The 118,691-nt window shown below is 47.4% G+C and overlaps 10 protein-coding genes and 3 long non-coding RNA genes across 18 annotated transcripts; 5 read left to right on the plus strand and 8 right to left on the minus strand.

Annotated features, from left to right (window-relative positions):
• Positions 1-10,760: 10,760 nt before the first annotated feature.
• On the plus strand, positions 10,761-16,724 carry LOC120698624 (UDP-glucuronate:xylan alpha-glucuronosyltransferase 1-like). Of its 3 annotated transcripts, XM_039982317.1 has the most exons (5): positions 10,823-10,980; positions 11,624-11,765; positions 13,510-13,707; positions 14,598-15,235; positions 15,379-16,724. In XM_039982317.1, the coding sequence occupies exons 2-5, from the start codon at positions 11,722-11,724 to the stop codon at positions 16,398-16,400; spliced, it is 1,902 nt and encodes a 633-aa protein (XP_039838251.1). In that variant the 5' UTR covers positions 10,823-10,980; positions 11,624-11,721; the 3' UTR covers positions 16,401-16,724. The 3 variants fall into 3 exon arrangements, with proteins under 3 accessions (XP_039838253.1, XP_039838251.1, XP_039838250.1); XM_039982319.1 differs by lacking the exon at positions 11,624-11,765 and having other exon boundaries at positions 10,761-10,980; XM_039982316.1 differs by lacking the exons at positions 10,823-10,980; positions 11,624-11,765 and adding an exon at positions 12,013-12,654.
• Positions 16,725-17,576: 852 nt separating this feature from the next.
• Positions 17,577-21,577, minus strand: LOC120698625 (protein trichome berefringence-like 7). The gene is made up of 4 exons (XM_039982320.1): positions 20,438-21,577; positions 19,616-19,774; positions 18,559-18,836; positions 17,577-17,938 (listed from the first exon to the last, which is right to left on the minus strand). Exons 1-4 carry the CDS (start codon positions 21,313-21,315, stop codon positions 17,916-17,918), a joined length of 1,338 nt encoding a protein of 445 aa, XP_039838254.1. The 5' UTR covers positions 21,316-21,577; the 3' UTR covers positions 17,577-17,915.
• Positions 21,578-22,592: 1,015 nt separating this feature from the next.
• Positions 22,593-26,930, minus strand: LOC120698626 (DEAD-box ATP-dependent RNA helicase 17). Its single transcript, XM_039982321.1, has 10 exons — positions 26,617-26,930; positions 26,100-26,172; positions 25,905-26,014; positions 25,172-25,315; positions 24,978-25,086; positions 24,519-24,883; positions 24,356-24,429; positions 23,917-24,221; positions 23,329-23,575; positions 22,593-23,131 (listed from the first exon to the last, which is right to left on the minus strand). Exons 1-10 carry the CDS (start codon positions 26,744-26,746, stop codon positions 22,883-22,885), a joined length of 1,806 nt encoding a protein of 601 aa, XP_039838255.1. The 5' UTR covers positions 26,747-26,930; the 3' UTR covers positions 22,593-22,882.
• A 7,733-nt stretch (positions 26,931-34,663) lies between these two features.
• Positions 34,664-38,874, plus strand: LOC120698627 (NAC domain-containing protein 96-like). Of its 2 annotated transcripts, XR_005684963.1 has the most exons (7): positions 34,664-34,790; positions 35,547-36,349; positions 36,472-36,749; positions 37,160-37,651; positions 37,789-38,248; positions 38,332-38,489; positions 38,659-38,874. XR_005684963.1 is itself a non-coding variant. In XM_039982322.1 (6 exons), the coding sequence occupies exons 2-5, from the start codon at positions 36,193-36,195 to the stop codon at positions 38,227-38,229; spliced, it is 1,368 nt and encodes a 455-aa protein (XP_039838256.1). In that variant the 5' UTR covers positions 34,664-34,790; positions 35,547-36,192; the 3' UTR covers positions 38,230-38,248; positions 38,332-38,874. The 2 variants fall into 2 exon arrangements, 1 of the variants encoding a protein (XP_039838256.1); XM_039982322.1 differs by having other exon boundaries at positions 38,332-38,874.
• Positions 38,875-39,359: 485 nt separating this feature from the next.
• LOC120698628 (putative clathrin assembly protein At1g03050) lies at positions 39,360-41,606 on the minus strand. The gene is made up of 2 exons (XM_039982323.1): positions 40,676-41,606; positions 39,360-40,591 (listed from the first exon to the last, which is right to left on the minus strand). Exons 1-2 carry the CDS (start codon positions 41,418-41,420, stop codon positions 39,486-39,488), a joined length of 1,851 nt encoding a protein of 616 aa, XP_039838257.1. The 5' UTR covers positions 41,421-41,606; the 3' UTR covers positions 39,360-39,485.
• Positions 41,607-43,939: 2,333 nt separating this feature from the next.
• Positions 43,940-46,418, minus strand: LOC120698629. Of its 3 annotated transcripts, XR_005684966.1 has the most exons (5): positions 45,525-46,418; positions 45,318-45,368; positions 44,633-44,783; positions 44,465-44,531; positions 43,940-44,370 (listed from the first exon to the last, which is right to left on the minus strand). It is a non-coding gene; the product is annotated as an uncharacterized LOC120698629 (long non-coding RNA). The 3 variants fall into 3 exon arrangements; XR_005684965.1 differs by having other exon boundaries at positions 45,318-46,411; XR_005684964.1 differs by having other exon boundaries at positions 44,633-46,411.
• A 106-nt stretch (positions 46,419-46,524) lies between these two features.
• On the minus strand, positions 46,525-49,711 carry LOC120698630. The gene is made up of 5 exons (XR_005684968.1): positions 48,064-49,711; positions 47,820-47,990; positions 47,642-47,723; positions 47,516-47,563; positions 46,525-47,412 (listed from the first exon to the last, which is right to left on the minus strand). It is a non-coding gene; the product is annotated as an uncharacterized LOC120698630 (long non-coding RNA).
• Positions 49,712-57,915: 8,204 nt separating this feature from the next.
• Positions 57,916-60,364, plus strand: LOC120698631 (bidirectional sugar transporter SWEET1b-like). Its single transcript, XM_039982324.1, has 6 exons — positions 57,916-58,168; positions 58,272-58,308; positions 58,810-58,905; positions 59,012-59,294; positions 59,410-59,529; positions 59,828-60,364. The coding sequence occupies exons 1-6, from the start codon at positions 58,132-58,134 to the stop codon at positions 60,056-60,058; spliced, it is 804 nt and encodes a 267-aa protein (XP_039838258.1). The 5' UTR covers positions 57,916-58,131; the 3' UTR covers positions 60,059-60,364.
• An 802-nt stretch (positions 60,365-61,166) lies between these two features.
• Positions 61,167-64,889, minus strand: LOC120698632 (scarecrow-like protein 1). The gene is made up of 4 exons (XM_039982325.1): positions 64,678-64,889; positions 62,122-63,571; positions 61,793-61,948; positions 61,167-61,693 (listed from the first exon to the last, which is right to left on the minus strand). Exons 2-4 carry the CDS (start codon positions 63,453-63,455, stop codon positions 61,495-61,497), a joined length of 1,689 nt encoding a protein of 562 aa, XP_039838259.1. The 5' UTR covers positions 63,456-63,571; positions 64,678-64,889; the 3' UTR covers positions 61,167-61,494.
• Positions 64,890-68,310: 3,421 nt separating this feature from the next.
• Positions 68,311-73,077, minus strand: LOC120698633 (F-box protein SKP2A-like). Its single transcript, XM_039982326.1, has 5 exons — positions 72,726-73,077; positions 71,498-71,792; positions 70,072-70,420; positions 69,851-69,992; positions 68,311-68,941 (listed from the first exon to the last, which is right to left on the minus strand). Exons 2-5 carry the CDS (start codon positions 71,755-71,757, stop codon positions 68,583-68,585), a joined length of 1,110 nt encoding a protein of 369 aa, XP_039838260.1. The 5' UTR covers positions 71,758-71,792; positions 72,726-73,077; the 3' UTR covers positions 68,311-68,582.
• A 3,491-nt stretch (positions 73,078-76,568) lies between these two features.
• On the plus strand, positions 76,569-77,094 carry LOC120701352. Its single transcript, XR_005686056.1, has 2 exons — positions 76,569-76,704; positions 76,811-77,094. It is a non-coding gene; the product is annotated as an uncharacterized LOC120701352 (long non-coding RNA).
• A 1,302-nt stretch (positions 77,095-78,396) lies between these two features.
• On the minus strand, positions 78,397-79,535 carry LOC120698634 (protein FON2 SPARE1-like). Its single transcript, XM_039982327.1, has one exon. The coding sequence runs from the start codon at positions 79,249-79,251 to the stop codon at positions 78,868-78,870; it is 384 nt and encodes a 127-aa protein (XP_039838261.1). The 5' UTR covers positions 79,252-79,535; the 3' UTR covers positions 78,397-78,867.
• A 16,890-nt stretch (positions 79,536-96,425) lies between these two features.
• LOC120698635 (nitrate regulatory gene2 protein-like) lies at positions 96,426-101,312 on the plus strand. The gene is made up of 4 exons (XM_039982328.1): positions 96,426-98,433; positions 98,710-98,927; positions 99,230-99,453; positions 99,918-101,312. Exons 1-4 carry the CDS (start codon positions 96,975-96,977, stop codon positions 100,687-100,689), a joined length of 2,673 nt encoding a protein of 890 aa, XP_039838262.1. The 5' UTR covers positions 96,426-96,974; the 3' UTR covers positions 100,690-101,312.
• Positions 101,313-118,691: the final 17,379 nt, after the last annotated feature.

Genomic DNA, 118,691 nt, shown 5'->3' on the forward strand with positions numbered 1-118,691 from the left:
CTGTACTCGTGTGTGTTTTATCTCAACTTGGTCCGGCCGTCATGGAGAGGACGGTCGCCAAAAATAGGTATGGAATTTTGTATGTGGCTTTCTCAAGAAGAGGCAAATAAATCATAGGATGGCTCATGTCATTGGGTTAAAATAAGAGATAACATCGGAATGACTAAGCGAATAGAATCCAAATCAAATTGTTTGACCGAACTACCAATTGTTCAAAAGTATATCATGTTCTTGCGTAGCAAAATTCTCGACTCACTTACCTAAACCTTTCGCGGGTTGTCCTCCCGGCAGCTTATTCTTGACTCGACGAACGGGTTGAACTCCCGGCAGCTTTATTCTTGACTCGACGAACGGGTTGCCTCCCGCAAAGCGCTTAGTTTATAGTCTATAGCTAGACTTTCTTCTTCTTCACTTTGGACCAACGCTCGGTGATGGCGCTGCAGTCTTGGGTACCCTCTTCCGCACAATCCTTGGTGCGGGTTTGTCTTCTACGTTAGTCTTCTTTTTGGTCTTCACAGGCGGGCTTTTACCTTTCTTCTTAACGGGTGCAACGATCTTCTTTGTCGCGATGGACGCGACAACTTCTATCTCCTTCTTCGCTTCCTTCTTGTTCGGCTCCTCTTCTTTCTTTGGCTTCTCCTCTGTGACACGGCGGTGAGGCGGAACATATTTGACATTGATCATGTTGCATACCTCGAGGCGTGGACGAAACTTGAATTCGCTTGTGGTGCCATTGATGTCGAACTTTATCTCCCCCTTGCCAACGTCGATGTTTGCCCTTGCGGTCTTGAGGAAAGGCCTCCCAAGTATGAGAGGCGCCTTGCTCCCTTCTCCCATATTGAGATTCACAAAGTCAACGGGGACTAAGTGTTCTACAATCTTCACGGGCACGTCTTCGGCGATTCCCAAAGGATAGCGAACGGAATTGTCCGCTAACTCTAGGCACATGGCGGTGGGCTCCGGCTCCGGTAAGTGTAGCTTCTCGAACACATTCTTGGGCATGACGCTCACACTTGCACCGAGATCACAAAGTGCTCTTTCAAACATAAGAGACCCAATGGAACACGGGATGGTAGGACATCCGGGGTCCCTCTTCTTTTCAGGAGCTTAATTAGCGATTGTCGCGCTACATTCCTCGGTTAGCTTGACAGTGCTTGGCGGTATCTCGCGCTTGTTTCCCATGATGTCTTTGAAGTAGCGAGAATACGTCGAAACTTGTAGAGCGTCCAAGAGCGGCATATTGATGCTCAACCTGCGTACCATGTCAACAAATTTGTTGAATTGCTCATCTTCATATTTACCTTTGCGGTATTGTGGCCTTGGCGGTAGAATCTTGGTGTCTATATCATCTAGCTCAAACTCCGGCTCTTCGGTGACTATCTCTGGCATAGGAGTAGGTGCCTTCTCCTTGATGATGGTCTCCACTTCAACTCTTGGCTTAGGCTTCCTTGCTCCCGCTGCATGTTCGGGTTCTTCGGTCTCCTTTCCCGAGCGAGTTTGAATTGCCTTAGCCGTCTCCGGACTTTGAGGTTGTCCGGGAAATTTTCCTTCGTTGCTAGATAGGCGTCCGGCGAGCTGGGCTACTTGTGTTTCTAGCATCTTCATCATGTTGAGTACTTAAAGGTTAGAGATCCCGACTTCCGTCACCTTGCCATCAATGTTCTCCAAGATCTTGTCCATAGCCTTGAACTTGGTGACGGTGTCCTTGTTGATCTTGCCTTGCTCCTCCATGAACTACTTCAATTGTATATGAAGAGGCACCGAGTTTTGAATGGAATAGCTTGCATTAAATTGGGGTCTACCTTGCCCATAGCGGAAGTTGGTCGGCGGAATCCATTCTCCCTTCTTCATGTAGTCGAGCATCTTGGCTTCCTCCGGGCAATTCTTTTGGACATGGCCGTACTCTCCATATTCTTCACATGTAGACCTTGCTTCGGCCGCCTTCAAATCAATAGCTTGGGCTTCTCTCTTTTCCACTTCCATCTTCTCCAACCTTCTCATGAGCGAGTCGATCTTCCCTTCTAGCACTTCTTCGCGTTCCACTTGTAATACACTCTTCGCGGCACCCACGGCTTGGAGTGGTTGTAGGTGCCCCAATGATGCCCATGTGTCATTGTCCGCCACCTTCTTGAATAGCTTGAAAACTTGAGTAGGTGTGAGCTCAATGATAGAACCTCCGGCCGATGCGTCAATGATCCCCCTTGATGCAGTAGTGAGGCCTTGATAGAACTTCTGGACTACATCCTCCCTTGAGAACTTGTGATGAGGTACGGTGCGGATGTAGTCGTTGAAGCGCTCATAGGCTTCCGCAATAGTCTCCGTCGGGGCTTGCGCGAATGTTGCAATCTTGTTGCGCAGAATCTGGGTCTTGCCCGGCGAGTAGAACTCCGTCATGAATTCTTTCATCAAGGACTCCCAATTTTGCACCGTGCGTGGTGGTAGAGAATGAAACCATTGCAGCGCTCTCCCAAGTAGAGAGAATGGAAAGAGCCTCGCTCTTATTTGATCTTGAGTCATCCCTTGCATGTCGAAGGTGCGGCATAGTTGGAGGAACGCTTGAAGATGTAGATTAGCGTCTTCTTTTCCAGTGAAGGGTGAGCTTTGCACCATCCTTATGATTGAAGTCTTGATTTCGAACGGAACTCTGATGTTGTCGAGATTTTGGATCGGCAAGTCCCGAACGTCCGGAGTGCATAGCTCTCCGATCGTACGCTCCGGCTCCGGTAGCGCCATCCCTTGGTGAAGTGGCGCATCCTTTGGACTTGTTGGTGGAGTTGCTTGAGGTGAAGACGATGAATCGTCGGCTTCAACTTTTGGATCTACTAGTTCCGGCTTCCTTGATCGTGCTTCTCGTCTCCTTTGCCTGTAAATTTTTTCTGGACCATCCACAAAATTTTCGGGTTTGTTGGAGAGGCTCCCGTCCATCTCCTATTAGGGGTTAGTGAAAAAAAAGAAAAATATATACGAGATCTAAAAGATGAATATACAAGATCTAAAACATAAAAGAAAAACCAAGCAAAATAAAGAAAACTCTAGATTAGATTGATTTTCGTGGAATAGATCCATTTTTTTAGTTAGCTCAGAAAAATAAGAGATCTAAAAAGGTCAAAAAGAAAAATCAAGAAATATTTACGAATGCAAGTAAGATTGGATCTTAAATCGATGGTTCCCTGGCAACGGCGCCAGAAAAGCTTGTTGACGCTCCTTAGCGCCCCCGATTTATATACCGCAAGCGCACGGTTTCGTGTAGCTTTTCCCTTAGAGTATTCCCCCACGGTTTATCAATCCACGGAACCAAAGAAACAAGAAACAATCTACTAGCATAGAGATTCCTTTGTATTGATGTGGTGTAAAACGAATCTAATCTACTAAAAACACGACAAACACCGAAGGTAGCAAGAGAAAGTTAGAGATAACCAATCTAGATCACCTAGATCATGCATATGTTGTAGTTCCAGCTAGATGAAGTGAAGTAAGATAGATGTGAATCTCAATGAAAAGCATCTTTAAACTCAAAATCTCCAATCCGATCCCTCGATACCCCACCTACTTAGTGGCAACGGCCTGTCACGACGCCACCCCTTTCAACAAAGATACCCTGAAGCAAGTCGAACCCCCTTTGGTAGTTCCGCCATGAACCTCTAGCCACCATGACTACAAGATCATGCTAAGTGATCTATCTCGATAATAGATCTAGGATGAAGCGAACCCAAAGAAAAGAACGAAATCGAAAGAGAGAACATGGTCGCTAAACATTCGGAATCACAAATAACTTCACCATGAATGATAGTACATCACAAGATCACAACCGGGGCCCTACCTTGATCTTGATGATCCTAGCTCCAGAACTCCGACGTGGTCTTCCTTGCAAGGTTCCCACGTCGGCTAGGGCGAACCCTAGACAACTAGCACGACTCTCGGCTCTCCGAGAGGTGTCCCTCTATCTTCTCTGCTCCTTGGCGTCGTCTCCCGAATTGATCTCTGCGTGAACCTTGGGGAGGGGTCTTTAAATAGCCTCAGGGAACCCTTGGTCAAAGGGGAGGTCGAACCGACCTAAAAAAAGGCTGGGCCGGCCGGCCCAATGAGCCTAGGCCGGCCGGCCCAATGAGCCTAGGCCGGCCGGCCTGGCACTTTCCTTCGCCGGCTCGTGTTCATCTTTCTCCCCAAGTCTCCTGGAATCTTCTAGAGTTTATGTCTTTCACGATTGCACCCCTTTAGACGTCGTTATCTTCGAGATTTCTTCGTGGAGAAGGATAGGATGGAAAATCCTTCCTTAAATATCTCTTTGCTTTGCTTAACCCCGAAGTATCTTGATCTTATCTTGTGGGCTTTGTCTTTTGGGCTTCATTGGAGGGTGGATGTGCATGAACGGGCCTCTAATCATCATGGCCTTCGATCCTTTGCTCGGGCTTTGGCCTTCGTCTTTCTTCGTGTCATCGCGTGATCGTGGGCCTCGCCATTTCATGCTCCAAAATTGGTCAAAAACCTGCAAAAACGAAGTACCTCCAAAATATATTTGCAAACATGAAAACGACCAATAATTGGGCCGAGGTTAGGATGGTTAGTGATTTTGATATTAAATTCATGCCATTATCAAAGTTAAACAAGGGATAAAATGGATACTTAAGGAGCGCCAACAGCGGCAACGGCGGCCGGCACCAGCAGGGGCAGCGCCACAGCGGCTGCAGCCTAGCGCGCCACGCGTGTGCGGGCAAGCGGCATGGCCAGGGGCGCAGGGCAGGGGGGCAGGGGTGGCCAGCGCCGACGGCCGGGCACGGCGGTCAGACCACAGGGTCCAGCACTGGCGGCAGCGCCCTGCGCCCAGCAGCAGCAGGCTGCAGGCAACAGCGGGCCGGCGGTGCTTGCCTAGACAGGCAGAGGCAGGAGCAGCACTGTAGCACTAGCACATGTTCTGATTTGTGAGTGATGATTACCATTTACTTGTTAATTTGTGACAATTGTAGAGCAATGTAGACATGTAGTGATATGATTGACTGCAATTTTTAGGTTCAAATATGAAGAGGAAGAAGGGTAGTAGTGCTGTTACTGATCTGCGTTCTTTCTTGCAAAAGAGTGCCGCCAAGAAAAAACAAATCGAGCCAGATATTGTTACTCCATCTACTAATGAAAGTCAAATGCAGTTGGTGGTATTTCAAGGACAGAGTGGCACGGGAACAAGCACCGGTCAACCTCAATCAATGAGAGATGAGTGTTTTGCAATTCTTGTAGATGAGTCAAGTGATGCATACCAACAAGAACAATTGGCTCTTTGTTTGTGTTATGTCAATAAAAAAGGAGAGCCAGTTGAGCGGTTTCTTGGTCTTGTTCAAGTTGAAGATACTACAACACTGACGCTTAAAGAGCAATTCAGTCCTTGCTTATGAAATATCAATTGCCCTTATCCAAGTTACGTGGTCAAGGATATGATGGAGCTAGTAATATGAAGGGTAATGCTAATGGGTTGAAGAAATTAACTATGGATGAGTCCCCTTCTGCTTATTATGTTCACTGTTTTGCCTATCAACTTCAACTAACCCTCGTAGCAGTTGCTAAGGAGAATACAGATTGTGATTGGTTCTTTGGGCAACTTTCATATTTGCTGAATGTTCTAGGGATGTCTTGTAAAAAGATTCAGATGCTTCGTGTGGCTCAAGCTGAATACATGATTGAAGCATTGAAATTGGGTGAGATTGAAACTGGGCAAGGTTAGAATCAAGAGATGGGTTTAGCAAGGCCTAAATCAAGAGATGGGTTTAGCAAGGCTAGGTGATACACGCTGGGGATCTCACTATAGAACGGTAATGCATGTTCTGTTTTTGTATAGTTCAATAAAAAAGTTCTCTTCAGGATTGGGAAAGAAAGTAAAGGGGCTGAGGCTAATGGAGCTCAAACTATGCTCACAATATTTAAGTCATTTGAGTTTGTTTTCCTCCTACACGTGATGAATGAAATATTTGGCTACACAAATGACTTATGTGTTGCTTTGCAAAAGAGGGAGCAAGATATTGTAAATGCAATGGATCTTCTTGAGTTCACAAAGATAGAACTAGATGTGCTGAGACAAGATTCCGGATGGAAAGAATTCCTTAATAAGGTCATTTCTTTTTGTGAGAAGCACAAAGTTAAAGTTGTTGACATGAATGGGAAGTATATTACCCAGCAAAGATCAAGGCAATTCTATAGAGGTGCCATAAATTACCATCGGTTTCATGCTGATATGTTCTTGGGTATCATTGATAGACAAGTTCAAGAGCTTAATAATAGATTTGATGAGGTAAACACAGAGCTACTTAGATGCATGGCATCATTCAGTCCAGCCAATTCATTTGTTGCTTTTAATGCTGAGAACTTGATTAAGCTTGCTAAGTTCTATCCTCATGACTTTACATTTGAAGAAATGAATCAACTTCCTTTTCAATTGAACCGATATATCAATGAAATGAGGAATGATGACAACTTCAAAAATTTGAGAAGTCTAGCAGAGTTATCTATGATGCTAGTTAAAGAAGAAAAGGTTTCTCGATATGATATTGTTTACAAACTTCTCAAATTGGTGCTACTTCTCCCTATTGCAACTGCTGGTGTTGAGAGGATCTTTTCTATAATGAACTTTGTCAAAAACAAGCTACGAAGCAAGATGGGGCAAAAATTTTTGAATGGTTGCTTGGTCACATTCATTGAAAGGGAATTCTTCTTCCAAGCTAAGGATCAGGACATCATCTCTTATTTTTTAGGCCATTAAGGATCGAAAAGTTAAACTGTAGGCTGAAATTTGTAAGCTTTCTTATCATTTGTTGTTTTATCCTTTATTTATTTTACATGTTTGTCGAACAATTTCAAGTTATGCTATGATTTTGGTACTTAATTATGTGATATGTATATATACTTTAGACTGCCAAAAAAAAATTCGCCCTTCGAAAATTTTGAATACCCAAATCTCAAATCCTAGGCCCGCCCCTGCAGGGGTTAGGAACAAGGTATTATGCTTAGTTCGACTAAGTACTAATATCTATTATGGGTTATATATTGTGACATCCCGAAAAATTTACCAAGATAAATCACGCGCTAAAAATAATTTTCAAAATCTCTTTTCATCGTTGAGCTCAAAACTTTCCTAAATCCCTTTCGTCCGAGATCCTGATTCCTCGAAATTATTCCCGGCAGCCCACCATCCCGACACCGGTACAAATTCCCATCCCTTTCTTTCCCTCGTTTCGTGCAACGCGCTACGCGTCGCCGACTGGCGCACGTGCTCGCCTGGCTCGCGACCGACGCCGCGAATCCCGCCAGCGCCTCCTTTTCCTTTTTCCCTTTTCTCCTTTTTTTCCCTTCTCCTTTCTTCCTTCTTTTCTTTCTTTCCCTGCCCACGCACGTCCCTGCTCCCTGCCCACGCGCGCACGCGTGCCCCTGCTGCCCAAGCGCTTCACGAGCCCGGATGCTCGCCGCACCGCCCGTCGTTCAGTACAGCGCCGCCCGCTCCTGCCCGACATGTCCCGTCGCCGCGCCGCCCGTCGTCCGGCACAGCACCCCCTGCAGCCGTACCACCTCGACGCTTGCGCTCGCCGTGAACCGAGCTCGCACAGCACGCGCCACAGCAGCAGTGGAGCCGAGCAGCACAGCGCCGAGGCCGCCCCTTTCCCTGCGGCACAACTCCCCTGGACGAGCCTCCCCCGCTACGCGCCACTGCCTCTGCACGGCTGTCACCTTGCCCTCGACGCTCACGCTGCTCAGCGACGACCGCAAGTGGCCGCACGGCCACAGCATCGCCATTGATAGCGAGCGGAGGAGCGTTGGCACAGCACGCCCCCTCCGGCCTATAAATTTGAAATCAGATAGCTTATAATGTTTTTAGAAGTAATAAAAATCTCTAATAAAAAATTTCAAATACAAAGTTTTATATTTTGTCGAGTTGCACAACTTTAGCACATAACTTATTTATATCCGAGGTCATTTGAAGGTTTTAAAATTTATGATTTCAAATTAGATAACTTATAATGAAATTTTAAAATATTAAATAATCTCAAATACAAAAGTTCTAAACTGCAAAGTTTAAGATTACATCAAGTTGTACGACATTTGTATAAAACATTTTTTATATGAGATTGTATAAAAAAGTTTGTATTCAAAAAATATATTCACTTTCTCTCTCACATACAATCACACATATACTAACTGCATCCTTCTAAACTGTATGATTCTTCTTCGGAGATATTTCCGTTTGTAAGCATCGTATGTGATAAAATTCCAAAACTCACTCATTTTTTTACCATAGCCTCCACATATGATATCATCAGTTGTTGACAAATCTCACAATTTTTAGACTTCACTTGCATTTTTTAGAATTTTAAAATCATTCAGACACACGGTCGTGGTCGTGTTTCCTGGTCAAGTTGTTCGAAATTTCTTTGAATTTCATGGGTATGGCCTTAAATTGGGATAAATAACATGAATATCATTTTTTCACTCATTTTGATCTACTATTTGAACCACTTGCGGTTCACATTTGATCTGATTCAAAAAATTGTTTGAAATGTAATTAATTAGTTAAATATAGCAAACAAATACAAACATGTTCCAAATTTTAACACGGACTACAACATGTTGCTTGTGGATTGAGAAAAAAAATTGAAGGGCTGGGGATAATTTTTTGTTGTCCACTTTGCCGTGTGCCTTCAAAAAGCACACGGTGAAGCTAAAAGTCACACGGCGAAGGTCTAACTTTGACGTGTGACTTTTCATGGCACACGGCAAAGCCTAACGCCGTTGCCCCCTCCTAACGGCCGTCATACACGGAGAAAAAAATTATTGCATTGTCGTGTGCCTCAAAAAAACACACGGCGAACTATTACTTCGCTGTGTGTCAAAAAAAAAAGCTCCCGGCGAAGTTAGACTTCGTCGTGTGCCACTAAAAAGCACACGGCGAACCATTACTTCGCCGTGTGCCCGAAAGAAAACACACGGCGACTTTCAATTTTCCGCTAGTGCCTGTTAGAGCTCTACCCTTCTTATCTCCACATAGTCGCTATAGGATGCTCCTTTAAACTCTTAGTAAGCATTGTGCATACACTGCCACAACGGGCCTCTCCATACCTTAGGGCACCTAGGAACCTACTCATACTTCATTGTTCGTATTAAAAGGTGGTAGCCAACCCTTTAACTACAATAATCGCTTGTAGTGAAGCATTTTTTTTCAAAGTTATGCTAAAAGAGTAGGAGTAACCCTCTATCGCACTTTTTCTCACATTTTTAGGCATATATTTTTGCATATAAAAAGCCCATTTTTCTTACTACATCGTGAATTGTATCCTCCGTGAGGGATAATGTAGTACCATGTCTTTCAAACACAAATTTAAGTTCATATAAAGAGTCGAGCAATAAATTCGGTCATTTTGCATAACTTTATCCATAGGGGTTCTAACCAAGTTCTAATGTCTTATGTGCTTTAATTATTACCCGGTGCAACTAGTTGTAGCTGATGTGTCTGTCAATAATGAGGTTCTCATGGTAGCGTCACTAACACCAAGATATACCAGTCCAGTCTCTCACTCTCGCGTAGAAGTTCATAAGGGTAGTGTGTGCCCACGTTAAGAAAGGTGAGTGCGTGTATGTGAGTGTTTGTATTTGTGCTTTGAAACAAAAAGAAATCCATTAGATCTCTCCCAATTGTTTTTTTTTCTAATTTTGATTATCTAATGAAGATTGGTACTACTAGAATCACCATGAAAAATACCCCCACACCATATAAATCTTTCCATTTAAAATAACATATTTGCTTAAGAGTAGGTTGTTGATATTATTGCATATCCATTAGTTGAATTTGCTTGCTTTAACTAAAAAGGTTCTGCTTAGAAAAAGAAATGTTTCGCTTAAGAAAAGAAATGTTCCAGTTTAAAAGAGAATGCTATAGAAGAATATCTTGATAGTTCAATGTAGATCCGGTGGAACAAAAAAAAAGTGACTTATAGATAAGTAATATCTAAATAACTTTTCCAAGGAGATACTCTATCCGTCCAAAAAAACAAGTCACTCTAGAATTCAAAATTTATTCTAAATAAATAAGTCACTTTATCCTGTTTAGAAAGTGTATGTGCATGTAACAATTAATTGCTGCTAAATATGGACAAACATGCTCATTTTACCATCTTGTTAATCTGCTCTAAAATTTGTAGAATGACTTGTATTTTGGGATAGAGGGATAATCTGTTCTAAAATTTTTAGAATGACTTGTATTTTGGAATAGAGGGAGTAGACTCTTAAGATAATACAATTTTTATAGATATTATTACTAGATAAAGTGTTATATTGAAATTTGTATTGATGTCATAGTAGACATATTTCCAACTGAGCGAACTATCTAGCACTATATATAGTTACTTCAAAATTCCATTAAATTTACTGAACGAAAATAGAAATATGCACTTATTAGCTTGCAGATTGTTTGCCCTCCAATTTCTCGAGGCACCTCGGCGTGCCTGCATGGTGCATCACTCAATCTACAACCATTACGCATTTCTCATCCCCACTCTATCCTACAAGTGCCGAGTTACTCAATCCGAATAAATTCTCCCGCATATCTCCCTTCCAAAAAAAACAAAGTTCTCTCGAGATTTTGGATGCTTTTCCCTGGAAGACATTTATTCTTCCAAGGCAAAATTTCCCACCAAAAGCTAATCGCGTCTCCCAGGTAGAGGTAGCGCATGGCCACCCGTAAAGATTAGGCGTCCTAATAATTGGCAGCGGACCGGGCAATCCATCGCCATTGCCGCCCCTCGCGCAGTCGCATCCTCCGTCTCGCCGCCTGGGGGCTGCACAATTCGTCTTCCCGCACATATATAAAGCTTCTCGCCCTCCTGAGCTCCCACGCCGAGTTCTCTCTTCCAGAAAGAGAGAGAAAGTGAGAGTTCCAGGGAAGCAGCCAGCCAGCCAGCCACGCCTTCCTTCTTCCTCTCGCGGATTCCGAGCTCCAGACCCTCCTTCGTGGTAACACAACCGGCTCTTCCCTGCCCCGCCGATCTCTGTGCTTGTCTCTTGCCCTCGCGGTTTCGATTCGGGGTTCGAGGTGTAAGGTGTTCTTGCGAATCCGGAGCCTTCTGCTCCTGCCCGATGAGCAAGTGTTCTTGGTTCCGGAATGGCGCCGGCATTCGCCTGCTCCTCGATCGTTTCCCGCTCTCTCCTCTTCCGATTCTTTTTTGTTCGCCTTGCGGGTTCGCAGCAGAGCAGCTGGTTTTTATTGTTTCCTCGGGGTTTTCGACGCCGGGCAGGCCCGTGCCAGAGCCATGTCTGCGTTGGGTTGTGTACGGTCTCCCAACTCGCGGTTCCCTTGGCCTTTTTCTTTTCTTCTTCCTCTGCTATCTCCACGGCCGCGCAGCTCGGGTTCGTCTCCCTCCCTCCCCTGTTCCGCGTTCGCGCCGCGACGCGTTAACGCCCTCGCTTCAGGTTTCTTTCCTGTTCTTTTTTTTTTAGTATCAAGGGAGGGATTAATGCTCGCATCGATTCTCTACCTTTTTTTCTCTCTTTACATGTTAATTTCTATTATTGTCGCTACTGGGGACGTTGTCCTGGTTCCGGTGGCCTGCATGTTTTACATGACATTGTCCCCCTGGGCCTCGTGTCGCGATTTCAGGGTGGCGAAGCGGCGCAACGGCGGCGGCGGCGACAGCGTGATCGCCTTCCCGGAAGCGGGAAGCTTGAGTTGAGCGGCGGCGCGACGTACGGCCGCCGATGGGGCCAATGGAGCCGCGCTACCGTTCCCCCGCCGGCGCCCCGTAAGATCTCTCCCCCCTCCTCCCTCGACCCCAATCAAAGCTGCTTCCTTTTTTTTCCCTTTCGTTCTTCCTCCTCCCGCGCCGCCGCGGCGCGGTGTGCATGCCGCCGCATTAGATAGGTGCGTCCGACCGACCGGAGCCGACCCGACCAGCCGGAGGAAGACGACGACGACGACAGCGGTGACGCGTCGCCCCGCCTCCCCATCCTCTTTAATTGCTGGCGCCGTAGTGGTTGGTGGTTACGCCTCCTCGCCTGCGGCCGCCTCGCATTAACGGCGAGAAATCTCCCCTGTGCTCTGCTCCCCATCAATCCAGTCCTCCGGCGCTCGCCGAGCAGCACCCCAATACCGCATCTTTAGCATGCCAATTATAGACTAATGCCATTCCGTGGAGATCATTAACACCCTGCTTTCCTCCTCCAGTCCTCCACGCACTACTGCTCACTGTCCCAATCGTCGCCGATCCATCGGATTGCCGGGCGCGTCCGTCTCCACTGGATCCTGGTCTCGCTTTCGCCGCTCGCTTTTTACCTGGTTGGCCGCCCGCGACGGATGAGTCTCCTCTGCTGCGTGCGACGGCGAGGCTTTGACTTGTGCCACTGGACTTTCGATTTCGGCGGACGCGTGACGTGTACAAGACGTGGCCTTGGCGTGTGCTGCCGACGGATGAGTTCAGCACGCTCGGATCATCCCTGTTACCTGCACGCCAGTGTGCTAGCAGTTAGTCTGAAAGTTTTTGGCGACTGTTCAGTGGATGCCTGATCCTAACGTCCCTCCCGCGATCTCTATCAAACAGCTAAATCGTGGTTCGGATTTGGAGGATCGGTCCGGGGCATGGGATGGGTTAGGCAAAAAGCCGCCTTTGCGATTTACTCTAGTATAAGAAAGAGGTGATGATGCTTGCTGTTCCTTAAAATTAAGGCTGTGACAAGTCCACGCGATTTTCTTCTCTGAATTTTTGGCCTTTCTTTCAAAAAAAAAATGGCCGTGCTCAGCGGTTCTTTTAGTTCCTTCACACTTCCTATTTTGATTGGCAAACATCTTTTGGTGTGGCTCACTCACATCCGACTACCGGATATACTGGCATACTGCATCTTTGGGTGCTTCTTTCATCTGTCATTATTCTGCATTTTCTGCCCATAAAGTGGTTGTGCCTATCAGCATTCCACTTATTTGGACTCATGGCAAACCTAAAGGACGATATCATAGCATCGCCTGTACATGAAAACGTTATCTACTCTATCGCCTAATCTATCATGAGGGAAAAGTAGGATTTGAATGTGTTGCGCTTTTACTAGTTTTAGCTGATGTATTCAGTATTCTCGCAGTTGTTTGTAGTAAGTACTACATGAAACATTTTGGCTACTACAATTTCAACTTGTGCTGATGACCTTTTTAGTAAAAGCATAAGTGCTTCCCTAAAAGAGGTCTCTCCAATTTACTGTGCCTGTACAAATTGGTTTTCTCTTTCAAGTGATCATGCTGTTATCTCTCCGTGATTATAACGCGAATCAAAGTAAAAGGGAAGAAAATGACGTATACCTTTGTGTTCAAGAAGGAACTTCAGAATCTGTCTTCTTGTAGAAGCAGCACCTAGTAATTATTATATTCGTTGGCAAAGCAAGCTAAGAAAGATGTCTCCTTTGAATTCCACGTGTGAAGCATACTTACATTGATGGCTGATCTTGTCTGATAAAGGAGCTATTGTTTTGCACGACTAATAAGTTTGCTTCTACCTTCTGCAGTGAGGATACAACTAAGCGAAGGACCTCTAAAAGCAAAAGCTTCAGAGATGTTGAAAATTTTGAAGTTCTTGTCCTTGAAAAGAACTGTGGTTGCAAGTTCAAATCTTTGAAGATCATGATCATAGCTATCATTTCTGCAACAGTTCTTACCCTTATAACCCCAACCTTGTATGAGCACCAATTGCAGTCAGCCTCTCGGTTAGTACAATACAACCTGTGTTGTTAAAAATATGGACATAGCTAACTTATGGCCGGCCGTAAATTAAACCACTCGTACGGCTGACATCTCAGTGGATTGTGCATGCACGTGGGGTACAAGGAGAGTAGGATCAAACAGATGCATGCACATATTTTCAAAATAAAAAAGATTATAGTTTCAAGACCGAGCATCGAAATAAAAAACCGATCGCACAGTTGTATTTATTTCAATTAATGCTTCAAAATAAGATCTCACACCACTATATTTTAATGATATATTTTTCTGAGAGAAAATACTTTTTTCATGCATTCTAATTTGCTTATGATGTTTGCAAAAATTACCTATAGATTTATATAATGTTGTTTCGTATGCCTAAGTTCACTTAAGTGGATATTGGAGTTCATATTGTGAAGATAGATTCTTTAGTATCATTAGTGGATAAAGGGTAAACAACTTTGTTAGGTTGGTGAATGTTGCTTGCCTGATCAATAATAGGCAACTTTAGCATATTGGTTGAGCATTTTAACTAATTTATTTTGGCATTTTTCCATTGTACATAAAGCAATTTATGTGTTTTAAAAAATATTGTTGAAATATATACAAGTGGGATCTTGTTTTGAAGGTCTCTTCAAACGAGATACAGTTGTGCAATTGGAATTTGATTTTGATTGATGGTTTAAAAACTACAAATTTTTTAAATTTTGAAATTACTTGCATGTGCTAATGTACTCTGCGGGGTGGAAGGTCAATTTAGGTTGCCGTACAATAGCGCAACCATACGGCAGGCCACAATAGAGTCATTACCTAAAAATATTTATGTTGCAGCAAAAATATGACAATGCCTTTACAAGTATAACTATAGTCTCATTCTAGTTTATACGCTTTGCAGGTATGTGGATGTCGGTTGGATGTGGGACAAAACAAGTTCTGACCCGCGATATGCATCCTCTGTTGATGTTCAGTGGGATGATGTATATAGAGCATTGAGAAATCTAAAAAGTGGTAATCCAGATCTCAAAGTTGGACTCTTGAATTTTAATAGCACTGAGTATGGCTCTTGGACACAGTTGTTGCCGGACAGCCATGTTTCCATTATAATACTTGAGAATGCCCAGGACAGCATTACTTGGCAGACACTGTATCCTGAATGGATCGATGAGGAGGAAGAAACGGAGATACCCTCCTGTCCATCTCTCCCAGAGCCCAATGTTCGAAAAGGTGTACGCTTTGATGTCATTGCCGTGAAGCTTCCTTGTACCCGTGTTGCGGGTTGGTCAAGAGACGTTGCACGGCTCCATTTGCAGCTCTCAGCAGCAAAATTGGCTGTGGCCTCTTCGAAGCGCAATCACAAGGTCCATGTGCTTTTTGTAAGTGACTGCTTCCCAATTCCGAATCTCTTCCCGTGCAAGAACCTTGTGAGACATGAAGGCAATGCTTGGTTATATAGTCCTGACTCGAAAGCATTAAGGGAAAAGCTCCGGCTTCCAGTCGGATCTTGTGAGCTTGCTGTTCCTCTCAAAGCAAAATGTAAGTTGCTTATTTGCTAAGCGTCAGCACAATGAGTACAGCCTTTTTTCAACAGAAATATACTTGTGTTCTGATTTTACTTATTTTTCTGATCATCATAAGTATAAACTTCCAGTAGATAACATCTGTTCTTATTGCTGCAGCGAGACTTTTCTCAGTAGATCGACGAAGAGAAGCATATGCAACAATACTGCATTCAGCAAGTGAGTATGTCTGCGGTGCTATCTCAGCAGCTCAAAGCATTCGCCAAGCAGGATCGACTAGGGATCTGGTCATCCTTGTTGACGAGACCATAAGTGATCACCACCGGAGAGGATTGGAATCTGCAGGGTGGAAGGTCAGAATAATCCAAAGAATCAGGAACCCGAAAGCTGCGCGTGATGCTTACAACGAGTGGAACTACAGCAAGTTCAGGTTGTGGCAGCTGACCGACTACGACAAGATCATCTTCATCGACGCTGACCTCCTCATCCTAAGGAATGTTGACTTCCTGTTCGCCATGCCAGAGATCACTGCGACTAGCAACAACGCAACGCTCTTCAACTCCGGCGTCATGATCATAGAGCCTTCCAACTGCACGTTCCAGCTGCTGATGGACCACATCAACGAGATCACGTCGTACAACGGCGGGGACCAAGGTTACCTGAACGAGATTTTCACATGGTGGCACCGCATCCCCAAGCACATGAACTTCCTGAAGCACTTCTGGGAGGGCGACAGCGAGGAGATGAAGGCGAAGAAGACTCAGCTGTTCGGCGCCGATCCCCCGGTCCTCTACGTTCTCCACTACCTCGGCCTGAAGCCATGGCTGTGCTTCAGGGACTATGACTGCAACTGGAACAACCCCTCGATGCGCGAATTCGCTAGTGATGTCGCGCACGCCCGGTGGTGGAAGGTGCACGACAAGATGCCCCGGGAGCTCCAGTCCCACTGCCTCCTGAGGTCACGGCAGAAGGCCGGGCTGGAGTGGGACCGGAGGCAGGCTGAGAAGGCCAACTCTGAAGACGGCCATTGGCGCCGCAACATCACCGACTCCAGGCTGAAGACCTGCTTTGAGAAGTTCTGCTTCTGGGAGAGCATGCTGTGGCACTGGGGCGAGAACAGTAACAGGACGAAGAGCAGCCCCGCGACGGTGACGACGACGGCGAGCTTGGCGAGCTCATGATCTGTAGATATACAAACAACTTCCCATATGGCAACCATATATACCTGCATAGCTTTAGTTTGTATAGTACCAATGCTTCTTAGGTCTCTGCTATACAAAACATACCCCTCCCTGTTGCTGTCATGGCTGCAGCTCGATGTCAGCTGCCGGCCTGCCTCGATGGCTAACGATTCTTTTGGGTTGGCTGAGATAATAAGTTACTTTTACATGTAAATTTCCCTGCTGAAATTCTGTGAGCGTGAGCGAGAAGTGCATTTGTACAGGGCGCCAGTTAATAAGCGGTTACCGCATGGAAAATATGGCTAGTTGTACAGTGTACAGCGACAGACTTGTGTAGTGCATCACCTTACCGACAGTACAGAAACAGAGCAATGCAAGGTAATACTAGACATGCAAATTTTGCCAATTCAATCGAAAGGGAGAGCGTTTGGACATGGTGTCATGTGAATGTTTGCGCATACAATTTGAAACACAAAGCTGATTTTTTTTTTTGCGCTTCCATAAATTTTATTTTTGACAACATATAAACAGCCAATTTAGTATTAGTTCATAGAATGATTGCCAATGTTTTCTAATCCTTAGCTACCAAAAGAAGTGATACAAAATCTACACCTCTGGATGCATGCTTAACCTTGTAGACAAGTTGAGGAAATAATGTTGAAGCCCATACACAAGGGTAGATTGCTGCAATATTCACCCCGCCATGTTTCTCCAACCTTTGCAATTCGGACGTTTAAGAAAATCATTTCAGCCATGCATCCAACTACAATAAGAACAGTTTTAAGCAAGTATTAAGGTTTTGAATTTTTAGAGCGTCAGTAGAATAAACAAGTCAAAGCCGTAGCAAAACCATTTCTATATTTGCTTCCCTCCAATCAAAGGCGATGCCGTTGTAGGTGCAATCTCTAGCACTGCCACTCTTTTGATACCATAAATTTAGGGAACATATTCGAACAAGCATGTACAAACAGTAGATAAATTGCTCCAAGCTACGGATCAAAATGTCAGTTTTTCAGTCCATCTTGAAAGCGCCCGCTCAGTGGTTATTCATATGAACTTCTCTGGTGTTACAAGGAACATTGCATTGGTTGCTATTAAACTAGGCATGCAAACTTTCGCAACTCAAATTGAACTGGGTACTTTTTTTTTTTGGAACGTATCAAGTGAATGTTTGTATATTCTGAACGAAACACAAATTTGATATTTGACAATAGAAAATGAACTGTTAGTACATACAGGTGACAGAATGAATGTCAATGCTTTCTAATCCTCAGCAGCAAAAAGAAATGATACAAAATGTACATCTCTCCAAGAATGCTTCACTGTGTATACAAGTTAAAGAAGGAAAGAATGTAGAAGTCCAGTGACCACCTGGCAGATGCAGCTGCATCGTCCAGGACGTATGCTAATCCTCTACTATACGTGACAATGTCAAATGTCACAATACACAAGTGGGAGAAATGTCAAATGTCACAATACACAGGTGGGAGAAGATTGAGTATGCTGCCACAACATTTACCCTGCCACGTTTCGCCAACCTGTGCAATTTGGACGTGAAAAACCCCAGGTCAACTCAAATCCAACTACAACGAAAACAAGCTCAAGTTGAGGAACGAAAAAACATTTTGCAACACTTGAAGCAACTCAAGTCGCATCACATACTAACAGAGGTAAAAGAAAATATACTAGCACACTCACGTATGGACAATTACTGATAAATGTATATGCAATGGAACATTTGGAAAATAGTGACTCAAGACTTTCCAAAGTAGTATCGGCAAAGAGCTCTGGATCATTCCAGATGGATTGCTTGACTGCAGGTTACCAAGGGTCACTATCATAGTTTAAGCCATCTTCTCTCGGAGCAACCTCCTATTCCCCTTCAAGTAACTGTGAATCTCACTATTTTTTATTGGGAAATCTCATGTAATAATGTATGTCATTCCATGGGTATTATGGTTCAGTAGAGATAGCAAGTGTTTATGCATTGTGTCTGCAAGACTTCAAAACTTCATCACAGTAGATGCAGCGGAATAACTATATTTCACAACCGAAAGCAACTTAATATGATGAAACTGTCTGGTTGGAAAACATCATTTTTTAACTCAAAGTACTCATAGAAAAGAAGAAACATCTTAGCATAGATAAGAAAACTCACCATTTGTCAAAAGGTAAGAAAATACAAGTTCATTCCAAGCATCAGGGACTCCCGGCAGACACCAGTGGCTGCAATCAAGTACAGTGGGAGGATAACTCCAAGTGCCAACATGAGCATCACTTCTGAATGCTCCCATTAAAGTTACATTTAGAACTGTTATGGGAACTTTCATGTTGGCCACAACATCAGCAAGTGTAGCCCCAAATTCACTCTTATCATTTCCTTTGGCCTCTGATGAAGGCTGTTCTGTTACCTCACATACCTTTTGGCTCATGTCCCTGTCAATGGGAAGAGCACTCTTGTCAGTTCATATAGGATAGCTGCAGCACAGCAAATGATGAAAAGAACTGATAGTGCATAGTTTCTTGCAATAATACTACCTTTTGTGCTAACCATGCTCGTGCTAGACCATATCATAATTTTAGGAACGGAGAAAATGAAGTGTTTCTAGATGAAGTATAAGTTCCGGCCTCATGCACAAACTAGAGATGCATACTGCCATTCAGAAAAATGAAGTACAATTGTGTAGAAAAACAGTGAAAAACATCAAATGAAGAGGTGTGGTCAGATATCTGTATTAACTAAATGCAGTGCAATCACAAATCGACCCTGGAAAGCATAAGATGTTATAAGTTTATTGACTTGAAGCATTTTACAACTCATGAATCATAATGTAGATAAAATCAAGCATAAACATCACTACATATGTCTTGGTGCGGCTATAAGACACATTGCACAGTAAAGTGGACTGATTACAGATTACATGTAGTCAAAATGGATTGTGATCTCAAATAAATTTTGAAAAAAAAAAGATTCACTATAATTAAATCGGTGCAATTATCTATGTTGCCACTATCAATTTACATAAATAAATAAATAAAGGCATAGAAGAGTATAATTTAATAGGACTGAAAATTACATGACTATCTAGGTTATCAAGGTACATGGGTGAAGTTAGTTTTTTAGGATCGAAGATTAATATCTTTTTTTTTCATGAGACTCAAATGCCTAACAACCATAATACTCTTTCAGAGTCTGAGTTTGTTATATAACATACCCCCAATGGGATGGCTCATATGTGCGAAAGAAGACATGTGTTCGGTTTAGATCAACTCTTTTTTCTACCCATGAGGCCCAGGTCTCCAATGCCATCCTGAAGCCAGCATCAATGGATGTACCTAGTTTAAGTGAACGTCCAGCCTGAAAATAGCAACCCCTGTTGGGAAGACAAAGTCAGGAACCGAAAAACTGCTTAATTGTTTACCTTGTGTTTCAGTTACCATCAGTGAACCAATTACGGATACATAAAAAATTGAAGATGAAGAAGACTGTCAAATGCCAATTGGCGAGCTAGAAACAAGCAAAAGTAATTTGACTATGATGTGAACACAGTGTTCTGTGGAAACAAATGGAAAAAAGTGTTCTGTGGAAACAAATGCAAAATATATTAAATCGAAGGCACATAAAATCAATAAGCTGGCAATTTTAACACTGTCATTTCAACATCATGTAAGACTGATTATTCAGTAGGTCAGATGAAGGTAAGATCCTATGAAAAAGGTTGGTATTGCACAGGATGTGCAAGGCACTCACATTCATTTTGTAGCCCCCCACCCTGACACCTAAGTGTCTGCTGTATTATTGGTATCCATGTTAAGTAGACACATACATCACTCCACAAAATTCAAAATGGTACCAGTGTATCAAAGTGAACAGAGCTACTTGACTTTTCTGAAATAAAAAGGTACCCGCAATTACCTATTCAAGCATGGAAATGTGAGTGGCAAAGCAGACAGACTGACAAACAGTACTGAAGCAACTACACCTTTTTCAAGTTTAGAACTAAAAGGCAGAGTTAAATCAATGCAAGGGACCTTACGTATCAAACAATTTGGTCGGTGTCCACCAATGCCCGGTGTTGAAAATCAGAACGTCCGAATTCAGCCACTTCCGGCTGAGATTATCCATCCTGTCCAGCCTCAATGTGGATTTGACCCTCTTGGGGGCATGCCGCGGGGCAGGGTGCTGCTGCACGAGGAACACTGAACGGAAGAACTCCACGGTGAGGCCGTGCGACGCGAACCTGATCGCCAGGTGCCGTATTACCTTGGTGATCTCGTTCCCGTTCACCTCGAAGACGGTCCTGGGGTCGTCCACCGCGGTCATGAGCATGCAGATGAAGGACTCCCACTGCGTGCGGCTCATGGAGTCCCCCACGAACACCACCCGCTTCCCGCGCAGCCGCTCCAGCGCGGCGCGGGCCGCGAACCGCGGCACCTCGCACCGGCGGGGCTTCCACCGCCACCTCAGGTAGCCCGTGTCGTTCCGGCCGTTGGCGAGGCAGTCGAACCCGCGCTCCGCGAACGGGCACTCGGAGCTGTTGTAGAGCGGGTGGCGCCCGGTGCTGTCGGGCACCCAGGCTCCGTCGAACACGTCGCACCGCTCGCCGCTGGGGCCGAGGCCGAGGCCGAGGCCCAGGCCGGCGTCCCCGACGAAGCCCTCGGCGTCGACCGCGCGCCCTCCCCGGCCGACGTAGCGGAAGACGTAGAGGTAGAGCGCGCAGGAGAGCACCAGCGCCGCGGAGGCCAGGAGGAACGCGTGGGCCGCGCGCCCCAGCGACGCGCCCGAGGGCGCCCACCGCCACCTGCGCCGCAGCGCCGCGAAGGCAGAGGCGCGCGGGCTCCCGGGCCCGGCGCCGCCCCGCGACGCGACGCGCGCCGGGACGCCACGGCTCGAGCCCGCGCTCGCGGTCACCATCTCACTCCCGCTGCCGCCGCCGCTGGGGCCAGATCTCTCATCCCTCGACTCCCCGCCCACCAAATCAGCAGTACGCGGCGGTCGCCGCCCGCCCCGGGTGGCGCCGCCGAGACCGCCCCGCGTGTGGAATCCCTGGAGGGGCTCCAAGCTCGCCGCGTGGCGTGGGTGCGGTGCCTGTGCCTGCGCCTCCGAGCCCGCCCGTGAGCTCGCCTCTGGCGTGACGGCGGGAGCTGGTGGAGGCGGTTGAGGCAGGAGCTGGATCGTCTGGCTCCAGCGAGGCGCGCCGCGGTCACTGCAATGCGGGGTCTGAAGCCTGTGGGGGCCCACATGTCTGGTGGGTTCGTGGTGGGGAACACGTTGGAGCAGGCAAAACCAAGCAAAAACCAACAAAAGGCTTCTGGAATTTGTTTGATTGGTGATTGGCTGTGTTTAGATGCGAAAAGTTTGTGAAAAGTGAAGTTGAAAAGCATTGTAGCATTTTTTATTTATATGTAGTAAATATTGTCTTACCATAGACTAACTAGGCTCAAAAGATTCATCTCGCAACGTACATCCAAACTGCGCAATAAGTTATTTTGTTTACCCACATTTAGTGTTCTATGCATACATCATTTGCTATATTTAATGTTTCAATGTGATTTCGATGTGACGGAAAGTTTGGAAACTTTCACTCTGTTCGCTGTGCTGGTGCTGGTGGCTGGTACTGGAGTAGTATGAGAGAAAAATACTGTTGGCTGGCTGGTGGCTGGAGCTGTATAAAAAGAAAATAATGTTGGCTAGCTGGAGAAACCAAACAGCGAACAGAGTGTTTGGAGGAACTAAACACAGCCCTTGCAGCCCGCCCGATCGGTGCAGACTTTGGGCTAGGGGAAGAATAGCCAGGTTACCTACCTGATCAGCATTGCAGCAAAAAAACTTTCCCCTTTGCTTTCGGGCTGTTTCCTGGAGATTTTGCTGGTGATCAAGTAGCAGTACGGTCAACCACCTAGAGATGAAAGGTATAGAATACCGTGAATAGTAGAGTATTATTGATGGAATTGAAAGTCAGAGATCGGCCGTGATGGGGGTCTACTAGTTTACTCTGACAGTGACACTGCAGGATTTATCTATGGGGACCGGGTTGCGTCATCGATGACCTAATTGCAGAGCAAACCGCACAGCTGGCTACCTGATTAGTTTGCCAACAATCCATTGGGCGCACACAACAACAATCAGGCTAATGGTTCTGATGGTTTCTGAACAAACCGTTTGTCAGCTGGTGAAAGTCAGGCGTGAGATTCTGCTAAGAAAACCTATGTGGGCACCAAAATAATACATAGTCTCATCTCAACAAACCTTGAGCATTTCTTGCTACTTGCCGCTTCCAAACCATATTCGCCAAAATGAAAATGCTACATTCAAACCATTATCCAAACATGGAATCTCACGATCAAAAAACAGCCCATGACAAGGCCCTACAGCCCTAGCCATGGTGTGCAAGTACCATCCGCGGCTGTTAGTTCCAAAACTGGTGCGGATCACATCATCCATGATCCAAGTCAAGCGACGCCATTTCAGATATGCAGGTTCACTTCTTGGAGGGGAGCTTTCTCCTCTTGGCAGGCTGTTCACGCTTCTGCTCCTTCTTCCTCTTCTTGAGCTGCACCTGGTGTGACCTTCCCACCAACGACGGCTGCTCCTTGAGCCCGAAGCTCCTCGCTACGTGCCCCAGGTGGAGCTTCTTCACCATGAAAATCTTCTTCAGTTCACCTCGGTGGGCAGTGTAGGCACGAACCCATGAACAGAAAGCGTCCCTGGCAAGCTTCTTTGTTGCATCCTGGAAAAGAATAAAGAATATCACAATGTTATTCACTGATATGTGATATCCATTGCTTAAAGCTTAGTTTACAGCATTCATAACAAGTAATCAGCAAAAGCTTTTCACATGTACACGTCTGCTCATCATTGAAGGGCGAAATATAATATTAGCCAAACAGTAACTTGAGGTAGAAGGAAAAAGAAAATATGCATTACCTCAGCGGCAACAAAACCCTCCAGCGATCTCTGCAGAGACATTATCCAAGGGTGCATGTCTAAAGATATCATCTTCCTTTTGTGAGGTTTCTGTCCATTTACAGGAAAACTATCCAAAACCTTTTGAAAGGGGTATTCTGTCAGTGATACACCATGTGACTCCAGATCTTTCAAGTAGTCAAGTTCAATAGATTGCAGAAACAGGAGAGCCTCCCCCTTTTCACCAATCCTTGCAGTTCTTCCAACCCTGTAATGAAGTGGATAGTGTTATTAAAACATAACTAGTAATGGCAAAGTAGAATGCTAACTATCTTTGTTGCTTATCAATTGGGTGTCTAGCATCTTCATAGGAAACTACAAAACAGAACAGCAAGTAACAATACACTGCACAACTGCATTAGTACAAGCAACCTGCTAGATAAAAGATACACTATGACAGCAGTGCAGTGAACACCAACAACATAATACAGATATGCAATAAGCAAGCAAAATGCAAGCACAAATTTTGTTCAGATTTAATACACAAAATTACAGAGATAATATATGAAAAACCTACAAGTGCATCAGACAAGGAGATGCTTCAGTTACCTGTGAACGTATTCAGAAGCCTCCCCTGGAGAATCATATTGTATGATGTACTTGACTTTTGGAAAGTCCAAGCCTCTAGCAGCAACATCGGTTGATACAAGAATTGCAGATTTCTCGGAACCAAAACCCAAAAATGACTTTTTGCGATCATCCTGCTCCATATTACCATGCAAACGGAACACTTTACAACTAAGAAACTTTTGCTTCTTATCCATATCAAGTTGTGGGCTAGAGCTCCATTCAAGCTGGCTGAGTACTGTGTGGTGGAAATCAACAGAGTCACAGGTTGACAAGAAAATAACAACCTGTAAAGAAAAACGTCAGCTAACTCATAATAGTTAGGAGTCTCGTGCTTCCAGGACCTGTCTGGCAAGTGAAACTTTAAGTCAAAAAATACAGTTCAGTGAAATTTAAACGCATGGCATAATATGCAACTCACCTTCTGAGAGATTTGTCTTTCAAATAGAGATTTGAGAATGGTAAGAAGAACTGCAAGCCTCGAGCCACATGAAACTAAATAAAGGCAAAGCTTTGTTAACCCACCTAAGTAACAAATGACAAGCATGAACTTTAATAGTTTAAAGCAAGAAATTTGTTGCCACCTTTAACGTATCTTTGGACCAATTGTGCAGGAAGCTTGAAATCATCAACTGCATTTTCCGATATATAATTTTTCTTTTCCAGTATCCCATCCTCCTCATCGTCAGATAATAGAGAAGTATGACTGTTCCCCAGCATGTTGGATTTCCCTGAGGGCTTCTTTTGATCATCAAGGCCAATCATCACTGGGTTCTTCAAACTAATTTTAGCCAGACGATTCACCTTCTCATTAAGAGTTGCAGATAAGAGAAGGTTTTGCCTTCGGATATGCTCCCCTTTATTTCTATTTTGATCGGGAGCACCATTCCTTGAACCCAAGTGCTCTAAAATATCCTCAACTGCTTTCCCAAAACCAAGTTCAAGAATGCTGCATCAATACAAACACAAGTTTGGTAAAAAATTGTGCTCACTGAACAAAAATCTTCTTCAGAAACCAAATGACAAGACTGATGCTATCAGACCTGTCAGCTTCATCAAAAACAATCCAGCGCAAATTTGAATAAACAAATGATGCAGTGTGCTGCAAATGGTCAAGAAGGCGCCCAGGGGTGGCAATGAGAATTGATATTCCTAGAAACGAATGTCCAGGGTCAACGCATGACATCACATAGAGGTACATTTGATTCAATAGAAAACTTTATCGAACAAGAGATACCTTTCCGCAGTCTTGCTTTCTCTTTTGCTCTATTCTCACCACCCATGACATACCCAGGGACAATCCAGTGAAAACGATGAACCAGCTGCTGAGCAATCCCATAAACCTGTAAGCATAACTCCCGCGTTGGCACGAGTACCAACGCTACCATCAAACAATTAATAATTAGTAATGTCAATCAGTAATAGGGGGCGTTGAGGGAAGAATTGGTCGGTACAATGTTTTATTCTTCATTCTACAGCACGAAGCAGATTTACTAGATAGGTCATAATTAGTAATGATCATGTGTCAGATGATTTCATCTGGTTATGTTTTAACATATTTTCTACTTGTCAACCTCATTAGAATAGCTGATACAGCTGAAATTGCATTGGAAATAACCATACACTTGAATCACATGAAGACAAGATTACCACTTCAATCAAAATAAAATCCACGATACATTAACAATTTAGTCTGCCAGACTTTTCACCAAGGTAACAACAAATGTAGCAGTGGCTTCGTTTTCTTCTCCAAACAAAGATGTAGAATACATGAACAATTTCTGCAGAAGATCATATAATAATAGAAAAACAGCACTTGGTGTAAGGTTATACAGAGAGGAAACAATGAGACCGGCTTTAATTGATAGACATTGAGATAAAGGGAGCGGACATATTCTGGGAAACTGGATTTATGCATAAAATGCAACACATGAACATAAAAAAGGTCCAAGTGCCCAACAAGCAATTACCAAAAGTTCCATGAGTTCTATCGACACGAGGCTCCCTCATCTGGAGAAGGTGAACAATGGGTGCAAGGTACGCAAGAGTTTTCCCAGTGCCAGTTGCAGCCTTCACTAGCCTGAAATTAGTAATGCAAACATTATTCCTTAATCTTTAAGAAAAAAAGGTGTTCGATCAATGACTTGTGATAAATTAGAGCATACATGTGCTGTCCAGACATGGCGACAGGAATTGCCTGAGCTTGAATTCGCGTCGGTGCTTGGAAACCCATCTTATCTAGATTAAAGAAATGAAACTAAATATTCATTCAGCAAACAGGAAAACGCACATCCTTTTTGCAGACTTTTGTTCATTTTGCTGGTCGTTATAGAACAGATAACCAGGGAGCAGCCATGTTTTATGCAGAATGCACTCGATAACATATAGAAACACTCTATTAGGGAACCAATTTCATCGAGCATGACTTCTGCGCTAATTCGATTAACATCCACAAAGGTAACTTGTTACTCCAATTTGTGCATAAAACTAGGAAAACGGGATTGTACCAAACTCGATTTGGCATTCAACAAATAAGAAATCGTAACGAAACTAATAACCAGAAACAGAAGTTGATGGTGCTAGGAGCAAGATTCACAACAGAACTCCCAAATCACAATTGAAACCAAGACAGGCGAGAGAGAGAGAAAAAAAAAGGAGAGTGAAGAAAAGATAGAGCGCGACCTTGAAGGTGGGCGCAGAGGGTAGGGTGGAGTCCGAGGTCGGCGAAGGAGCATGAAGCAAACAGCTCCTCTCTCCCCTCCTCCTGTGCCGCCGCCGGCGGCGGCGTCGGCTTGCCGAGCTTCTTGGGCATAACGGGGAGGAGCAGCGATGGAGAGGAGAGGATAGCGGCGACCGGGGAAGAGCTCGTCTAGACCTCGGGGGTGTGGTAGGGAGAGCGGCGGCGCAGATGGAGAGGGGAGCGAGCTCCCGCGGCAAGCCGGCTAGGTTTGCAGTGGCGCAGCCGCGGAGGTAGCAGACTGTGAATCTGAGAGTTTGAAGAAAATTTATTATTTGATACTGATAAAGTTGATATTTCCTTATTTAATATTAAAAAATTTCAATTTGACATTAGTTGAACTTTTATTCTCTATATATAATTGATACGTTCGTCAATTCCATCAGTTATCTCACTGAGCAGTAATTTGTGAACGTTCTCCTCTCTTTTCTTAGCTAAACAACTTTCAAATTATCTCCAAAATTTATGAAACTATTTCTAGGGATGTAACAAATGAAGATGCCCATTTGCAAAAAAAACACATATACAAAATTTAAAATATTATAATTAAGATTCACCAAAGTAGACTGTTCCAAAAATTATAAAAATACACATAATAATCCTATCATGGCATGAAATTCATCCATAAGTTACTTAGAGAACTTTGAAGGTATTTCAAAATTTTATTTTTTTCAGAAACTTTAAATGTGTTTTTATTAAATAAGTTCAAATTTTCTTTATAACTTATGATATAAATTATTTTATCCCACTAGGTATTTTTGCATAATTGTTGGTTGGTATATTTTTTGTATTTAGTGAATTTTAGTTTAAGACCTTAAATCATATACATTTATTTTTATACAACATGGGTTCATCTACTTCCATTGTATCCTTACAAAAAGTTTCATAAGTTTTGGAGGTTATTTGATAGTTGTTTTAGTCTAGAAAAAAGAGGAGAACACACACATGACTGTTCGTCTAAGTTAACTGACGGAGTGGATGGAAGTATCGAATGAGGAATGAAAGTTTAATTCAGTGTCAAATAGGTAGTTAAAAAATTTCAGTGTTAAATAAGAAAATATTAACTTTACTAGTGTCAAAGTTAAAATTTTCTCAAGTTTGAATGTGGTTCAATTTTTTTCAATTTTGTCTAAAGTTCTAGGTGAAGATATGTCGTAGTTGAGTAGTCGGTGGAATCCACATGAATTTCTCGAAAGTTGAAAAAATCGACTTTGTTGATAGTGTATTTGTTAGCTTCTCCTTTGCGTTTGGAGTAGATGGATTCAACATTTTGCTGTAGATCTTGTCTTTGCTTTTGTTGAAGGAGTATGATGCCCAGTCCACGAGTTGTACCAGGAATCGCCGCTGGCCGGTAGTGTCACGACCCCAAATGTAAAAACATGCTTAACATTTAAATAACATCATCAATACATAATGGAGCATCATGTGCATGTGAGTATTTGTTTGAAATTTAAATTGATGCTTGTTTGAATGAATGCTTGTGAAGAAAGTTTAAATTTTTCTGCACAACTTGGCCCCAAAAATTTTATTCAAATACTAGATTTCAAATGTGGATTTAAAAATATTTTTGCAGAATTTTGTGACCTTTCAACAGAGACACAAAATTCTAGGAAATTTCAAAAGTAGTCTCTTTGTTCTTTTTGTTGCGACCAAATTACATAAGCTTTTCGAGTGATTCCTCATATATTGTGTTCTTGGTGATTTTATCTATCTCTTGTAAAAATTTGGTGAATTTTTGAGCCCAAGAACATCTCTGTTTTGAATTTCAAACTTGTTTTCTTTATTTTTCTCGCCCGGGCCCACCCGTCAGCCTCCTCCTCTCCTTTTCCCTGCTCTGCTTCGGCGCGCCGCATGCGTCGCCACGCCGCCGGCCAACCTCGCGCCACGCCGGCGGCCAACCTCGCGCCACGCGCCGGCCATCCTCGCGAGTCGTGCCACCCTCTCGCTCTCTCCTCGCCTTAAAGCCCGTCCCCGGCCTTATCCTCCGCGACCCCCTCAAACCTTAGCTCCAAAACCGCCATTGCCGCGCCACCCCTGAGCTCCGTCGCCGCCGCGATTCGCCGTCTCCGGTGAGCGCCGCCTCGATTCCTCGCATAGGAAGCTTCCCCTCATCGTCCTCCTTCGATTCCCCTCCTCACTCGGCCCCTTCCCTCACCGCGCAGGGCCGCCGCGGCCCAACGCCGTCGCGCCGCCCGTCCGTCACCGCTTCCCATCCGCGCCGCCGCCAGTGAGGTTCACCGCCTCCTCCTCTTCGCCATGCGTGCCTCCCCCGGCCTGCTCCAGCCTCGCCTCGCCGCGCCCCCTCGCGCCGCCGCCGCCGTCGCCGCACGTGCGCGCGCGTGTCGCGCGGCGCGCACGCTGTGGTCGCGCCCACGCGCGGGTCAAGATGAGTGCCTTGCCTTGACCCCGGCTGGATGGGCCGCTGGCTAGTGGGCCCAGCCTGTCGGCCTCTGGGCTGGCCAGACCCGGGTGGATCTAGCAATTTTGCTAGGGCTTCATTAGGTTTTATTTGTCTGCAAAATTGAAAAATGCGTAGAAAATTCTATAGACCTCAGAAAAATGCGAAACTTGTTTTGTTGGGTTAGTATCGCTCAGATCTACTTAGGAAAAATAATGTTTTGTATGTTACTTTGCTGTAGATTTATCTATAGTTTTATCTTGGAAAAGTGAGTTTAATGCTTATTTATTTGTGTATTGCTCTAAAAATTTCAAACTAAATTTTTTTAGTCTCCTTGTGAGGTGTAGTTTCTAGTGGTGCAACTTTTTCACATGCTTCCTTGCTTTTTATCAAAGTTTTAGCTTGTTTTATTATGCTTTATCTGAAAATGGTTTAATATAGAACTTTTTTCTGGAAAGTAAGAAAATAGTAAAACTAGTTTTTTAGCTTTTTTCATGCCTAGTATCTTTGGTAATTTTCTTGGATTTTTTAGCTAAGTTTTCATGCCTTTTCCGATTTATCTTGTTTTGAATAGCTAAAAACTAATATATTTATGTTTAATTATAGGAAAAATATTTTGCTACAAAACTAATTTTCTTGGGTTCCTTGCAATGTCCTCTTCATTCTCAATTTTATTACATGATTTATTCTTGATGTATAAGTTCATTTCCTAATTCTTGCTCTAGCTTGCTCGTTCGTGTTTGCCTAGTGATCGTTTGTCGTCGCTTGGGTTACGTCTGTGCATCAACGCATGTGTTGAGTTCATGTGTCTTTGCATAGTGCTTCATCCATGTTTCACTTGTAGCATGTCATTTCCATGTCACCGCATCATACTAATTCATACGCATCTCTTCATGCATTCTAGTGACCGAACTGTCGGAGGTCGAACCCGTAGAGCTCGCCGAGTCCGTTGTGTCTGAACCCGGAGTCCAGTTCACGGTCGAGCCCGAAGCTAGCCAAAGCTTGTAAAGGAAGTTTGAACCCACCTATATCGAACTTGTAATATTAAGTGTGTAAAATTGCTCTTTGTGGATCATCGGCAATGTCGTGCTTGTATAACGGTACGTGTGCTTAATCATGGGCATGTGGCAAACACGTACCGGGACTACCGGGTTTGTTCTCGTTCCAGGTGAATTGTGTTGGTTAAATGCCTCTAAGGTGTGGATTAGCACGTGGCGTGTCGAGCGACGGACACGTGCTAGCCCTCATCTTAAAGGATTAATCAATAATTTCACATAAACCGAGGGCAAATTGGACGGTTCTCACAACGGGTATCAGAGTTGAGGTTCCATGAAGTGAATCTAAACTAGGGTATATAGAGTATGTATACAACATCCTTACCGTACGCCTTCGCTTTCGTTGGAGAAGTCCAACGTATAGTTCACGAGCCGCACGAAGGGTGTCGCCGCCTACCTGCGGCTTCTCATCACGCTTGGGGAGGACAAATTCCACTCCCTCGTCGTGTCCTCATCTTCGCTTCCATCGAAGGAGTCCGGCATCTGGTTCATGAGACGCATGCGACGCTTGCAGATGAATAATCTTCCTTTGGTACGTTGTATAAACTTAATCAAAGTTGGAAAATTTAGATTAACAGAAATATAAAACAAAAAATAATTGCAGTGGAAGCAAATGCACTTAAAAGTCTATACTATAAAAGTTAAAACAATTAAAAACAATTCTCACCCAAAGTGGACCACCCTTACCCCTCACAGATGGCCCCATACCGCAGGTCCCAAGATGGTGGATAGATGAAAACAGCTATTTCTAAAATGTTTTCACTTAAAACTTCCAACTTTTCTCACCATAGCTCTCCTATGTACCCACCGTACCCACCTATTGATCTCACATGGAAAGCCAATTAGCTAGGAATTTATCCACGCGCCTCAATTGGCTGCCTCACGTGATTGATTTGCAAGCAAGGAAACATATGCACGGACGAAGAGATAGAGAGAGGAATGCAGGCGTGTGCTGCAAATTGAAAGGAAAATAGAGGGAGAGAAAGGAAACTTGCATGATTTGCATGCAAAAAAATAGGAAAGTAATAATCTTGCGTGCCCATAACTTTTTTCATACAACACGAATTCGGAAAGGAAATAATTGGCCAATCAATCCTGCGAATCAACTATCCATATGTTGCTTCTCTGTTTTGCATGACTCCGTGACTATAAATACCTACACAACGATCCATGGTTCACACAAAAAAAAAATAGAGCAACTCACATAATGGACTTCCTAATGGTCTCATCAGACATTCGTGGTGCCCTTTCATTGCTGCATGGATCTCTCGTGAAGTTGATGGCGGTTGTAGCTTCCGTCGGTCCGGTGACCCCGAGTTGCATGTCTGAAACACTTGCCACAAGGGAGATCTGTATCAAAGACTCGAGGTTTGGCTTTATAGCTATCACTTTGTTTGTGTATTTTTCTTCTACTATATTCTACTATTCTATTTATAAACAGTAAAATAATGTGTTGTTTGTGTAGTGGTATTGGATTCGTACGTCTATTGGCTGACTACAATCAGGTTGATGGCAACTCATTCCTTGAAAGTTGAAGCCGATCTCCAGAACAACTTTATGGGGATCACTGGAGTACGTGTCAACCGTGATAGAGGTACGTATCTGAATAATATTAATTCCAGCACACTCACGGTCAAATTATGTTGTTTTCTTAAAGGTTTATATTATAGCTCACGAAATAGCTTCTTTTTGTTCAGGTAGCTTTGAGCAGTGCGAGAGCACCGCTGGCCTCTGTTTGTTTGAAAGTCACCCAAATCCAATGATAAAGACACTCGTAGGTGATGTAAATTATTAGTTTATAATTGTTGATTGATAATGTCTCGGCTTTATTGTAGTATAGATATATAGATATAGGTATAGATAGATAGATATGTGTACCATTAATGTATTTATTATGGATTTTTTCAGATGTTAGACGGGAGTTGCGTACGGACTTTATGATGCACGATGGCGTTAAACGTGCCATTGCCGAACATGCTGATAAGACAAAGAAGCTACATTGTACACGTGAGTGCGCAATGATGAGGAGATACAGCCCCCGCTCCATAACTGATGTATACGAGCTCATGATCAATGGCAACCGTATGAATCGCGTTGATAGTTAGCTCCCTAATAAAATAAGAAGTCCGTCATAGTATGACGGCAATTAGAGTTAGCTCCCAATAGTATGGAGAATTGTTATCTGTGGACAAGTGTCTTCCTTTCCTGGACTTTGTTTGCTTAATTATTTGGTTATAATAAAATAAGAAGTCCTTCATAGTACTTTGATTTTGGTCCTCGCTGCCGGTTCGAAATTCCGAAACATGCTGTACGTGTGGCTGTGGATTTGGGTCGGATTCTGTGGTTCGACACATTTTTTTGGACATGTACCCCCTCAATTCGTTACTTTTTGGATGTCTTCTTTACAAATTTACTATTTCTTTAACTTGTTTGTTCCCTCGCCAAGCGAACCATTTAAGTTTCCTTCATATTACTTTGCAAAGTAGATACTGATTGATTGAATATTCAGATACCCACATCCGAAAAGGCTTCTTTCTATGTTGTCCGACCACGATTGTTTACCTGATGCTGTCTCTTCTGGAAAAATTCAGCAAGCAAACAGAGGTGAACAGTCGGGTGCTCTGAAATTATACAGATAGAAATAGAGATGGGCAAATAGCCAATAAGTATGCCTCTTCATATGCGTTTCTTCTTATATGCATGTTAGTTGCATGCTTGCATTGCATGAGCAAGCAAATTCAACATGCAAATAATGAGCAAACAAATAGAAAAAGTGCGGCTGCTTGATGCTAATCTATGTCCAAAATAAATTTACTATTTGGTCCTCTAAACTATATATGAGACGTGTCATACAAATTAAGGACAATACCTTCAGATCATTCTGAAATGCACAAATCCTATTGGTTAAGTATACCTGAACTTAATTCCTTTGACTATTTTCTATTGCTATCTTTAAACTTAATTATATGGTTATTGCTATCAGCATGTTTGGGCAACCTCAAGTGCTCTCAAAACAGTCATCAGTCAAACATCTTCCACTAGAATTGCTCACTGGATTAATTATAATTTTGAATCAGATGGACATCATTATAGTACCAATAACCTTTATTCTTAGGATTTAGTATGGTATCATTTCAGGTTCATATAGTTCAGTAACAAGGTAAGGATTCTAATTTGGTAACTGATTCTTTTTTTTTGGTCATGTAGATTAACCACCACATAGGTGATTCTTTTTTTATCGTGAATATTTGATCGGTTGAAGCAATGGATGACCGTCAACCATTTGGAGGTACCACAAATAACTTGATGAATAGCCGTAAGCCACAATCACAGGATCATCCTGATAACCAAGCTGTGGAAAATGGTAACTTTGTTCATCATGTGATCTTGTTATAACCGTTTCATTTTAATTTTGCACACAATTCATAAACCACAATATTTTGTTGAGTGTGAATCAATTTTGGATCCAACTTTGCTTTTGTTATATCAATTTTGAGTCTTATATCATTTTTTAATATAATATAATTATTTTTTAAACATATGAGAATTTAAATATATTGTTCTTTAAACACGTGTCTGTGGCACGTGCATCTCCACTAGTGTGAAAACAATGCTAATATGCATAGCTTCTTTTTTAAGCATAGCTTATTTTTGGACGGTGCTACTATCACGTGTAAATATTTTTTGCAATTTTATTTTAGGTATATATTTGTATATTCCATAAAAGATCAATTAGATCCTTGTCCAATCATATTATTGAAAGAAATTAATGAATTTAAGGCTGCAATATTGTAATAGAGAACAAGGAGTACTTTGAGTATGTGTGCCGCGTTGAGAATTCGATCTACTCCCTCTGTCCCTTATTAAACGCTTATTAAACGCCGCTTTGGGTTTTCGTGCCACAAGTTTGACTAGATTTATAGAAAATGTGTGCAACATTTGTATCTCCAAGTAAATTTGTTAAAAAACTAGATTTAAAGATCTATCAATTGATATCAATTATATATCATAAATATTAATATTATTTTATATAAAATTAATCAAAATTATTTCTCGGGAAGAGAGAACGACAGTTATTTAAGGACGAAGAGAGTAGGTTGCTAGATTCTCTCAGAAGAAATCTAATCTAACATTTAATTCTATAAATTCGCTGCATGGTAAATTTTATAGCAAAGAATTAAAATAGCAATAATAATGGTAGAAACAGTGATATAGTAATAATAGTAGAAACAGTGATATAAGATTCACGGTCTAGGATCATAACATATTTAACCCTGAATTTCCATATTTTTTAAACCCCTCACGGTGCAGGGTGGAATCGTAAAACCCCAGGACACGGCGGCTGGGTCCCTGTGTGGAAATTTGGCAACCACGGTCGCGTACTGGCGTGCTGGGGAAGTTTCCACGAAGTCGCGCAACGCGGCGGGGGTTGGGAGCAAAGGAATAAGAAAAACCATCTGGGCCCACTCGCCAGTCTCCCGGCCCAACTCCACACTCCCCGCTTTTATAATGACCCCTTCCACAGCCGCGCGATTCCCCACCCCCCCCCCCCCCCCCCCCCCACACAAACAATCCGCGCACCTCACCTCCATTGACCAGACGGCGGCGCTCACCTCCTCCTCCTCGGTCCTCCCAATCGGCCTGCTGGCTTCCCTTCCTCTTCCCCGTAAGCCCCTCCGATCCCCCTTCCTCATCGTCTGCTGCGCCGATCTATACGATTTTGGGACTTCCTCGGCAGATTAGATCTGGATTGGTATCGACTGGGGTTGGATTTGGGCGCGGGTAATCTGGGTAGGGAATTCAGAAGTTTGGGTGGTTAGTACGCCGATTTCGCGGCTGGGTGTGTATCGGATTTGTTTCGCCTTCGATGGATTGAGGGTGGGCAGTTGGGGTTGCGAATTAGGGTTGCGTTTGATCGATTCGGTCCCTGATTTGGGCTGCATGGGATTGATCGGATTGGATCTCGCATGTCTTGATGCTGTTTAGGATTTCGTTGATTGGGGTGCTGGTTTGTGTAGCGGTGACTTGTATCCTGGTTGATAGCAGTTTGGGGACGAATTATGGGGTTTGGTTTGATCGTTGACTCATTGGTTTACCTGAATTTAGCTTATTCCCTCCCGAATGTTATGGTGAATATGCTTGTAAAAGTTTGATTGGTGGTGGATTAGACGCATCTATCTGCTGATGTGACAATTACTTAGATGACACTTGTCTGGGTTGTCTGAGCTTTTGAATCAGCTGTCTATTGGCATGGTATATTTTTGAATATGCTCTACTGTACTGTCTAAGGTTGATGTAAGGTGGCAATCACAGCATCTAGTCATGAAACAAATTATTCTTTTTCGAGTCTTGTGTCAGCAAAAATTGTACGGTCCTTAAATGATTCTTCTATGTATTTATCTATCATGATGCCTTTGTGCAGGATACTGATCCTCGTCACTCATGTCTGCTGAACTCGCCGGAGGACACCCTTATTTCCTCTCGTGCTACTTCTGGTTCATATACTGCATAAAATTCCGAGATTTCACTTGATACAAGTGGAACACCAGGAGTTTTGTGCTAATACTTCCTACCATGTGAATCAGTTGTAGCTGGTGAATTTGGCAAGACTCAAGTTCTCTCATCTAAGTTCAGAAACATCCTTCGGTTGAGTGCTTGGTCTCCTGCTTCCCTTGAGTCTTGCCAACCGTAGTTTTCCTCAACAATCTCGCTCTGTGACTGGACCACCATCTCTTTTGGTCTTGTCATCTCGCTCTGTGACTTGACCAACCATCTCTCTTGGTCTTGTCAATCTCGTGACACTTCCTTCCGAAGGCTTGTCTTGAGGTTGGATTGTCCTGCTCTCCGCTCAAACAGTCTTTTGAAGTCCCTTGCTGCATTCTGCGCTCATATTTGGAAGCAGCTCTCTTCCGCACTGCTTCGCTGATTTGTGCGCTTGGATTCACTTGTCTGTGCACTCAAGCCTTTTCTTCCTGGTCAACTAGCGATCTCCTAGAAGCATTTCTGCTTTTGTTTTGAGATCTATCTATATTCCTGTTGGTGCTAAAGGCAAGACAGGCACTAGGGTGATGGCGCAAACTAGCCTGCCTCCTGGTTTTCGTTTCCACCCAACAGATGTTGAGCTCGTTTCCTACTACTTGAAGAGGAAGATTATGGGAAAGAAACTTATTGTTGATGCTATTTCAGAGGTTGATCTGTACAAGTTTCCTCCATGGGACCTTCCTGGTAATCCATTTGCTTTATCTTTTAACTTTCTATATAAACTGGTGTTCAAATAAGTAGAATATTTTGATGATACTTGTGGAACTTTTTTGTTCAATTAATTTGATGTAAATTTTTGTGTGCAGACAAGTCTTCTCTTCGAAGCAAAGATCTTGAATGGTTCTTCTTTTGCCCTCGTGACAAGAAATATCCTAATGGGTCTAGGACAAACCGTGCCACTCCAAATGGTTACTGGAAGACTAGTGGAAAAGATAGAACAATTATTCTTAACTCTCGCATTGTTGGGATGAAGAAAACATTGATATTTCATGAAGGCAAGGCCCCTAAAGGTGACAGAACTGATTGGGTGATGTATGAATACAAAATGGAAGATGAGGAGTTGGTTTCTGCTGGTTTCTCAAAGGTAATGCTAAATGCCTTGATGCTTTCTAGTTTAATAATACAGTCAATCAGTTTTGTAAAATGTTAAGCCGTAAATGATTCTTTGTTATGTTCTCTGTATGCTAAACAAGCCCATTTGTTAAATGATTCTCATTGATATGTTGTGTCACAATATGTCTGCTCCTGTGTATGAATGTTATGTGAAAAGTCAAGCAAATTCAATTTATTGGTTGTTATGTTTAAGTTGCGCCCATGTCTCCTGAAATAATTGTGCATTCTGCAATGAAGAGTGGTCAAACAGTGAGAAAAGAACCATTGATATGCTATTCTGAGCTTATATCCCTGTTAACTGATTGGATAGCTTATCCAATACATTCCACGAGTCAATTATGGTACCATACTGAATAATATTTTTTCCTTGTTCTATTCCAGGATGCTTTTGTTCTCTGCAAAATTTTCAAGAAAAGTGGCCTTGGTCCAAGGATTGGGGAGCAGTATGGGGCACCATTTAACGAAGCAGAATGGGATAATGCAGAAGCAGAAACATCTATGCTTCCTTTGATGACCTCTTCAGAGGTAGTGAACCCAACAGAGGGCCCACACGCTCAATATGCTGTCCCTGCAGGTACTGCTTGCGAACCGCCTCTACAGAATACATCTGTTGCTTGTGCTGGAGAGGAATCATCATTTGATCGTGGCACTGCAACTACTTCTGTCGAGGACTTAACATTTGGCTATGCTATTGCTGGCTCTGCTATCCAAGATATACCTGCTCACCAGTCTGTAGATGGTGTGGTTTCTGGGATCAACATGTCCAATGGGGTCAACGATGTGTACAGTCCTCATGATTGTGATGGATTTCTTTTGGAGGAGCTGTCTAGATTTCTGAATGATTCTCCTCTTCGTGACACTACTCTTGGAGAGGTATAAATCAATATATATAATTTTGTTCATCATTTACTAGTTTCCTTAGCAACACATCTTTTCTATGCTTCTGCTTAAAAAATTCTTAAAGTTTTTTTCCTTGTTTTTCAACTAATCAGCTTTCACTTCCTTTGCAGAGCTCTGGTCTTCCACCAATGTCTGAAGCTGAGGCTCACGCTTTTGAAGTCAACACTTTTGGCCCCTACAATGAATTGTCAGTGATTGCTGGGTTAGAAGACGTGCCAAACAACTTTAGTGCCAGCAATGTGGCCGCCACAAATTACATGGCCCTGCCGCCTGATAGAGAACTTTCTACTGATGATTTTATAGAACTGAATGATCTCCTTGCTTCTGATCCAAGCTTCCCCAGTGAATTTCCTGCACAAAACAGTCAATTTATTCAGTATCCTCCAGCTCAGCCCACTTACAATGGACATTACGATGTAGCTGCTCTGCCAGGTCCTGTGGAACCAACAATGCCAAGCATTTTCAATGTTTTTCCTCCTGATAATGGCAGCTTCACTGCAGATGAGGCAGCCAACTTCTCGTACCCAACCATGCAGTACCCATTCCCATGATTGGTCTGCAAGTGTCAAGGTAAAAGTAGTTGTCAAGCCTTTTGCCTGTTATTGCCTCCTTGGATCCTGTTTTAACTAGCTTGGGGCTGTTGCAACGTGCAGTTATCTGATGCTGGTGCAACTCTTAATCCACCATGGGTGTCTGGAAAGACTTCTTTCTCATGAAAGTCTGCTGCCCTTCTGAACCAAGCCATTCTTGGCTAGTGTCGATCGCAAGCACAGTGCTGGATCAGACTTAATTGGCTACTGCATGCTCCCAAGTGCAGCGGTAGAGCCTACCGTCTGTAACCGGAAGGTCCCAGGTTCGAGCCCCGGTCTCTGCACATTTGTGTGGGTAAGGCTTGGGGCTTAAAAGACAACCCTTCTCCAGACCCCGCGCAGTGTGGGAAGCCTACGGCACTGGGTACGCCCCTTTTTTTATGCTCCCAAGTCCCAACTGGTTGAGCTGATTGCCAAGCTCGGCTTTTCTGCTGAGGATGAATAAGTACTTGGCATGTAAATCTTTGCTTATGTTATCTGTGTGTATTCGCTTCCTGCTTGGTTGCCCTCCTTTAAGAAGAAATTTCTGTCAAAACTAGTGTGGATGTCGAGAATATTCGAACCATTGTTAATAATTGCAATATCTCTTGAGTTGGTGGTTGCTTTGCTGGTTGCTCTCTGCACTATGTTCCTAAGTTCCATTATGAGTTATAAAAAAAAACTCCATTCTGAGCATATCATCTGGATTATTGTTTGCTCATGCACTTTTTTATCTGCTGTTTCAAGTGCATGCTTTCTTCCAGATTACTACTCGTATATCTTTAGCTAGATGGGCGACTATGCTATTTGATTCCACTAAACTTCCTAAAACTTTTTCTGATTCTGATTTCTCTGATTCTAATGATTTTCTTGATTGCTTAAACAACATCGGAAAAGAGAAGAATGGAAGTGAGTACAACTGGATAGTCCTCCAATGGATAATTGTAGCTGTAGCCTCCATTAGGCAGGATCTGCTGCTGCTCCAAAGGCCCTTTGCCCTTGCATGCAACCCTTGCCGTATTGCTACCACGTTATCGCTCCGGCGTCAGAAGCGGCTGCTTCGTATGCATATCAGCTTTGTTGAACAGAAGAGACGAGACAGGCTCCAACACTGCACTGTGATTCCTCTATTTCGAAATCAGTGTCTGATAACTCTGCAAATTCTAACGATTTTCGCGACCGCTTCAACATTTGCAACATCGTAAACAGAACAATGGAAGTGAGTACAACTGGATGGTCTAACAGGTCCTATGATACCCTGGGTAACTGTAGCCTCCATGAGGCAGGATCTGCTGCTGCTGTTGCGGCCGCTGCTCCAGCATTGCCAAGGCCCCCTGCCCTTGCATGCCATTCTTCCCGTATTGCTGCCACAACATCTGCTCCTGCGTCAGAAGCTGCTGCTTCGTATGCATGTCGGACATCTGAACGTACGTCGGCGGCGGCAACATCGCCGACGCCGCGAAAGGGTCCGCGCCGGCGCCGGCCGCGCCGCCGCCGATGGCTCCAGGAGGCGCCGGCAGCGCCAGCATCGGCGCCCCCGGTGGCCGCAACGCCACGCTGCTCGCGCTGCCGGAGAACGTCAGCGCGCTGGCCGTGGCGTGGCTGTACATCCCGTCCAGCATCAACATGTTGAGGCCGCCCCCGAGCTCGGCGCGCTGGCTCGCCAGCGCGCTCGCCGATTGGACCAGCGCGGTCTCCCAGTCCGCCGCCGAGTGGTCGAACGCGTCGGCTTTCGGTGCCGCGCCGGCCGGGTCGCCGTCGAACAGCGCCAGCGCCAGCTGCTGCCCGTGCTCCTCGGCGGGCATGGCGTCCGCCTTCAGGTTCAGGAAGTCGGCCTCCCCGTCGACCGGGTCGGCCACGATGAGGAGTGCCTCTGGCTCGGCTTGCGCCGGCGTGTCCTCCTCTTGCGCCTCGGCCGGCGGCTCCTCGGGCGCCGGAAGGGCCTTGGTCGTCGGCTGCTCTTCGACGAGGACCGGCTCTGGGGTTGTCGCCGGCTCCGGCGACGGCGGCGGGAGCCCCTGCTGCGCCGCCGCGGCGTGCCTGTCGCGGATGAACTCGTCCATGAACTCGAGCTTCTTGTGCGTGACGACCTCGACCTCCGGGACGTCAGAGTGGCGGCACACGCAGGCGTCCTTGCACCACGAGTAGAAGGCATCGAGCTCCTCCGTCTGCTTGGCGAGGCTGCAGAAGAGGGCGTGCACGCGCTCGCAGTCGGCGGTTTCCATCTCCGCGAACTGCTCGATGAGCGCGGCCATCACCTCCGTGAGCTCGCAGTAGAGCTGCACGCTCTCCTTCACCAGCGGGTAGAGCGACACCGCCACCACCCGGTTCGTCCTCGCCGCGCCTGCGACGAGCGAGTCCCTCGACGGTGAGCGAAATGCTGCCAATGCACGGTGGCGCCATTGCCGACACGACATGGTTCACTCACCTACGGGGCGGCAAGCGATGAAGCGGTCGAGAAGGTGGTGCAGCTGGCTGGCCTTGATGAGCAGCTGATCGACCGTCATCTCGCTCGCCGGCGGGTCCCTGGTGACGAGCGCCAGCGCCCTGTCCGCGCCCTCGACCACGTCCGCCGCCGCGTCGTCCTGCTGCCTCCCGTTGTAGGCGAGGTCGCAGGCGTAGCGGTTCCCGGGGGACGCGTACATCTCCTCGCGGAGCGACCTGGGCCCGCGCGGGGCGGCGGCGCCGCCGTGCCTGCCCTGCATCCAGTGCTCGAGGCGGTCGTCGAGGTAGGCGGCGTAGGTGCGAACGAAGGCGGAGAAGTCCCAGGCGCCGGCGCGGGAGCGGTCGCAGAAGTCGAACATGTTGAGCATCCGCGTCCCGCGCCGCGTGGCGTAGAACACCTCCTGCTCGAACGCCGGGTCGCCGTCGGCAAGGACGCGGTGAACGATGACCAGCGTCTTGAGCGCGACGGCCCAGCTCCGGGTGCGGCCGAGGCGGCGCGACAGCGTGGCCACGCAGTTGCCGACGTACACGCGGGAGAGGCAGGTGAGCGCCAGGATCTCCCGGATGTGGCGCTCGTCGGCCGGGAACGACTCGCTGTGGCTGGTGGCCCGGACGATGGCCACGTCCAGGTCCGCCTCCACGGTGCCGCCGCTGCCGACCTTGGCGAGGCCGATGCTCGTCTGGTCCTTCACCGCGCCCAGCGCCTGGCGCAGCTTGCTCGGCGCCATGGTTTCGCTTTGCCTGCCTCGATTGATCGCTCGCCAAGGATTCTTGCGCGCGCTTGGTCGGGTCGTACGGGAGAATGGACGTGCGGTGCTGGCGTTTGAGGCGGAGCGCGCCGCGGGGGGATGGCAGATTGGCAGGGCGCGCGCGAGGAAAGCGGATGGCAAGCAACCCAGGACGCCCGAGCCGAGGGAGGAGGAGCCGTAGAGGGGTTGACCTTTTGGCACGTCACAGCAGGGCAGCATGCAGGCCGGGATGAATGGTTGACTGACGACTCGTCTTGCCTCTTTTTTTTTTTTAAATGAATCTTTGTTACTCAGCAGTCAGCACTTGTCAAAGGAAATCCAAGACAAATAATTCCTTCTAAACTGAAACTTGGGCTTCTTTTAGTGGGCTTTTTATCTGGGCTCAATTCCATCGTTTTTTATGTTTTTTTGAAACAAGTTTTTGAATTTTTTTAGTGCTGAAGAAGTCAAGAACGTGATCTAGTCTAGCCTTTTAGTTTTCTTGGCCTTTCTTCCATTTGGTTTGGGCGAGGTCGCAGTTGTTGATTAATGGTGTATTTCCATGGTCCCATAAGCTACACCCCTTATTTTTTTTAAAAAAATAGAAGTGCACGAGAATAATGCATTGTATGCATTCTATATTGAACAACGAATTGTAAGATTTACTCTATAATAAAGTTGTGGTTTGATTTAATTGAAAGCCGATGGTTTTCCTAAAAGAGACCATGAGAAAGGATCAAGGCAGCGGGTTGATTTTATGAAGCCCTGGTTCAGAAGCCTCTGGATTTCCAGATTATAGAATCCAAAATCCAGATCGCTTCCAAACAGGTCGGATTCTGGTGTAGATTTGAGAAGCAAGATTGCTGAAGCCGAGTATCTTCCACCAAATTTTAGATGGTGAAAATACTGTTTTGCCCATGGTGATTCTAGAAAGATTACGCCAATATGCCACCTCCCTTGATCCATCATCTTCCGGCACGTACAGGCTAAATCTCCTCCCTTCCAACTCCGATTTCCAACCTTTTCTACCTACTCCCGACTATCCGAGACCCTCCCATCCCAGGGCAGACTAGGCCCCACTCCTCCCCGGTGGCAGGCGTACTAGATTTTTCAACCACCTTTCGTCGCTTGCAGCTGAGAGGGTGCTCGCGGCCGCCCGCAGCAGAGGAGGTCCCTGTCGTGGTCTGCTCAGCTTTGGCGAGGCTCCGCTTTCAGGTGTGGACCCAGTGTGGGCGCCCCTCCCCGCCGCGGCCGTTGGTCCTAGTCAGCACGCGGTGGCAGAGGCGCTCAAGGCCGACTGCGGTGAAGGCACTTGGCAGAGGCGCTCGAGGCCGACTGCGGCGAAGGCACTTGCGGCTGTCCCTAGGAGCACGCGGCGGCGGAGGGAGAAGCAGCAGATGGTGTTGCTGGCGCGGTCAAGCGCAGGCTCTTGGCCGTCACCACGCGCCGCGACAGCGGGGAGCGCATGGACGCCATGGCGAGGGAGGCTTCCGGACTCGTTGGGAATGGGAAGGGCGATGGTTGTTTATATCGGGAAGGGCGACGGTTGTTTATCTGAACATCCGTTCGATCTGTATCCAACGGCAGCTAAAAAAATTTATGTTGTGGCCCAATGTCAGCTCGGGGGATAACCTAGCTTTCAATTGTTAAAATAAATATAAGAGTACTTTGCGCGCGCCTTGGCGCGCCCGTAGTCACTTTAATAATATAATGATAATATCATTAGCTCTACAAAGTCATATCTCTAGCCATGAGAGGTGAAACAATTTTTGAAAAAGTATAGGTAGTAAATAACAGTCCGTTATTAGCACCTCCTTAAATATGTAAGACTAGGGAGAAGCGACGAAAATCAACGACAAAGAGCTAAAGAGAGCAAATGTACACCTAAAGTTTGTAGTCTAAAACATCACTAAAATCTGTTACTAATCACAGTTAATACTGCAAACAAATAATTGCAGGAGCACCTGCTTGTGACTAATATATAACAATAAGAAATGGAAAAGCTTGTTATGACTAAAATGTAATACAAATGGAAGCCATTATCAAACATTCTCTTCAGTGGCAACAGATGCAAACACATAGCAGAAGCTTACAAGGGGTTCAGGTTAATATTACAAAGAAAACTACAAAGGGGATCAAGCTGTATCCAATAAAGAAATTTCAATTAGACATTCTGGATGTTTATTAGGACAAAAGTTGTCACCTTAAAACTGAGGTTTAGTATGTCATATAAATTAACCTATTAAAGCAACTAAATCTTGCAAATTCACATTGATACTATAACATTTGTAGGATACTACAATCGATGAAGAGGAATGTTCAAGAAAATTCATAATCCGAATCAACATTGATGTGCTTAATTTTTATCTGGTATTAAGTCCATTCTTGTTCTTCTATATTCTTACTATAGAACTTTGTTGGAGTAGCAGCGTCTAGAGGTTGTGCTGTTGTAGACAACAATCAGAAAGAGAATTTATTTATGTTTGCATTTATCTAAATTCATTCAGGTGGAGCGAAGGTATTTAAAGAGTATAGTATATGTAATCAAAGACAGTTTAGTTTACAGGACATGTAAGTTTACGACAATACGTGTTTTCAACGGAGATTAATGGACCATTGTGCTTAGGCAAAGAATTCTAGCACAATGGTACTTGATTATAGTGGTTGGTTATGAACGAATGTCACCACCACTAGGTGCTTGATGTGAAAAGCAAAATTAAAGCTTTCTAAAAATATGCTTCTTTTGCCTTTCTATCTAATTAGAAGCTAAACAACAGGGCATAGAATGTAACCTCATCTTGTATTAGCCAATGGAGCTAACAGAAGCATGTACAAATCAACTAAAAGCAAAAGTAGATCAACACAAATGTATAGCCTTGAAAGGACACGACACATATGTAGCCTGATTCGAGCAACCTTGTCGCCACTGTGAAACTTGTACCCCATAAACCTATAACATTTTTGAATAATAGTCACCAAACACAGTTTTCCAAAAAGAATATGCTAAGAAGCATTCACATGTATAAAAAGAAGGCTCCGAATACCTTGATTTTTTATGACTCTGAAAAGTCTCAATTTAGCAGTGTTAAGTTGAATTCCGAACTGAAATTCCTGCATCTTGCACACAGATATAGTGAGACCAAATGTCCAGAAAAATCTATTCACTCAACCGTGAAAAAGCTACAATTGTTTTGCAAAATTGCTTTACCAACCATTTACCGAAAACTTCATGACCAATTTTCAAGCCACGAAAGAGCAAGTTGATCTCCTCCATTTTAGTCAGACATTGTATGTCTTATTAGTGCCACAGATTTGGGGGATCCTATTGTATCAGTGGACAGCAACGAGCATGAATTGCAGGTCCTGCACTCACAGGGTCAAGAATTTGATAGTTGGATCTGCTAAGATAATGCACACCTCAGGCACCATTTCATGTAATTCTGCTGTTTATTATTAGCCAGTCATTAGTATGACCAAAACATAGCAAATGGATACATGCTATTGTTACAACATAGGGCAAAGAGACCATTCAAAGGAACAGATGCTGAGTAAGCTTGATCAATGATCTATCATCAAGGTAACTATTTCATACGTTACATTTTCACTCTATCAGTGAATCCCACTATTACACCCAGCTTTTTTTTATATAGATGAAGCACTTTAACATGAGGGCCCAGTTTGTGTACAATATTAAAAAAAATGTAAGTCCAGTAAAAGTTGATGCTGGAACTTAACTGACGAATTAGCATGTGTAAACTGTTTGCAAAATATGCTGGGCAACACTTATATCATTGGTCCATTTGTGCAACCGAAATAGTAGTAAATAACAACGCAGCAACCATTATAGATGAGGAAAAAAAAATGATCCATCCAAGAATGCAGTAGAGGTCCACTTACATGGCATTTCCCTGTTGTGTTCTGATCAAAGGTTCACTTAGTGGCTTTTTCCTGTTAGTGAAACTGAACATGAGAAGATGCATCTCTGAGATCATCAACAGCTAGAGATGATCGTTTAGGCAAGTAAATAATTCACATGAAATCCAAGTACAGATTTGCAAAATGAAAATAGAGATTAGACACATTTTCTGCAGAGCCTCCAGCTACCTTTACTGATGAAATGTAGGTTTGGAACTACTCTCACATAGGCATTTCAGCGAACACATGACATGCACTTGCGATTGTAGGATGGCATCTGGGGCCACTCTCCTCCTGTCAACCACGCTGCCATTCCTGAATCCTGAATCGCCCAGCCCAGCCGCTGCCATCCCTGGATCGCCCAGCCCAGCCACCACCATCACTGTGCCTAGGCAAGCACCAAAACGTCACACCGCCGATGTTCTGGAAGGCGTGCGAGCAACTTACGCTAGGAAGAGGATACATGGACTCGAGTGAACCCTGGAGCCTTCTATGCTAGTTAAGCGCAGGAGGCGGCGGCGCAGCGCAGAGCTTTGCGTGCAGGCAGCGAGCGAGGGCGGTGCATTAGCAGGAGGCGCCGACGGAGCCCAGGTCCGCAATAATCTCTCCCCCTTGATGAGCGTGGCGTGGCCGGAGCGTGGCGGCACGACGGCGCGCGGTGGCCCGGCGGGAGGCGCGGCGGATCGATGTGGCTGCCGGCGGGCAGCTCGACGCTGCGGCTCAACCTCCTCCGTTCTCCTGATTCGCGGCCGCCGGACAGCGCGTGGGTGCGAGCTGCACATCAAGACCACAGCCACCGGGCCGCAGCCGCTGGCTACCGGGCCTATCGAGGCCTCCGCCGCATTTCAGGCGTTGCCCCGTAGTCCAGGTTGTGGCTGCGGCGGCGGGGCGGGCTGCGGACGGCGCGCAGAGGCCGGCGACCAGCGGCTGTAGCGGCCAGCGACTCGCGAGTGTCGGGGCCGCTGTAGGCTAGGGACTCGCGAGCTTCAGGGGCGGCTGCATCGGCCCTCCCTGCGACGGGAGCGCTCGAGAAGGTTCCAGCAAATGGGAGTACTTGGGGAGGGCAATGTGCGGGACAAAAGCTGCACTTCCGATCGTTCGATGGCTATCGCGTGGTGCACAGTTTTTTTTTTTTTTTTTTTTTTTTTTGCTGTTGTGGACGAATAGGAGTCCGAGGAAGCATGGGGCTTTGACATATAGAAACTTGGTGAATTCCCGCATGTTGCTGTGGGAATATTTAGATTACTAAGAGTATGCCTGTGCGTTGCTACGTGCAGTAAAAATACAACCAATGCAATACATAGATACTAAAAAATTGATATATACATGATAGATTAAATTTGGTCGCCTTAAAACTATCCAAGATTCAAACATAGATGGCATAGCTACCTACTTATCAAATGTGATATCAAGCATCTCCCATGAATATTGTGATGTGACATAATAACTCTCACAGAGACTTGATTCAACCATTTAACCAGAACTAAAGTTCAAAGTTAGGTACGATAGTAAATATCTACTATATTTAAAAATAAATATGCATCTGATTATATTTTATAGTATAATATATATTTTAATGAACAATTCGTTGGATGGACAATACACTAATCATAAAATGATTCGTCAACAATTTAAACTGCAGCATATAATATTATAGCTGTTGTTGTCGTCCTGAGTGACACCCCCATCACACAAAGTCGCTCTGATTCTACTAACTGATTCTATAATGTCTGCATACAGGGAATAGTCCTCATTGTTTCAGCTAGTAAGGTTAAAACCTTAGGTTACTTAAAAGGATGTAACATAGACAATTTTCGCAAGTTGGTTAATCCAGATTAATCCACCAGGACATTCCACAAACAATTACAAATGCATATTATTGATTTGAAATCGCCGACATAGCATTAGCATCAGACCGAAACAATGAATCTAATATTAAATGGCTGTATGGGCAAATACACTAATCATGAGAAGTCGCTATGGCATCACTGACTGGTTAGTATTACTGTCGTTGTCATCTTGTACAACACCACCATCATATAAATCGTAATATTTTCACTGGCTGGTTCCATAATATCTGCATACAAGCAACGGTCCTTTCTATTTCAAGTAGGCGTGTTCCAACAATAATGTGAAAAGTTTCGCAAAAAAAATAATATGAAAAGGTTATGCAAACCAACCTGCTCCGTTTACGCTACTATGGTCCTTTTCAACTGATGCATTTGTTCCTACAAAAATTCATATACACTATCAGATTAAGCTTTATTGACAACATTGCAACTAACAATGACTGCTTATACGTGTACCTTGCCCGCAACCAGCATCTCTGTTGGACCAGTCACTCATGTGTAGCCATTCCAATTCATCATCATCACCACCAGTGCATAACTGCGGATCGGTCCCGGTGAGTACTCCCAAAAAAACTGCATGTAAGACACTGTGTTGGTTTGTTCAAACAACTCGGCGGTAATATGGGATTCATACCAGTAAGATCAATAGTATGTTGCTGTGAAATTTCAGACTCAGCACGCATGGTAATCCCGTTTTTCATCCTGTAAGCCCCGTGATGCCTCCTTTTGCGTTCGTTTTTCTGTTCTTGATGAGTTAACGAAGCAGACTGGGCGCGGTCCCTTTCCCGCTTGAGCTCTCTCGAGTCTACATGTCACGAGAAATAGATATAACTGTTTCAACAACAAGTAACACAATCCATCTGCATTAAATGACTTACCAGGGCGTGGTGTGTTCAAATTACCAAAAGGGTTCCCTTGATTGGCACTCCATTCTTCTTGCCTGAATCCATATTTGGAAACATAAAGGTTCTGGGCAAACCTACAAAATGTCAGCACCACCCCACCAAATCATAGCCATTTCAAACGCACTCCACTACCCAATTTGATCTGGATTAACATTAACAAATCCAACTGTGAAAAGACTGAATTTTATATGAACCCTAAGCTAACTGTACAAGAATGGTTTCGAGGACAAACTAATGAAAGTGCCTATTTCGAGCACAACGGCTGTAATTATTCATTTGGGTCTGCGTTAAGTGAAAAAGCAATGTTCAGGACAACAAAATCCGATTCAAGCATGGAAGAGACAAGCATGGCATATTCGAGCACAACTGCAGCTCCACATCTGGGACTGCACGCTATGTTAAAGTGAGCAACGTACCCTGTTTGAGTTGCAGATTTTGAAGGCCACAATGTTAAAGATCAATCACAGCTCAGATGAAGAAGGGCAGCCCATTTCTTGATTCAGAAACACATTTGACAGTAAAAAGGGGGGTCCAATTTGCAGGTTCATAGGAAGCAAGAAGGGCTTTACATTGCTTGATTCAGAAACAATCAGGCAAGCAAGCGTGAGGTGTAGGGGCAAGGGATCTCATCCTATACTGCTCGCTTATTGCTCACTAAGAAGGGCAGCCCTTTTCTCTATTCAGAAACAAACTTGACAGTAAATAGGGGAGTCCAATTTGCAGGTTCACAGGAAGAAGGGCTTTACATTGCCTGATTCAGAGGTGCATGTGCTTCCCACTTGGTTAGCAACGGAGTATTAATATGAGCAATTTTGCACTGCCATACTTTTCTAGTGATAGGCTGATAGCACGAGGCTCAAAGTAAGAATGGAGTTGCCCAAATGGCAGAGGTCAAGATTACAGTTCACAACATCTTTTAAAAGGAACGAAGATAGGCACAAATCACACAACTCAATTGTGGAAAAAATGCGCAGGCAACCTTGAATTAAAACTGCATGTAACTTGGCATCTTCTAGATGCGAGCTTTCATCTACAACACATCCTTAACATTGTCTGATTCATCTACAGCACATCCTTAACATTGCCTGATTCAGAAACAATCAGGCATGCCAAGCCTTCTTCCCCAGGGCACGATCTCATCCTTTCTCGCTCCTCTTCCCCTTTCCGGCCGAGCCTGCTTCTCCAGGCAAATTCATCACCGTCACTCAACCTCCCTCCAAATCGTCGAACCACCAGGATCAGAACTACCTATACGATCCATTTGACCCATTCTCGAGCCAATTCATACAGCAAGACCCCAAACCAATGGATCAACGTTCAGAAGAACATGAACAAACCCTAACCTGTGATAACCCTCCGCGATCGCAGCTGCCTCTGTCCGCCCGCCGATGGTGCCTCCCAATTCCTCGGCTGCCTGTGCCCGGGCCTCGATCGTGGATGCCACAGCGCTGCACCGGACGGCGGAACGGCGAGGCGACAGACGAGGAGGGTTTAGGGAGGCGCTGCACCGAACGGTGGACAGGCGAGGCGAGAGACGAGGCATGCGGGGTTTAGGGCTTGGCTCTACGCGAGAGGATGGACGGATGTAGCGGCATGCGGCGATGGGAATAAGGGAACCGTGATTTCGGGGCGGAGGCGATGTGATTTGGGGGTGGGGGCGACCTAATTTGAATCGATCGTGATGGGGGGTGGGGAGGGAGAAGCGACGTACGAAGGGCGACCGGACGATGTACGAAGGGGAGGGGGATGATGAAGGAAAAAAAAGTGACCCTTAGCCTCTTTTTAGTAGTAGAGATAGAGATATCAAATAAATGCTGAAACAATTGTTGAGTGGGTACACAAATATAAAGAGAGCAATGCATATAATTGTTGTTGAAATATTTAGATGGGTAATCTGGGTATAAGTAACTACCTAAATGTGGTTAATCGAGCAAGTTATGATGTGGCCATAGCAGAAAACTTGGTGCTCCGATCCTGCACGCCTGCTGAATCAACCAAGCAAGCATACATGAATCCCATCATCGAGGCCATTGGAGAAATTCTAATGAATGATGATCTGCTAGCTAGCGTGCCGTGCTAGGCAAAAAAAAAAGCATGTCAGTTTGTTGGCTCCATTGCTTGGACCTTGGAGAATCTTTTTTTTTTGCTGGATTTTGCTCCTTCTCGACTCAGTCACCACCTACGCACCTACCGGGAGCAATCAGCTACTGTGGCAGGGGAAGGCCGCAAAGCATGCAGGTAGGGGCCCATGGCGTTGGAGATTGATGGAGCTTCCTTGCCGCTGCAGGTCTGAGGCAACATCGTGGAAGCTTTACTGTGACTGCGAGCGGTACTTCTTGGAGGCGGCGTGGCGTGGAGATGAGTTGCCGCACCCGCACAATGATGCAAGCAGTTTATATAAACCTTGAGGAAAATGAAGAGACACAATGTCTCTCTAAGTTAGAATAATACACGCTTATCTGCCGGTGGCAGAGGAAGAGATAGTGATGACATATTTATTTGTTGGGTAAGAGGTAGTGCTGATCTGCTGGAGGCCATTGGACACCAGCGCATGCAGCATTGAGTGGTGGAGAATTTATTGTTTTTTTCCGCAGACGGAAGGACGGAGGGAATACAAAGGTGGGGATTGATGTGTGAGTAATCTTAAACAGCGTTGGATTGAAGATCGGGTGGTTAAAAAATATCAAGGTGATGTGGCTGCACCACATGCTAGAGAAATAGCAATTAATGGATTGTAGTGGAGAGCTTTTTTATACGAGTTATAGATTCTCCTACTCTTTGAGGTAGTAGATATCGATATCCATCCATAGCTACAACCTTACAGACAAAGAAGTTCAACCTAATGCTTCCTCGACAATCTAAACTTGTAACATCTCTTACATACGGTACAATGTCCTCTCTTCTAGAATCTCACATATAGGGCGTACAGTATTAGTATGTGGCTACCAGTCCTCTTTTTCCTCAGGATGTAAGCGGGCTGCTCTGCAGACTGCTTGCAGGCTGCCGCAACCACCGCACGCACAGGCGGCTACCTCTGCAGGAGCCCATGTGCTAAAGAATATCATTCTGCGTTGACCCGCTAGGCCTTGCCGGAGCATGCAAACGCACCTGCAGGCCGCCGCAACTCCGCAAAGGCTTGGCACTCAATGGCACCTGTCACAGCGGATAGATGAGGCGGCGAATACAAGGAACAGCAACGAGATGAAAGAAAGAAAATAAAAAAATCCTCTTGTGCAACAAATTTGGAGCCAATAAGGAGCCATTTTAGCTTAATTCCACGGGCGACAGGGCGAGTCCTCTGGTCCCTTTCCCCTTTCCCCTTGCTACAGTAAGGAGCGGAGGCGACAGGAGATCCCCTTGCTCCCGGCTTCGATCTGTTGCTTCCCCCTCCTCTCCGACACCCTCGCCAGCGTCGGAGAGGGAGGGGAGGCTCAATCGGCCGGTGAGCTGTTTAGTTTTCCTGTATTTAGCTTGCTAGGTTCTAGGGTTAGGGTGGAGTGGTGTTCCGATATGCGCCGCTTCTTTTGCTGCTCTAGGTCGCCGGCGGTGGTGATGCTTGCGGTGGTGCTGGTGGCTGCGTCGGCAACGCGTGCTTCCCCCACGACGACGACTCATGGAGAATAAGGTTTCTCCGCTGCTTCGTCCCCGGCTCCAGCGTCGACGGTGTGAGTGGTTCTCTCTTGGTCTTTTGCGAAAGGGCGAGAGCTCTGGTCATCCTAGTGGGTGTGCGGTTTGTTCCTGTTGTTGAGCTTCTCGGCGATGGTGAACTTCTATTCCGGTCGCCGGTCCTCCGGCTGGCGACGGCGGATCTTTCCTTCCTCTTCCTTTCCGGCAAGGTGGCGGCCGATTCTCGTTCAACAGAAACAATTCGCTTGGAGTTCTTGGCGATGGCGCATGCGGTAGTTCCAATGCTTGGAGTCCCTTGCCAGGAGGGGAGGTGGATTTGGCTCAGTTCGGTGGTGATGGCGGCGAACTGGAATCCGGAGATGAAGAAGATGAAGGACTCGTTTGTAATTTTCTTTTTCTTTGATGTCCAGTTCGCAATTGGGAGGATGTACTGTGCTCTTGTTTATGTTTAATATATCTTCCCTTTTCGCAAAAAAAAAACAAATTTGGAGCCAATACAAGGGGCAAAAAAAAAATGAGGCCATTTCCGCCGCTCCCAGCCGAGGAAAGGATCCAACTTTTTCCAGGAACCAAAACCTAACCCGGCCGAACGAGCGGAAGGTGCGAGCGAGCGAGCAAGATTGGATCTGGGAGGAGCGCTCACCACCGCGGGGGAAATGGAACGGTCGCACGCAGGCCGCCGCGATGGGGTCGCCGGGTGGATGCCGCGGCCTAGCGGGGAGGCAGGCGGAGGAGGAGGACACCGAGGTCCGAGGCTACGGTGGCGCTCCGTCTGCTACCGCTCGCAGCTCGATCCGTCTGGCGTCTACCGCAGGCCCGTAGCTCGCAGCTCCCCTTGGAGGCGATCCACAGTTGGGCCATGAATGCCTCCTAGGCTTGCCTGCGGATGCTGCTGGGCTTAGCAAGTATGCCTGCACAAGCCCACTTGAAAAAAGCAGGCCTCTGCAGGTGCCTGCGAGGCTGAATTTCGCAGGTGTTTCTAGCAGAATTGCAGGTGGGCCTGTGCCCACTTACATCCTGACTTCTTCCACCGTTCTACTCGATCGCCATGCTCTACAACCTGTTCTTTTTTTCATTCTCTCTGCCATACTCAATAAAACAGCGAAACCCAACTGTGAGATGTGCAGTCCCTCCCCTGCTGTAACTCTTACGCGCTGCTGTGCCAGCGTTGTAGAACTAACTAACTCTCTCTCTCTCTCTCTCTCTCTCTCTCTCTCTCTCTCTCTCTCTCTCTCTCTCATGAAGTTGATCGAGGATACAAAAAAAACTGCATTATTGCCACTTGGAGCTACTCATCGCTCTGTTGCATACCATGCAAACTGCGCGCTACTGCGGTAGTACTGCCTGCGCGATCGTCAAATAAAGAGTGCAAGCAGGGCTCGCAAGTCGCAAGAGTGCAAGCAGGGTTTCGGTCTCTGTCGCCGAAACCAAAATGCCGCAGCAATTTGCAGCACACCATGCGCGGCAGATTCGTCCACGTGCGTATCCTCCTCTAACAGGTTACTTTCTCTCAAGGCAAGTGACGCGGCAAACAGGAGGCGGTACTAGGGAAGTACTATAGCAGCAGTAGTCTAGCAGATGGCGCGTGTTCGTGGCCAGAGTTAGCGCCCTTGATTGCATGGCAGTGTCAAGCTCCAGCAAAATTCAGAGTTCTTCTGGATCACCTAGTAACCCTTCAAATCAGGGTGCATTTATGTGTCTTGCTTGCTGAGTTATTAAGCTGTTTGCATATGGTCATTGCATTGCCATGATAGGCAGGGAAGGGAATCAACGTTAGGTCTGGAATTTTCCTTTCGATCAGTATATAGCCTAAGAACTTTGAACGAGAGCTTCGTTTTCCAATGATTCATATGAAAAGTTCATATATTATACCAAACATGCCCCTATAGTATAATATATGGACTACATAGGGGCATGTTTGGATACATAGGGATAATGATTATCCCTTACTTTTTAGCCCCCAAATTATCCCTTATATGCATCTAAACAGGTGGGATAATTTTGGGCTAAAGTGGATTATCCCTCCCAAAATCTTTAGCCCCTCCACGGGGTGATAATGTGGTTAATTTTGTATGATCCCATAAAAAATGTGAGTATGCACACACACCTAGACATGTGAATGGGAGAGAGAAGGTGTGCATCAGTCCATGGACCCAAACAATCTATCTTAGGCTAATTCTTAACCTATCAATTCAATGATAAATATTAGCTCTTAAAATTAGCCATGAGCTAATGTTCCAAACAGGACCCAGTGTCCCAACGGATTGAACGGATATGCAGCTCGATAAGTAGTTGCTAGTACACGCATTTTTTCTTCCAAGTGGAGCGCGATCCGCGATACAACCGAAGCAGTCATCAATTAGCAGTTCTCTTGCTTATCCAAAATGGAGTCCTGATGATTCAACAAAGTGTACTCTTGTGGCTCCTGTATAACTAACCTTGAGCCCATGGCATTGCGGTCGACTGGCACCACGCAGCCACTACTAAAAACCGAAATTTCCAGCGAGGCACCACGGTTTCTGGCACACAAAAAAATCGATTTCCAGTAGTGAACAGCGAGGCAGTTACATTCATTTTTGAAAAAACAAAACAAAATATAATATTGGCGATCGATGCAACGTGCAAACACCCTTTGCTTATTGGTCAACCTGTTGTTTCCTCAAGTTTTTTTTTGTAATTATAATGACAGATATCTGATCAACAATTACTCTATCAATACAATCATAAGTAAAATGCGATATAATACCATCAATTTGTCAGAAAAAAGTTATATGTTAATGAAGTAATTTTGGTCAAAGCTTATTCCAACAAAACAAAATACAGCTTCTCATAAAGATAAAAATGCAATCGTCTTCTGAAGAGAAAATGTTTTTTTTAGCAGAGGGGAAACGGTAAGCACACATTTACTTAAGCTAACCTCCCAGCCAGCACATTTGAAATGCTTTACCCTAGCCGCATACTCCCTCCATCCCAGTTTAAGTGCACGTTTGTGTTTCAAAATTTGTCTCGGAATAATCGCTACACATAGTCTGAACGTTGCACAGGCAGAGGCAGTCCTAGAAGTTTCCGTAATATTCTTGCGTGCTTATTATTGGCCACGTGTTGTGGTCTTATGTTGCCGTATTTGTTTTCTGTGTCAGACTTTGTACTTTTGCAGTGCTGCTGTAACCATATTCTGCCACTTACTGTAGATGACATATATCTTTTGTAGGGGCATTATGGTAATTTTACTGCTCTGCTAATTTGCTCCCTCCAATCCTAGGCGTGCAGTTAAATTGGGAGTACAGTCAAAGAATTAGCGAAGGATAATGATGTGCAGTCACGTCAGTGTAGCTAGCAGATCGATGGCGCCAGTGCCATGCAATCTTGGTGCGATTAAAACCCCTGCACGCGAGGGAAATGCCAGATACGACCCCTCCAGAGAATTCCTGCGGCGAAGAAAGCCTCGTCGCTGTCCAAGGTAGGCGCCAGAATTCGCCGCGATCCCCCGCGCAATGGTCACCTGTCACGTGTACACTGCACGCGCGCCGAACTCCAGTTGCGGGCACCTCCTTTTCGTCGCGCTTGGCGGCCAAATTAGCGCGGCCGGAATCTCTTTTGGATCATCCACCGGTTGAGCATCATCCGTGTCCCAATAGAGGAAGCAATTGTGCAGGCAATTGAGAGGACCATGTTGACATGATTATTAGCATAATCGCTCAGCAAAGATCTCTATGCATGATTCTCTGATTCGTGGCAGCCGCTTACATTGTTAATGGGAAAACGCCATTGTAAAAGGATATCTACTTCACTTTTACAATATCGATTGTGCACGTAGCCGCTTAACTACAATGGCCACCGATCTTGTACAAGAAGTAGAGTTAGGAGTGGGTGTGCATGCGTGGAGTATCTGAGTTGTACTCCCTCCATCCCAGTTTAAGTGCACGTTTGTGTTTCAAAATTTGTCCCGGAATAATCGCTACGCATAGTCTGAACGTTGCACAGGCAGGGCAGCACTAGCAGGCAGAGGCAGTCCTAGAGGCAGTCCTAGAAGTTTCCGTAATATTCTTGTGTGCTTATTATTGGCCACGTGTTGTGGTCTTGTGTTGCCGTTTTTGTTTTCTGTGTCAGACTTTGTACTTTTGTAGTGCTGCTGTAAACATATTCTGCCACTTACTGTAGATGACATATATCTTTTGTAGGGGCATTATGGTAATTTTACTGCTCTGCTAATTTGCTCCCTCCAATCCTAGGCGTGCAGTTAAATTGGGACAGAGGGAGTACTATGTAATCTTAAAAAAAAATAGTAAACCTTAGATGCATCTTCATCCCTTCTTAATTCAAATATTTAGTGAAAGGGCTTTAGCCCAGTTGGTGGATGGCTGGATGCAGTCTCACCAGGTCGGGGGTTAGACTCCTATTTTCCACACACACAAAAAATCTTCTGACGTGTTCCCATTTCCAAAGTACATTTGGGATCCAACCTTCTCGCGGGGACATACCAATGTGTACGTGTGGGACAGAAGTACGGTTGTTTTCTTAACCTTGCACGAGAAGATATTCTCCTTCTTAAAACAATGTCGTGGATGCGGTCTTTCTCCGTAGGTCAAGTTTTTTTAGTTCTAATATTTATAGATGTTTATGCTAACTTTTTTCCAATTTTGGGTATTTTCTGTAGCTAGGTTATTTTGTTACGGGTCTAGGTTTAGGAAATTTTTTTCCCATGTCATGTTTCCGTGCCTACATAACCCTATGAACATCCAACATCCAACCCCCAGCTTATTGATGGCGCCCACGGTCTCCGATGTAAGAAATCGAGGGACTCTCCTCCCTCGGCTGAACGGCTCAAAACCCTGTGTGCTGCCATGCCACCCTTCCCGGCTCTCCTACTGCACCTACAGCTACACTGCCGTAAAGCTGTGCTGCATTTTCGACACAATGGGAAAGCCCATGGATTCCTGTTTGTCACGAACAAAAACAAAATTGTGCATACAAAATGACAAAAATGGCAGGAGCTCTGGACCGGATGGAGTCGATCGACATCCCGGAGCGGATAGCATCGCCACATGGACCAGCAGCGGCTGCGCCTAGCCCTACAGATCATCCCCGTAGCCGTTGATGTCTCGAGCATTGCAAGTATATCCTCTGCTCGATCACTGCTGATGATGCACGTACGCACGTATGGGTACGGTGTCCCCCCTGGACTGTATGCGTATCCTCGAAATCCATCCATCCATTCTCGATCACCTGACGCGTCGTCGGCGCCGTCTGTATCGACTGTCGATCGAGTTTGACCCCATCCTGACCGAGACCTCCTCTGAATGTAATGTCTGCCAGCATGCATGGTGACATCAGAGACATTCAGATTTGTATAACGAAGCCGAAGGGGTGTGCCGTGCTGGCGCGGCATGGCGGCGCCGTATTGGTCGCCCACGTACGTGGATCGACGTGCGTTGAATGGCCGCAGCAGGAGAGCGCTACTCCAACCTGTACTGTGCCAGTCTACAGGATTACAGCTTTGACCCCCGTCAAATGTTACTAGCCGTTGGAACTGGATGCTCTCCGGAACTTGTTCGGCATTGAGTGCTGAATCATGCGGGAGTATCATGAGAAATCATCTTGATTGAGGTTTTTGAGGGCATCATTCAGGTGCAATTTCCAATCAACCGCGCCCAGAACACTCTGCTGCTCCGTCCGGAGCTAGTGCCGGTCGGTATCTTCAATCAGAAGCTTCAGAGGCTACGGATGGACCCAACTGGAAAAACAGCACGATCGATAAAGCTAACAACAGGGAGATTCTTCATTCTTCTTCCCTCCTTTTGTGAAACAAAAGCGCCTGCATGCTTAGATCCTTCCAAAGGCACCATCTGCACCAAGCAAACAAAAGCAGACAGCATTTACCACAAGAAAAAAAATACGTACAAATCACACCAGAGAATTCTGGCCCGAGTGCTGGGCGATCGTGATTCGAGAATTCTGGCTTCTGTGGTGGGGAACAAGAACACCAAGATCTGATGGCGCTGGAAGCCCGCACTGCTCACTGTCCCGGCGCTCCACGTCTGTGCTTGGGGGACTCGTTTTCCGATGGTGGTGGTCAAGATAAGAACGCAATCAATGGGGGGCGCAGGCAGCGGGCACCCTACCCTCGGCTGCCACCAGAGAGAGACAGGGAGAGATGCCCTCCTCCCTCCAACTCTTCCTATATATACATGCAGCCCACCATTTGTATCCATCCATCCACACACACAAACACACACCACTGTCATTTAGCTGTTCTTGTTGGGCAGCTGAACACCCTGCTGTGCACTGCAGATCTCCTGCTCTGGAGAACAATTCTCAGTTTGTCTTGCCTGGTTTTGCTGCAGTAGTTCAGACTTCAGAAGGAGAAGGTTTTACAGGTGCAGGAGCCAAGAGGTTGTTGAAGGGTTTGAAGACATGGAGGATGTTGTGAAGTTCATCTTTGGAATTTCTGGTGAGAGTGTCGCATGCAGCTCCTCTTGTGTTGGCATATATATATTCGGGGATTTTCTTGTGGGTTTCCACTTACAGTCTTCTGTTTTTTTATTTTGTTTCAGGGAATGTCATTGCTCTCTTTCTCTTCCTATCCCCAGTGTAAGTACTGAAGTAGCACCCCTTTATTTTTTTAATCAATTTTTGCTATTAACAAGAGAGGGTAAAATCAGCGTAATAGTTTCCTTAAAAAATCAGAGTAGTAAAAGGCCCAATTAAGTATTTACCTCTAGATTGTAGTTTAGACACAGAAACCACAGGCAGGCACAACATTATTTTTGCACGTACAGAAATAAAGAAGATATGAACAAGCTGCTTCATGCATGACTGTGGGGCCTATGCGTATCTTGTTTCGCTTCATTTATTTGATAATTTTAAAGCTGGAAACTTCCAGCACCCAAAACACCGTGTAGAATTTGTTGCCAGCTTCATTCAGCTACGTAGACGCCTCTTTCTGTCCTTTTCTGATACTCAGTTCAGTTCTTCCATTCGAAACACGTTGCTGTGTCCTTCTGTTGTTATTCCCCGTAATATTGATGCGAGTTGCGAGTCACAGTGCTTAAAGCTTTAACTGATATGTGAAACCCCCCTTTTTTTTCACAGGCCTACCTTCTGGAGGATAATCAGGAGGAGGTCAACAGAGGACTTCTCGGGAGTGCCGTACAACATGACGCTCCTCAACTGCCTCCTATCAGCTTGGTAAAATATTGAACCAAATCAAGCTTCTGATTTTCTGAATTCTGATCGACGGCCGACCAAGCAACGTGCTGATGACATTCTGTTCCGTGTGTGTGCTTGCATGCAGGTACGGCCTGCCGTTCGTGTCCCCGAACAACATCCTGGTGTCGACGATCAACGGCGCGGGCGCGGCGATCGAGGTCGTGTACGTGGTGGTCTTCCTGGTGTTCGCGTCCAGCCGGCGGACGCGGCTGCGGATGCTGGGCCTGGCGTCGGCGGTGGCCGCGGTGTTCGCCGCCGTGGCGCTGGTCTCCCTGCTGGCGCTCCGGGGGGAGGGCCGCAAACTCTTCTGCGGCGTCGCCGCCACCGTCTTCTCCATCTGCATGTACGGCTCGCCGCTCTCCATCATGGTACGCATGCATCTTGTTTTTTCTCGATGGCCGTGGTGTGAATTGTGATTTGGCGTGACACGATCGGTCAGTGAACCCTTGCTAACTGTTCCGTGTCTCTCGTGTCTGCGTGCAGAGGATGGTGGTGAAGACCAAGAGCGTGGAGTACATGCCGTTCCTGCTGTCGCTGGCGGTGTTCCTGTGCGGCACGTCCTGGTTCGTCTACGGCCTGCTCGGCCGCGACCCCTTCGTCGCGGTAAGCAATTAAGCATTCCACACAAGAGTCGTCGCCGTCGTCTCCGATCCTTCATTTCGACAGGGACATAGTGAGCTAGGCGTGTTAAATTGCCTGTAGTTTCTAGGCGTTCCTCCTGCCTGCGTCGGTTAACGTCTCGCTGTCCCGGCCGGGCTCTGGTTGCCCTTGACCTGCCGGAACAACCACCATGCGCCGGCGCAGCCGGCAGCCACGCACATGCATGCGCGTGGCCGCCGCCTTCGATCAATTGTGCACATGCCTCGCGAGATTTCAAGTGTGTCTTGGTTTTGGCGTGCAGATCCCCAACGGGTGCGGGAGCTTCCTGGGCGCCGTGCAGCTCATCTTGTACGCCATCTACCGGAACAGTGGCGGCAACAAAAAAGCCGTTGCCGAGCGGGGCGGCAACAAGCAGCAGCACGCCGACGGCGACGTGGAGATGGCCTCCGGCGCCGACGCCAAGGGCAGCAGCAGTAAGGTCGCCGACGACGACGTCGACGGCGCCGCCCGCAAGGAGGACCGGCTGGTGTAGCTAGCTAGCCACTTGGCGCGGTCCACGGAATCTGCTTCCTGCTGATACTGCTAGTAGAATAGCAAGCACGTGTGTTAGCTGCCGTCTCGAATCTCTTTTCCGGATTCTCTTTCTCATGTGCGAGTGTAAGCTTTTTTTTTCTTCTTCCCATTTCTCCCCGCAAATCGGCTGTTCTGCTCTCCCGTGATACGGGAGCGCGTGTAACAATATTTATCATGTACTGTCATGTAACTGTATCGACTTATCGTTATTATTATCTTTATTAGTACATGAAAGAAAAATCAATGATCAAAATCAAGCGGTCAATGGCTTCAGTGTTCGGCTGGTTGATCCCTGCCGCTGTTCTTTCTTCGATCCAGCGTCGACCTCGACCAGAAGGCAATGCCAATGGCATTGGCATCCTGAGTTTGAAACTTGCGGGCTGGCTGCGACGTGGCCCTGGGCCATGGTCTAGTGGACGCTCGCGGCCCAACAACCTCTGTGCTGAATTACGGCGGCCTTACGGGCCGTCCATTTTACCTCGGCCAGGCTCACATGACCGACCCTTTTCTTTCTTTCTCTCTCAGTGTATATAGAGGATGCAGCCAACAAAATCTCTACTGAAAGTATGAAACGAGGGATCAGTGTGCATACGCAGCAGCCGCCCGCCGGAGAGACCTGCAGCTGCGCTGTGTTTTAGTTCGAAGCCTTTGGCATTTGCAAGGTCGCAACTACATTTTGAAGCCGTCGCCACTCGCCAGTCTTCGCTGAAAGCCTGTTTTAGCAGGTAGCACATAGAGATGAATGGGCAAACCGCTGCATTCACAACCTGTCAACCTCTTATGTCACAATGTTGACCCGCACAGGCATTCAGATTCTCATCTCATGGATGGTTATGTAATCATCCCCGGAACAAGCGAGAGCGCGTGTTTAATTGACTACAATCTGCCAAACTTCGGCACACAATTTTTGTCGCAGCTGTTTGGGCCGTGCAATGGCTGGTGACGTGGCATAGAGTTTTAGCTCAAGAACCCACCTGCCATAGACTTGTTTTTTTTTAGCCAAACTTGGGGTGACGAGATTTGGCAAAAGATGTGGAACAGTATGGATGCGAACCAAACAGCCTGGATGACGAACTTCTGTTATTTATCCAATCTATCAGCCACTAGAGCATCAATACAGTACTTTATACATGAAACAATGTCGACACATTGAGATTCTACCCCTCCAAAAGAAGGGCAAAATTCAAGTACACCACAGTGAATCTACACAATTGTGTACAACGCACAACGTATTTCATCTAACAAACTAGGCAGACCTCACAAGTCTACAAGACGCACGCTAAGGTCAGATATGACACATGAGTATATGATAGGTCAACAATACGGTGGTGTAAATCTCTTTACAGCCCTTGCACCAGGTGCGCCTAAAACGCAGCAGTGCTAAGATCCGAGCTTCTACTGCCATGCTGACGAGACAACGAGCGTCTTGTCTCCCCAGCCAAAGTGGAGACCATCATAGACCTTCTCGAACCTGTACTTGTCACAATACGACTTTAATAGAGATTTTATGCCATCGATCACATTGCTGTTAAATGGGGATGGCACAAAACCAGCCATTGTCATCCTTGCTCTCCATTTCCCGGCCACTTCATACCTGCAGCATAATAGCATTTTTTTTTTGTGTAAGTGGAATTTCGAAGTTGGAGTTTGCAACGTGCAAGAGACAACTCCAGAAGAATCCTTTAATAATTACCTTTCCACACGGTCAGGACCTTCACAAGCTAAGATGTTGACAATTTCTCGTGCGAGACACTGCCTCTCCACATTCATTCTATCTGGGCTTTCCCTTGGAAGAGTTGCGTCTAGTGAATCAAAAAGTGCTGAGTAATAGTCATAGACCTCCCGGAACCTGTGTCAAACAAATAATGCAACTTAAATGAAGAATGACTTGGATACTAAGGCATACTACAAATCCTAAAGTTGAAAGGCAATATTTCCTTCACAAACCCTCAACAAAAATAGTCCTAGTTCCTTTTGGCAAATTGTACTATGTAAGGTAAAAAATTGCATGAGAGAACCAACCTTGCAAGGAATGGGGTGGTGTTAGTGTTTGCATCCTGCTCCACCATCGTCACTAATTTTGGTCGGAGACCCTTTACCATACGGAGAAGCTGGTCCCTTTCATTCACCATTGAGACGCTTTCATCGGGCAGGTGGTGCAGCAGGAATGCAAAGTTAACAATGAGGGCCTCTCCAGTACGGCAATCTAGCATTCCAGGTGTCACATCCTCAATGTTAGAAGCCACTGTCCTGAACTCAAATGGGACCCCACAGTCCTCTGCAAGCTTCTCGAGTCGCTGCCCAACAACCTTTAGTCCTCCAACAGCCCTGTTAACTGACTCTAGGTCATCGACACCAGTTATCCTCAAAAGACATGGCTTGTTACTGTTATTCCGTAGGAACTGGATCAGCGTTATGTATTGGCTACCCTGGTTGATGTCAAAGTCAATAATGTGCACAACCTCTTCACCTTTGCAGGCTTCAAGAATAGAATAGTTAGCAGCCATGAAGCCTAGCCTGAAGCATGGGCAGATCTCGAAGAGGATCTGCATAGCTGAAAGCTGGTACAGAGTAGGAGCCTCCTTGCACCTCAGAGCCCTGTAGATCCCTTTTCCTGAAGACTGTATTGTGGCAGCAAGGCCCTCCACAAGATAGGCTGCAATTCTCTGAGAAGGGTCTCCTTGAATCGCAACCTTCTGTCGTAGTTCTGCTATGATTGATTGTGCTTCGTCAACGCTATATTCAGATATTGCTTCAGCGCAGTCAAAGAGCAACTGTTTTGGGCTCCGTGCTTCTCCATTATTGCTGTCAGGACAACAGAGGCTTGATTCTAGTGATGACTCCTTTGGAGAGTCCGGACTCATGATATTCTTCATGGTATTAGTCCAGTCATTGTTCTTCATGCTATCATTCCACTCATCGTCAATGATCCCTGACAAATCAGAAAAGATCTCATCACCATCATCGAGTAAAGCATGCTCAAGCTCCTGAAGCTTTAGCCTCATCTCATCTTCATCAAACTCTACTTCAAGATCGGAGGTCTGATTGTCTGATAAAGATTGGGAGTTCTGCTGAGATACATTGGAGATTGCTGGAGAACATGTTGCTTCGTTGAAGTGAGACTCCACATGGCTATCAGTATTGTAAAACGAGTTCTGAAATACATGAGCCGCTGTCCCATTGAAATCAGACTGTCTATAGCCCTCAGACTTGTATGGTTGAGGTCCATGATGAAGCAATTCTTTACCAGAGGCAAATCTTTGTGCAGGGAAAACTGAGCCTGGTGGGCCAAATTTGTGAATGTAAGGACTTTCTGCACAGGATGCTGATGGGTCTGCTTGCCTGATGAAAGACATTATTTATCTCACAATTCTCAGCCAGCCAGGTCAATTTATCACTTTTGAGATCTGAGATATAAAACAGTGAATGTGCAGCTTCCACCGATCAATACAGCACGAGCAATTCCTAACACCTGCAGTTAGAAAAGAACAAATAAGAAAAAACAAAAGGGTGCTTATGGTTAGCTACAGCATTCTTTTATTTTGTTTCAGCTACCTTGGCTACCATCAAGGGTTTATTAGTCATAATATATGATTTCTGATGGCTATATGTGACCACACATAAGCGCAAGCGCAACAAGACGCTTAGTAATACATCGTCGTCTTGAAGTCTTATTCATTTGACTTTGCACGATGGCTGCTGCCACAGCTGTACTGGCAAAGCAAGTGGATCGATGAAATCCAACCGTCCATTATGAAAACATGCTGTCCACATCATGTTCTTAAAAATTACGAAAAAGGGCAGCCCACCCAGAAAAAGAGTTGCTTCTAAGACTTGGTAACCTTATCCCCCAGACCTGCAACGTTGACTAACTTGGTGCACTTGCAACGAAAATCAAATCCAGTGGGAAGTATACCTAAAGGCTGAAACTAGGCATACATCTTACTGGGCATATGCGTATTCAATTATTATTATCCATATACCCGGACTACATACCAAGACAATATTGCAGATGGAACAAAAAAAAAACAGCTGTTGAAACTATAATTGGATAAATAGACGATGTGAAAGGTAGACCAGCGAGAAGCAACTTGCTTGTATTCTCCGAGAATATTCTGGTGGTGGTAGGAAAATAAGCACTAAACGGCTGCAGAAATCGGAGAAGGAAGAAGAAAAATCTCCCCCGAAGCCTACAGCTATGAGTTGATGTTGATGCTAGAGACTAGATTCTTGAATTTTTGTTTCGTTGAGCCAGGAGCAAAGATCAACAGATGAGTTGGCGAAGGTGAAAGCTTCACTTCGATCGAGCCTTGCGGATGCTCCGATCCCCGCGAGCGGCACCGCCAGTTTCCCCCCTCGTCCCGATCAACGCAGCGCCCTCTAGTTTAATCACCCCCCTCTCCCTCGAAGCCGCGGAACCTCGCCTCCCCACCCCGGAGCATCACCGGGAACGGGGCAATCGCGCGGTCCGCCGCTACCACTCGAGCGAAGCGGGGGGCGGGCCCAGGAAAGGGGGAAGGACGAACCGACGAAGATGCATGATTTCGCCGGAGCAGAGGGGGAGCGAGATACACGTACCTCCACGAGGACTGGCCGGTGCAGGGCGGCGGAGCCGGTCGCGGCGAACGGGGTAAGCTGCTGCCTGCGCGGCGGCGGGTGAGGCGGGAGCTGCGGCGGCCTGCGGGTGGGGGAGGGGGAGAAGACAAGCGGGGGCGTGGTGGGCGAGAGAGGAGGACGCGACGAAACGGTGGGCGCGGCGCGTGGGTTGGCTGGGCCGGGGAGCGGGTATAACACCGAGGCCCCACGCCCGCAGCCGAGCGGGTATAACCCAACCAAGATTTGCTCCCCTCGCGGTCGCGGCAGGAAAGCTCGGGGATTTGGCCTAGATTTTTCACAGGAAGCGATGCGATTTTTGCAGGGGTTCCTGTGAAACTCTCGGGTTCCCCCCAGCAGGATCCGAGCCCACGTTGCGGACGCTGTGGTTTGGTCATTGGTGAGAGGCTTGTAGTTGCTGCTCCAGGCTCCAGCCGTGGACCCGGTACACGCATGGACTTGGGCGCGCGCGGTCATTTTCTGCGTAGTAAACTTTGCACAGTCACCCTGGAGCGGCTAGAAGAGCAAGCATTATAATAGGCTGCACGAAAGTTAAATGCTAAGTGGAAAAAAGAGAGAAAAAGTGGGTTGTAAACTTGCAGTCAGCTTGGATATAAAAACTAAAAAAACTTGTGAGAATGACATGTGGGCTTTATAGTGATAAAGAAGGACTAAACTACTCTACTAGATGACTGAGAGATAATCTTTACAGCCAACAGCTAGCTATATTATTAGGCTTGATCGAACAGTAGCATGATCGGGGGAACGAGAGCTGCCGATTGTTGGTCTGGTCTTATGCAGATGGCAGGCCCAGTCGGTGGGGGCGTCGATCGGAGACCACGCCGGCTGGTCGCGCGCCGAAAAGGAAGTAGGAGTGCTACGTGCTAGACTGCCAGGGGTGTGTTTAGATTCGCGAAAATTTAGTAGAAAAAGTCACATCGGACACTGTAGTATACTGTAGTATTTTTCGTTTGTTTGTGGTAAGTATTGTTCTATTATAGGCTAACTAGGCTCAAAAGATTTGTCTCGCAACATATATCAAAACTATGCAATTAATTTTTTTATTTACATATATTTAATACTACATGTATAGATCATTTACTATATTTAATGATTCGATGTGATTTCGATGTGACGAAAAATTTGGAAAGTTTTGGGAAAGTGAACACAGCCTACGAGTACTGTTTGATGAGGGGAGTGGAGTGGGGGTCGCTTTTCGTGGCAGTAGGTGAGCCACCAACCAGGACCCGGTGCCGGATCGCCCCCCATCGGCGGAAGCCGGGAGCGCGTGCGGCCAACGAGCGAGCGGCAGCAAGCGGGGGATGCGTGGGTGTCTGGGGTGATCGGGTCGTCGGGCCGGTTGGTGCGTGCGAAACTGCGAGCCGTGGTGGGGCGCCGCCGCGGCTGGACAGAGGCGGGCCGCGGCGACCTCTCGTCGTCGTCGTGCCGGCCGCCATGCGCCGGTGCGCGTCGTCACCGTGGTGGGCAGCGCGCGGTCGGCGCCGCACTCGCGCGGAGATGAAGCTGCTTCGGTCGCCCGCGCCTGCCGCCCACGTTCGGCGCGGTGTCGCGCCAGCGCCGGGGGAGCGAGAAGCAAATGGAAAACTGCGGGGCCATGACGCGCATATCGCGAGGCCCGCGTCCCCGCCTACGACCATGTAATTTGCTTGGCCCAGCTGCGCTTGCGCCGCTGGGCGTCATCGTCCCGGGCCACCTATGGGCCCGGCTTCGGTTGGGAACGAACAATGCTTTATGGGCCGGCTATGTATGGTAAAGAAAGTACCAAAAGGAGAGTATTATCAATTCTAAAAAAAAGGAGAGTATTATCATCACGTCAGGGTTCAGCTGTGTCAGTACCGAAGTCCTTTGGATATATATAAAAAAAGTGCAGAAGTTCTTTGAGATTTTAGTGAATATTCTGCTGGCAACCAGTAGCAGTGTTTTTTTCTCACACCAAGTCAGCATCAGCTACCAGCCAGTAGTATTTTTCGCCAGCAGTATTTTTCTCTTACAGTAAATTAGCATCATCAACCAATCACAGCCAGCCGAACTCATTGAAGAATCATTGACACCGAAGGATCCATGTCAATGCCACACCTAGAAAACAAAATTTTGTGGTTTGTGCTCACAGTAAAGTTTTACGTTCAGGTTGCACTTTTGGTGATTACTGGAGTTCACTACAACGATGCACATATCAACCTGATGGTCTGAGATCCGAACCATAACCACCGCAAACTATTTACAATTTTGCTCACTGATCGAAACGCATAAAACCAAACTACATGCCTCAAAATCTGATCCAAACCAATTTTTCAAACCAAACCCAAACCGAGCCATATATATTAGCAATTAGAGTCAATATGCCACACCAGATCAGAATTAGAATTACAACTAACCTAATACATGGGGATAGAAACACACAGATTGAGGGGCAGCGTTGGATCAAAAACACGCAGGGAGTGCGAGATCGAGCTAGAAATCCACGGGGCTAGCAGTATTCTTATCAATCCACGGGAGAAGGGGATGAGAAATAATCCACGGACAGCCGGACAGGAGCTGCACCTCGCCGACAATGTGGAGCCGGTGCCGGAGCAACAGATCGTAGTTGCGGTGGTTGCTGCCACCCAATGAGTTCTCCATGGGAAGCACGGTGCGAACGTCGATCCACAGCTCCACCTCGAACAGGTCGCTAGAGATGGCGTTGCAGCCTGGGTACGCCTTACCGGCCGGCTTCTCGCTGTACACGTCTGGCACGCCTGGTACACCATGCGCAGCTGCGGTTCGCAACTGCTGTGCCGGCGGCGTCCCGCCCGCCGCTATTATCGAGCTGATAAGGACGACGGAATATTGCTGAGCTAAGGCTGTCCACAATGGCAAGAGCAAGAGCAAATTTGCTCTTGCCTCGTTTCCCACGCCCTCTCTGTCTACAGTGCCAAACAGTGCATCTACAGTGTCAAACAGTAGATTTACTCCTCCATTTCCTCCTATCGCTGTGGACGGTCTAATAAGGGCGACGGGATGAGACAATGGGATCCATAAGCAAACCAGCCCAGATCGATCCATCTAAATTGTGAATCCAAACCGAATCAGCCCACCACCATCTCAACCCGGTTTCCACCAAATCAGATCGGTCCAAATGAAAAAAAGTACAAACCAAAACCACTAGCGGATTGATGCACATACGAACCCGAGTGCCTGAGATAGCAAGTCAACACAGGACCTGCCGCCGCGGGGAGAAGCCGAGACCTCATGTCCGGCGAAACCATTTTCCACTAGGCGTTACCGCGTTACCCATCACACCTTTCGAGCGAGATTGCAGCGGGATAGTGGGGACTCGACAACGCGACAAGAAAGATCGGACTTCTCAAGATGCGTGGTACATTTTCAACTAGTACCAAGGTTCCAATATTTATTTTTCTTTGGAAAGCGTAATATTATAGGTATTTATGGCCTATAGCGGAGAATTTCGGAGTGACTATGACTACACAAACAGTTCAATTCATCAAGTAATTTTCCCTTTGCAAAATTTTCCTGCAGAGCCATACCTTTGCCTATTGCCATCAATCTTCAACTAATCTGCAATTCTGCCTCCAACCCTACAGAACACCCATTGACCCATGGAAGAAACACATAAGAACCATCACAGAAAACTCACTGCATACCACAACATTTCTAGTCAATGTCCGGGGTGGCATTAGAGATTTGGAGTACATGCAGCCCTCCAGAAACTCTCCACTCCATGATTAGCACACAAAGTCCTACTTATTACACCACCAAGTTCCGAGTCTATGTACACAGAGAGCTTCCTCTAGGCCGAGAAGCACAGAACCACCATCAGGCAATGAGGCAAACCCCGGACGTTCACGAGAACCATGCTTCCACAAACATCCTCAGTATGCATGGTTGGGCAAGAGGGCTCGCCCGGCACGGTGAGGATGCAGGGCACAGGCACAGTGGACCGACGTGAGGCTGAGGCAGCCGCTGATGATGAGGGAGTGCCTATCAGGGCAGGTGTGGAGCGCCGGGAAGGAGTCGCAGACCGCCTGCACCGCTGGGGGCGTCAGGGCCGTGCACTGGCTGATGTTGAGGTTGGCAAGCCCATCTTTAAACGCGTCCCACCTCCCGTGCTTGGTCTTCACTCGGCTGTTCGCGAGGGAGTACATGGCACGGTCCGTGATGTTCTGGCAGAAATAGAGACCTAACGACCGCAGGTGCGGGCATCCATTCGCAAGAGCAACCACGCTCTCATCTACAACGAAGAGTTGAAAAAGATTAGGTTTCAGATGCTCAATGCTCACAACAAGAACAGGCCTGTAAAGTACTTAGAGAGTCTGAATAATGGCAGCAAACATTGATATCTACTGAAAAACAAACAAGTTTACTCTTTTATTCGGTGATCAACTACACTAGAAATGTGTCCGAGGAAAAAAGTTAACTACACTAGGAAAAAACGTGTTCAAGAAAAAAAAAAGGAAGAAAATCAACTACACTACCACTTTCATGTCCAAAGTCAAACCTAAGATGTTTAGTTGTCCTAGAGACTAAGCAGGCATGCTGACATGAATATATGCTCGCTCTAGGATATCTGCACAAGTGTAACAAGTGTGTGTATGCACACACGCCCCCATGCAAAGAGCCCATCATATTTTCTCAGACAAAACTGTGCCTAGGAGTCAGGAGTGATGTCTCAGAAATGATGTGTTGGGGACATATGATGGATTGATACTGAAAGTCTAATAGAGCATCGTGTTCCAAACAAATATATTTTGTTTCTTATCAAATGACTGAAGTAACAAACATGGGGAAAAAATTCAAGATAGGATGCTGCGCGTTTCATCCCTGGCTACACCTCACCACAGTTACTCTACAAACTGTGCTCCTACCCGAGCTCCTACAAGCATTTAAGATAAGCTTCCAAGTTCAAAACGTGGCTGCTGTGTTCTAATATACCAAGGCAGGCACTGCTGTGAACGAGGCTTCTAAGTTGCAGAACACCTTGCAGAGATGGCTGATGGCAAGCCTTCTATACTAAAACCAACCTGCCAGTAAGGGCTAGCTGCCTGCCCGTTTATCCAACAATGAAAGAAGGTGCAGAGTCAATTATCCATATTTGTCAAGCACCAAAGAGAACTAAGTTACAAAGAATCAGATCAAATACCTGTTATAAGAACACAACCACACAAGTCTACAGCTCTGAGATCAGGACATCCTGACGCTAAGCTGGTCACTCCCTTATCTGTAATATTGTCACACCAGCCTAGGTTCAAAGATTGCAGCTGCCCACAGTTCTGAGCAATGGCCTGCGTCAAATTTATAGAAACTAAGTAGACATTCATACTAGAAAGCATGGTTAGTAAATCCTGAGATAATAAATAGTACCTGCAAGGCTCTATCACTTGCAGCCTTCACACATCCACACAAATTCAAGCACTTCAGGTTTTTACAGCGGCAAGTAAGGTAAGTCAAGGCAGTGTCACTGAAATTGGAGCATCCGCTAATGTTCAGTCTTGTAAGCCGCGGGCATCCATGGGCCAATGCATACAAGGAGCGGTCACTAAGCCCGAAGCTTCTGCTGAGGTCCAACTCACGTAGATCATGACAGTAGTTGGCAACAGCCTCTACTGCACTGTCTTCAAGCTGAGGTTTGTTTTGGCGAGGAGTGAGAACTTGTAACTTTGTAAACTTGTGAGCGAGAGATATCATTAAACTATTCATGTTCTGCTTGCACCTGCAAGAGATACAATTTTCAGGTCAGCCAACTATGATTTCGGTACACAAATACCGAGGTTTTTGCTGCTTGGAGAAAGCAGGAAGAAAAATGACATCTTGAGAGAGGGGAGAGATGGTTGACAAAGGAACTTAAATGCAAACAATAGTGTGGAGGAACTATAATAACTCATCCAGCAGCAGAAGATATTGTTGTATGATTGAAGTGTTAGCGTGCATTTGACGTTCCACCCACATTGCGTTGAGCCTCCAGGTAAGTAATGGATTATCAATTTTGCTTAAAGACAACTAAAATTTGTTCGAGTAATTTGATACAGTTGTATCTTTTGTGCAAGATAAAAAAACTATTATATTATATGGGCATTGTTCCACTCGTCACTCATCTTTTAAGCCAAAGAGTGCAACTTTGTGGTTTGGCAAGTCAGACAAATCATAGACAGGAAGGTTTTCTCCGAAGGAAACCAAAGGGAAAGTCAATAAAGAGTAGTGTCGTTTCAAAGTTTCTTATGGAACAAGCACGTGAATAAACATGGCATACAAGATGGCAAGTTGCATACACTAAATCAATATTGGAGGAGCCCATTGATGACTTGTATAACAGAACTAAAAATGTTTAGGTTGCTTCAGAAGCAAAAATAATATATAAAAATAAAGGATAAGGTGGAGAGTTTACGCTACTGTCAGAGCAACATACAGCGAAACATGAAAAACAAAACAAACAAAATTTCTTAACACTTCCCCTGAAACAGAATACTAACATATCTAATTGGTTGCATCACCTTGTAGGAATGATGAGAATATCAGTTCAAGATGGATAAATTTAGCATACTGGGTTACTTGATTTTCATTTACAGAAGACATTATTGAATGATAGCACAATGGTTTACAGGGAACGGAAACCATACTTGGAAGGAATTAGTAGGAATATCAAAAAATCGTTTAACATTTTGAAATCCAACAACTAGTGTGCAACCTTTTCAATCATCAAGCATATTCAACCCATTCTACCAAAACTGACTCGTAGGTGTAAATTCGGCGTTGATCGAAATTCAGAACACCAGGGTAGAAACTTGCTCACCATGAGAGGGAAAGATTAGTGACTCCCCATCCCAGGGCGTCACGCCAGCCCGTGCAAACACCAGATGCCACAATGACCATCCTGTCATCTCCGACAATTGATATTATCCTCAACAGTAGCTCCACTGGAAGGTCCTTCCATCCTGATAATGTAGGCAATGGACTACCACTTTCAGCCTGCCCGCTCTGGTTGCTTGAGGAAACCATGAGGCTCCTGAACCATGCATCCAATTCACCGTTCCCAGGCCTCCCGCTGAACATTTCTTTAAGATTATATTTGGAGCACCAAGCTGTTCCTGCAATCAGAAGCCAAAATACATAAGATGGCAGATTTCGGAGCATCAAGCCTTGGAGCACAACTACGGAAGGGAATGATAGCTCCAAATAGAAATGATCGATAAATCTGGTAGGTCTTATGTGAAATTGGACCAAAGTGGTCTTTCTAGAGTAAGGCGCATAAGAAAACTACTAATCTAGTAAAAATACAGTTGGAAAGGCAACAGCAAGAATGAAAACACACTAGATTGGATATGTAAAGCACCCATGCCTTCTTATGAACTAACTCGAAATACCGGCGTTCAGACCAAAGTTGCTCTGAACATCCACAATTCCACATGAGGAAGTCACAAAACACTACTCGAGATCAAGGTAGTTTCCATGGCAGAGAAGACAAAGTATGAAGCTACAAGCCTGCAACAGCGGGGAGACCTGAGACTGAGAAGAATGCACCCAACACTGGTGTCCCGGCAATCTGCAGCCGGGCTTACATAGAACTGCGCCAAACATCTTCGACTCAATCTCCCAGGAAGGCTCACATAAAACTCGCTAGGCGCGAGGGCGAAGCACGAGGCGAGGGGAACACGTCAACACGGGGCGCTTTCTTCTCAGGGTCCCCCATTCCCCCTCGCATCACCGGACGCGCCCAGAACAACAAAGTATGCGCGAGCCACTTGGGACGCCAAATCGGGACTAGAAAATCCGCAGGAACCGAGGGCCCGGGGAACCGACCCACGCAAGGCCGTCGGAAAGCCAGAGGAATTTGGGGAGGAACGATCTAGGCAGGCCAGCACCAGCTACAACCAGGGCGCCTCGGTGCTCGCAGCGGGCGATTGATCCTCCGAGGGATTCCATCTCGGCGCCCGGAATGGTAAAGTCGCAGGGGGATTGCAACGGGAAAAGATCCCCAAATGGAGAGAGAGAGAGAGAGAGAGAGAGAGAGATGAGCTCACCTTTACCCGAGTCGATGTCCAGCCGAGGCTGAACTGAAGGGCCGGGAAGGCCCGCTGGGGCTATTTAAACAGCGACGCTCGCGGCCGCCGCTCGGCGCCCGCAGCCGCTGCTGGTCGCGGACCCGATCACCCGGAAAGGTGGGGAAGAAATTGATCCAGCACGGAGATGCACGGGAGGGAAACGCCGATCACATCACCCGTGGCGTGTGGGGGCTGCGGGGCTCGGCTCGGGGACCCTTTTCCTCGCGGGGCGGCGGCTGGGTGCGCGGATGAGGATGGCGGCGGATGGGCGGGTCGCGGGGGCTCATCGCGATTCGCGAAGCCACGGTTCGTCAGGCCGCGTGGCTCCCCGGCCGGAATAGAATAGCCTTATCCGCAGCGCGGCGGCCGCGCTGTCTGCCGGCATCGGGACGACCGGACGAGAGAGGGTTCCTATAAAAGGGTGACGGCGTGAGTTAAATGAATTAGTGGAGGGGCAGTACAGTCATTTTAGGCCTCTTATTGTCCACGTGTCCAGCAATGGAGGAGGATGGATGAGATTGGGTCGCAAATTGAAAGTTTAAGGGCTAAATTGAGCATTTTGATACTCCAGGGGCCAATTTGAGCCTTCCGCGATAGTTTAGGGGCTACAATGGCTATTTCGTCTTTTTCTTATTATTCCCTCCCTCCAGTTTTGATAGATATATTTTAAAAACTCATATGTTAAAAAAATGATAGATATATTTGCTATTGGCATGAGATGTGGCAATAAGTAGCTCAAGTAACGAGGAGTTCCTAGTTAAAACATTGGAGGATCAACAAAAAGTCTGTGTTGCATTTATTAGATTGATAAATACACTTGGTGCCCTTGGTCATTGTGCCATATGGAAATATATCTATGAAAACTGGTTGGAGGGAGTATCTCATACCGAGGTCTAGTTTAGATACAAAATTTAAAATTTCAAAACTATCACATCAAATATGTCCGGCACATGTATGAAATATTAAATCTAAATAAAATAAAAAATTAATTGCATAGTTTGATTATAAATTACGAGACGAATATAATGTGACTAATTAAATCATGATTAGACAATAAATTGCTACACGACAATAAGTAGCTCCGCCCTGTGGGCTACTAAACTCCACGCCTGCTCGCCAAACACGACAATCTTTTTCTTTTTGAAGAAACACCACAATCTCTTTCGCTAATCTGGCCGCTCGCTGCCAGGTTACGCCGGCAATCTCGTGGTCACGAAAGCAATCCCCCACCCCCTCCCGTGGTCGGCTTTGCACTCGCTGCCCGCCCGCTCGTCCGCACCGCTCGTTTCGACTGCCGTCGCATCGCGCGGGCCCCGGATGCAATGCAGCCCGCCGGCCCCGCCGCTGCCGCCGGTCCCAGCGGTGGCGCGCCGTGGTATGCGCGGCGCCGTGGTGTGCCGTGGCGAGGGGCCCGCCGGACGCCGAGCGCGGGCAGGCGAATGGGCGTCCGCCGTCCAGCCGCCGCCGGCGGGACGAGACGAGGTCGAAAGGGACACGCTCCAGCCTCCAGGTGCTATCCGGCGAGGGAAAGGCAGGGATGGATGAGGACAGCTGGACAGGGATGACTTGATGACGACACCACGACACCGAAATAAAAAAAAAGAGTAAATCGTATTTTTGCCAAATCAAAATTATGGTAAGCTTACCAAAAATTGTTGGCAAAAAGTTTAGATATTTATTTGGTTTAGTTCCAATATATGACAACCAATATTCTTTTCTTTTTCATTCCCTTGTTCTCGCTTTTGATAAGTCAAATAGTTTAAATTTTGACTAAAGTTATATAAAAAATTAATAATATTCATGATACAAAATAAGTATAATTAGATTTGTTATAGAATATTTTTTTATAATAAATTTATTTGAAAACATAAGCGCTAATATTATTTACAATAAATTTGATCAGGCTTGAACTAGCTTGATCCGCACATATCCTATAATTGTATATTTTTTCGGATGGAGGAAGTAAGATTTAAGAATTTTCCAGTAACTTGTTATTGTTTTTGTCACAAATATTAAAGTGTCAAATTTACATATGAACTAATTGGTACTCAAGTTTTATTGACACGCTCTGATTTTGACTTGACAAAAATTGATGTCCAACCAACCAAGCATGCTTGTAATCCATCGAGAAGACAAATTTGATTAGCTTCGATAACCATTAGTACGACGAACAGGGGGGCGACCACGGACCACTGGCCGCCCCGTGACGTAAGCACTGACCAGAGTTTCATTTCATTGCTTCAAGGAATGGAAGTCAAATTCTTCAAAAAAAAAAAAGGAATGGAAGTCCCTCTCGGACTCAGCCGCGTGGAAAAGAAGCCCGAATCGGCGCCTCTCGTCCTTGTTCTGCGCGGATGCCCGCAGCCCATTAGACGTACCTGCAGCGCAGAGAAAAGGAGGAAAGAGCCGGTGATGAAACGAAACGCACGTGCCCGGCCGTCTGAAAGGAATGCGCCGGGGCGAAGAAGATGCATCAAGGCTTCCAGAAGCAGAGCAAAGCAAGCGTCCTTCTCAGCCTGCTGCTGCTGCTGCTGCTGCTTGCTGTGTGGAACTCAAACGCCTCGCCCCAAAATTCTCCGGCGATCATGCGTGCTGCCCCAAAATGCTTTTCGTGCTGCCCCTGACCGCCTCGCGCAGCTTTTTTTTCTTTTCTTTTCATGGTGCCTGTCTGTTGTCCAAGACTCCAAGCTTCCTTCCTCTCAAGTCTATCTATGCCGAGTACCAGCATTCTTGGTTCCTTTTCTCTGACGATGAAACGTGCCGTGGAGATTCGGTCAGTCACGCGGACGGCACCGACGGTGATCGTCATTTGGCCGCTCCGGGGCTGTCTTGTCTGGCTCAGGATCCACGCCCCTCTTCCACTGGCCCCAGCTTATGCAATGATCCCGTTCTTAATTTGACCCAGAATCTCATCCTCCAGGTGGCCAGGTCCATCCTGTCCAGTTGATAAACTTAATCCATTTTTTTTAGATAAAGGAGAGTCCCGGCCTCGGCCACTCGTAGGTGAGCGCCTATAGCCAAGATAAACTTAATCCTGATTTCCTGAACTTTCCTGCAGACTTTCCGGTGACAACCGGGTCGACGTCGACAATGTCCATGCTGGCTCCATGGATCATCTGCCCCTAGTCCGCTGCAGCTTGCTCGGGTAGAGATCAACGCCGCCGCCGTATGTATGATGTGCCCCTGATAAACTGAAACACTTCCCTTTTTTCAATGGAAGATGCCTATATCTATTGAGTGAGCCGCAAGCGGCCAACGAACTAATGAACTGTGTAGCCCCTTTTTTTTTACTAAGATAATGGAAGGGGTTTGCGTGTCTAATAATTAGCGGATTGATATGCACGCAGTCAGTTCTCTGCCACAAGTGCCCCAAGAACAAGAACAAGGGGACGACCGTGTAGCAACTAGCAAAGGATGATGATATGGACGTGCTGGTTGTCGCCGTTTTGCTAGCTTCCTTGTTCAGAATCTTGGATACGGGGCTCTGGTATTTCAAACTTTGGTACGTGCCGGCCCACTAGGTTCATCTTGGCTGCCGGCGGTTTTTATATTTTTAATTTCGTTTTTTACAAAAATATATTTTCATTCTCGAAATTTACAGAAATATACCGGCCGCCCCGCTGCCGGCCGGCAGGAGTTTTTCTGCAAAAATTTTTATGGAAAATTTCCGAACGGGTCTTTAGAGGACAGGCCGCTCGGCAGTAGGGCGGCAGGCCCCGGCCGCCCGGCCAGGCATGGCGAACGGGCAGGCGGCACGCCTGCGCAACTGCTCGCTCGCGGCCTCGCGCGCCGGCGCGCGGCGCGCGAGGCACGCCTGCGCCGCTGCGCGGCAGCGCGGGTGCGCAGGGCGGCAGGACTGCAGGGCGCGGCCTGCACCCCCTGCTGCAGAGGAGGACAGGACCTGCCGCTGCTGCACAGGTGCAGAGGAAGAGGGCCACGACCACCGCCCACCGCCCAGGTATGAATTGATTTTTATTTTCAATTTCTATTTTCCCAGATCTAGGATTCAATTTCTATTTCAATGATTCAATGTTTGATAGCTAATTTGGTAATTTATATGATAGATTTCAAAAAAGTGAAAACTTTTTGGAGAAGAATGAGATTGAAGTGCCGGATATGAACGAGGAAATAAATGTCAGAGGGACATCTAGACGTAGGAAGCAAAAGATAACAAACATGCATCACTATTATGTTGAGATTTTTCTTGTCGCCATTGATGCCATCTTGATTGAGTTGAACCATTGATTTAGTGAAATCAGTTCAGAGTTATTAGTATGTATGGCTTGTTTTAACCCAAGAAACTCCTTCTCTAATTTCAATGTGGCTAAACTCATGAGACTTGCTGAAATTTGTGCCGAGGATTTTGATATTGGCGAGCTTGCTCTTTTGCCAAATTATTAGGTTTGTCTAACAAGCCCGTGCATGTAATTAAAATGTCTAACAGTCTGAGCATGAATTAAAATATTGTGGTATTGCCTGGGTGATGCTTCAAAAACCGTATTTTTCCGAAATTTTAGGGCCTGTTAATAAATGGTGAATCCTGATAGCTGATAAATAACCACGTTCCAATTGGATACCATTTTCTAAGCTATTTAATCCATCCTGACAAATTTACATGTCTCAGTTACGCCAAAATGACATGGTGTTTGGCAAGAAAAAAAACTTGATGTCATTCACGTACTTTTCAGAGCGACACATTTGACCGGTAATGTGTTCTAGTCTCTACAGCTCTACCGGTAATGTTCTAGTCTCTACAGCAGAAAGAGAGACATCAAGATCAATCCCCTAACTTGCACGCTGAGCATGAAGCTACTGAGTAAGACAAATGTAATGACCTGATTAATCAGACAGGTGAGTAATAACGGCTAAAGTTAGTCCAGCTGATCTGCCTCTCCTATATCTTGCATACTGAACGCGCAAATGCAAATGCAAGTTTGCAACGAAGGACAAAGATATTACTACTATAGTATGAAGGATCCGTCAACGCCACGCCCGGCATTCCGGACAAGCTACTAGCTGTGTTTAATTTGTTCGCTCGCTCACATTACCAGCTGATTAAGCAAACATCCTTATGCTTGTTTGTTTACTCTACGTACGTTGGGACCTGTGGACCGGCACCGCCTGCCTGCATCAGAATAATGGAATGACTGTACAGTACTGCACACTCAGTTAAATGGCGGTGGTTGTTGTTGATGACTGATTAAGCGAGAGGTTAGCTGCTAATGAGCTTTCAGCGATTTTTCTGGTGGCGCATGTGCTCGGCGCTCGCCGACTGCGTGTTCTTGCTTCCATGATCCATCCATGGTCGTCCATGCATGTGCCGATGCGCGTTCGTCCCTGATCGAAGTCAGATGGGGGCCAAGTCAAACCCAGCTTATTGTATTGGCTCCATGCTCACAGCTCACAAGCTCGGTGCCAAATCGATTGTGGGTTTCCGGACCTGGGAAAATGCCCCGTTCATCCGTCGCGACCTGTGCCATGAACCCGCATATTCCGCGACGGACACGCCGTGCCGTCGCCGCTACTCCACTGCGCCCATTTCACAGCGCGTACGCCTCACTTGACGACCTGACGCGCGCAATTCCCAAGCAGGGCGGTGAGGACAAAACCGGTGGAAAATTACGGTTTACTGCTGATGGCACAAGTCATCTCTCGCACAGCTATATACACTGTTCTTATTCATGTCGAGATTTTGATCGATGAACAGAAAACAAAAAGGAATGAGATTGGGATGGAGAAAAAAGGAAACTAAGGATATATAATCGTATCCTTTCCTCAACAGCACAACTTATATGTACTATATTTAGCTAGCTAGAGATTAACCTCTCTCTCTCCCTTTCGTTTCACTTGCTTTACAGCTTTCAGACCAAGATTACATACATGAACACACGATTTCCAATGAATATGATGATCACACCAACAAAGCTGGCTTTGCTCGCTTCCGCACCCATCCACTCTACAATCAAAGAATACACACCGGACTCCAAAAACTCGATTGATCAGCACCAGCAAGACGATGTGCGCCGCTCACCAAGGAATAATTCGAATCAGCAGCAGCTTCGACTGCCATGAGAAAGTACTCCTCCTCGATCCATGCATGCGCTGAGCGCGTGCCAGCCTCTCAGTGATGCAAGGGGTTCGGGCCCGTGGGCACCAGCCTCTTCTGCACGCCGTACCGCGGGTCGATCTCCGCCTTGCCCTGGCCTACCGCGGACGGTGGGATGCCGTGCCGGTTCCACCGGTGGACATGGTGATGCTGATGATGCCGATGGTGATGGTGGTGGTGGTTGTGATCAGTCGATGAGGAGGCCGCAGCGTCATCGGAGCTCGTCGTCGCGGCGAGCAGCATCTTCCTTGCCGGAACGACGGCGGCGACCGCGCCCGTTCGCCTCCCCAGCAAGAAGCCACCGCAGCCACGGCGACCGCAGCCGTGGAACGCGACGGTGAGCGCGGCGAGCCACAGGAGGACGACGACGGTGGCCGCGGCGGCGTCAGGTCGTCTCATGGCGACCGCGCATGCTTTTGCCGGCCGAGAGGATTCATGGATAGATGGGGCCGGTCGAGGGTCGAGGCCGGGCTAGCTACCTAGCTATTATAGAGCATCCGCGCCTTGTACCCGGTCAGGTTGATCGATGGGACGACCGAGCGAAGAAACTAGCAAAGGAAGCAAAGCAACAAGGCTGTAATGCAGGTACGCGGTAGCTTGCCGGGCGATCGAGTTGGTGGCAGGCAAAGGCCGGGACGAAGGCGACGAGACGGAGGGGTTCAGAGTCGGGACGTGGTGGTGGAGGGCGTTAAGAAGGGCGGAGTTGCTTGCGTGGGACTCCTATCGCTGGGCTCGATTACGCAGCTGCTGGCTTGATGATTGCGTAAATCTTAGGGCCCGTAATTTCTTCAGGGCGGAGTTGACCCTGGAGGCACCGAGGGCTGACGAAGAACCTCCTCCTCGCGTTGGACGCTTAGCAAGCTGTAAAGTGTAAGCAAAACCACTGGCGGAGCTTCTCAAGGGCCAAAGGGGCCATGGCCCCTCTGGCTTTGCAATTTTTGCAAAGGATTTTGACACTGTTCATTACTGTAGCTAAAGGATGGCCCCCTCATTTTTTTGAACAGATCAAGCTCCGCCACTGAGCAAAACTAGCGCCTAGCGCGTGCGTGATACGTTAGCTTCTGAAGCCGTGCGCGCCTTGCATGAACCAGCACGTACTCCGGTAAAAGCAAGCATTTGTTTCTCCAACGAGTAAACAAACATTTACTACTTGCCAGCGAAGAAAATAAGAACGTTACTTTCACTGTCCGGATTTGACGTCCATCTAGCAAAATAACTCGATAGCCAAACTTGAACGGTTTTAAGAGCTGGGTGGTTACTGTGGATGTCCGGTTTTAGAGTTGCATTGCCAAATTCGGATGTAGTCGATATAGTTCGATGGTCAAATATGGACTTTACTCGGATAGTAAACCAGATACTAGTACTTTCAAAACAAGTTTCTATTCCCTAAAAAAACAAGTTTCTGACAGCAACCAACTGGCAAAGTACCATAAGAAACACCAACTGCCAAATTTATGGAAACTAGAAACAGTAGTAGAAAGAGAACATCTCTGTTGTTACCGGCCGGTGAGGTGTTACCGTGTTACTAACTTAAATTACATTTAAATTTGTGCATCTAAAATTCCAAAAAAAATATGAATGGATAGAACATGCAAGCATCTACCACCACGCAAAATTTGAGATACAACTGAAATTTGTGCAATGAGAAACAAAAAGGAGAAATCATCCTATGAATAGTAGCGTGTTATGGGTCTGAGATGAACAGTTGAACCTACAACTATTTAAGTTCAAGTTTCTCTTTTTAGTTTCTACTTGCAGAAATTTTTATTCAACCTCAAACTTAGCATGATAGTAGATGCTTAAGTTCTCTATCTATTCATATTTTTGGATAATTTTTTCATGCAAATTTAAGTATAATTAAAGTTGGTAACATGATAAGACCCTAATATAGGCGCTAACACTGGATATGTTCTCGTAGTAGAAAGTAATAATGAATCTTATTAGTGCATTCATTTGAGGTCCATTATACCTTCATCGTGCATATCAAAACATCACCACTGTGATTCCTTGCACTAGCGATCAGTTCGTGCTTCCACACAGATTAATTAGAATTAATATAAAAATAGAACTTATAGCTAATAATTATAATTATCTATCTAACACTCTCTTTTATGTATTAAATATTTTAGCTCATACTCTAAAATATATACTCCCCCGTTCCAAATTATAAGTCATTCCAAGAATCTTGGAGAGTCAAAATTTTTCAAGTTTGACCAAATTTATATGACAAGATAATAACATTTATGATACCAATTAAGTATAATTAGATTTTTTGTTAGCTATATTTTCATAGTGCACTTATTTGATGTCATAAATATTTATATTTTTTCTATAATTTTGGTCAAACTTTTAGATGGTTTGACTCTCCAGAATTTTTGAAATGACTTGTAATTTGAAACGGAGGGAGTATTTATTATTATCTAGTTGCAATAGATTTTATTTTGCATCCAACTGATTGAGCTATCGGAACCGTGGGGAGGACGACGGCTTCACCCTGCCGCCTGCCATGGTGCCATCTTCACACCAGGTCCGCCTTGCCCTTTTGAGGCTGCGCTTGATGACTCCGGGTCCGGGGGACGGTGGAGGCAGCCTTGATTGCTGCTCTCTTGTCCTTCATGCTCTTGCAAAATTTTGATGCAAACTTCACTGAAGCCGTGGCAGCAGGCAGCAGCAGGCCGCTTCTGCAGAGGGGAGGCAAGAGCCGCACTCCGAGCTAGGCAGGCCCATCTTTTCTCTCTCTTTGTGCGTGCGTGCGTGTGGTGGTGGTGGTGGTGGTGGTTGGGGGGCCGGTTCTCTCTCCATGGATCCGGCATTACGGTGGATTGCGGTGATTGCACGGCCTGCAGTGGAATAACTGATTGATTGATCGGAATTCACTGGATGGGTCGATGACCCTATGACGATCGCGGAGTGCTCTGTTCAGGGCATCATCATCAGAACGCCGGATGTGAGAGAGAGATTTATGTCAAATAGGTTTGGCCCGGCGATCTTGTCAGACAGCGAAGTTGCGAGAACGGCCTGACAAGATCATGCCCAAGCAGACAGCAGTGCATAGTGATGGTCGGTCATCCGGACGTGTTCGTTGGCGTTTCGCTAGTCTACTAGGAGTACATCGGATACGGGCTTTGACAATCCAAGTTCTGGCGCGTGCCGGCCCATCAGGTTAATCTCGGCGGCCGGACGTGCTGCGCGTGGCCCAATGTACATCGTTCTAGGCCCATGTTGGCTGTTGGTAGATGGGCTGCGGCGTGGTAGATCATGAGCAGTCCTGCATTGGAGGCTTTTTTTTTTGAAACGCATTGGAGGCTTTTAAATTTGCCAATGGACAGTAATCATACCACACAGGTGGTGGTGTGAATGTCTCCCTTGCATTTTTCTAGTCTAGCTTGTGTGGACCCCATGTATTCTGCGCTCGATGTTCAGCACAAGGTGTGTACTATACTCCAGATACATTTGGAGGCTTTTAAATTTGTCAACGAGTACTATTTAGAAGAAAAAAAAGATACTAGTATTTGGTTTTCAGACACCCGTGTAACATCTGCCTTGTTGGACGGGGGACTGTTGAGCAAGGCACTCTGGAACAGTGAAGCCGGCGGGATTGGTACGTGGCCTGGCCTGCCCGCCTCCCCTCTGCGCGATCCTGCGGCCTTTGCCGTCAGCAGAAAAGCGGCCGTTGCTCCTCCGGTCCTCCCGCATCCGGCAAGCGGGGCACCCCCACCGCCTGCGCGTCGCGGATCAGGGAGGAGGGGAGGCGTGCAAGGAGCCAAGGGCGGGCGTACTACCAAGGACGCGTAGAGAAGCCACGCCCGGCGCGCGCCGTCGGGGTGCTCCACAGTGCCTGCCGCCGTCGCCGTCGGTGCTCCGCCGACGACTGCGAGCCTCGAGTACACGCACGGGCGGGGGAGGCGGCCAGACAGCGACGAGAGGACAGACAGACCCGGCCGCGTTTAGTTCGCGAAAAGTTAGGTGAAAAGTCACTGTAGCACGTTTCGTTGTTACTTGATAAATAATGTCCAATCATGAACTAATTAGGCTTAAAAGATTCATTTCGTGCTAATCAGTTAGACTGTGTAATTAGTTATTTTTTCAACTACATTTAATATTTCATGCATGTGTCGAAAGATTCGATGGTACGGTTACTATACCAAAAATTTTGGGAACTAAACGGGGCGCCCCGCCTGCGAGATGCTTTGCTGTACATGATGGTCACAGTATGATGGATTGATGGACGTGGAGGGGAGTACTGGAGCCTGGGGGCCATTGACTGGCAAACTGGCAGTACAATCACCGGGGAGGCGGCCCCACCGACTGTCGCCGGCCGGTCCGATCCGTCAATTTTCCCCCGCTTTGACCTGTGCCCCCGTCCTTGGGATCTCGCTGGCCGCGCCCTTTCACTTTTCACCGCAGCTTTCGTTCCAGCAGCCTCGGGAACAGGCGGCGCCCCCGACGAGCTGCACTAGTTTATCGCGGCGCGGACGGGGCTCCTCCCCTCCGGAGAGGGGGGCTACAAAAAAAAAACGTTAAACAACGTGCTCCGGCGACGGGTTGGCGCCGTCGTGGTGGCAGCCTCACATGCCCCTGACGCTTTTCCAAGCGCTTGCTCGTGTGTCGCCATCGCCACTCCCTTCTGCCGTCGCCTCGGCCTCGGGCTCCGTAATCTGCGCTTTAACCCCGTAACCCTTTTGCCGTAACAGCAGTGACCGTCGTGACGCTAGGCGCTTGTCTTGTCATGTCCTCCTCCTCCTCCTCAGATCCGAGTCCAAAGCTGCAGCCGCAGCCTGCAGACCGGATCCGGTTGCAGCTCGCTCTCGCTCGCTCGCTTGATCCACCCGCAATGGCAGTACCTCGGCGGGGGGCGCGATCAGGATCAGATCGGCGAGCTGGCCTGGCCGGGCGTCTGAAACTCGATCGGTCCCATTTGGAAGGGGAAAAAGTCCTATTTTCAACTCTTAACTATCATGATAGTCCGATTTTCAACTCTGAACTCCAAAATCAGAGATCTTGCACCCTCCAACTATCGAAACCGTGCAAAATACACCCCTAAACCAAATCCACCCCGGTTTTCAGCCACGTCACTCATCCACGTGGCACCAATGGCCACGTCAGCTACCCTCTCCTCTCTCTTTCTCTCACAGACAGGTGGGCCACCACCTCTCCTCTCTCTTCTGTCTTTCTCCTCGCACCCCTGCTCTCCCGGCGCACGCCCTCGCCGGCGCCGCTCCTCGCACCCCCTCTCGCCGGCGCTGCTCCTCGCACCCCCGTCGCCGGCGCCAGGCGCCGCCCTCACTCTCCTCTCCTCCCTGCGGGGCCATGGCGGGCCCTCACCCTCCTCTCCTCCCCGCGCAGGCGGCAGAGCTGGCTCGCGTGCCGGCCGCGGGCCGCGGCAGAGCTGGCTCGCCGGCCCGCGTGCCGGCGGCGGCCAGGCGCAGCGCCAGGCGTGGCGGAGCTGGCTCGCCGGTCCGCGCGCGGGGAGACGGCCGGGCACGGCGGCCAGATCCGGCCCGCCGCCGCCTCCGCCTCCTTGCCACGCGGAGGGGCGCGCAGAGCTCCGCCATGGCGAGGCGGAGACGCGCAGCGGCTGCCATGGCGGGGGCGGCAGCCCGCACCGGAGCTGAGCTCGAGCTCGCGGCCATCATCTACGCGTTCCCGCCGCCGGCGCCATCCACTGCAGCCGTCGAGAAGGGGCTCGCCGCGGTGCTGGCCGAGTACCGCGCCTTCGCGGGGCAGCTGGGCGAGGCCCCCGACGGCACCCCGGCCCTGCTGCTCAACGACCGCCGCGCGCTTCGTGGAGGCAGCCGTGGACGCCGATCTCGCGGACATGGCGTCCGCCAAGCCCACCCCGGAGCCGCTGCGCCTGCACCTGGACCTCGAGGGGGACCTCCAGGAGGTGCTGCGCCTGCAGCTCACCAGGTTCCGTTGTGGCTCCCACGCCGTGGGCTTCACGTCCAACCATGTCGCCGCCGCCGGCCACGCCACCAGCAACTTCCTCGTCGCGTGGCGGAGCTGGCTCGCCGGCCCGTGCCCTGGAGACGGCCGGGCTCGGCAACCAGATCCGGCCCACCGCCGCCGCCTCCTTGCCACGCGGAGGGGCGCGCGGAGCTCCACCATGGCAAGGCAGAGAGGCGCACGGAGCTCCGCCGCGGCGGCCATGATTGGGGCGGAGGCGCGTGGCGGAGGACCATGGCGGGGCCAGCGGCGGTCCCATAGGGGCCTCGGCTGGCGGCGAGCTCGGCGGGTCTCGACGGCCTCGGTGGGTGGCGAGCTCGGCGGCCTGGACGGCCCCGGTGGGCCGCGTGCTCGAGCTTGGCTCCGGTGAAGCAGCTCGCACCTCCATCCTCCCTCCCCCTCTTGTGGCTCGCGCGCGCCGGTGGAGCTCGAGCTCGCAGAGGCTATGGCGTGCGCCTCCGCCCCCCGCCGCGACGGCAACGAGAAGATAGAGGAGAGGTGGTGGCCCACCTGTCTGTGAGAGAAAGAGAGAGGAGATGGTAGCTGACGTGGCGACTGGCGCCATGTGGACGGGTGACGTGGCTGAAAACCGGGGTGGATTCGGTTTAGGGGGGTAATTTGCACGGTTTCGTTAGTTCAAGGGTGTAGGATGTCTGGTTTAGGAGTTCGGGTTGAAAATCGGACGATCGTGAAAGTTCAGAATTGTAAATCAGACTTTACCCATTTGGAAAACGTTATCCTCCTGCGTCTGCCGTCAGGAGGTGAGGGGCCATGTGTGTTTCGAACTGGCTTGGCTTGGCTCGGCCCCCCTTTTTGGGACGGTGATCAGAGGCACGAGTGATTAGCGTGGCGCCGCATGCATGTGCCCGGCTTTTAGGCGCAGCCCAAACCAAAAGCCTGCGGCCGCATGGGCGGGCGTTTGGAAGTACTGGCGGTACGCGTCCCATCAGAATCTAGAACAGTGCAGTGCCGCCCGTCTCCCGCCCAAACAGGAAAGCATGATGCACGAACAGCTGGCTCGCCATGTGAGGTGATCAGCTACCTACCGCTGTGACTGCGAGCCTGTGACCAACTGGAATCCGAGGCGCGCGGTGCTCTGACCCACGGGTTTGCCGCGGCGCTCGCAGTGTTGACCCCGACTACGACGATGGATGCTGTAACTCGTTCAGGGTCCTGTTTGCATGCATGAGATAATTGTTAGCCCTTCCCTTTTAGTCTAAAATTAGCCCTCATGCATCCAAAGGGGTGGGATAATTTTGGGCTAAAGGGCATTAGCCCACCCCCAAATCCTTAGCCCCTCCAAGAGATAATAATAGAGCTAATTTGCTGTGGGTCTCACTGAAACTTTAATGCCCCGCGACCCTTATTCTCCCGTCCGTGAGACCCCCGCGCACCCCATCCCGTCTGCCAGACCCCCGCGCCCCCAGCGGCGCAGGCGGCGACGCTTCCAGCGGGGGCTTCCACCGCCCCCCCCTCATCCACCAGCCGCCCCCCCTCATCCACCGCCGCCGCGTGAATCTTCTCCCCTCCGTTCCGTGCCGCCTAGAGCCTGCGTCCCCTCCCCTTAGTGCTGCTGCCGCCGCCGCCCAGAGTGGGGTCAACCCGCGCCGCCGCCGCCGTGGTACAACCACCGGATCCGCTCCTCCCAACGCCGTGGTCGTCATTGTGGCAGAACCGCCAAAATTAATCTGGTTTAAGTGCTCTAACCATCACTATTACTGCTAAAATAGTTAACATGCACTTTAAACAGAGAAATTTGACAGTTTGTCGGGTAAAATCCCGATAACACCACTGTATTTCGGATCGAAACAACATACCTCACTCAAAAGTGAGAGCAGAGATTACAATGACCATAACTTTTATAACACAAACTTCAATAGTAAATTTTATTATAAACTGAGTTTGAGAATTCAAATCAAGGTACCTCAGAGATTTGAAAGTAGATAAGTTCTTCAGAGTCTATAAACAGCGGAAAAGAAAACGATATCTAGCAACGATATGTGACATCATGATGAAGCCTGTACATGACGTCAATCTCACAAAGCGTTCCAAGTTACCTGAAAATAAAGTCACAAGCAAAACTGAGTATACTAATACTCAGCAAAGCTGGCCCGTCTAAGGATATATAATATCCCTTTAACTAGACATTTGAAGCGCCCCGACCCGAAGATCAAGGCTAAACCATGTATTATTTACCGAATTAAGTCTCCGGCACAATACATGTTACATCAAGGGGAGTACAGAGTCATACAGAGCTTTATTTAACACGTACATGAGGAGTAAAGTGACAACACAAAACTACACAGAACAACCATAGGATAACAACTAGTATAACGACCATCACGACTCCACTCGATCAGCTTGGGTGCGGACACGATCTACTTGTAGTCTTCTGACACAAAGTCAGGATCCTCTGGAGAAAAATTAACAAGGCTTGAGTACAAGAGTACTCAGCAAGTTCCACCTCACCCTACGGGAGGGGAATGACATGCACGATGCACATTAAGCACAATGCATTAGCAATGCAACTCATGGTATGCAACTCTTCCCGACACAACCCACAATAGGTAGCTCACTAGTTGTCAGGACCACACCGTAGCCTGTCCATACCGTGGACACGAACCATTCGAATAGATTATACACTCTCCATAGGTCGTACACTGTACCCACACGCTCGACTGCCCGAACGGACAACTGACATAGCCGACACCCAGCCGTGGTCACGCCCCAGCCCGGCCGCACAAACCCTCGGGCCCTGACCCCAATGGTCTATACCCGTAAACCATCCCTGTGACCGTCAGGCTAACCAGTGGGATTAGGCTAAGTCCGGCCCATACCGGAACCTGTGGTCGTACTAAAGTAAGCTAGGTGAGATGTCAAAATAACTCGGTCCTTATGGTTCACCAGGGCAGCAACCATCCCTCAACATGTCAACTCGAGCCTACCACCACAGTAGCACTCACCTGCCAATCTACCACCACGGTAGCACTCACCTGCCAGTCTACCACCACGGTAGCGCCGGCTCCAGCATACCCAGCTGCCCTAGCCTCAACCAAAAACCTTCATATCCTAGTCTCAACTCTGGAAATGCATAACTACTCATATGCATGTATGAGCACACTCAATCACTCAAGTACCGGTATATGTAATCGATCCTAAACCAGGGCTACAACTAGATGTCCTCACATGGATGCAACCGCTCACGTAGGGGTCGATGAAACTTGCCTTCGCTTACGTACGCGGCGGCGGCGGCGGCGGCTTCCTACTCGCGGTATGGGTCTTTTGGCTCCGGCTCGCGGTACTGGCCTTCGTACTCCTTGGCAGGCTCCTCCTCGGTCACTCCGTGATCTACGGGCGAAAATGGCACAACCGGCCAACAAACACAAGCAAGCTATAAAATAAGCTCAAATGGAGATGAAAATAGGAGGAATAGATATTATATGATTTGAGGAGAGTTTAGGAAAAAGAGTTACGTGAGAAGGAGTTGATATGAAGGAGATATTGAGTTTACAGTATTGGTTGGTATTCAATTCTGAAAATAGAATGATTTGAATTAAGTGCTCATGGCCTGATGGGTGTTTTGGGCCTTTATTAGTATTGCGGAGTTAATGGTCGGCGAGCTGCCGGCCATCTCACCTTGGCGCGGAACAGCTCGAGGAAGAGGGTCAGCTGTTGGAGCTTCGTCTCGTGAGTGAGCTGGGCTCGTGAGGAGTGGTTCCGCTAGCGGAGCGAAGCGGCTCGGTGTGCTTGGGCTGATAATGGGGCTCGTCACGGCCTCGCTCCTTCTATAGGCGAGGAGAGCAGCGGCGGCGTGGGCTGCGGCAGCTTGTCGTCAACGCGAACAGTGGCAGCACTGAAGGCGCGAGCGTCGAGGTGGCAAAGCCGGCGAGGATGCTGCAGCGGCGTGGGCGAGGTGGGGACGCGGAGGTGGGCGGCACGGCGTGGTGTCGGCGGCAGTGCGCGGTCCCGTCGTGGGGCCGGCGTGTCGCGCGTGCGCGAGCGAGAGCGAGCGCGGGTGAGGACGGCAGGGAGGGGGTGTCGACTTCTTTTATAGACGAGGTGAGGCGGTTCGCGCGGCGGAGAAAAAATCTCGGCCGGCACTGTGCGCGACGACCCCGATTTATGGCGAGGTGGGTGCTGCCATATTTGCATGACGGGTTATTTAATATTGTGAGCACTCTTGCCGGCTTCCAGGAAATGGAGTGAGTCATGACGGGTCATTTCAAGGTCAATGGTGTGGGTACTCTGTGGCTTCTAGGGGATGATGAAGTTATGGTGAAGGAGGTAGGCGCTGTCATGATTGTCTGGGAATTATGGCGTGGTACGGTGACTCGAGAGGCTTCTATGGAAAGAGACGAGTTGATTTTTGTCGTAGGTGCAAGCATGCGTATGCTGGTTACTGAAGGGAACGAATGTACTAATGCAAGACAAGAGTATAAAATAGTTTGCATAGTAGTTATGTAACACCTCATATAACGTTAGTATTATTTTACGTTACTAGTTTAATTGCAACATAAGTTTTATTTTAGTGATTGTTGGAAATTGAGGTGGCCCTAATACCCACTAAGTTGAGGATCTACCCATATGACACACCAACTCACTTCAAAGTCGGTCAGCTTCTAGTTACTTAATGTACCGGATCCTTTTGACGGTAGAGCCGCCTTTTGCTTCCGGGAGGCAGAGCGTACCAACAGATGAAGCTGGCTTCCGGGTGACAGAGCCAACCTTCGATGAAGTCCAGACCCTTTTGTGATCCCGGGTGGCAGAGCCAACCTTCGATGGATCACAACTTATACACTAAGTACTTAAATTTAACAGGGAGACTAACACTTATAAAGACACTTACCTTATTGGAGCAACAAAGTTACAAAGAAACACACACCTTTAAGTGGCTAGCCTAACACTCACCCTTCTAGCCCTACCATAACTCATCTACCTTGCTCATGGATGGATGCCATGGCAAGGAGGGGGGGCTCTATTTATAGGCCAAAGGGAGCCATGGTATTAGGACAAGTGTCCCCCTTCTAGAGAATTCCAAAATATTCTAACATTTTCAAAAATTTACTTATTACCAATTCTAAAGTACTCCATGGAAAATATCTCACTCTTGCTTAGTTGAGAATGTTTTAGAGGGTTGCCTTGCATTTCTTTCAATAGTGATGAAAACTGGGATGTTACAACATGCAAGGCTTGTGAAGGCTCTGGAGTTTCTTTTGCTGAAAAGCAATAAAGAGTAGATTCTTAATTTCAAGTTTTAGCTTTCAGATTCTAGTTTCATTAATCATTCTAGGTTTGCACCTAACTATACAAACATGGTAGATAAATTATTTGCATCCAACAAGACTGAGTATCATCTTGGTTTCACTTCTTACTCTATATGGCAAAGAGATTAAGCAGTCTCAATATCCGTGAGAGGCGGAACAGTTCGAACCGAATTTCAATCCTTGCAAGGTAAACCTAACACACACGCCTGGCGCACTGTTGAGTCACTCCCATGCAACCGTTTGCTTTTCATTCCGAGTCGTGGATCAGCGCCACTCTCCCCAGCTATAGGGCTCTAGACCTCGTCCCTCATAGCTGTATCTTTCCCTGACTATAGGGCTCCAGACCTCGTCCCTCATAGTCGTGGCGTAGCCCTACAAGTTCCATCTTATACATTTTATTCATCCTATCCCTAAAAGAGAGTGGGAGATATGTCCACTTTCCGGGCCGATTGGTTACTAGGCTTGCCGCGTACCATATTTACGGCATGTGGCTAGTACTTTCAAACGCTTAATCAACACTACTACACACTGCGGCCTTAACAAATTTTATAAACATAGATGGATTTCCACCATGAAACTAGTTGAAACTAGTAACTCAATCCGTCCAAAGTAAACAATCAACTCCTATAAGGCTCGTGAGTGACAGGCAATCACTCGACTTTTACCGGTCCTATTAGCATAGCATCTAGTCGAACCCTGTTTCTAGTGTTCAAACAATAGGTACCTAGAATTATGTATCTAAGGTTTTCATTCAACTCCAATAACTTAAATATACAAGTAAATAATAATAAGTTGTATAATTTAAAATACTGGGATTATGCACCAGGGCTTGCTTTTAATGATGTCTATGGAGTCAGTAAGCGTTAGCTGTTCTAAATCGGAGTTTGGGGCTTCAGTTAGTTCTGCGATGTTGGTTGGACTTCATGCAGTTCACTCTTGGACTTCGGGTTCACGTTCAGGTCTTCGTTATCTTCCGTCAAGTTCCTAGATGAATTCGTACGTTCCGTCGACTAGCGATATTATTTATATATGCAATACAATAGTTGGATTTAGTGAAGTGCTTAAGTATAGCTTTCCTTCACTAAAGAGTTGAAAACCAATAAAGTAAACATTTAAGATTTAAACTTAAAAGTTTTACTTTATTGGGCAATCGTTTATAGAGTAAAAGTAAACACAAATAAGTTCATAAAATATCATGGAAAAAGGGGGTTTTATTTCCACACAACAAACAATAAAAAAGATTTTTAAAAGAAATCTTGAAGAATATAAGCAAGAACTTGCCTGAATGAAATAATTATCAAACAAGTATAAATCTAAACCTAACTCTAGACAGAGTTACTATTGCTGCAAAAATTACCAAAGCTTACACATGGCTAGTAGAGGCTGACATAAAAATTTGAGCTACAAAAACTAACAGGAACAAGACTCAGAAAATAAACATGAATCAAGCATCATATATCAAAAATATTTAAGAACCCATGCTAGATGCTAGTATTGGGCCTACAAAATTTATACAGTCCTACTCATAGCATGGACAACACATGATTCAAAGATCGCAAACAACACAGTATTGGAACATGATATATAAATAAAGCATGATTTTCCAAGCATTTAAAATAAAACACATGAAATAACAAGCAAAAGTTAAGCATTGGGGCCACAAATTTTATACAAGATTATGCATGGCAAAAGGATGCTAGGTTCCAAAAATCAAGTATAACAAAGCTATGGTTAAAAAGATATAAATTAATTACTCATTTGCTAACAATTAAACTAGAGCACACAATATAAAGTTTCATACAAACTTTAGTAACCAAAGTTATAGATCTAGTTAAGAGGAACACAACAAAATTAATTTGGCATTTTTCTGACTTTTCTACATTTTTCTAGGATTTTTCAAATTTCACAAGAAAAACATAAAAAGGTTCTGGACTTTTTACAAAGAAGACCCTAGAAAGATTTAACTTTAAGCAATCGGGTCCTTTAGCCATGGCCGGCGGTGGGAGCTCTGTTCCGGCCGAATTCCGGCAAGCCTAGGCCATGGGAGCGAGGGGAAGCTTAGGGGAAAAGAAGAGGGGGCCAACGCGAACCTGTAGAGGGGTTTGGGTGGGGCTGGGATGGCCTGTGGCGGGCTGTCCACGGCGAGCCGGTGGCGAGCTATGCCGTGGCGGCGGTGCGCCAGTGAGGTAGGAAGGGAATGGTGGGGCTTGGGAGCTTTCCTGGGATGAGGTGAAGCTAGTGGAGTGCTCTATTTGGGCAGTGCGTGGGTGGAGCGGTGGCTCCACGGTGAGGCAGACGAGCGGCGACGCAATGGAGGGGGCGACGGTGGATGTAGTAAAAAGAGAAGGCCACTGCTCCTTAAAATAGGCGCCAAGGGAGGGGGTAGACGAAGGGAAACGCGAGGGATACGCTTGTTTGAGCTGTGGGCGAGGTCCAGCGGCAGCCAGCAGTGGTGGCGCAAAGGGAAAGGGTCGGGGTGGCGTGGCGTGAACAGGGAAGGATAGCAGAGAGAAGAAGATGGCGACAGGGCTTTCCTGCGCGACGCGTGTAGGCGGCGCGGTGCAGCTGGCGGCGAGGCAAAACCAGCGGTGGGGAAAAACGACGGTGAAGTCGGCGGCGCCCCTGTTTCTTTGGACAGAGGAAGAAGAAGGTAGGCAGGGGTTGTTTGGTGATTTTTCAAATTCCAGGGGCCTAACTGAAAAGTAAAATTTTCCCGTTGATTTAGGGCTCAAATGAAAAAGTGTTCAACATGAAAGTTGGGTAAAAATTTACTAGATCAAAAGATTTGAAATTATTTTGAAATCCGTCAAATCTTTTTAAATTTAAAAGAACACAACTTAAGTTTTGAAATTGCAAGGGTAGCCTTAAGTATAAATACATCTTTTTATGAGGGCAAAAGTAAAAAAACAAAATGTGCAATTTAACCCCTCATAAATTTTGAATTTGTAAAAAGGACTTTGCATTTTTTTCCAAAATAACAAAAATACCCTTGCTATAGAAATCATATTTTAAATTTTTAAATCAACACAAAAAAATTTATTTTTAACCCCTAAAACCTAGATTGTTACAGTCATCCCGCAATGGAGATGGAGGGCGACGGCTCCCGCAACTTCTTCTCCAACATTCCTTCCGATCCAAGCTCCTCCGCCGCCGGCTTCAATCTTTTCTCCCAGGTGTCTGCTACCGGCCGCGTACACGCTCCCCAAGGGGCGAGGGCGGCGGGCCTTGGTGGACTGGACCTCAACTCCCAAGCGGGTGTTGAGGAGTTCGCCCATCTCATGGATTACTCGAACCTTCTTCAATCGGAGGACAGCCAAGATGACTCCGTTTTCCCTCCACCTCGCGCCCCTCGTACACTGGGTGTACGCACCATGCGCAATGGTGGAGGAGGAGGCGGCAATGGTGGTCGGGGTTCCGTTCGTGGGCGGCAGCTCAACTTCGGTGCCATGGGGTCGGGATCTGCTGCAGCTGGAGGGCATGAATTGTTGGTGCACCACAACCAGTTAGGCAGGCTGAGGATCGGTTTAGGAGATCGATGGAGACAGTTAGCCAAACATTTAACACAGTTCTGACTAGTATTCTGAAGCTAGCAGCCGACATTATTGCTCCAAAGGACCCACAATTTTCAACGGTTCACCCTAACTTAGAAAATCCAGATTTCTGGCCACACTTCAATGATTGTATAGGGGCAATAGATGGTACACATATAAAGATGGTGGTTGCAAAAGAGAAGACGGTGCAGCATTTGAACAGACACAACTACACTTCACAGAATGTGCTTGCTGTTTGTGATTTTGACATGAGATTTACATTTGTGCTTGCAAGATGGCCTGGTTCTGTTCATGATATGAGAGTATTCAACGATGCAATGAGCAGATTTGGTGACAAGTTTCCACATCCACCTCCAGGTAATGTGTTGTCTATGCCCTGTAAGTAGGTTTTTATTTTTTGTTGGTCATGTATCTCACATTAAGCACTTGAATATGTAGGGAAGTATTATGTAGTTGATGCGGGGTACCCAAATCGTCCGGGTTATCTATCTCCGTATCGGTGTACAAGGTACCATGTGGAGCATTGGCAGAACGGCCCGCCACCAGCAGGTATAAAAGAGACGTTTAATCACGCACATTCCCGGATTAGAAATGTCATAGAGCGGTCTTTTGGAGTTTTGAAAATGAAATTCAGGATGCTGTTGAATTTGCCAAAATTTCCAACTCGTAAGCAAGCTAGAATAATTGTAGCATGCATGGCTCTTCATAATTTCATTCGAGAAAGCAGGATAAGAGATAGGGACTTTTCTCCGTGTGATGAGGATGAAAACTATAACCCAATGCCGTCTGAGCATGAAAGTTCGAATGATGAATTAGATGAAAGTTGGGATGATGAACCTCTCATACAGTGGCGGACCCAGGTTGTGATGGGAGCCTGGGCTAATACAGTACAAGGCACCCATTTCGTCTCAGCTCTGGGCCTCTAGCACAAAAGACGAACGATAGATTTATTGGGTAGCATCTTGTGACTCAGTGACTGCTGCCTCGGAGCCTGAGCCGGTGCCCAGGGTCGCCGGGCCTTGGGTCCGCCGCTGCTCTCATAGAAGAGACCAACATGAATGCTTTCCGTGATGAGATAGCTGCTGCTTTGTTCAATGGTTACTGAAATGTATTTGTATCGGTCCAGAGAGGACTTGTGTGCTATGTGTGAGATTTAACAATAAAAACTTGTGTGCTATGTGTGAGACTTCAATTGAATGGATAATTATATTTTTGCTGTTGTAATATGTTCGCATGGTGTGCTATATGTGACGGTTCAATTGTATGGACGAACTCCTTTTTTAAAATTATAATATGTGCACGATGTTTGAATCCTGCGGCTGGAACAGAGCAACCAGCGGCAGCAGCAAAGCATCGCAGCAAGCAGCAGCAGCTGAAAAATGGCGGGAGAGGCCAATAGTTATTGCAGAGAAAGTTGTGGAAGTTGGTGCATTTATTAGGGTGTGTGCACATTAACCCAAAATTAGTCCACGCATCCAAACAATTCACTTTGGGCTAATCATTAGCCTACCTATTCAAAACTAAAAATTATCTCTCAAAATTATCTTTGAGCTCATGTTCCAAACACGCCGCAGATCGTGCACATACATGATGCATCACCCAATGATCCATACCCACATCAACAGCTGGTGTATCGATGTGCTCGTCTTGGGGCTTAGCCTGTATTTAGTTCGCGAAAAAATTTGGGTTTTGGTAGTGTAACACATTTCATTGTTAGTTGACAAATAATATCTAATTATAGACTAATTAGGTTTAAAAGATTTATTTCGTACTAATCAATTAGACTGTGTAATTAGTTATTTTTTCAACTATATTTAATGTTCTATACATGTGTCTAAAAATTTGATGTGACGAATACTGTAGGAAATTTTTTGGAACTACACAGGGCCTAAGAGAATTGTTAAAAAGAATGGAGGTGCGTGCCATTACCTTTTATTTTATTTGCACGGTCGACGCTGCCGGAAGCCAGATGCGTAGTGTACTGTGCACAGGCCGCGGCAGTAGGGCCCGTTTAGTTCCCAAAATTTTTACTACAGACCCGTTACATCAAATTTTTCGACACATGTATGAAACATTAAATGTATTTGAAAAAAATAACTAATTACACAGTCTAACTGATTAGTACGAGATGTATCTTTTAAGCCTAATTAGTTCATGATTGGATATTATTTATCAAATAACAACAAAACGTGCTACAATGATTTTTCACCCAACTTTCCGTGAACTAAACGCGGCCTAGCTTTGTTTGACAGTCGCCGGTCCAGCAGCGGCGATCCAAAGGCCGCTGGCCTGGCAGCGGCGAGATCGCAGGGATGCGCATCCAGCACAGCAGGGGGAGGGTTAGTAGTTCCCAAAAAATTTCTTACAGTATTAATCACATCGAATCTTTAAATATTTAATATTAAATATGATTAAAAAATAATTAATTATACAATCTAACTAATTAGCATGAGATGATTTTTTTAAATTTAATTAATTTATATTTGAATATTATTTATAAAATAACAACAAAATGTACTAGATACCAAAATCCAAATTTTTTCACCAACTAAACACTACTTAAAATCAATGTGACATTCAGGGCCAATGACACGGAACGCAGTGTCAAGTCCTGTCAGCAGCAGGCCCTGGACGGACAGTAGTGCAAGCATGCAATGATTTTTGCATCTCGTGCTCCTGCTCTCCTCTTGCTGCAGTGTTGCCTCCGCCCCTCTCGGTAACAAACGTTTTTATTACCGGCTTTTCGGTCCTCAACCCCCCCCCCCCCCCCCCCCCCACTCCTTCCCCAATCTCTAGCCTCTCGCTCGCAACCATCACCAGAGGAGGCGGCATTGTCATGGTCCCTCCTGCACCGGAGACCACCCCTGACGGAAACGTTTTACGTTTCCAGTTGCTGCGAGCCGTGTGTCACCCAAGGCCGCTGTTCCTTCCTGCTGCTCGGCAGCGTGCTGCCCTGAAAGCCTGAAACGGGCGAGGGAACGCGGCCGTAGACCAGTGGCAGTTCTCCTGCTTTGCCGCTGCCCCGGTGCTCCCTCTCGCTTTGGGCCTTCGGGCAGCGCCTTCTCAGCAGTCAGCAGTAAACGCACCCTTCCCGCAGCGCTTCCACGTGCCCGGGGTCACGCTCCCGCGCGCGCGCGCGCAGGCCGCTCCTCCTCCTCGGCGGTCGCCACCCGCCTCGCCGCGCTCGCCCATCATTTTCTTTTACCTCACCACGCCACCTTGCTCCAGGCGCCAGCGCGCTCCGCTCCCGCCCATAGTTTTTTTTCTCCCTCCTCTGGTTTCTGCGCTCCCGCTCTCGGCGTCGTGGGTGGCGAGGGCAATGCTGGCACCGGCGACGGGGTAGGGGCGCTGCCGGAGCGGGATGGGGTGCCGGAGCTCGCGCCTGGACGCGGCCGAGGTGTCCCCGGCGGCCTCGCTCTGCCGGGAGAGGCGGGACCTGCTGCGCGCCGCGGCGGACCACCGCGCGCGCCTCGCGGCCGCGCACGCTGCCTACTTCCGCGCGCTCCCGCGCGTCGCCGACGCGCTCGCGCGGTTCGCGAGCCACCACCACGCCGCCACGCCGCCGGCGTCACCCATGCTCACGCTGCCGCCGCCCTCGGACCACGGCGGCGACGACGACCAGCCCAAGAAGCAGCGGAGCGCCTCCGCGTCCGGCTCCGCCACCCCGCACACCGGCTCCGGCCACTCCCACATCCACTTCCACTCCGACGACGCCTCCGACTCCGATCCCGACGCGGGATCCCCGGACCCCTGCGCCGCCCCCGGGGGCTGCGGCGGCGGCGGCGGACACGGCGAGATCCCGCAGCCGGCGCCCGCCATTCGCACAGGCGTTCCCCTGCCGGGCCACGGCGACGGCGAGCCCCAAGAACGCCAAATCCATCAGCCAGGGCCTGCCGTGCCGGAGATGCCGTGGGAGTATGCTTCCTACAACCCTTACCCTTCGTTCCCAAACTCCGCGTTCCAAAATGCCACATTTCCGGGCTACTACTACATGAAGGCGAGCTCGACGCCGGCGAACACGGTGTACCAAGAACCGTACGGCTACGGCAACTTCGCCACCAGTTCATCCTACATGGGGTACAACTACGAGTACAACAACCCCATGTACGGCGTCCCATTGCCGCCGGAGGGGGCTCGGCCGGTGGAGGATCGTCGCAGGGAACCAGAGCCTCCGGCGCCACCGCCGCCGATGCCAATGCAGGAGACGTCACCGTGGGACTTCTTTAACCCGTTCGATTCGTATGAGCAGGAGCTTCCGCAGTATAAGGCGAAAGGGTACGATTCCAATGGGTCCTTCACGAGCAGCTCCAACTCGAGTGAGGTGAGGGCAAGGGAGGGGATCCCGGAGCTCGAGGAGGAGACGGAGATGGAGTCGATGAGGGAGTCTGTGAAGGCGAGGAAGGCGGTAGAGAGCACAGCGTCCAACCGGATTGACAATGTCGATGTCAGTGCCAAGGTGAAGGTGTCCATGGAGCACAAGGAGGTTGAGATTGAGAGTGTGGATAGTGCGTCGGTACTTGAGTCAGGGGAGGAGAGTGTGTGCAGTTGTGATTGTGACCATGCCAATGCTAGAACAGGAGGGCCGGTGCTACCGGGTGACGATCAAGGGAAGGTGAAGAAGGTGAGCTCGGAGGATCACTCATCCATAGCAGTCGGTGAGGATGTACGGCCACCGGACAACATTGGGACGAGAGATGTTGCTGAGGTTGTTCAGGAGATAAAGGAACAGTTCAACTCAGTTGCTGCCTGTGGAGAGGATGTCGCAAGGATCCTTGAGGTGGGGAGGATGCCGTACAGATCAAGGAATAAAGTCTTAAGATGTAAGTATCATCGTTTTTTGATTGACTACTGTGTGCTTGTTCAGTTGCCGTAAGACTGCATCAAACTCGAATCAACTTTGTTTGTATCAGTAAATCAGTAAACCAATTGCAAGAATGATTGGCTATTTGAAAGGTACTGTGTACCTGGTTTCTTATTGTTATACTAATCTCCGGGCAGAAATTCTTCTCCTACCTTCTGTTTTCCATAAATAGTTGTGACTCAGTTAAATAATTTTGTGACTCAGTTAAATAATTTGATCCTTACTCTTGGTGCAGTGATATTTTCAAGGATGATGGGGACTTTTGCCTTGCTGTTTTCTTCCATATCAGAGCCACCAGTGAAGAACTTGGAACAATCAGCAATGAATTCATCCAAAAGAAGTCAAAATTTGAGTAAAAGATTCGACTTCTCCAGCGATGTTGAACTTAACACTCTTTCCGCAACAATGGATAGGTTGTACGTGTGGGAGAAAAGACTTCATAAGGAAATTATGGTATGTTATTTCAATCATACAAAATGTGAGGCTCAATTCCTTTTGCAGTTTACATTATGGTATTTTTAGTGAAAGAAAACATAACCATAATGTTGATTTGATAATTGACACTTGACAGTGAGCCTTATGATATCCATACTTTTGCATAATTTTCAAGGTATCAGAACTTTATGTTTGGGAATGCTTTAACTGACTGGACCGGTTAAAGAAAGGTCTCATTCAGATTAGTTTTCTTGTGAACTTTAGAATGACACTTTCTTTTCATGAATATATTATTAACATTTTTTAAAAAATTATGCTAGGAGGAAGAGAGATTGAGGATTACATATGACAAAGAATGGAAGCGCTTGAAAGAGTTGGATGCTACTGGTGCAGAGCCATATAAGATTGATACAACACGGGCCTCTATTAGGACACTGCTCACCAAAATCAATGTTTCCGTTAGATCAGCTAAAGTTATTTCTAGGAGGATTCACATACTACGAGATGATGAGTTGCATCCACACCTTGTCACACTTATCCAAGGGTATGCCAAAAGTAGCCCTACTGCCACTCTGTCATTCATTTGTGTTGATCTCAAAGGGTTCAATCTTCAAATGATCAGTCTGTAAAACTCATTTTGCCTGTTTGTATTTGTTACCCACTTTGGTAGTTCGATAGAGTTCCGTTTCGTCTTACAAAGTGCATATGGGTTTCATACCAGTAAAATCAATTATTCTTATGGAATATATTTCTTAGAATTGCTGATTATAGAATTACTGAATTAGCTGTCCTTATTTGCTTCTTTCAGAAATCATGCAGTGATTTCAGTTAAAAATTTTAATCGATTGTAAAGGACATGTAAAACAAATGGTGCATTTCTTTGATGAACAATATCTAAAAATATGCCTTGTTGATACAACATCTAATATCAGCTAGTTTCAGAAGTACTGTTTACAATAGTTATTTTTTTTAAACTTGTAACATAATATAGTTGTGATTCGGGTGCAGGCTTGTTAGGATGTGGAAGTTTATTCTTGAGTGCCATCGGAAGCAATTTCATACCATACTTGAAACTAAATCTCATATTCTCATCCCTAAGAATGGACCCGAAAGAAGCTCCTCCAAGGTTACATTAGAACTAGAACTGGAGCTTCTGAACTGGTGTTCCTGTTTCAGGAATTGGATCCTATCCCAAAAAGCTTATATCGAAACCCTCAATGGCTGGCTTGTGAAATGGCTCCCTCAGGAAAAGGAAGAAACTCCGGATGGCATTGCACCGTTCTCTCCTGGTAGGCTTGGAGCACCTGCTGTGTTCATCACAGCTAATGATTGGTGCCAAGCCATGAAAAGGATACCAGAAGGTAGTGTCATAGATACGATGGAGGCTTTTGCAGTTAATGTGCATGTATTGTGGGAGCGGCAGGATGAAGAGCAGCAGCAGAAGTTAAAAGCTGACTATCTGTCTAGAGATTTCGCAAAGCGGCTGAAATCTCTTCAGAAGGAACATGGCTTGCAAGGACAATTTGAAGCGGATAAGACAGCGTTGCCCATTGCCGACAATGGTAGGGCGGTTGATAACCGCATGGTTGCATTGGATACATTGCATAAAAGGTTGGATGAGCAAAGAGCTAGACATGAGGAAACTGTGAAACAAATCCGAGAGGCAAGTGCTGCAGATCTGAAATCAGGCCTGGCTCCAATATTTGAAGCACTGGAATCTTTCACCCAGGAAACACTGAGAGGTTATGAAAATGTCAGGATTACAGTTGGAAGTGGTTGAGCTTGATTCAGATTTTCTTTTGGCAGCTCCTGATACCTAAAGTACACAATTCTCGCTGGATCAGTGGGTAATGTTTAATTCTTCCAATGGGCTATTGACAATCAGAAACTGCCTTCCATTTGCCAGCCATTCACAAGCACAACACCATTGTACTTACTACTTGGGGTAATGTTGAATCCATCCAATGTACAAGAAAGGACAGCCCGTTATTTCCTGTATGATTGTGCGCGAAGCAACGTTGCGTGCAGATGCTTTGAGATGACTCTGATTTCTAAGGTAGCAAATTCAGGTGGAGCTTCCCTCAGTTCTTTCTAGCCAGTAGCTGGAGCTACTCACAGGGAGCTGCCAAAGTGCCAAGTAGCCTAGAACTCAGTCAAGTTGGAGAGCCCTCAAAGGAGGGGAAGACAATTTTGTAGCCATTCTCAGCTTGTGTACATATTAGCTAAGTTAGTGAATTCGCAGTCGCAGGCTAGCTCGTTGTTTAAGTAGAGTTTTATCTGTACATTGTAAAAAGCGGTATTTATGCTCCAATGTTCCATGATGTTAGTCTTCTGAAGAGCATACAGGTTACTAAGGAGCTAAATGCGACGGTATCTGAAGTTGGTGAATATCGTTGTCATTAACTCTTTTCTTCTTTTTTGAATGGAAAGCAGTAGCACTCTTTGTCTTCCTTTCAAACCGATTAACCCACAGGTGCTACCAATTTCGTCCTTCATTTTGTTCTAATTAGGTCTCTAGCTTGTCATCAGTGAGCAAATCACGACCCCTCTTCTTTTTTGAAAGATTCACGATCCCTCTTCTGAACTGAAGATCACAGCACTCGCGTAAAGCAACAGACTTCAATCTCAATCAATGCGCGGCTTAGCTTTATCGGTTGCTTACCAGATGATCAGTACGTCACCGTACACATTGATTCGAAGGATGCCAGATCCGATCTGTTCCGGGCCATGGTATCCAACGTAGCTTCTCTGAATACCACGTGAAGTATATCGATGCCCAGTTGACAATAGAGTATTTCCAGCTGCAGTTTGGATTCCAGTAGAACGTCTAAAGCTGCATCAGGCACCACGCAGGTGATGCCGATCTCGAAGCCATGGAAGGTATGAGGCTCACGTGCAGAGAAGTGCTTTGTGCTTATACAAGACAGGACGAGCACAACATTCCAGCTTATTTGCTCCTTTTTCCCCCGCTCCAACTAACTAGGATCTTGCTGATTTTTTTATGAATCTTCCCAGTACTTTTTAAAAAATTTTAGGGGAGACTCTTTTACACTTAGCAGCACCTCCTAAATTTTAGTCTGACTTAAATTGGATTTGATTTTCAGTTGACACCAAATTGAACTGCCGCCAACAAGGTTTAGCTGTAGGGACAAATATGTGGCCAACGTCAGAGGGATGGCGCACTTGGTAGCTAGATTAACAAAACTGATATTCTTTTTTTTTCGCGACCGTGGCTGAGCACGTTTTTCATTAAGAGAAAAAGAAGCAAAGTACAACATATAATTTGGTTTCGGAGAATGAAAACCAACCTAGCACACAGAGTTAGACTATTACATGGCAGTCGATGTGCGACCTGGTAATCAACCCAAGGATCTACACGGGTGTCACTACTCCGGTTGCCAGAGTGCACATCCCCGCCGGCAACAAAGCATCCAAGGCTTCACAGTGCGAAACAGTGAGGGAGAAAGAGAAAACTTCCTCGAATTGCTGGAAGGATGATGAAGCGTCCCCTCAAGAGAGAAGATTTAAATGTGATACAAAGCACCAGTCCCAGGAGGCTGATGCCACATTTATTACATCAGATGGTTCAAAACCGTACAAACCTTGGAGGACACTCGATACAGATGATAATAATAATTAACCAGGCTACGACATAACACCAGACCGCGAACCACATAGGGTCTACTACGGGCTCAGAGTACTGCGACAGCGGAGGCATCTCAACAGGGCCGGTTCCACAGGCAAGGTTGGGTGTGGAACGATAACCCTACTCGGCGTCGTCTGGTACGAAGTCCGGGTCTTCTTCTATAAAAAGTAAGAGTGGGGTGAGTACAAACGTACTCAGCAAGTCCAACCACACCCACGGAGGGGGTTATAACAGAATAATATGCATAGGTAAATCAAGCATAAGGTTACGGTTTAGTTTGCAGAAAAACGACATTTTATGCAGGGGTTTATTTTACGAAAAACCTATTAGAAATCAGTTTTTGCAGTAACACAGAGTTCAGGTTTTAAAACTGCTACCGGACTCCCCGTCCGTCGTAGCACACGGCACAACTGCCGGAACCAATTCCAAAACAACTCACACCAGCCCATCCCAAAGAAACACTAGTTATGTGACCACACCGTAACTCGCCCAATACCGTGGGCACGGACTATTCGAATAGATTCTTAACTCTGCAGAGGTGTGCAACTTTACCCACAAGTAGGATACCACAACTCGAACACCGTCGTGTCGGTGTAGATCCCAACATAGCCATTACCCACCATAGCTAAGCCTGACTAGCCATCACGGGATGCACCAAGGGGGTCATTGACCGTTCACTTAGGTATAACCGGGCATAAGTCACTCGGGGCTTATCCCTTTTCCTTAGTCACCCGTTGCTCTCAGCTCTCCTGATGGCTATCACACCAACTAGTGGGATTTATGCTACGCCGTTGCCCATTCAACGGTCGAGTGGTTTGCACGATAAAGGAGTTAGGTGAGATGACACACCAACTCGGTCCTTAGACACGACAAGATGGATATCTCCCTTCTTTGCCCTGCCACACAGGCATAAGCACACCAATCGGCAATTCGCACAGAAATGCCGTCCATCCCGTCCATACTCATCTTTCGAAAATCCACGTTTTGTCCCTTCCCATACGCACACATTTTCTTTATCAAATAAATTATGTTATGAGTAAAGTCCTAAGCGTTCTAATATCGATTAACGTCCAAGCAAAATCAGACATTAATCTAGGTGGTCAAGGAATGGTCATCACAAATCAAGGGGTGGCTATCCAACCGTGTTTTCATGCAAGCAAAACATATGCAACTTTTTAAAACAGGCCATTGGGTTGCGTTTATAGAAAACTAGGACAGAAACATACATCAAAGGATGGGATTGAACTTGCCGTCTTCGTAGCCTTCGGGGAGGTCCTGTCCTTCGGGCTCGGGGTCGTGGAACGGGTCCTCGTTCACCTGCTCATAGTACTGCTCGTTGACAGGCTCTCCTTCGTTCACTCCGTGGTCTACAGTGCACACAAACAAGCACACAATCAACACACAGAAAAATAAAGATTTGTCGTCGAGCTCGAAACGGGGACACATAAAATATAGGGCATGGAGTGATATTTTTGGGTGTGCCTCTAATGGCATGGTCAAAACTAAATTAAGAGAGGCGTGGTAAAGTTTTGGGTAGATCCGAGGTTGTTAGGCGCATAAAATGATAGGTCAAGGGAGCGTTTAGGACTTAAGTAGGGGTCCAAGGGCCTAATTGTAATTAAGTTTAAGAAGGTAGGGGCTTTGTTTGAATTTTGGAAATTCCTTGGGTCATTCTAAGAAAAGTCGGGGGTTTATTTGTAATTAGTTTCATATAGTTGCAGGGTCTTTCTTTAAATAGGGGAATCATGGGGCTTCTTTTGCAAAAGAGTGAAAGGGTCCTAAGATAAAAGAAGAAAAGCCCAGGGGCCTTTGGGCAAAACTGCCCTGTCCTCCCCTTCCTCCCGACCGAAACAGGGGAGGGGGAACAGGGGCGGCGGCGGCGTCTGGCCGGCGGCCCTGGGCCGCGGTGGCGCATGGGAGGAGGGAAGAGAGGGCCAGGCGGCGCTAGGGGTCGATTTCCCCTTTCCAATTTTAGAGGAGGGGCCCTGCATAGGGGGTTCTGGCGGCCATGGCCATGGCGGCAGGCGGCGGCCGCGGGCAACGCCGGTGGGGGCAGCTCGGAGGGAGAGCTTATGGGGGAGAAGGGAGAGGGAGGAGCGAGGACTCCTTTCCCCGGCTCACCTTGGGCGGATGCGGCTCGAGGAGGTGGCGCGGCTAGGACCAGTGAAGGGGCGGCGGTGGCGAGCGTGGAGGCGGCGGCGCTGGAAGGGCAAGGAGGCGGCGGGCGGTGGCTCGGGATATGAAGTTCGAGGGCGACGCGAGGGTCCCCTTTATAGGGCAAGTGAGGCGGTGGAGGTGGGGCAAGGCAGCGGCGACGTCAACGGCGGCGCTGTGCTAGGGTCGCCGACATCGGCGCGCGCGGTGAGGCGGGATGTGACGCGTCGAGGAGGCGGCGACCGGCGCAGGCGGCGCTGTTCGGGCGTCAACGGCGGGCAGCAGCGGCGTGGGGCACGGGGGTGCAGGGCGTGGCGTGGCCGGTGCGCGCGAGCGCGGCCAGACGGCCGTGGCGTGTGCGCGTGGTCGGGCCGATGCGCGCGCACAGGGGCTGGGTGGCGTGGTTCGGCGCGCCGCGTGCGCGCGTGCGCGTGTGCGCGCGGAGAGGAGCACGGAGTGCGGGGCAGGGAGCAAGGCGGTGGCGGGCGTGTGCGCCAAGCAAGCTGCGGCCGAGCGTGGGCGCGCGCACGAGGGGGAGCGGGGCAGGGTAGGCCGGGGTGCGCGTTGCGGCGGGCGCGGTCGGGGGCGAGCCTGGTGCGCGCGCGGCGAGCGGTGCACGGGGGCGTGCTCGGGAGCGGGCCAGCGCAGAGGGGGGGCCGAGCGGGACCGGGCGGCGCTGGAGCGGTCGGGCGAGAGAGAGAGAGGAAGAAAGAAAGAAAAGAAAATGGGAAAAAGAAAAAAGAAAAGAAAGAAAAAAAGAAAAAGGAGGGGAGAGGGAAGTGGAGAGAGAGGAAGGGCGGGATTCGCGCCGACGCGATGCGGCACCGGCCGGCCACGCGCGACGGTCGCGTGCAACGAGTGCAGGCGGGATTCGCGGCGTGGTCTTCGGCTGGTCGGCCACGCGCGCGCGTCGCACGCAGAGGAGGATGGGACAACGGGTGTTCGGGACAGAGAAATGGTTCTCGGGATTTAGGGTTTAGAGTTTTTGAAGGATCTCGAGCTCAACGATGAAACACCACCTTAGCGCATGATTTATTTTAGTCAATTTTCGGGATGTTACAAACCTACCCCACTTAAAATGAATCTCGTCCTCGAGATTCGGCTGGTTCCTGAATAAGTGGGGAAATTCCTTCTTTAGAGCGTCTTCGCGTTCCCAGGTCGCTTCTTCTACACCGTGTCTGCTCCACTGGACTCTGCAAATTCGCACTTCAGAGTTTCTAGTTCTTCTGGTAACAGTATCTAGGATCTTGATCGGTATTTCCTGGTACCGTAGATCTGGCTGTAAATCTATTGTTTCTACTGGCACGTGTTCTGCCTCGGGTACCCTCAAACATCTCCTTAGCTGCGAGACGTGGAACACTGGATGTATATCTGACATTTCTTCTGGTAGCTCCAGACGGTATGCTACTGTCCCAACTTTCTTTAGAACTTGGTATGGTCCAATGTATCGGGGAGCCAGCTTTCCCTGTACCTGAAATCTTCGGGTTCCTCGAATGGGTGACACCTTGAGGTCCACGAAATCTCCTGGGTTGAAATTTACTTCCCGTCTTTTCTTGTCGGCGTAACTCTTCTGCCGAGACTGGGCCGCCTTTATCTTTTCCCTGATCTCGGTGACTCTTTCTTCCGCTTCTTTTATGAGTGCGGGCCCGACTAGGGCACGTTCTCCAACTTCTGACCACATCAGAGGGGTCCTGCATTTTCTTCCATAAAGAGCTTCGAACGGCGACATGCCCAAGCTTGCTTGATACCCGTTGTTGTATGAGAACTCGGCGTAGGGTAGACTCTGTTCCCAATCTTTGCCGTAAGTGAGAACACATGCTCTCAACATATCTTCCAAAATCTGATTTACCCTTTCTGTCTGACCATCAGTCTGCGGGTGATAAGCGGAACTAAAGTCTAGCTTGGTGCCCATGGCTTTATGCAAACTCTTCCAAAATCTTGAGGTGAACTGGGTCCCTCTATCTGAAACAATCCGACTGGGCACACCATGCAATTTCACTATATTTTCCACATAAAGCTTGGCTAGCTTCTCTCCGCCGTAATTGGTTCGTACGGGTATGAAATGAGCTGATTTAGTAAGTCGATCCACTATTACCCATATGGAATCGTGTCCTTTCTGGGTCCTAGGCAGACCCACCACGAAATCCATTCCTATCTCGTCCCACTTCCAAACCGGGATAGGTAGGGGTTGCAACAATCCTGCCGGCTTCTGGTGTTCAGCTTTGATTCTCTAGCAAGTATCGCAATGGGCGACAAATCGTGCAATATCTGCCTTCATCCCATCCCACCAATATTTCTGTCTTAGGTCCATATACATTTTGGTGGATCCTGGGTGGATGGAGTAGGCCGAGTTATGGGCTTCGTCCATGATTATCTGTCTGAAGTCTCCCTTCTGGGGCACACAAATCCTATCTTTATACCATAACGTTCCCTTATCATCCACTCTAAAGTCTGGTGCCTTATTTTCTCCGGTCTGTCTCCGGATCTCTATCAGTCCCTTGTCCGATCTCTGAGCTTTCCTGATTCTTTCTTCTAGAGCGGATTGAACGTTCAACACTTGGCTGGAGCCTCGAGGGACAATATGCACGTTTAATCGTGTCATTTCCTCTTGTAAATGGTCATTCTTGGGCCCGTAGGATTTCCGACTTAGGGCATCGGCTACTACATTGGCTTTACCTGGGTGATAATGAATTTCCAAATTATAATCCTTGACTAATTCCAGCCATCTTCTTTGTCTCAAGTTCAAGTCTGGCTGGGTGAAGATATACTTCAGACTTTTGTGGTCGGTAAAGATTTCGCACTTATTTCCAATCAAATAATGCCTCCAAATCTTAAGGGCGTGCACTACGGCTGCAAGTTCTAAATCATGGGTTGGGTAGTTCTGCTCATGAGACCTGAGCTGACGGGAAGCATATGCAATGACTTTCCCATCTTGCATTAGTACACAACCCAATCCTTGTCGGGACGCATCACAATAGATGACAAAATCCCGATGAATATCCGGCAGGGTTAGCACTGGGGCTGTTGTCAATTTCCGCTTCAACTCCTGGAAGCTCCTTTCACACGACTCCGTCCAGGTGAACTTCTTCTCTTTCTTGAGCAGTTCTGTCATGGGCCGGGCTATCTTAGAAAATCCCTCAATGAATCTCCGATAATACCCAGCCAATCCGAGGAAACTTCTGATCTCACTGACATTAGTTGGTTGCTGCCAATTGGAGACTGCTTCGACCTTCTCGGGATCCACTGCTACTCCTTCCGCGGTCAAGATATGACCAAGGAAAGCTACTTTCTCCAGCCAGAACTCACACTTGCTGAATTTGGCGTATAGCCTATGCATTCTCAGCTTCTCTAGAACTACCCTCAGGTGTTGCTCGTGCTCCTGAATACTATTTGAGTAAATAAGTATGTCGTCAATGAAGACTACGACAAACTTATCTAGCTCGTCCATAAACACTTTGTTCATGAGGTTCATGAAATAGGCAGGTGCATTTGTCAGTCCAAAAGACATCACCGTAAACTCAAACTGACCATACCTGGTGACAAAAGCTGTTTTCGGGATGTCGCTTTCCCTGATCTTGAGCTGAAAATATCCGGACCTGAGATCAATCTTTGAGAAGTACTTGGCTCCTTTTAATTGATCGAAAAGGTCATCGATCCTAGGAAGGGGGTACTTGTTCTTGATGGTGACTTCGTTTAGTGCCCGGTAATCTACACACAACCTCATACTTCCGTCCTTCTTTTTGACAAATAGAACCGGGGCTCCCCAAGGAGACGAGCTTGGCCTGATAAAGCCAATTCGTTGTAGTTCTTCTAGCTGTTTCTTTAATTCTGCTAATTCTGAGGCTGCCATCCTATAAGGTCTTTTGGCTATGGGGGCGGTTCCAGGAACAAGATCAATGACAACTTCTATGTCCCTATCTGGTGGCATACCGGGAAGTTCTTCGGGAAAGACATCGGGGTACTCATTCACTACTGGGACTTCTTCCAAGGACTTGGCTTCCATGCTAAACACCATCGGGTTTGCTCCACTTTCCCGGGTATGACAGGTCACTCGGACTCCTTCCGGGTTCGTAAGGTGTACTACCTTGTCAGTACATCCTATGAGGCCATTGTGTTTGCTTAGCCAGTCCATTCCGAGGATCACATCTATCCCTTCTGACTTAAGTACTACTAGGTCCGCTAGAAATTCTACCCCACTTAAATTGATCCTTACCCGTAGACAACCCAGCTGACACCTGATGTCTCCTCCGGGCGTCCGGGTTAATAGGGGTGTTTTTAGTAGTACTGTAGGTATTTTATGTTTCTCCACAAAACTCGAAGATATGAATGAGTGTGATGCTCCAGAATCAAACAGTACTGTTGCAAGAGTTGAGCTGACTAGGTACTCACCGAGTACTACGCCCTGGGCTCCTTGAGCTTCCTGTGCGTCGATGTGGTTGACACGGGCTCGTCCAAAAGACTGCTGAGGTTGCCTCTGCTGGTTGTTGTTGTTGTTGCTGTTGCCGCGGAGGGGTACTCGGTTGGCACCAGTCAGCACTGGCTTGGGTCCGTTCACTGTGTTGGAGAAAGCTAAAGTAGCTGGCTTGTTCTTGGCATAAGGACAGTCGGCGATGAAATGCCCTGTCTCTCGGCAGTTGAAACAGGCCCTCACATTGCTGTTGTTATTGGTGACCTGGCTTGCATTACTCTGAGGGGCCCTCATGGTGTTCTGGCTCCTGGGCTGGGTGTTAGGGGCCCGTGGTCCTGTCACTTGAGACTGAGTTTTGTACTGCATTGACGCTTGGGACCTTGGTGCGTTGTAGCTGAGACTTCTGGTCTTCTGAAAACGATCCTGCTGGCGAGACTTACTCTCCAGAAACTTGCGCTTGTTCTCTTTCCTTTCATCAATCTTAGCCTTCTCGGTGAGGATTGCCTTGTTCATCAAGGTGTTGAAATCAGGATAGATCTGAGGAGTGAGCAGGGTCCTGAGTTCTGGGTTTAGTCCCTTCTTGAACATGTCCTGCTTCTTCTCGTCGTCGTTCACTTCATCTGGCGCATATCGAGACAGCTCCATAAACTGGTGAGTATATTCTTCCACCGACATACTCCCCTACTGAAGTGCGCGGAACTCATCTGCCTTGCGCTTCATGGTGGCCGAGGGGATGTGATAACGGCGGAACTCCCTCACGAATTCATTCCAGGTGATGGTGGAGGCATCTCTGGCAGCAGCGCAGTAATTCTCCCACCAGGCTAAGGCAGTCCCGGTGAGTTGATGTGAAGCCAGAAGAACTTTATCTCGATCCTGGCACCCAAATGGCTCGAGCTTCCTCTGGATCACGCGGAGCCAGTCATCTGCATCCAAGGGGTTGCTGGATCCGGCAAAAGTGGGTGGCTTGGCCCTCAGAAAAGCTGTCAGCTTGTCATTAAAGGTCTGCTCTCATGGCTGCCTGTTCACTAGAGCATTGGCCAGTGTCTCCAGTATGAGAGTCTGGTTATGGATTACTTGTGCCAGGTCCACGAAGGGTGGTGGTGGTGGTGGCAGCTGTGCACCGAGATTTTCTCCTCTGCCCTGACTCACTTCTTGTTCTTCCTGAGGATGGTTTTGCCCGTCAGGGTGTACTCCTGCATCAGCGGCTGCAGGGTCCCTGACGCGGGAGGCCCTGGTGAAGCTCCGGGAAACCATCTGCAGATTGGGTAGGGTTTTTGTGAGACTGGGATTAGGTGATGTTTAAGTTGTTTAACTCGTATTTTTGAAAAGGCAGTATCTATTTACTGCCGGCAAGCACTCAATCAACAAGCAATCATCACAAACAACAAGCACAAGCAACTTTATTACTGCAGGGGGGGTACAACACGGGGACACGACTAGAACGCGTACTACACGTCTGGATACACAACTTCAAAAGAAAAGGGGGCACAGATCTCCTTCGGACCACATGGCTTCATTCCTTGTCGGTTGCTCGCGCTTCAGGCAGACTCATCGGCTTGAGTGGGTTCCTCCCTCGGAAGGGAACTCACGTCCTCCGGGGAAATGAGTGGTCCTGGCTCGCCGTCCTCTAGACCTCCGTTTTCCCGGGGTTGTGTCACGGCTTCTCTTGCGGTGGCGGCCGTAGACCTTCCAGGATTCTCGGGTGGGGCTAGTGGGTTTCCAACGAGTGGTCCCCATCCTATGACGGGCGTTCCGAGCAGAACATGGTCTTCTCCTATTGCCGGGACTGGGGTTCCACTACTGGCCCATTCTTGCATACGCCGGTCTCGGGCTTGCCTGAGGCTCTCCTGAGCAACTGCTTCACTGCTGACCGCTGCTGCGGCTCTTGCCTCGGCTTGGACTGCTCGGATCTGCTGCAGTCTTAGCGCGAGCTCTGCTTGCTCGGCTCGATGGGTCTGTTCCCTCAGCAAGTTGGCTTGCTCGTCAAAGATCTGATCCAAGGAGGCTATGTAGGTAGCTACTTGGTACAGGAGGACTTCTTCATGACGGCGCCGTTCCAGGCTTCTCATTCGAGCTTCCCAAACTGGTGTCCTGATGGCTGGTGGGAAGAACCTCATTGGTGTGGGGGTGAGGTGTCCTTCGAAAATTCGGCACAGATAACGAAGTGCTTTTCTGACGGCTAGGGGATAGGTGTCCTGGTGCCTAAACCCTGTAGCAGTCACTCGCCATGACTGGATGTCGGGGTAGTGGTTACTTCTGGCGACGACTAGGATCACCCGGCAGCGGAGAGTGCCATGATGCTCGTACTCTCTGCTGTAGTATCTTGGGCGTTCCGTGACTCCAAGGCTTTCCAGGGCGTTGATCAAGAGGATGGGGAAACCAGGTGCAGCTTGGCAGTCGCCCTGGGTCCATCCTTCCTCAGCCATCTGAAAATAAAGATATGGTGAAAAACTTGCACAATTATTTGAGGTACACAAAGGGGTAGATGGTTTTTATTTATGGCATCATGGGGGGGTACAACTTCATGGGTACATGATTATTATTAAAGGTTCTAGCTTGGAGACAACTCCTATCATGGAGACTCTTCCTCGATCCTAAGAGGGCGCTTCTTCAGTGGGAGATACTGATCCATCATGTCATCCTCGGTCTGAGTTCCTTTATCCCAGTGGGTTTCTTCAGGTTCTTCTTCTTCAGTTTGAGTTCCAACATCCCAATGGGTTTCCATGGGCTCTTCCTCTTCGGCCTGAATGCCTACATCCCATTGAGCCTCTTCGGGTTCTTCTTCTGCGTCTTCTTCTATCCATCCGCCTATTCCCCAGCGAGCCTCGTACCTCCGCATATGAGCTTGGAGAGCGGCTAGCGAGTCCTCGGCGCGTGCGGCTCTTGCCCGCTGTTCTTCCAGTTCTTCCTCTTTTTCATCCATTTGGACTTGGAGGGCGGCTAGGGAATACTCGGCATGTACGGTCCTCGACCGTTGTTCATCCAGCTCCTGGGTTGCCTTTTCTGCTCTGTGGACTTGCTGCTTCAGTTGTGCTGCTTGCTCGCGATAGAGCTCATCCAGGCCGGTGAGATAGATAGATAGGTGAGAGACCGTGTCTTCCAGGTCTTCTTCTTCTCTTCCAAGTCCTCTCATCCTGGCAATCCATGTGCGTCCTCTTCCTTCAGTCGGCGGGAAAAATCCCATAGGAGTCCGCTGGAGGTGATGTCTGTAGATCATTCGGAGCCGTCGCAGGGCCTTACGGGCGGCTTTCCGATAGGTATCCGGGAAACGGAATCCAGTGGTGGAGATGAACCAAGGGTCCACATCAGGGTAGCGGGTGCTTCTCGCTATGAAGATCATCAGGTCACACCGAAGAGTGCCCTTGGAGTCGTACTCCCGGTAAAGAAACTCTGGCGGATCCACAACTCCAATGCGTTCCAGGCTGAGTATCAACAACTTAGGAAGGCCGGGCTCTGCGAAACAGATTCCGCCGATCCATCCATCGTCAGCCATCTGGAACAGGGCAAGAACCAAAGGTAAGTGTTTGTGTGAGGAAAGGATAGAGAAGTCCTGAGGTGATTGGTCCTGAAAACGGGTTTCGCTCCTAGGGTCACGTCCTACGGCCAACCTACGGCTCTGATACCACCTGAAGCGTCCCCTCAAGAGAGAAGACTTAAATGTGATACAAAGCACCAGTCCCAGGAGGCTGATGCCACATTTATTACATCAGATGGTTCAAAACCGTACAAACCTTGGAGGACACTCGATACAGATGATAATAATAATTAACCAGGCTACGACATAACACCAGACCGCGAACCACATAGGGTCTACTACGGGCTCAGAGTACTGCGACAGCGGAGGCATCTCAACAGGGCCGGTTCCACAGGCAAGGTTGGGTGTGGAACGATAACCCTACTCGGCGTCGTCTGGTACGAAGTCCGGGTCTTCTTCTGTAAAAAGTAAGAGTGGGGTGAGTACAAACGTACTCAGCAAGTCCAACCACACCCACGGAGGGGGTTATAACAGAATAATATGCATAGGTAAATCAAGCATAAGGTTACGGTTTAGTTTGCAGAAAAACGACATTTTATGCAGGGGTTTATTTTACGAAAAACCTATTAGAAATCAGTTTTTGCAGTAACACAGAGTTCAGGTTTTAAAACTGCTACCGGACTCCCCGTCCGTCGTAGCACACGGCACAACTGCCGGAACCAATTCCAAAACAACTCACACCAGCCCATCCCAAAGAAACACTAGTTATGTGACCACACCGTAACTCGCCCAATACCGTGGGCACGGACTATTCGAATAGATTCTTAACTCTGCAGAGGTGTGCAACTTTACCCACAAGTAGGATACCACAACTCGAACACCGTCGTGTCGGTGTAGATCCCAACATAGCCATTACCCACCATAGCTAAGCCTGACTAGCCATCACGGGATGCACCAAGGGGGTCATTGACCGTTCACTTAGGTATAACCGGGCATAAGTCACTCGGGGCTTATCCCTTTTCCTTAGTCACCCGTTGCTCTCAGCTCTCCTGATGGCTATCACACCAACTAGTGGGATTTATGCTACGCCGTTGCCCATTCAACGGTCGAGTGGTTTGCACGATAAAGGAGTTAGGTGAGATGACACACCAACTCGGTCCTTAGACACGACAAGATGGATATCTCCCTTCTTTGCCCTGCCACACAGGCATAAGCACACCAATCGGCAATTCGCACAGAAATGCCGTCCATCCCATCCATACTCATCTTTCAAAAATCCACGTTTTGTCCCTTCCCATACGCACACATTTTCTTTATCAAATAAATTATGTTATGAGTAAAGTCCTAAGCGTTCTAATATCGATTAACGTCCAAGCAAAATCAGACATTAATCTAGGTGGTCAAGGAATGGTCATCACAAATCAAGGGGTGGCTATCCAACCGTGTTTTCATGCAAGCAAAACATATGCAACTTTTTAAAACAGGCCATTGGGTTGCGTTTATAGAAAACTAGGACAGAAACATACATCAAAGGATGGGATTGAACTTGCCGTCTTCGTAGCCTTCGGGGAGGTCCTGTCCTTCGGGCTCGGGGTCGTGGAACGGGTCCTCGTTCACCTGCTCACAGTACTGCTCGTTGACGGGCTCTCCTTCGTTCACTCCGTGGTCTACAGTGCACACAAACAAGCACACAATCAACACACAGAAAAATAAAGATTTGTCGTCGAGCTCGAAACGGGGACACATAAAATATAGGGCATGGAGTGATATTTTTGGGTGTGCCTCTAATGGCATGGTCAAAACTAAATTAAGAGAGGCGTGGTAAAGTTTTGGGTAGATCCGAGGTTGTTAGGCGCATAAAATGATAGGTCAAGGGAGCGTTTAGGACTTAAGTAGGGGTCCAAGGGCCTAATTGTAATTAAGTTTAAGAAGGTAGGGGCTTTGTTTGAATTTTGGAAATTCCTTGGGTCATTCTAAGAAAAGTCGGGGGTTTATTTGTAATTAGTTTCATATAGTTGCAGGGTCTTTCTTTAAATAGGGGAATCATGGGGCTTCTTTTGCAAAAGAGTGAAAGGGTCCTAAGATAAAAGAAGAAAAGCCCAGGGGCCTTTGGGCAAAACTGCCCTGTCCTCCCCTTCCTCCCGACCGAAACAGGGGAGGGGGAACAGGGGCGGCGGCGGCGTCTGGCCGGCGGCCCTGGGCCGCGGTGGCGCATGGGAGGAGGGAAGAGAGGGCCAGGCGGCGCTAGGGGTCGATTTCCCCTTTCCAATTTTAGAGGAGGGGCCCTGCATAGGGGGTTCTGGCGGCCATGGCCATGGCGGCAGGCGGCAGCCGCGGGCAACGCCGGTGGGGGCAGCTCGGAGGGAGAGCTTATGGGGGAGAAGGGAGAGGGAGGAGCGAGGACTCCTTTCCCCGGCTCACCTTGGGCGGATGCGGCTCGAGGAGGTGGCGCGGCTAGGACCAGTGAAGGGGCGGCGGTGGCGAGCGTGGAGGCGGCGGCGCTGGAAGGGCAAGGAGGCGGCGGGCGGTGGCTCGGGATATGAAGCTCGAGGGCGACGCGAGGGTCCCCTTTATAGGGCAAGTGAGGCGGTGGAGGTGGGGCAAGGCAGCGGCGACGTCAACGGCGGCGCTGTGCTAGGGTCGCCGGCGTCGGCGCGCGCGGTGAGGCGGGATGTGACGCGTCGAGGAGGCGGCGACCGGCGCAGGCGGCGCTGTTCGGGCGTCAACGGCGGGAAGCAGCGGCGTGGGGCACGGGGGTGCAGGGCGTGGCGTGGCCGGTGCGCGCGAGCGAGGCCAGACGGCCGTGGCGTGTGCGCGTGGTCGGGCCGATGCGCGCGCACAGGGGCTGGGTGGCGTGGTTCGGCGCGCCGCGTGCGCGCGTGCGCGTGTGCGCGCGGAGAGGAGCACGGAGTGCGGGGCAGGGAGCAAGGCGGTGGCGGGCGGCGCGGCGGAGCGGGCGTGTGCGCCAAGCAAGCTGCAGCCGAGCGTGGGCGCGCGCACGAGGGGGAGCGGGGCAGGGCAGGCCGGGGTGCGCGTTGCGGCGGGCGCGGTCGGGGGCGAGCCTGGTGCGCGCGCGGGGGCGTGCTCGGGAGCGGGCCAGCGCAGAGGGGGGGCGAGCGGGACCGTGCGGCGCTGGAGCGGTCGGGCGAGAGAGAGAGGAAGAAAGAAAGAATAGAAAATGGGAAAAAGAAAAAGGAAAAGAAAGAAAAAAAGAAAAAGGAGGGGAGAGGGAAGCGGAGAGAGAGGAAGGGCGGGATTCGTGCCGACGCGATGCGGCACCGGCCGGCCACGCGCGACGGTCGCGTGCAACGAGTGCAGGCGGGATTCGCGGCGTGGTCTTCGGCTGGTTGGCCACGCGCGCGCGTCGCACGCAGAGGAGGATGGGACAACGGGTGTTCGGGACAGAGAAATGGTTCTCGGGATTTAGGGTTTAGAGTTTTTGAAGGATCTCGAGCTCAACGATGAAACACCACCTTAGCGCATGATTTATTTTAGTCAATTTTCGGGATGTTACAGATGAGGCATCCGGTGGGTGAGTGTCTGAAGTGAGACTCAGCTTCCTCATCATCACATTTTACGCTTGAACCGCCAGTTTTGTAGCACGATGACGCGACTTCTTTGCCAACCTCTCGCTGCGGCAGATGGTGAAGTCTTGTGGTTGCTGCCGTGAGCGCCGTCGTGGCGGCGACACGACCAGCACGGGTGGGGGAGCCTCCGTACATACATCATGTACAAAATTAGCGACCACTTCTTTTACCGGCGAACTGGCATCAGGGAACAGCTGTAATGGAAGAAACTTGCGTGTTCCTCGCGCCACCGTGACATTGCGACAAGAAGAAGAGGTAGGAAGCGCCAGCTCTGACCCGCAAATGGTGTCACGTACCGGCTCATCAATTGATGGCATTTGAGGTGATGGAGTGTGGTTAGCGACGTCCGTAGCAGCCTCGACCGTCGCAACATCGGGGTGGGTGGGGCATGTCACGGCCATGGCGGCGCCAGGTTGCCCCTCCTGCATAGGCAACAACAGAGACGAGTCCATTGTCCAATGGGCACCCTTCACCAGGGAACGGGTGTCCCCCAGTGATGCATCCTCCCCATGAGAGGTGGCCAGCGAAGGAGGCGAGCACTCCACCGCTGGTGCGCCAGCTGTCAGCGCGAGCGAAGCAACGAGCTCCTCCAACATGGGGTCAACCCATGCTGGAGGCCCCACACCCGCGCACAGCTCCAACTCCAGTGGATCAGGCACGAGGGAAAGGTAAGCAGTAGTGGCGCTATAATTTAGAAATTATTTTCAAAGCAGATTAGTTTGAAATTTGACCTGTCATTTTATGTTCAAACTTTTATTTTCTCTCTTTGACTTCAACAAGACTTTGATTTAACATGATTTTAGAGAGACGCCTATTCGCTTTCATATGTATACTTGCATTGGTTTACAAAATTATTTACGGTTTCTGACCTATGCATCTATACACATACACATGCATGCACACATAAATGTATTCGAGTCCATCTTCTTAGTTGATTATGCATAATATCGTATCTAATATTTCTTACTTAGCATTTTAAAACTCTGGGATGTTACAGCCTACCCCCTTAAAAAGAATCTCGTCCCGAGATTCCGATGAAGTGGTACATTAGAATTGATATAGGATAACAAAATGGATCACATACAAAAACTTGGAGCTCTCATGTGGATGAAATGCGGAGGTGGAATAGAGGTGTGAAGATCAATGCAGTAGAGTCTCATTCACATAAATCAAAGATACCAACGCTCCGCCAATGACAAAATCGTGCAACCTCCATTGTTCAGCACAAGCAGAGGTGTACTGGTTGTCATGGTACCAGATGACTGTCCAAGTACAAGCCCACATGCACCAAAACAAAATAGATAGATACACGAGGTCCTTGGTTGTATCGTGGCACCTTAGTTTGTCGCTCATGGACCCATTGCAAAAGAAAATAATTACAAAATCAAGGATATCGCATCTAGATACGGAGGATAGAATAGGAGATCAGAAATGCTTATAAACAGCTAGTCTATTTTTCTCTTTACCAAAATGCACATGATCTAACAATGATGCTAAATTGCTATTGGGGGAATGGTTAAATGCATGGATATGGAAAGATGCTCAAGCATAAAGACATTTCATTTTCTAGTGCAGATCATAGGTAGGCACCTAAATTGATATTATTAACCCATGGCATGTTAGAAAGTTTTGGTGAGTTAATAAGCAGGAACCACACAAGAAAATTTGATAAGAAACACAACATTGTTTGCCATTAACCAATTTTCAAATCAAACATGATATGATATGATACATGCACGTCATATACGTCCTCACAAACAAAACAACTGCCAAATAGCTTTGGACTTACGGGGTTAGCGCCGGTGGCATGGCACAAATTACGGCTCTCCCTATATATATTTAGCCGAATTCTATTCGTTCTTAACCTATCGAAATCGGGGTTAGCGTACCTGCAGGAAATTGACAACATATAAATATATAAATATTCACTACTGGACCCTTCGTGCCAGCACCCACGAACGGCCCCCATGTGTCCTACGCCACATGGGTAACGCATATGCAGTTGCCCACATATTCACCCATACATTGCCATTTACTATAGAAATGGCAGCCATACAATTTCCGCCGTATGGCCAACGTTAACATACGCTACTCAGATAGCGTATTCACAAGTTCCTTTACTCCCAATATAATCGACCGATGGTCGGTATATTGGCAGCAGCTCAAGTAGGCCACTGCTTGAGCACAACGTTCGGTTCGCATCACCGACGGGAAGGTCAGACTCCCTCAGCTGACTGAGTATACTTTACTCCCAATATAGTCAACCGATAGTTGGTATATTGGCAGCACCTCAAGTAAGTCACTGCTTGAGGGCAGCGTTCGGCTCGCATCACCGACGGGAAGGTCAGACTCTCTCAACTGACTGAGGATCCTTACCTTCTTACTTGAGCGTAGGTACATCGTTACAGAATTTAAAGATTGAATGTGCACAAAAGTAAGGTTTGACAGAAATGTAAAGTGCTGGAAGTCAGATATAAATAAACCATAAATAGATAGCCACCTAGCAAAACTC

The sequence above is a fragment of the Panicum virgatum genome, chromosome 3K, assembly GCF_016808335.1.
Source record: "Panicum virgatum strain AP13 chromosome 3K, P.virgatum_v5, whole genome shotgun sequence".
Taxonomy (NCBI): Eukaryota; Viridiplantae; Streptophyta; class Magnoliopsida; order Poales; family Poaceae; genus Panicum; species Panicum virgatum.

What these genes read in the sequence shown, in the direction of transcription:
- LOC120698633 (XM_039982326.1), bottom strand. Translation starts at nt 71,757, where the DNA reads ATGTTCAGCGGGAGGCCTGGGAACGGTGAATTGGATGCATGGTTCAGG. An exon ending in CAAGTGATAGAGCCTTGCAG is followed by an intron (nt 69,993 to 70,071) that starts GTACTATTTATT and finishes AATTTGACGCAG; the next exon opens with GCCATTGCTCAGAACTGTGG. An exon ending in TGGTTGTGTTCTTATAACAG is followed by an intron (nt 68,942 to 69,850) that starts GTATTTGATCTG and finishes TCTTCGTTGTAG; the next exon opens with ATGAGAGCGTGGTTGCTCTT.
- LOC120698634 (XM_039982327.1), bottom strand. Translation starts at nt 79,251, where the DNA reads ATGAGACGACCTGACGCCGCCGCGGCCACCGTCGTCGTCCTCCTGTGG.
- LOC120698632 (XM_039982325.1), bottom strand. Translation starts at nt 63,455, where the DNA reads ATGTCTTTCATCAGGCAAGCAGACCCATCAGCATCCTGTGCAGAAAGT. An exon ending in ACCACCCCATTCCTTGCAAG is followed by an intron (nt 61,949 to 62,121) that starts GTTGGTTCTCTC and finishes TGTTTGACACAG; the next exon opens with GTTCCGGGAGGTCTATGACT. An exon ending in GGTCCTGACCGTGTGGAAAG is followed by an intron (nt 61,694 to 61,792) that starts GTAATTATTAAA and finishes ATTATGCTGCAG; the next exon opens with GTATGAAGTGGCCGGGAAAT.
- LOC120698624 (XM_039982316.1), top strand. Translation starts at nt 12,599, where the DNA reads ATGGGATGGGTTAGGCAAAAAGCCGCCTTTGCGATTTACTCTAGTATA. An exon ending in TACTCTAGTATAAGAAAGAG is followed by an intron (nt 12,655 to 13,509) that starts GTGATGATGCTT and finishes TACCTTCTGCAG; the next exon opens with TGAGGATACAACTAAGCGAA. An exon ending in TGTTCCTCTCAAAGCAAAAT is followed by an intron (nt 15,236 to 15,378) that starts GTAAGTTGCTTA and finishes TTATTGCTGCAG; the next exon opens with CGAGACTTTTCTCAGTAGAT.
- LOC120698627 (XM_039982322.1), top strand. Translation starts at nt 36,193, where the DNA reads ATGGCGCAAACTAGCCTGCCTCCTGGTTTTCGTTTCCACCCAACAGAT. An exon ending in TCCTCCATGGGACCTTCCTG is followed by an intron (nt 36,350 to 36,471) that starts GTAATCCATTTG and finishes TTTTGTGTGCAG; the next exon opens with ACAAGTCTTCTCTTCGAAGC. An exon ending in TTTCTGCTGGTTTCTCAAAG is followed by an intron (nt 36,750 to 37,159) that starts GTAATGCTAAAT and finishes GTTCTATTCCAG; the next exon opens with GATGCTTTTGTTCTCTGCAA.
- LOC120698635 (XM_039982328.1), top strand. Translation starts at nt 96,975, where the DNA reads ATGGGGTGCCGGAGCTCGCGCCTGGACGCGGCCGAGGTGTCCCCGGCG. An exon ending in GACTTCATAAGGAAATTATG is followed by an intron (nt 98,928 to 99,229) that starts GTATGTTATTTC and finishes AAATTATGCTAG; the next exon opens with GAGGAAGAGAGATTGAGGAT. An exon ending in CTTGTCACACTTATCCAAGG is followed by an intron (nt 99,454 to 99,917) that starts GTATGCCAAAAG and finishes ATTCGGGTGCAG; the next exon opens with GCTTGTTAGGATGTGGAAGT.
- LOC120698626 (XM_039982321.1), bottom strand. Translation starts at nt 26,746, where the DNA reads ATGCCCAAGAAGCTCGGCAAGCCGACGCCGCCGCCGGCGGCGGCACAG. An exon ending in TAGAACTCATGGAACTTTTG is followed by an intron (nt 25,316 to 25,904) that starts GTAATTGCTTGT and finishes GTTTGATGGTAG; the next exon opens with CGTTGGTACTCGTGCCAACG. An exon ending in AAAGACAAATCTCTCAGAAG is followed by an intron (nt 24,222 to 24,355) that starts GTGAGTTGCATA and finishes TTTTCTTTACAG; the next exon opens with GTTGTTATTTTCTTGTCAAC.
- LOC120698628 (XM_039982323.1), bottom strand. Translation starts at nt 41,420, where the DNA reads ATGGCGCCGAGCAAGCTGCGCCAGGCGCTGGGCGCGGTGAAGGACCAG. An exon ending in CATCGCTTGCCGCCCCGTAG is followed by an intron (nt 40,592 to 40,675) that starts GTGAGTGAACCA and finishes CGCTCGTCGCAG; the next exon opens with GCGCGGCGAGGACGAACCGG.
- LOC120698631 (XM_039982324.1), top strand. Translation starts at nt 58,132, where the DNA reads ATGGAGGATGTTGTGAAGTTCATCTTTGGAATTTCTG. An exon ending in AACTGCCTCCTATCAGCTTG is followed by an intron (nt 58,906 to 59,011) that starts GTAAAATATTGA and finishes GCTTGCATGCAG; the next exon opens with GTACGGCCTGCCGTTCGTGT. An exon ending in GCTCGCCGCTCTCCATCATG is followed by an intron (nt 59,295 to 59,409) that starts GTACGCATGCAT and finishes GTCTGCGTGCAG; the next exon opens with AGGATGGTGGTGAAGACCAA.
- LOC120698625 (XM_039982320.1), bottom strand. Translation starts at nt 21,315, where the DNA reads ATGGTGACCGCGAGCGCGGGCTCGAGCCGTGGCGTCCCGGCGCGCGTC. An exon ending in CCGACCAAATTGTTTGATAC is followed by an intron (nt 19,775 to 20,437) that starts GTAAGGTCCCTT and finishes TCTTCCCAACAG; the next exon opens with GGGTTGCTATTTTCAGGCTG. An exon ending in TATGAGCCATCCCATTGGGG is followed by an intron (nt 18,837 to 19,615) that starts GTATGTTATATA and finishes TCCCATTGACAG; the next exon opens with GGACATGAGCCAAAAGGTAT.